Genomic DNA, 144,179 nt, shown 5'->3' with positions numbered 1-144,179 from the left:
ACTGAATTCCAGACAAGGTCTGTGTACCCGACTTACATGCTGCTTCAATGAAGTCAGTTTTTACACAGGTGTCATAGATGAACTTGGCTTGTTGCTGGGACAGTCGGTTGAACAGGGAGTGGTGTAGGATCTTCCTGTATATACCAGCAAGAACATCAGCACCCACATTCCACATATACAATACTACTTGTCAAATTTATTCAAAATGTTTAATGATTTTTTAGTCATGCTGATCAGTAAATAATCATAGAAAAACTGTCTGTCCTTCCGAGGACATTTTTGTGCACAACCTATAACTTGAAAACTACTGCATAGATTCTTTTCAGACTTGGTAAACGTTTTATACCAATAGGAGAGTTGCAATGCAAAGTTTGATTTCAATATTTGGATTTTCTGATAAAATACAGCTCCTTTTTGTAATATTGCTAAAAATTGTGTAAATCCATACCTATGCACAAAACAATGCAAATTAAGTATCTCAAAGGCATATCTTTCAGTGACTCAAGTATTGCACTATGTATCAAAAATGGCCTTATGGGGACGTTTCTAGTAGAAATACGGAATTTTGTCAATACATGTACATGATGACCCCAGTGTGAGAGTAATTTGTCGTTTTGAATCAGATCAGGAATTTATTTAGGATTCAAAAGTAAGTACCAGACAACAAATATTTTGAAAATTTGGATTTTTAACTCTTTTTATTTCATTACAGATTTCTTATCATGCTTATGATTATGGAAAAAGTTTTGTCGCTTTTATTTCAGTTTTTATTTACTTCATTTCAGAGTTTTTTTTGCAATAATCATGATAATACCTCTTCCTCTTTTTCATGTTTATTAGACCTGTTGTCAGTGAAATACAAGTCCCTTGACAACGCCATCATTCTAGTGGTCACTACAATATTAACATGAATTGGGAATTTGTTGCAGACGTTGGGCCAAATATCATCCTCTGAGCAGGTGTAGGTAGATAAACACCTTCAGATGTGTATTTGTGACATTGACCAGATGTGTGTTTGTGTTGACAGGGTCCACCTCGTCCAGGCTACCCACCGGGACCACAGATGGGGGGTGGTCCACGCATGATGGCTGGGCCGGGCATGCCCCCTCACCCCGTGTTCCCAGGTAAGTAACACAGATCATGGTCATCTCTAAACTTGTCACATCATCTCTGTGCAACCATCCAAATGTGTTGTCAATAGTTTAACATACATAACAGTGTTTTGGCCTGAATTACTAAACAGGTGTACCAGATATCCAGTGTTATGATATCTTCGTTCTAGTATCATCAATAGATGATAATGATTAATACCCTGGATCCTTTCACAGCTTCATCTTGTGTCCGGTTCAAATGACCAACAAAATTAGTTGTCAAATAAAATCACACTGTTCTTTCATGGTTGAACCAAGTGGTGATATCACTAGTCTTTGCCCTAAATACAGTTGGGAACACCTTTCAGCATTAGGTCTCACTCAATCTTAGTACTCTGGAATGCAGTGCGGAAGGTTGATGGTGGTTCGATCCCCGGCTATATCATGCCAAGAGACATTAGAAGATGGTACTTGTGGTTATTATTATACACACATGCATATATAAGTCACTATATAAGTGCAATAATCTTGAACGCGATGTTAACCCCATTTCACTTCACCTTCAGCTGAGATTCTTCCCGAGGCAAGGGAGTTAACTGACGCTAAAAGTCCAGTTTCCTTCCTTGCCAAACTGGGGTGGAATTTCTGGGCTCGATTGTAGCGCCACCAGTGGCTATTATGAGTTATGTCTCTTGTATGACCCTCCTATTGACCAATCAGATTCCACCTCTCATATCACTTGCATTTGCATTTGCTTCAAACAAAAAGGGCGGCATCCAGTCAAGAAGATCTGAAGGATGATCAAGATATATATTGTAATAAAACAGGTCTTACCTCGCAAAGTGCATCAAATCACGTGAGCACCTTGATTAAAAACATGAATAAATTTGGAAAATATCAGTTGACTACCAGTTGACGGTAGCCATCTTTTGTAAATCCTGCAGTCAACCAAAATAGCACGTCCATGTTGATTCAGACTGGATGTCGATTTCGTTACGCAATTTTGATTGGACTATGCAGTCTTGTTTGTCCAGTCAAAATATAACTCCATAAAAGCAGCCTAGTTGGGCCAGGGTGGAAACTGGACTTTTACAGTCAGTTAACTCCCTTGCTTCAGGAAGATGCCAGGTAAGATATCATTAGCTCGTATCTTCTGATTTGATTAAATGAATCGAGGGTGTTCCACCTTCTAGGCATTATTTTCTAGATAAGATCTGTGCCAAGCTCTCCTTCAGAAGAACTGGTTGGGTTGGTTGTTGTTGATATGAAGATCATGAGCCACAGACATTTTGTGCCGAGTTAGTTATAAGAGAGATGGAGATAGTGATAACACTTCCGAAACAAATGTTTGATTCCATGTGGGTCCAGGGTATACATCAGTCTCATTAAAATCAGATCTTAGCTCTCGCTTCCAGTAAACAGATCTGAGGACCCCCCATTACAGGTCACGTAAGAATGACCAATTGCGAACTTTGACTGACCAATGAAAGGACTAACAAGGAACCGACATTAGTCAATCAGAAAGCAACCTTCTCGAGCTTTACGGCGGTAACATTAAACCAGCGCTTCCATTCCAGACTCCATTTGAAAAATATGGATTCAGCATTTGAAAACTGAAGAATTCTGGAATGATTATGTCTACTACCGGTAGATGGTCGAGATAGTATGGCAGTACTTCCAAGGGCTGTTGAAAGTCTCTTCCGTTTCAAATGTTTATCCAATGGAAGTGAGAGATAGACAGAGATTTTGACGGAATCAGTGGTACCGGCCAAAACTGTCTTTTGGAATACCCCTTTTTAACCTTTTTGAGGTTCCATGATTAGAAAACACATTCCGACTGACACTTTCCCGATCTGGTAAGCTCTGATTGGTCAGTTGAAATGTCGTTCTGACATGTCTGTAATGGGATGTCTTCAGATCTTTGTTTAGCAGTCGCTAGAACTAAGATCAGATTTTAATGAGATTAGGGTCTACATCAAAATGGAGTGGAATTATCATACACTGGATATTCAAGGAGGACATACGCCTTCAGCATTAATTTTTAACATTAATTTAATTGCTTTGTGATATGTAACTTGTGTATATCTTATGTTATTCTGCACATTTAAAGCCTAGTTTCAAATCTGGGTTCACAGGGGTTTGATTTCAGATGTCTACATTGAACTTGCTGAAGCAGTTATTTTTTTGCTTTTCTTTCAACGACACAACAGTTATTCCACCAGCTTCCACAAAGTGTTGCCATGATACTTGTGTCAACTGTTGTAAGCTGGTTCTTAAGACAGTCATTTTGGGAAATATTCTCTCACTCACACTATATAGGGTTTAAAACATTAAAGTTAGTGTCTTGGAACTGAGAATATCTAACGTAGAATTTCATTCCTTGGTTCCTCGAAGAATAGGCATCACTTGTGCTGAAGCAATGAAACAGTCAGTAATTTGATCTGAACATTATTGATTCATGTCAAATTGATATACCGTATTCGACGTAATAAGCCCCGCTCTAATAAGCGCCCACGTCGAGATTTGCTAATATATCATCAGTTTTCATATATGCCTTAAGCATGCTATTTTACTTAAATTTGAGAAGATGTAATTCTGTAGTCTGCTGTGTGATATAATAATTTCAAGATGCTAACTAAAACTGTTATAACCTGTTTAGGATTGATGTGTGAGTTCTGATTATTAATTTGAATGTTCAGAGTGATAACTAGCTCTTGGTATCACTGATGCCAGATGAACATTTGACTTTATATGTATGTTTTAAATTCTCTCTCCTGTTATTTCCACTTTCTCTGATGGACCTGATCTTACTCTCTCTGTCTCTTCTCTGTCAGCCTCCACATCTTCCTCTACTACAACCACCAAAGGCGCCAGTAAGTTACTGCCCGTGCCTGCCTGCTCAATAGTTACCTCCCTTAGTTCTAGTCTGCAACGCTGTGTGTAAGCGTCCTGCACTGCTGTGACCAAGAGCTCCTTAGTGGAGAGTTTTATGTATCATGATGTATATGCTGTTGCTTTGTACACATCCTGATTGGATGACACACTTCTATGCTTGTTGAGTTTTAGATTTGATATGTTTGGTTCAATTAAAATGGGATTTTTGAGTGAATTGCTGAAACATGAAAACTTGTCAACATTCAGAACTTGTTCCCTTAGGAGATATATACACTGCTGGATAATTTTTGAATATCTTCAGTTCTTGACATTTCTAAGGCTGCCTCGTGTGCTGTTAGCTTGGGATTGGTTGATCAGCATGGATATTTTGTCAGTTAGATAAAACTTACATAAACAGTTATTTCATGTTTCATTGAACAATGACAAACGTTTATGAATTTGGACTTTTTATTTTTGTGTTAAGCTTGGGATAGTACAAGAAGGGTAATACTCTTTGACAATTGGTTTGGTATTAAACTTGATCTCCATGTGCACCTTATTGTGTTCATTCATAAACTTATAGCTTATTATGTTTCCATAATGATATGGTCATTAAAAGTTCCTTTCTCACAAAACAACAATTTCCTATGTCTATTGGATGGTGTGTGGGGACTCCAGACTTTGTCTGTCAGAATGGTTATGAAATGTATCTGTACTTGTTGCTGCAAGGCTTGAAAAGGTTCAGACGTTTTGTGACTAATGCTGATATATTTCATGGCAAAAGCTCCTCTGGAGAGGTCCTCTTTCTGTTCTCACCAAAACAATTTCCTTAATAAATGTCAGTAATGAAAAACCTAAAGAGAACTAACTTTACTGTGCTTATTTTCTTACAGAATTGTAGATACCTTAACTGTTTCATTTGACAAACCGTCAACAAAGCCTCTACGTGGCTGAATTGAATTGTAATGCGAGTCGTGTGTTCATGATCAACTCCCTGTCCAGGTCAACATATTCCAAATGTCCTTATCAGCTCTACATGTTTTAAGACACGAGATTACATTTGTAATTTATTTATCTCCTTTTGAGTTCAAATCTATGAAGGAAAACTTTCTGTTTCATTTGTCACCATAATATGACAAACATAAGATTTGTTTGTTTGTTGTTTCTTGTTTAACATCGCACTCAGCAATATTCCAGCTATACGATGGCGGTCTGTACATAATCAAGTCTGGACCAGACAATCCAGTGATTGACATGAGCATCGATGTACGCAATTGGGATATGATGACATGTATCAACCAAGTCAGCGAGCCTGACCACCTGATCCCGTTAGTTGCCTCTTACGACAAGCATAGTCTCCCCTTATGACAAGCATGGTGAAGACGTATTCTCTACCCTGGACTTCACTGGTCACACAAACAGAAAGAGTGACAACTGGATAACATGGTTAATGGCATCTAATGAGACTACTAACATGACTAAAGATGTTGATGATGATATCGTCATCTCAAGTCAAACTCACTGTTAATGTATCGTTGCTCTCAAACCAGTCATTGGTGTTTCATAAAGGCTTTGTTAGCTTGGTACAAAGACTTTTGTCCCAAAACAGTAGGGTCTGCATCAATAGAAATGAGCACTAGTCCTATAGTCCTTGCCAAATTTCCCTAATAGTTAAGGTTTCCGAAGGACTAGTTGTAAAAGTTTTTCTGTATGTTATGATTATGAGGACTATTGGACTACATGGACTAAAGCTGTTAGTTTCTATTGCTGGGTCTGTGTTTGAAATAAGTAGAAGAATATATTTTAGAAACATTTCCTTCTTAACATGTTTATAGTGATACAATTTCTATTGACAGCTGTGTGAAAAAGAAATAAATAATAACCTTTTCTTCATGTTCTTTGAAATGTTTTCGGCCTAGGGCAGTTAGCAATGGTTAATTAACATGCTTCCAGGATGAAATGGGACATTTCTGAATTTTAAGTTTGGGGGTTGTTCACGTTGTTTTGACATCATTCTTACTGTCTGCAGACTATGTAATTGTTATGGTGCCGGCAGGATTAGTCCACAAACAACGTCTTCTACAGACTTGACATCAACCACAAAAAGGGGCGGTCAGGTAGCCTGGTGGTTAAAGCGTTCGCCCGTCATGCCGAAGACCCGGGTTCGATTCCTGACATGGGTTTAATGTGTGAAGCCCATTTCTGGTGTCCCCTGCCATGATATTGTTGGAAAATTGCTAAAAGTGGCGTAAAACCATACTTACTGTCTCTACCACAAAAACATTATACAGTTCTTCTTAAATTTTACTAGTCTTGAACCATGTTAATTTCGAACCCTAACAATTGATAGCCACAATTTCTATGTAATTGACAGTATACATGTACAAACGATGTACCTATAACATACACACGGGTCAAATGGACCTCCACAACTTGCTGTGCAGAACTGCATCCCTTGAGCTCACCAGAAACTTATGAATGTGCCTCTATAAAGAGGTTTAGTCAGTTAGCAGACAGTCACAAAATCAGGTAGACTGCAGTAGGGGATACAATGGTTGCCATGATACACTTTGTCACTGTATCACAATAGTAAGGGGCGGTCGGGTAGCCTAGTGGTTAAAGCGTTCGCTCGTCACGCCGAAGACCCGGGTTCGATTCCCGACATGGGTACAATGTGTGAAGCCCATTTCTGGTGTCCCCCGCCGTGATATTGCTGGAATATTGCTAAAAGCGGCGTAAAACCATACTCACTCACTCACTCACTCTTCCCATTCCATCCCATTAGTGCTAACTGCTTGATCATGTTGCTATTTTTCGTGAATACCTCTTCTGCACACCTTAAGAAATCTGGGTAAGAATTGGTCCCCAGGAACCTATGCTTGTCGTAAGAGGTAACTAACTAGATCATGTGGTCAGGCTCAGTTAGTTGCTTGATTGCATGTCATTGCATCTCAAATGCATGGATTGATGCTCATGATATCAATCAGACGATTGTTTGGTCCAGTCTCGATGGACCGCTTTAACATGGCTGTAATTGCTGAGTGTGGCTTTAACAACAAACGTTCAAACAACTGTAAGGATATTTTCATCCTTTTTTATTATTTATCTCTCACAATATCTAAATTCTTAACATTTTGTGACAACACTTCAGCCCTCACATTGCCCAGCTATTATTCTATGGACATAGATCCATTCTTCAGTGAGACCAGATGCCTGCCATGAAGTAGAGAAGGAATATTAGGATATATCCCCACCGAGATTCCAGGGCAGAATAGATCTCTGGTTATCCATGCTTGTCCTCCCACAGACTAGGCTTTTGAGGATTCAGTGGGACTCGGTTTATCGTGGGTCATCATTTCCCAATGGCTGGGTTGGTTGCTCGTGCTATCAACCAGTTTTTCGCTTGGCTCAGGTTCAAATGAAGGACTGACGTGATGGAGCTGTAATAATGCTCACTGCAGCCTACAACACCCACCCACTCGCAAACTCCATAATTTGCAGAAATAGTATGATTCTGGTGATTGAAACTATATGAAGTGCCCAACCTGTAACCCTGATACTACATGTACTTGTAGCACTTTATTGCTTACTACCTGCCTCTAGCTCCACCCCTCCACACAGCAGTCAGCTTCAAGGTAGATGTGTCACTTTTTCTCCAGCAAGTTGTTGTGGTTTACATGTTATTTCATGGTTATATATATATGAGAGATGTAACCTATTCATCAGCTGATGTATCTATGTTGGCTTCCAGAAACAAAACACTTTTGCATGCCTACACCGTGTACATATGGTATATAAAGCTTTAGATTCAAATAGAATATGGTGATGTTTTTCTGCTTGCTGTCTGTAGTGATATGCATATCATTATCATACGGCCATCTTGGTTGTGCTTTGCAGCCTATGCTTTGTGGACCTCAGTCGTGTGTGTGTGTGTGTGTGTGATGTTTGCACCATAGACTATTGGTCCATCATAATACACCCACTTACTTGATGACAAACCTTTTAAAATGAACTGTCTCATATTTATGAACTGACAAAGACAACAGCGTATTATATATCATAAGTAAATGTGATGGCTTATCATGATATTTGATAATTTAAGTCAAACTAACAAAAAAACAGTTGGTCTGGCCATTTATCTATCCAAGTCTACAATTAGTAATGCTTTCTAGCTGTGGTCTACTGCTAACGTGCCTCGGTGGGTAAGTAATGTGTTTCAAGGGAGCACTGTGTGTTGCAGTGCAGTGTTTGTGTGTTGCTGCAGTGGTACCCATGTAAAGACGGACCAACTGACCCACGACTAGCCCCTCTGTTAAGCTGTGTTTGACAGGAACAAATGGTGGATGTGTTAAACCTACCTGGACACAATGTTGACATAGCATTTGAAGTAAATAACTTCATTTAAGACCAAGTTTGCATACTCTGGCTAAGACAGTTGACCTCACTGTAATTGTCCACCCTGAACCCAAGCACTGACCAGCGTGTGGCTTAGCTCCTTGCAAGTACGTATGATGTAGCGTCAGAGTAGGAACTAGGGTATATAATAATATCGACAAGGTAATGTATTATACCTTCCTATCTATGCTCACTGTTAAAAATAGAACAATGGATTCTCAGTGCTATTTGTACTTTATCTGAACTGTGAGCATTATCGTTCACTATGTTTTCACAAACACATTAGTGTTGGTATGGCCATTAACAAGGATAAAAAAACAATTGGAGTTGCAGACAAATGTAGAATTGTAACTGTTGTTTATTTCTATTTGTGGCATTTTGTGGCTGGGCGATTCTGAAAACTGAAACAAAAGTTCAGTACTTATGTGATCAGTAGCTGAACACAGTCACTGTGAACATTTCCGAATAAAGGAGTACCGGTGTTAAATTGGATGCAGATATACCTCACAGATTTTCTGAAGTGTTCTTGTTTACTTTAAGGAAGAGAATTTATGGATGTCAGCTTCTTCAATATGAGGAACGCAACGTTTTGGAGCACAGGCTTACTCCTTCGTCAGGTGAATGAATGCCATGAGGCAGAAAACATATATATATGTACATGTAAAGACAACAAAATTAATAAGATAACAAAAGGTGGAAACTAACAAGGGAAGCCAACAGATGATTACTGTAAAGTGTTGGCTTCCATTGTCTATTGCTAATCACCTATCAGTGCCAATCATACGTTGGCTTCCCTTGTTAGTTTCCACCCCTTGTTAGTTTCCACCTTTTGTTATCTTATTAATTTTGTTGTCCTTACATGTACATATATATGCTCTCTGGCTCATAGCATTCTTTCACCTAATGATTGAGTCAGCATATACTCCGAAAAGTTGTGATCCTCAAAATAATGAAGTTGACATCCATAAATTCTCTTCTTATGTGTATCAATTCTAAATGTCTTACAATGATCTTATTTACTTTTAAATTTATATTTAGACCTTTAAGCATGTTAAGAATCTTTCCCGATTTTGGCCATTTAAAAGTCATGATAGTCTTTATATTCGGAAGTTGGTTTATGTGTTGTGTAAGTAGAAGTAAAACGAGTGGTCAATGCATGCACGCTATAACTTGTGTGTGGAGGGGTAGGATAGAAGGTCATTTAAAATTAGTGAGACTTTCATGTGCAGGTGTGGTGTCTTGTATGCTTTTGTCAGGGTCATGGCATTGTTTATAAAAATATGCATGGCCAAGCATTTTACTGATAGCTGTGTCATTGTATGAGAGAAATGTGTGTTATCTTTTCAGGCCTCATTATCGGTTATGTCGCTGTAACATTTTTGTATGGCATATGCCTGTTGCTACACAGTGATTGTTGACCCAGATTCTAATAGAAAACCACACAGCAAGATATCCATAAAGACTAGTGTTGTCCATGTAAGTGGTGTATTGGGATGCTGAGGATACCAAAGGTCAGAGAAACCATGGAAGGTTATTAAGATGTTTCTCATCATCCTGCATGTGCTGATGGGCATTGAAATGTTTAAAACATGGTCTGTGAACAAATTTTTTTCAGGGCAATTGAAATGTTCTTGTTTTGTCCAGTAAAAACTCGATTTTTGATATCAGATCAGGGATGTCAGAATTGTCCCAATGTTATGCTAGAATTGCCAGTTGTTAGCAAGTTCTGCAAATTGTGAAACACAGGGACATCGGGTGACCCTGTCACTTTGACAAAATAGTCTGAAGAGAAACATTTATTATGTGGCATCTGTCAACTGTCTGTGTGTCATAATGTTCATGTTGTTCTCATCTGATCTGATTTTTAGTATGGCTGCCATGTCAACCATATTGAAAATGACATTTTTTCATTTGCTCAATCATTGCGTATTTTGGCCACAGCCATGGTATTTGACTGACACATCCGTCATTTAGCTGGTAGTTTATTGGTCTTGTGGTATCTCCTCAGAAACCTCTTGGATTACGTTAGTTTATCAAGTTGAAATATAGCGCATATGATCCCAGGAAATGCTCACTGAATTTTGATAATTTTAAACATGAAATTTGCCATGCATTCAGTGCAATGGCCAGTAAACTCAATGTTTAATTTAATAAACCGACTGTGAGGATGTCTGTTGTTAAGAAACTTCTGAAACGTCTTTCACAAGCCCTTCACCTTTGTATGGCCCTTTTAATCTAATTCAAAATTCCAGAAAAGTTTAGGTGAGCTACAGTGTCTTGTCACAGCCTGTGGCTCTCTTTGTTCTCATGGTCAAAGCATGAGGACAACATGTGATGTAGATATTGTTATAAATACCGAGTATATATTTTTACATCAGATGATTTATAACCTATGGAATATGACACATTTTCAACATAGTTAACTTACAATATCCAGCTATTTGATAACCATTCATAACATGTTTGATAGATCACAGCTTTGTTAGGTGTGTGGGCTAGGTGTGTTATCATGCTATCACCATTGTGGGACTTGAAGATGCTGTGTGACATATCTCTGTGTATAGGCACACTGTTCAGAAAATCACTGTTGTTGTCTGGTAGATATGGTTGTAACAGACACTGGACATGTGTATTACAGGTAGTAGCAAGGCCAAAGACAACGCCAGTAAGTATGGTGAAATATACCATGCCTGTCATATTTAGTTTGCAGTGCCATGGATGTTGTGGAATGCCCTTCTCACATCAAACCATGCCATTTACAAACACTCACTGTGTGTGTTCATGTCTTTACTGTGCCCGAGTGTCAGAAATACTAAACATGCTAAATGTTCATCAGTCTTTTGTCTATTTCCACAATATATCTTTTAGAAATCAGATAAGTTGATGGGAACTTCATCCTGTTCAGATACTTTTGGGATATGGCCAACATGTTTTTATTACTTGGACTTGGTATGATCCTGCAGTTGGTTGGAGATGAGAAAAAATAGATAAACATAACCATGACAACAGTGCTCAAAGCAGCTCTTAAAAAAGGAGTAAGAGGCGACTAACGGGATCGGGTGGTCAGGCTCGCTGACTTGGTTTAAAGCATGGCATCGTATCCCAATTGAGTGGATCGATTCTCATGATATCAATCACTGGATTGTCTGGTCCAGACTCGATTATTTTTACAGACTGCCTTCATATAGCTGGAATATTGCTGATTGCGGCATTAAACAACCAACCAATCTTCAAGTAACTGGTATGTTTTGTTTCATAGACTTGAAAGAGCTATATCTAAGTCATCAAAATGAAAGGATGACAACTTTTTTCTTTTGTTGTTGTTGATTTATTCAAACGTTCGTGCTGGGTACCTGTGGTCCAAGTAGTAAAAACGGCGCTTGTCCGATGAAATAATTTCTTCATACAACTCATTATAGGACAATGTAAAATATGTGATGTGTGAAATTGTTTTTGGCATGTGTGATTGATGTGTGCCTACTACAAAATGTATGTGTGTTTAATCTCTAAGTTTGTTATTAAACTCCAATAGCAACCTTTGCAGTGTATGCTGAATATATTTGGGTAGAGTGCATATTAGTAACTTTAGTTGTGCTGCATATAGCATATAATTTGCTGGTTGTACTAGTTGCTCAGCCAGTGGTTGTAATTTATTTGCTAATTTAGTGCAGAATCAGCTATGCATAGCTAAAGCGGATTAGTTTTTGGGTAAATAGTTGCAGTTTGCCTTCAGATAGCTTCTTTGTATGCTGCTGTTACTGTTACATCAGCTATTAGCAGCAGATGTGTTGGTCTGTGCCAATCTACTGGTGTTGCAGCATGACTCTAGTTGACATGTAGTGTGTTATAGTATGCTTCTGTGTAAGGCATTGTGGTGTGTAATGCCACATCATCCTGCAGACAGTCCTGGTGCAGGGGGTTGTGTTGGAAATAGGAATATCATGATAATTGTATTCTGAGATTGGAATCATAGGTTCTGATTTACATTTACAGCGTAGTGAAGTACAGCCAGCGGAAGTACATGGCCCATAGAACTGTGTAATATAAACACTTGCTTCATGCACAGAACTGTGTGATATACCATGATATAAACTTGTTTCTAACATGTCTAACACAGTACTGTGTGATATATACCATGATATACACTTGCTTCTAACTCAGTACTGTGTGATATATACCATGATATATACTTGCTTCTAACACAGTACTGTGTAATATATGCTTAAGTCATACACAGAACTGTATGATAATAATGCATTTGCTTCTAGAATGACAGACTACACTGATATGAATTACATACCTTCTCTAATTTGCATGTGTGAGATATGTTTTGTAAAATAAAAATGCCAATAATTTTCATGATTGAGTGCTGCAAAACACATTGTTTGTTCCTGTCCTATGCTGAAAATAAATAGTGTAGGACATGAAGCTATTCTTCCAGAAATTCACTATTATGGAAACCAATTCTCTGAAGATGTGAATATGGCTGAGAAAAGATTCTGGTAGTGGTGAAAGATCAATTTTGGAAGATCCGTCTAAGGAATGTTAAAAAATGTTACATGCCACAAAAGTAGTTGCTCTTTTGGGAGCAAGGACAGGACCAGCAGCACCAGAACCTGTTTTGTTTCCCTGAATCATGTTGACAGGGCTACTCCTGTCTAGCTCCTTGTCTGTTGACCCCATGTAGGGCTGGACATGTCTCCAGTTCCTGGTGTACACAGGTCTGCCTGGCACAAACTTGGTTATTAACAACCATGGTACCACAGTTGGACAATTGTCCACTGATGAGGATTTAGTGATTCAGTGTATGGCCTGGCCTGTTGGTGTCATGCTATCGATCACAGGTCTTCCTGGCACAGACTTGGTTATTAACAACCACTGTAACACAGTTGGACTATTGTCCACTGATGAGGATTTAGTGATTCAGTGTATGGCCTGGCCTGTTGGTGTCATGCTATCGATCACAGGTCTTCCTGGCACAGACTTGGTTATTAACAACCACTGTAACACAGTTGGACTATTGTCCACTGATGAGGATTTAGTGATTCAGTGCATGGCCTGGCCTGTTGGTGTCATGCTATCGATCACAGGTCTTCCTGGCACAGACTTGGTTATTAACAACCACTGTTACAGTTCGAAAATTGCTGATTGTGGCATCCACAACGTTTTCTGACCTTTTGACCATTGTTTTGAAGGAACAGACTTTCCCTGTGTTTGTGTTTCTATTGGGTGTTGTGATCTAGACACGAGAGACAGGTGTCCAGGAATCACTCTTGAACTACTCCTGCTGTGTCAACCTCATCCAGCAGATGGACACCGGCAAAGGATGACACAGTAGCTGGTGTTTAATGTCAGGCCCAGGTTTGCAGAAGCTGAGTAAACAGTTGGCAAATGGCAGAGATCTTGTGTTTGATTGTTTATCCAAATGAATGTAGCCAGCCCACTCCCAAATGTCACACTGTGACACACTGCTGGCCAGCCATGCTGGGAGATGCATGTTTCAGGCCACGGACTCTATAGCTCTATGTCTTAGTGCTGCATTTCAAGTAAGTGGTTTGCTTCTCTTTGATTGGTTGACCATGTTTACAGTTGGTAACATTGTTGGTCAGAGTTTGGAACATGTGGTGTTATTGTGTAGAGACTGTATTCAATCTGAGATACTGGCACTTTCATGCCGAAAGAAGGGTGTGTTAGCATGTAGCAGATAGAGTAGCACTGGGTTACAATAGTATTTATTGGGTCAAGTTGAGTTGATGGCATCAGCTCATAGGGGTGTAATATTAGCATTGCTTGATGCCCATGTAAAATTCATCACTGGTCTAATGACCCTTGCATTTTGTTGATTCATGCCAAAATAGTTTCAAAGAAAATGGATAAAGGATTCCATTAATTTTTTGATGGATGTGCTTCAGTCAGAAATTCCATTGTTTCATGAATGAAGTGTTTTAGGTCATTTCCATGATATAAGCATACAGTGTTGATGCAAATAGGTGATTGTTAGGTCCAAAGGACATCTTGTTTGTAAGGTGATTATTGAGGTTTGTGTGTTTCCAGGTGGTAAACTGGATGATTGTGGAATGGATTGTTGCTCATGTTGTCAACCACTGGTTTATCTAGCCCAGACTATTTTTTAAAGGTTGTTTTCGTACTGCTGTTATAATACAACTTTCACCTTCCTCTCCTGGTCACTGGAAGCTGTTTTCATGGTTCTTCTTCTCTGATTTTTTCCTTTGTACAACTGAGCACCTTTTTGGTACAGTGAAGCAATATGATGAGAGTGTGTGTGTGATTGTGTGTTGATCCAATATGATCTCCCCAACACAAGGCCAGCAGAGAGTGTGTAGATGATCCAATGTGATCTCCCCAACACAAGGCCAGCAGAGAGTGTGTAGATGATCCAATATGATCTCCCCAACACAAGGCCAGCAGAGAGTGTGTAGTTGATCCAATGTGATCCCCCAACACAAGGCCAGCAGAGTGTGTGTAGATGATCCAATGTGATCTCCCCAACACAAGGCCAGCAGAGAGTGTGTAGATGATCCAATGTGATCTCCCCAACACAAGGCCAGCAGAGAGTGTGTAGATGATCCAATGTGATCTCCCCAACACAAGGCCAGCAGAGAGTGTGTAGATGATCCAATGTGATCTCCCCAACACAAAGCCAGCAGAGAGTGTGTAGATGATCCAATGTGATCTCCCCAACACAAGGCCAGCAGAGAGTGTGTAGATGATCCAATGTGATCTTCACAACACAAGGCCAGCAGAGAGTGTGTAGATGATCCAATGTGATCTCCCCAACACAAAGCCAGCAGAGAGTGTGTAGATGATCCAATGTGATCTCCCCAACACAAAGCCAGCAGAGAGTGTGTAGATGATCCAATGTGATCTCCCCAACACAAAGCCAGCAGAGAGTGTGTAGATGATCCAATGTGATCTCCCCAACACAAGGCCAGCAGAGAGTGTGTAGATGATCCAATGTGATCTTCCCAACACAAAGCCAGCAGAGAGTGTGTAGATGATCCCATGTGATCTCCCCAACACAAGGCCAGCAGAGAGTGTGTAGATGATCCAATGTGATCTTCCCAACACAAGGCCAGCAGAGAGTGTGTAGATGATCCAATGTGATCTCCCCAACACAAGGCCAGCAGAGAGTGTGTAGATGACTGAGAGCCCTGTCACATGGCTATCCGCTCATCCCTGCAGGACTCTGCTGTTGTAACCTTTAGAGGCTCTGTGTTTCATTGATTTTCTGGGTGTATATACATAAGTTAACACCTGCATTATTCCCAGAATGACAGTTGGTTGTTGATGGCATCGTACATGTCTGTACCAGGTCACTGTGACCTCCCTTCAACTGCCTGGTAAGCCTGGAGCACAGATTCGGTTGGTGTTTTCTGGCCTCGGTTCACATTTATTTTCTAATACATTGTCTCTTTCAAAATTTAGTATTGCAGATCATTAGAATGTTTGGGACATGGTGAGTGATTGAAATGCCTTGCATTATCAATGCCCTTCAGGGTATCGCTTGTATACTGTTGTAGGTAATCCCTGTGTGCTTGTTGGTTAAAGTACATCATGATGTATGATTAGAATGTCAGGGTGATCTGGAGGTATGTCAGTTATTGACGGATACTGTTTAATGTTTACAATGTTTCTGTTGTAGCAGGGTTCTGCTGATGTAAATATCTTACAGATAGGTTTGTGTTTCTCATGTTTCTCATTGCAGAATTCCTGGGTCAATCTGTGACTTGTCTGATTTTTTTTGTTTTAATAAACTTTGCTGATAAAAGTGCATTTATTAATACTTAAACAACTGGAAATATCAAGTGACTTAATGGTGCAGCTGGAGACAAATTATTGTGACGTGTTGTTTCATCTTTTGATACTGGTGATAAATTCTGTGTTTCTAACATGTTGAGATATGTATGTAGGTATGCCCCGACCAGGAATGTCGCCCATGTCCCACGGCCCTCCCCCAGGGATGTCCACCATGGATAGGAAGAGGCCTGCCCCGCCTGACCCTAGGACAGCGCATCAGTTGAAGGCGTAAGACTGCATTGTGGGATTGGTCAAACTAATACAGTGTTTTTATCTAACATTTTATGAGTGAACGAGTATGGTTTTACGCCGCTTTTAGCAATATTCCAGCAATATCACAGCGGGGGACACCAGAAATGGGCTTCACACATTGTACCCATGTCTGGAATCGAACCCGGGTCTTCGACATGATGAGCGAACGCTTTAACCACAAGGCTACCCGACCGCCCCTAACATTTTATGAGAATGTTTCCAGTACTCCACGCTTGTTGTAAGAGACGATGATGATTGGGTTGTCACAGTATGTCAAGCTGATAGCGTGTCATCATGCCCTGACGATCAGCTATCAATCACTGGTTTGTCCATCCCAGATTTCATTATTTACAGACCAATGGGATATAGCAGAAATTTTATTGACTGCAGCATAAAACATTGACATTCATGGAAACATGAAACAGTGTAGAAATTAGATTGAATGTAAGCATTATATTCTGGAAGATGATTGTGTCACTGTTATTCTGTAGCCACTTTGATAAATGTTATCCGTTTGCATTCACATTCCAGTAAGAAGAAAAAGAAGATAGCTGATAAGATTTTACCCCAGCGGGTGAGTATAGTCAGATAGGTGAAGTCAGCATGGTCATTAAATATAGTGTTCCCCTTAATGTTCCCCTTTTCTTTGTGACCATTGTCTTTGAAAGACTTAATAATCATGCTGATTAAACCATGTAACCATAAGGCAACACTATTCTTTATGATGTATGCAGTTAAAGCCTGATAGTTCGGACCCTGTTGAAAATCCGTTTTACAGACAATTACTGTCAGGAGCATCTCGAGATATAAAGTGACAGTACGCAGTAACAATTCGTTAATCAAGACATTTGTCTTTCCTACCAATTTCCTTGTGAACGATGCCATCAGGGTTTATGGGGTTTCATGTTTGTATATTGATTTGTCTGGAACAAGACTTTCAGTAGGTTGAAATGGCGAATTCAGGGATTAGTGAAACTTGGTTTTAATCTGCATATATGCATGCTTTATATACCCAGGCCATAATTTTCACAATAACATTTGAACCAAGTCAATGAGACACAATACAATCACATTGTCAGATATCATGTTTCAATCTTATATCTGTAGGGAAAAGGAAGCCACCTTTGTAATGTTTTGTTCTGATGTACACCCCACGACTTAGACATCATATAGTGATAGCATGGTGACGTGGTAGATGTCATGGTATGGGATAGAGCAGCACCAACGGTCAAGCTGTGTTACTGTTACTAAGTTTACAATACACTCTCTAAGAATTTGTTTATCAAGTTTTCAGCCTGACATATTGGTTTCCACACCTGTAAATAATGTATGAACTGCAGCACATTATTTAGCAATGTTAGTGAAGTAAAATGAGTTATTGTCTAGTTGAAATTGTCAAACTGACAGAAGAAGTACTCCTGAATAAATAGTTTCTTTTGTTGTAATGCGGTCAACAGAAATATCAACATGATCAAGGTCTAATACGGACTCTATGACTGGCAGACCAATCGCAATTCTAAAATGTCATGGTAGAATGACGTATAGTGGATGAATTGGAATGTAGCACTCCACTGTTATGTCTGCCATGAACTATCTTCCTTGTCTGTTGCGTGTAGGTACGGGACTTGGTGCCGGAGTCACAGGCGTACATGGACCTGCTGGCTTTTGAACGGAAGCTGGACGCCACCATTATGAGGAAGAGGTTGGACATCCAGGAAGCTCTCAAGCGCCCAATGAAAGTAAGCATGTGGATCTTTCTGTTGAATCAACCAACCATTAGCAGCTGAGGCCATTATCAATTATTAGATTTTCATCCCTGCCCACGTCCCCCCCACAACAACCCTGCCTCAGGTAGTATTATTGTCCTCCAAGAAGAAATTTGCTGCATGCTTTGCCCTGTCATGTTGCTGGATGAAATATGCCATATGCAGGTCCTACCACACATGTGAATCTTGTGAAGGCTTCAATCATCAGTTAGCTGACACATGAAATAGGCTGTTGGATTGGCTTGAAGTCATTTACACCACCAGGTCTGTGGCATCCATCTTTGAGGGAAGAACCTTGTGGAAATGCCTTTTTGGTCAATGGTGGCCAACTCGGGAGGCAGATTAGGATTTGGTTGAAGGGGCCATGTGCACTTGCCTCAAGTCACAAAGTGAACAATAGTTGGTGAAGGTTTGTGGTTGTAGACTGGCACGAGTTGACACATATGGTGTCTGAAGAATGAGGTAGGGGTGGGGTGTTGTTTGTGCTACCCTTTTAAAGATCTGGATCCACCAATGAACACTGTGGTGCTGTTTGGTGTGCTGATAATGAGAGAGCCTCACCTTGTTACACTGTCCTGTGTTCATGTTCCAGCAAAAGCGAAAGTTGAGGATCTTCATCTCCAACACATTCTATCCCCCCAAGCCTGAAGGAGAGGTGAGTGAAGGCTGATACATGTGTATCAAAGACAACCCCTGTTCACTTAAATCCGGAGTCTAAAAGTTGATGTATCCTACTCAGTTTTAAAGCTGTGATGCGTTTGGAGGATGCATATAAATTTGAAACACTATGTTTGTGTAATCTTGAAACTCAGGTCATATAGGGTGTTCTATTTTAACAACATGGTTTTCAGATCTGCCAAACACTTGTTACATTTAATATGATACCTGTTCTGTAATAAATAAACCCTTCAAAATTTGGCTAACATTGCCGACAGAGCAAGGGGAAGTAACCCTTTGTCCTGGCATTCCTAGAAACATTTCCTTCATTTCACATTTTACAATATCTGTTATCTCAATTTTTCACTAATTTGAAGATGACTGTTTATTAAAAAAATGTTGTTTAGATAGACAAGTTTAATTATTGCAACCACTGACCCTTTGTTTCTTTTGATGAACATGTGTAAACGAGTAATTAAAACCGAGACCAAGATTTGTTATGAGAGTTTCTGTCATCTTGAGATGCTGTGTGTTGCAGGATGGAGAGGAGTCGGTGCCAAGCTGGGAGCTGAGGGTGGAGGGGAGACTGCTGGAGGATGTGAGTACACCCTAGAGTACACTACTGAGTACATAACAGTACATTACTGAGAACACTGTAGACACTCTACTCAAACCACTACAAGATGAAGACAAGTTGTTTTCTCAGGAACAAGTAACAGGGATCTATTGCTACTGCTTGATGCATGTCATTGTATTTTAATTGGGTAAATCCATGCTCACGATGTCAATCACAAGATTGTCTTGTCCAGACAGATTATTTACAGTTAGCCGTCATATAGCTTGAATATTGTTGATTGCAGTGTAAAACAACTCACAAACAATCATTAACAGGAATTAATATAAAAGGGTTGTTAAGTCTTGTCAGCTTGGGTGTATGAATTGGAATGTCTAGTGCAGACACATTATTTTACAGACCGCTGTCATATAGCTGGAATATTGATGGGTTAAACAACAAACAAGACAAACAAAAGAAAACTAACAATGATGAAGTAATAGAAAATGTTTCATAATTTGGTGCATATCTTTGAATATACACGTGCTCAAAATTGACCAATCACGAAACTTGTAGTAGATTTCGGCAAGAAAGTGTCATTAGAAACAAATTTTAATCCAATGAAATCGCTTGTTATAACTACGGGGAAAAAAACAGGCGATGTTATGAAAGCGCGATTACGAAATGAATGACCGCCATGTTGTGACAGCAACTACATGTGTGTGACAGTGTCACCTCAAATTGGATTGCCCACTAATTAAGAATATAAACTTCGCTTGTGGTTCTCTTTTATTGCATGCATGCGCTTCTAAGATCAAAGGATGTATAGTGTGAAAAGTTAACTAGTTGAACAATAGTATTTCCGGGACTTGCCGCGGATGTTTTCAAACAGATTATTAGAACTCCATTCAGCGATAAACGGTTGATTATGCAATGAGAAGTGTTATGTGCAAATGAACAACGAACAACAATACCATTATGTCTGTGTAAAACTCTCAGTAATAAAAGTGTACATAAATTTTGGGAGCCATGCGTTATCGCGCGTAGTAACCGAGGTAGCGCTTTATCGAAGAGCGCAATAGCAAGGATCACTCTAGATACAGCATGAAAGCGTAAGATAAGTCCAGTTTTGACAGTTTCCACTTAAACTGCATTTTAGTAGATTTCCTGTTGTAGAAATTACAACGGAACACAGGATGAAACAATGTGTACATTTATACGACGTATATAAGTCTGCAGTACAATCAATGGACCCAACTGATAATAACAGAGAGAGAGAGACACACACAATCGGTTCAGCCCTCTGTAATGCCATCTCTCTCTCGACCGTTACCCTAAAAAACTAACTGGCACACTATGTCACACAATTACATCCCAATCTCTCAGCATCTATATACATACACAACATAGAATGTAACCAATTGGAGATACAAACAAACCTCGAGCGTCAAACGAAACCAGAAGTGATATTGTGTGGAATACGAAGTAGATAACTCCGTCATGGGATAACATATTAAGTCATTGTTGGGATTAATTTTTCTGGGTTTGGGAGTTGTTAAATGAGAAGTCATTGAAAACAAATGTTTATCCTTGAATGCTTAAAAAGTGCTTGAATTTAGAGTCCAAAGATGTGTATGAAGCCTGCAATGTATAATGTACTGGGTGGCTCACCCATGATATGTACTGATGCTGTTGCATTGTGCCTTCTAGTCTGCAACAGCCAAGCTGAGTGATGCCAACAAAGTCAAGAGGAAGTTCTCCTCCTTCTTCAAGAGTCTGGTCATCGAGCTGGACAAAGATCTATATGGCCCAGACAACCATCTCGTGGAGGTCAGTAGTTTGATGGCTTGGACAGATGCATCAGAACACAGATGACACTAGGGGTTTATACGTTCCTGTTTTGTGTGTACGTCAATTCTCAAACAAAGCAACAGGTTTTGTAAGTCATGATAATGACTGTGAATGAATATGAAACCAGCCTGATATTTTCTGGAGCTAGCTTTAACATGCGAACAATAACAAGGCGTAACTTAATCTGATAATAGAATACCATTAGAACAAATTTATCCACCTCATGATACCTGTGAAGATCCGGGGTAGAAGAGGTCTTCAGCAACCCATGCTTGCCTTAAAAGGTGACTATGTTTGTTATAAGAGGCAACTAATCAGGTTGGTCAGCGTCAGTGACTTTGATGATGCATGTCATCGTATCCCAATTGTGTAGATTGTTGCGTATGATGTCAGTCACTGAATTGTCTGGTCCAGACTTGATTATTTACAGACCGCTGTCATATTGCTGGAATATTGCTGAGTGCCGCGTTAAACAACACACAAACAAACATTAACGTGAATTAGCATAAAATGGTTGTTAAGTCTTATCAGCTTAAGGAACATGGAGAATTGCATGCAAAAATGAGGCAAATTAAGTACACCAAATAGTAGCTCAATAATTATTGATTATTTCTCGTTTAAATGGAATTGTGACTGAAGTATGGTTGATGGTATGAAATTGATAGGTTGGTGTATCCTGACATCCCTAGTTTGTTCTAGTATGTCGTGTTCCTGCAGGGCGTGGCACACAGATCAGGTTTAGTGAGAGTAGGTTGATCAGGATGTGTTACTTCCCTTGTCAAGCTTGAGGGTGTCTCTTGGGCTTCAGTCCTGCCCAGTGTGTAACACAGGTTATTTATACCATATGGTGTCACCTTATGACACCAGTGACTTTGTTCAAGATATACTTTTGTTCACGCAGCAATAAATGGATACCTGGTAGGATGCACAATTCTTCTAGTGCCTAATGGACGGTTTGAATTGTATTATATAACACAGCTATGCGATAAGTCGCAAAGAACAATGAAGAACAAGGATAGGTTCATTTCACAAAAAAAGATTGTTCTATCTTGACATCCTTTTTGGAAATTTGAATATGCGCTCGCAACTTGATGACATCATATATTGGATGACGTTATTTTTTAGAGGCAGGGGTATTGTAAGTTGTTCCCCATAGATGTAGCTGGGCTACGCAGATAAACGTGGCTGTTATAGTGGCTGAACAAATGCATCCAAAAGTGGGACTGACATGACAATTGGTAATCATGGTAATAGGAGAAAAGGTACAGATAATTGACAAGAGGATTGTGAGAATATGCAGGAAATACCAAACTTAACCCACCTGTTCGTTAAATGGACTTGTCCGACATTTCCGAGGTCGGATTGTATTCAGGGAGTAACCGTTACTAAAATTTGGGTAAATATGTTTAAAGCTTGTCCATTTTAAAGAGGCTGTACATAATGTTGATATCTCATATGAGAATTATTAAGTGGACAATACATTTAAAGTGCTGCATTTAAATAAAAAAGTTAGATGTTACATCCTTTGATGGAACCCATGATCATGGATTCCAATCACCTGAATAAACCCTTGGTTCGTCAGCCCCCATGCTCATTCCTTTCCCCTCACGTTGTGCCAATACAAGAGTGAAATACTGTTCAAAGCAGCATAAGCTGAACACATGCAATCTGGGTAATGTTAGTGTTACTGTTTCTCCCTAGTGGCATCGCACACCCAACACACAGGAGACGGATGGCTTCCAGGTGAAGCGACCTGGCGACCAGAATGTCAAGTGCACTGTGCTGTTGATGCTGGACTACCAGGTAGGCAGGTGTTTAATAGCAAGCTCCTAATCATGTATATGCTTATTGATATGCACCCGTGAAGATCCGGGTTAGAATTGGTCTTCAGAAACCCATGCTTGCCGTAAAAGGCGACTATGCTTGTTGTAAGAGGTGACTAATGGGAGACATGCTCGGAGACATGGTTGGTGCATGTCATTGTATCCCAATTGTGTATTATGTCAATCACTTGATTATCTATCTGGTCCAGACTCGATTCTTATGACTGTCGCCATACTGCTAAAAACTACCACTGGTTTGGCTGGCCAGACTCCATTGTTTGCTACCTTGATATCGCTGGAATATCACTGACTGGAGTAAGACAAGATTATAGAGCAAGGAATCATGTGAATATTCTCGGCATGTTCCAGCCGATGCAGTTCAAGTTGGACCCCCGCCTAGCCCGCCTGCTGGGGATCCACACCCAGACCCGCCCCGTCATCATCAACGCCCTGTGGCAATACATCAAGACCCACAAGCTGCAGGACGAGCATGAGCGCGAGTACATCAACTGTGACAGATACCTCGAACAGGTACAGCGAGCATCTTAACTCTAATGTAAACTTGTTGGTGAACACAATTAAGACTTTATCCAACATATGATGTATGTAAGGCCATGAAAAAATGTATAATGTTTTTCTCAAGAGGTTCATTGTGAAAATGACCAGGCCACAATGCTTATCATTATCAATTTTGTCTTGATCAGTCAGGAAACTTATTAAAATGTGTCAAAAAGCATGGGAGTATAGTTTAGGCAAGGGGAGATAATTCGTCCATGAAACAAACACTCTTGACATTCAAAGCACTGATTTAAAAACCAGACTTTTTTAAGTCACCAAACGGAAATGTATTGATGCCCTGAAATAATATCATTGACGAGTTTGAAGTGAGTGGCAGCCTCACCCATGTTGTGATGTACCTGTCTGTATATTTTCAGATATTTGAGTGCAAGCGAATGAAGTTTGCAGAGATCCCTGCCAAGCTACACCCCCTCCTGATGCCCCCGGACCCCATCGTCATCAACCACATCATCACGTTAGTATGCTTTAACATTTGCTCTCAACCAAAACTTCAAACAATGAGTTACAGTAATGCAAATTCATAAGTGCAGTTGATTACTGTTTCCCCCCAAATGGTGAAAGAATGATACCTTATTTCTTTTGTGGGCAGATGGGTGGTCAGAGAATCAGCAAAGTTGTATCCCTTTGTCACAGCAGGATCGTCTGAATTCCAGATTTGTCTTGATTATGGTCCTTGGTTTGTCAATTGCGTGGATCGAGGCACATGATGTCAATCAGTGGATTGTCTGGTCCAGACTCGATTATTTACAGACTGCCATCATATAGCTGGAATATTGCTGAATGCGACGTAAAACAACAAACCAAAACCTAAAGTGGAAAATGTCCTGACCTGTGGTGCTTATGCTTTCCTAACACATTAAGCTATTACTGATACCAACCTGTTGTTAAGCAGGGTTCAACCCATTATTGCTTATATTTTCAATTTGGCCAATATATTTTTTCTGGTAGGTACTTTACATTTAGAGAATGTTTCTTCACATGGCACAGAGGGTAATTTTGAGGACTGTAATATGTAAATAATGAGCAGATTTAACCCGTTTTCCAGAGTTGAAGGTCCGGACGCCAAGAAGACAGCCTGCTATGACATTGATGTGGAAGTGGTAGGTATAGCACGTGTTCATATCAGCCAGGGGAGGTAACTCACAACTAAAGGTAGAAATGTTTCCTATTTATTTAGTGAATAATTTGATAAGTTTATATTTCCTATTATAATGTGTATTGCTGTAATCAGTGTGAAATGATGTGATCGATATATATCAACGACGTATAAATACTTCTGTTTACATGCAATGGCTGTATTTGGAATCAGCAGAATCTTTCTCCATGTTTGAGATGGGTAAGATGGTTACTGGATGACCTCATCATCTGCTGAGTTCGTGTAGCTAGTGTTTGGATGGATGGTCACCTGGGAAGACACATCTGTGGCCTTACGGAGTTGCATCTCTTGGCCATTCCAGGAACCACTTGTCAGGGGTTCGAATTTGAGGTTGACCCTAGGTCTGATCTGATTGGTCTGTCAGTGCCATGCCTGTGCTTGTGGGTTGGTGGTAAACATCTACTAATGTCATTTTGGACCCTACTCCCACAACAAACTGACATTCCTTCATGTGACTGAAATAGCATCAAAAAAGGCATTAAACCCAACTCATTCACTCATTATGAAAAGACATGATTTGGGTTAAATTGATGTCTGTCACTTTGGCCTTTCCTACCACATTAAGAAGACATACTATGATATGACTGAAATATTTGTTGACCAACGTATCTGATGGACCACTCATGCCTCTACCAGTGTCTGATATACTCTCCATGGACCACTAACTAGTGTTTTTGTCTACCAGTGTCTAGTATATACTGATGGACCACTAACTAGTTCCTCAGACAATCATCTACCACAGTGTCTGATAGATGCTCATGGACCACTAACTACTGTCTTACTCTACCAGTGTCTGATAGACACTCTATGGACCACTAACTAGTGTCTTAGTCTACCACTGTCTGAAAGACACTCCATGGAGTACTAACAAGCCTGGTTCAGGCTGGCTCACACTATGCAGGTGACCTAGCTGTGATATTGCTGACTACCGTGTGCATGGGACTTGTTCACTGCCTGACTGAGTGTATGACTGTATTCACTAGGACGACACCTTGAAGCAGCAGATGAACTCCTTCCTGCTGTCCACGCAGAGTCAGCAGGAGATCGCCTCCCTCGACAACAAGGTGGGTCTGACAATAGAGAGGATACCTAGGGGGCCCCCCCTGTGTCTTGCCATGTCCATATACCTCCTTCAGAAGTTGAGACTCGGTAAACCTAGCATGGTCACCAGTACAAGAAAATATAAATGCCCTTTGACTCAACATGGGTCAGTTAAAAAATGTATATTATTTTCTGTTGTTTTGGCTAACCTGCCTTGGTATCCATCTAGGTTGAACTTATGCGATCTGACATCTCTTTTTTTTTTCCCCTACATATAATTCATACTGAGTCGAAATAGTTGAACTAAATCAGCACAAGTCAATTAAGTCATAAAATTACATTAGTAGCCTTTTATAAACATGTGCTGATATGTTTGATATCAAAAGACTGAAGGGACGGATCCTATTTGCCTTTCTATGTCAGTTTGAATAATAAACCAATAATCAGATAAATGTTTATAACCACATTATAATGTCCAGATGAGGTGCACATGGATATGAACAAGAACCGTACACGTCTCACTTTTGTGCATGTTCAAACTTTCAGCAACCACTTTATTAACATTGTTTTCATATCCATGAAATTTTGAAAACTAAATGGTGTCTTTTCTATTTGTAATGATTTGTTGAGTGTTTGTGTGTACTGTATCCTTGTGTTGACTCATGTTGAGGGTGCCCATGTGGCGATGCAGAGTTGTGTCCCTTGTCATCACCATACTATTGCTTGTGGGTTTCAACAAAGTAATTGTCTCAGACTTGCCTCAGTTTGGGCCCAATTTAAGCTGAAAAGCTGTGATTGTGGTGAATTATCTGAAATACTTTAAAAAGCAATATGAACCTAACTGACTTACTGATTACATATTTACATATTACATTGCAAATATTTGAAGAATTGTTTGGTCATTCGGATTGTTATGTGTGGATGCCTTGCTGTGTGACTAAACTGAGAGCGTGTTGCAGATCCATGAGACAGTGGAGACTATCAACCAACTCAAGACCAACAGAGAGTTCTTCCTCAGCTTTGCCAAGGATCCTCAGGAATTCATCAACAACTGGCTCATCTCTCAAACAAGAGACCTGAAGGTAGGACCTTGTACATTAAGGCAGCTAAAATACCTCACCCCCGTGGGGATTCCAGGATAAAACAGGCCTCAAGCCACCTATGCTGGTCGTAAGAGGCAGCTAAAATACCTCACCCCCGTGGGGATTCTAGGGTAAAATAGTCCTCAAGCCACCTATGCTGGTCGTAAGAGGCAGCTAAAATACTTCACCCCCGTGGGGATTCTAGGATAAAATAGGTCCCAGCCACCTATGCTGGTCGTAAGAGGCAGCTAAAATACCTCACCCCTGTGGGGATTCCAGGATAAAACAGGCCTCCAGCCATCTATGCTGGTCGTAAGAGGCAGCTAAAATACCTCACCCCCGTGGGGATTCTAGGGTAAAATAGTCCTCAAGCCACCTATGCTGGTCGTAAGAGGCAGCTAAAATACTTCACCCCCGTGGGGATTCTAGGATAAAATAGGCCTCCAGCCACCTATGCTGGTCGTAAGAGGCAGCTAAAATACTTCACCCCCGTGGGGATTCTAGGATAAAATAGGCCTCCAGCCACCTATGCTGGTCGTAAGAGGCAGCTTAAATACTTCACCCCCGTGGTGATTCTAGGATAAAATAGGCCTCCAGCCACCTATGCTGGTCGTAAGAGGCAGCTTAAATACTTCACCCCCGTGGGGATTCTAGGATAAAATAGGCCTCCAGCCACCTATGCTGGTCGTAAGAGGCAGCTAAAATACTTCACCCCCGTGGGGATTCTAGGATAAAATAGGCCTCCAGCCACCTATGCTGGTCGTAAGAGGCAGCTAAAATACCTCACCCCCGTGGGGATTCTAGGATAAAATAGGCCTCCAGCCACCTATGCTGGTCGTAAGAGGCAGCTTAAATACTTCACCCCCGTGGTGATTCTAGGATAAAATAGGCCTCCAGCCACCTATGCTGGTCGTAAGAGGCAGCTAAAATACCTCACCCCCGTGGGGATTCTAGGATAAAATAGGCCTCCAGCCACCTATGCTGGTCGTAAGAGGCAACTAAATGATCGGATGGTCATATTTATTAATTACAGATATATTACAAAATATTCAGCTTCACAAAATGTATCTTTACTCTTTATTTCAACTTACTCAAGTATTCTATTACCACATAAAATTAAGAAAAGAGTTTTTTAGCATATGAACAGGCTTATTTTGGAGACTGTACCATGAAGCATGGCTTATTTCAGTTGAACTTATTTCATAGGTACAAAATAGGTTTTGCGATGCGAATCACTGGGTAAGAGTGTTTTAAGCTGACTGAATATATCAATCACTTCAGAGCATGACGGACGTGGTGGGTAACCCAGAGGAGGAGAGGCGGTCGGACTTCTTCTACCAGCCCTGGTCACAAGAGGCAGTGTGCAGATACTTCTACAGCAAGGTAGGCACTGTGTGGACTTCACACACAACACTGGCAGAGGTGGCCTAATGACAAGTATATCTACAGCAGGCACTGTGTGGACCTCACACTCAACCCTGGCAGAGATAGCCTAGTGACAAGTATATCTACAGCAAGGTAGGCACTGTGTGGACCTCACACTCAACCCTGGCAGAGATAGCCTAGTGACAAGTATATCTACAGCAAGGTAGGCACTGTGTGGACCTCACACTCAACCCTGGCAGAGATAGCCTAGTGACAAGTATATCTACAGCAAGGTAGGCACTGTGTGGACCTCACACTCAACCCTGGCAGAGGTAGCCTAGTGACAAGTATAGCTACAGCAAGGTAGGCACTGTGTGGACCTCACACTCAACCCTGGCAGAGATAGCCTAGTGACAAGTATATCTACAGCAAGGTAGGCACTGTGTGGACCTCACACTCAACACTGGCAGAGGTAGCCTAGTGACAAGTATATCTACAGCAGGCACTGTGTGGACCTCACACTCAACCCTGGCAGAGGTAGCCTAGTGACAAGTATATCTACAGCAGGCACTGTGTGGACCTCACACACAACACTGGCAGAGGTAGCCTAGTGACAAGTATATCTACAGCAAGGTAGGCACTGTGTGGACCTCACACACAACACTGGCAGAGGTAGCCTAGTGACAAGTATATCTACAGCAGGCACTGTGTGGACCTCACACTCAACACTGGCAGAGGTAGCCTAGTGACAAGTATATCTACAGCAGGCACTGTGTGGACCTCACACTCAACCCTGGCAGAGGTAGCCTAGTGACAAGTATATCTACAGCAGGCACTGTGTGGACCTCACACTCAACACTGGCAGAGGTAGCCTAGTGACAAGTATATCTACAGCAAGGTAGGCACTGTGTGGACGTCACACTCAACCCTGGCAGAGGTAGCCTAGTGACAAGTATAGCTACAGCAAGGCAGGCACTGTGTGGACCTCACACACAACACTGGCAGAGGTAGCCTAGTGACAAGTATAGCTACAGCAGGCACTGTGTGGACCTCACACTCAACACTGGTAGAGGTAGCCTAGTGACAAGTATATCTACAGCAAAGTAGGCACTGTGTGGACCTCACACTCAACCCTGGCAGAGATAGCCTTGTGACAAGTATATCTACAGCAGGCACTGTGTGGACCTCACACTCAACACTGGCAGAGGTAGCCTAGTGACAAGTATATCTACAGCAAGGTAGGCACTGTGTGGACCTCACACACAACACTGGCAGAGGTAGCCTAGTGACAAGTATATCTACAGCAAGGTAGGCACTGTGTGGACCTCACACTCAACACTGGCAGAGGTAGCCTAATGACAAGTATATCTACAGCAAGGTAGGCACTCACTCAGTGGAGTGGCCCTGACTGCATGTATGACAGGTGTATCTATTGCTAGGGGTCTCTCAGGTAGCCTCGTGGTTAAAGCGTTAGCTCGTCACGCCGAAGACCCGGGTTCGATTCCTGACATGGGTACAATGTGTGAAGCCCATTTCTGGTGTCCCCCGCCGTGATTTTGCTGTAATATTGCTAAAAGAGGCGTAAAACCATACTCACTCACTCTATTGCTTGAATTAAAATATCAGGATTTAGGTTCAGTTGGTGTCTAAACCTTGTTGAGAACTTGTCCTTTGGAATAGGTTTTAATCAAAGGAAAAATGCTAAGCTTGCTAAAACCTAAATAAATGCTCTGTGTTTGGGACTTGTGGTGGGGTTGCAGACTAGATACATGGTAAAAATGGGATTGTTTCAGGTTCAACAACGTCGCACCGAACTGGAGCAGGCCCTGGGTATCCGCAACACCTAGAGCTGCAGCATCGACTGACACAGCTGCAGCATCGACTGACACAGCTGCAGCATCCTTCCCGCCTCACACTGCCTTGGATGGAACTGTCATCATGGTGGAAGCTAGGTTGAACACAAGAATGGGATAACTGGAGCTCATGAGTTTACTGGTTTTTAAACCAGTAATTCTTTTATGAACATGAATTGTATTGTCACCAGGCACAAGTGTTTTTTGAATCTCTGACAGTTTTAATCCTAAAGTATAATAGAGCTTGTCATATAGACCCAGTTGTTTTATGAACAAAAATGAATGAATGAAAAGCCAGGAACATATCCATTGCCATTCTTCATGCATCAGTAACTGTTGACAGTTGCATCCTGCATCCTGCTTCAGTAATCATATACCTTCAAAATAAAGTCCACTTCATATCTCAGATGGCCATGTTTTGTTTTGTGTGGCAGTGAATCAATGGTAAGATCTGTATTTGTATACTGCGGAGGCATTCAAAAATATATCAACACTCATCGATAAAAGTTGACAAACTTTTATCGCCTCCTGTTTATTTGATTCAAAAGACATAGGGTGAGATTCTCCATGTGACCAATCAAAGGAGATAGGAAATGCAAGATTTAAACTTTCTCTTCAGTGTTTTTGAAGCAGAAATTTTGTTTACCCTTAGCACTGATGTTTCGAATGGTGTATACAAAATTCAGAATAGTGTAAGTGTAGATTGTGAAATTTGATACACCATGTTATTTCTTTTAATGATTGGGCCATATACCTTTGACTATGCACCTTCACCATCATGGGTTTGTTATATTTTACCATTAAATGTGAAAACAAACAACCCAGAGTGTGTTTGGATTTTTAAAAACGAATCATACCAGTCTGCTTGCTGTGAGGATGCTCTGACCGATGAGAGCTCAGATTACACTACACTATAAAATCGGCATTAGTCCGGACTAGTACAAGCAGACACGACGCACATGCACACATAAGTCAATGCCATTTCAGATGGTAGATATGCATAAATTTTAGTTGTCACAATGACAATGGGAGTTGTCACTGTGCCCTGACAAAATTTGTTGCTCGTGGGTTTTCACTTTAGTCAATAACTCAATAAAATTTGAACTTCTGTCCATTCTGATTTCTAACACATTTTCAAAACTTTCTTTTATGTATTACGAAGCCATCTATTAGGGGTGGACATTGGTAGCCCCATGGGTTAAGTATCCATCTCATAGGTTTGAATCCCATATTCACCCTATTGATGTTCCGAGGTTTGGTAGCACCAGAGCCTTGCTCATGGATTTCACCAAAGTGAAAAAAGTTTAAGTCCTGTTATCAGGTTAATCTAACAATTTGAGGTTATCTTCCCAAATTCTGCTCGAATTGGAAATATTTGTGAAAGATCAAAACAAATGTTATGATTTGGTAATACAGGAGTGGCTAGGTTTTTATTCATTGGCAGCCTCAGCAACTTTGATTCAAGCCTCCCAAACCCATAGATCAGTCGATCAAAGGTGAAATGGGGTTCATCCTTATCCGTATGTTCAAGATTATTGGACGTGCATGCGTGCGCTTGTGCTAGTCCAGACTAATGCAGATTTTATAGTTCTAGTGACCCGTGAAGATCCGGGGTAGTTTAGGTTTTCAAATACCCATGCTTGCCATAAAAGGCGACTATGGTTGTCCTAAGAGGCGACTAACGGGATCAGGTGGTCGGACTTGCTGACTTGGTTGATGCAATCACTGGATTGTCTGGTCTATTATTTACAGACCGCTGTCATATAGCTGGAATATTGCTAAGTGCAACTTTAAACAACAAACAGACAAACAATTATAGTTCTAGCCCACTCAGATGCCATGCTGCAGTTAACACAATTACCCCACTCAGACACAGTATACTGACTCCGAGCTGACCAGTCCTTGTTTAAGCCCCTTAATGCCGAGCATCAGGCAGGGTTACAACAAGTACAATCTTTCAACATCTTTTGGTGTGACGTGGCCTGGGATCGAACCCTCAAACCTTCCGATCCCTGGGCAGATGCTCTACCACTAGACCACTGAGATGGTCACCTCCTGGTTTAAACACAGAAACAAATGTATATTGATTATAAAAAAATGAAACTGATAACTGTTTTCTGGTTTCCATGATGACTCATGTTTCTCCTAGCAATAGGGAAACACATTGCTTGCCTTTCTTGCTGTCTCCAGTATCTTTAAAACAAATATCCAAATTTGAATCTCAAAACCAGCAACATAACTGTCAACATGAAACCGATGGACACAAGGCCAATGTGAAAGAGGTTATATATCCTGTTCGCAATAGCAAACTAGAACCCGAGTCGCCTCCAGACAGATGTATATATATCTTAAGTCTTTGAATGGCATTTGACCCCTGAAGATCTGGGGTAGAATAGGTCTTCAGCAACCCATGTTTGCTGTAAAAGGCGACTATGCTTGTCGTAAGAGGTGACTAACGGGATCGGGTGGTCAGGCTCGCTTGGTTGATGCATGTCATCATATCCCAATTGCGTGGATCGATGCTCATGGTGTTAATCACTGGATTGTCTGGTCCAGACTTGATTATTTACAGACCGCTGTCATATAGCTGTAATACTGCTGGGTGCATCCTTAAATAACAAACAAACAAACAAATTGAATGGCATTTAGAAGTGATACACATAAGGAAGATAATTTATGGATGTCAACTTCTTTACAATGAGGATCAAAACGTTTCGGAGTTTATACTTTCTCCTTCATCATTCTTACCTGTTATGTTCCTCCTAATAAAGAAGTTGGCATCTATATAATCTCTTCCTTTTAGATCTCTGGTTGACTGATGAGAAAAAGGCACACAATTGTACAATCTCCTATTTATCTGCCTTGGTCAAAACCAGTGAAGGTGACCTCAACATAACTGTGGGCAGACATTGTTTGTGACTCTTCACTTGTCTCGAAAGGTTAGAAAGGCACAAACAGTGGCTTTGAAGGGCATTTATATCTATGCAGGATAAAGCACTTTGTGCTTGAGTTAATGAACGTTGGAATTGAGTGATGTAAGTTTTTCTAAACTTTAAACACGCATCTGTTTATCTTACTATCTAACCCTTGTTAAGCACAGAAGATAAAAGTTTACCTGCTAAGATGTTTTCTGGACAAGCAAAATGATTCTCCAAGTGATTACAGCATGCACTCGAAAGTAGAAGGCACGAGCACGGGTACGTCGCTGACAAACCTAGAAACATAATCGGGGCGAACCGGGATTCGAACCAAGAATCATAGGTTTCTGTGTCCAAGGGACGCAACTCTACACAACGAATTGCAGCGCCTTAGAAAACTTGCCCCCGTCTTATACGTGCCAACTAGAACTATCTCACCCTGTTTCACGAAGGTATTGATGACAGAGACGAGCATTGCTATCTCATGCTTCCCCTGATTAATTCAAATCTGTCATCGACCTAATTTACAACCCATATTGCGTTGAAGTATTCCGATATCAAAGGACGTCAAAAGACACATCGCTCTCGATCCGTCATTCGTGTTTTAAAAAGAAACACAAGTCAGTACCCGCCACAGACACTATTTGCACAAAGAAGTAAATGTTTGTCGCCTGGCGCCTCAAAATAGTACTCCAGCCATACGACGACGGCCTGTAAACAAACCAGACAATCCAAGTCATCGATGGACAATAAAATCCAATGAGACGACAGCCCACATATACTGTTTTTGTTCAAACTGTAAACGATATTAATTACGTCTAATTTTGAATTACATCTATTGTGTACAAGTTCAGAGATTCTGCTGTTTATTAGTAAAGAAAAACGTTTCAGAAATATGTTCGCATTGCAACACAGTCGGGGGTCAGTTTATTATTAATCTTTTATGAGTTACTGTGCGGGTTGGGGTAACTCTACGAGGGCTCCTCTACCAGAGCTGCTTTCCAACCGTTCAGATCTCAGTTACCTTAGTGAAGGTATAAACAATAAACAGGTAATGCAATAACTCTGAATATAAATAAACACCTCGAAACAGACCTCTGCTTACAGTGTTCGATGGCTCGGACGCATTGAAGCAACGTAAGTGATATGTGTGTATTCCCAAAAGTAAAATGAGAACATTTTTGGCCTTACAAAATCTACTCAAATATTGTTTCCTTATTTTGAAATTCTTTCTTGTAATACTTTTATCAAGTCACTTAATCAAGAACAAATAATTGTGTTTCTTAAATGAAGGATCTAAATAAATCAGCTCAAATATTGTCACCTATTGATACCATTAACTGCTTGTAATAAACCTATTACCACGTTACTACTACTACTACTACTACTACTACTACTACTACTACTACTACTACTACTTTACATTTGTTTAAAGACACACCTGATCATTGGAGAAAAGCTCCGTGGCACTTATTTTGAAACACTGTCTTTCAATACATGTTAAATGTCATCTAATCAAGCAACGATGATTATGTTTCTTAAATGAATTGGGGCGGTCGGGAAGCCTAGTGGTTAAAGCGTTCGCTCGTCACGCCGAAGAGCCGGGTTCGATTCCCGTCATGGATACAATGTGTGAAGCCCATTTCTGGTGTCCCCCGCCGTGGCATTGCTGTAATATTGCTAGCAGCGGCGTAAAACCATACTCACTTACTCCCAAAATTTATGATCAGAGCGTCGCTTACCAGATCAGGAAAGTGACATTCGGAATGTGTTTCCAATATCATTAAAATCAGTTCTTAGTTTTCGCTACCGCTAAACAAATTTCTTTTAGCGATAGCGAGAACTAAGATCTGATTTTAATTAGATTGAATGTGTTCTTCATCATACAACCTTGAAAAGGTCGACACAAGGTATTCATGGAGTTATACCCAACCCGCATAGTAACTAATAATAGCTTACGTGGCACAGTCATAGTTCCTGGAACTAGCGCTTCTCTGTGAGAGGTGTTTTCAAGTAGTGCAATCTTGGATATAGATACACACCGCGAAACAGACCACGGCTTATACAGTTGGCTGGAAGGACCCACAGGAACAAGGTATGTAATAAAACTGCCGGGCATAAGAAAGTATACCACTGAAACTTGGAGTTGACCAAAATATCGAAAACGTTACCAAAATGTTACTAGGCTGATAACAGTCGCCGAAACACCGGGATCCTTATCTCTAAAACACAACTGTGTCATCCGTATCATATACATAATCATCGAATACCCATTTCCTTTTGGTTTAAACTTTTAGCAAATCAAACAAGAATGTATACTTTCTTTGGCCCGGCAATCTGTGTGTGAGGTTAAATACAGTCATTGGTCATGGGTTTCATTCAAACTTGGCCCCACGTTGTTGGTTTGATAGGTGAGGTGAAATAGAGAATCTCACCCGAGTGTCTTTTAATATCAAATCATCTTCCCGAGGCAAGTGAGTTAACTGACTTTAAAAGTCCAGTTTCCACCCTTGCCGAACTAGGCTGGTATTATGGAGTTACATTTTGGCTGGACTAACGAGTCTATGCATAGTCCAATCAAAAGCGCGCACCGAAATCGAAATCCGGTTCGTAAAGTGTCATGCAGATTTCGGTCGACTGCAGGATTTGCAAAGCATGTGCACCGCTAACTCGTTGTCTGCAGATATTTTCTAAATCTTTTCATGTTTTTAATCAAGGTGCTCAGGTGATTTGATGCACTTCGCGATGTAAGACTCGTTTTATCACAATATAGATCTTGATTAGCGATCAGATGGTCTTGATTGGGCGCCACCGTTTTGTTTGAAACAAATACAAGTGATACGAGAGGTTGAATCTGATTGGTCAATAGGAGAGGCATAGAAAGGACATAACTCGTAATAGCCACTAGTGGCGCTACGATCGAGCCCAGGAATTCCAGCCTAGTTCGGCAAGGGTGGAAACTGGACTTTTAAAGTCAGTTAACTCTCTTGCCTAGGGAAGATGATATCAAATATATCAACACGAGTTGAAAAAAGTGGAAAAATTCCGAGGCTTGCCGAGGATATTTGCCACTTGTATCAACAAGTGTTGATATATTTGATATCAAAAGACACGAGGGTGGGATGATAAATATAGTCTCACCCTCGTGTCTTTGATTGCACTTATATAGCGACGTTTCAATTGTAGACAAAAAATAGCAGTGTCTTCAATGTAAAAAGTACTGCTAACAGCTTCAGTAGCAGAGCCATTAGTGATGTCATTTGATTGTGACGTCATGGTAACCAGTGATGTCACAATCGTCTGCAAAGTACAGTGTAGATATCGCTTGACCTCATCAAAGCGGCATCCCTTGTGGGAGCCAGTTTTGGATGATAAATGGGGTTTAAGGTCCCGTCCAAGATTATCGCGCGTATCTGTGTGTATGGCTGCTTGTAATAGTCCGGACTGATGCCGATTTATAGTGCTAGCTCACTTAGATACCATGCTGCAGTTTAACATGAATACCCCACTCAGACACAGTATACTGACTCCGAGCCGACCAGTCCTTGTTTTAGCCCCTTAATGCCGAGCGTCAGTCAGGGTAACAACAAGTACCATCTTTTAACGTCTTTTGGTATGACGCGGCCGGGGATCGAACCCCGGACCTTCCGTTCTCCGGCCGGACGATCTACCACTAGACCACGGAGGCGGTCTGTTGGTTTAATAAAAGCTACCTGTTCATTTTTTTCATTCTTCTCCAAACTGACACTCTAGGGCATGGTAATATTGAAAACTTCAAGACATTAAGTGCTTTTACCGCTTTAAATAAAAATATAGAAGGAAATCGCAAACGTATGCACAAATAGTGTATCAACGTAAAGACAAGTTGGATTCAATATGGCGGCCATCGAAGACATATTTCAACATGTTTTCCGATATCTTTGCGGTGTGGTGCATGGACACAATGTATGTAAAGTTTCTACTTCTTGTAAGTAAAGAAAAGCATGTGAAGACATGTGTTCGTTTTGAAACACGACAGGGGCAGTTTTATTACCTATTATTAAGCTTTTATTAGTTACTGTGCGAGTTGGGTGTAACTCCGCGAACCAGCGATTCTCAAGGAGAGTTGTTTTTTAACAAGAACGCTGTTACCTCAGTGCTGGTATATAGAGAATCTCACCCGAGTGTCTTTTGATATCAAATATATCAACACGAGTTGATGAAAGTGGAAAAATTCCGAGGCTTGCCGAGGACTTTTGTCACTTTTATCAACGAGTGTTGATATATTTGATATCAAAAGACACTCGGGTGAGATTTTATTTATCATACATCATTCTTTCAACTTTTTCAATTTGTCGACAGTAATTAGCAGTGTCTTCAGTGTAATAAGTACTGCAAACAGCTTCAGTAGCAGAGCCATTAGTGATGTCATTTGATTGTGACGTCATGGTAACCAGTGACGTCAAAATCGTCTGCATAGCATTGTGATGTAATTCCATTGCAGCGATATCTACAGTGTAGATATCGCTTGATCTCATCCAAGCGATATCTCCTGTGGGAGCCAGTATTGGATGATAAAAACAGTAAACAACCAATGTGTAGGAGCAGAAGTTGTTCAACAGACAATGTCAATATAGGAAGCAAAGTCAGCAACTACTTTCATGGAACTAATTATAAAAAAGTCATGCAAAAACGTTTATGACATCTTTGGTCCGGCAACTCTGGCACTATTGAACTATTGGTTTCAGAGACAATTGCTGCTAAAGGCCGATTTTAATTAATTAATCTTAAATTATCTGCGCTTAGTCCCGAGACCTATGAGGTTTTTACATGCCCTAGTTTACTTTGCTCCACATGATGTTTGGACAGATCCTGGCCACTGGTTGATACAAAAAACGTCGGATAATAAATAATAGTGAGTGAGTATGTTTTACGCCGCTTTTAGCAATATTCCAGCAATATCAGATATTGTCTATCTCTCGCTCCAATGGGATAAACATTTTTAAACGGAAGAAACTTTACACGGCCCGTGAGGAGTACTGCCATACAATCTACGAGGGGCGTTCAATAAGTTTTGCAACTTCAATAAAAGACCAAGTCGCAGAATATCTTTTGCACTTTTATTTTTCTATATAATCTCCATTCACCTCAATACTCTTATTCCATATGTCCTTCAAGCTTTTAATACCACTTTTATAGAAATCCGCAGATTGGCCCTCTAACCACACCTCTGTGGCAGCCTTTATGTCCTCGTCATCCTGGAAGCGTCTTCAACGTAGGGCAGATTTCATTTGCCGGAACAGGAAATAGTCACTGGGGGGCTAAGTACAGCCCAGACTTAGCCCCCAGACTATAAAATCACTGAATTCACCCATGTTACATTAGTGTCCTGCCTTTGGATCTTTGGCTGGACTTTCAAACAAAAAGATCGTCAAAACTTTTCCTTCCCATGCGAACATTTTTTGATAAGACTTTTTCATCCTCAATTTCAAATTCTTTTATTTGGATTGTTGTATGCTCCCTGCATGTCGCGACGGAGAATCCAGTCTTTCGCCCAACAACTTCTCTTTTCTTCGCTGTGGCTTTGCGGTCTTCGTAACATGATATCGTACAGCATGTGACTGCTGCCAAGTCTGCTTCAGACATGTTGATACCATGGAAACCAAATACCGCGAGGGGCAATAGACAAATAGCAGGTTATGAGTCATACTCCATGCAAGTGTACTAAAGGAAGAGCTCAAGTCTATTCAGCACTACCAGTTGATGTTAGCTCAAACTATGACGAAGTGAAAAAGGCCATTTTGAAGGCTTCTGAGTTGGTCGTCATTCAGGCTGTATGATTACTTGGTTACGCACAAGGGTGGTGTCAGGCTGTGTGATTACTTGGTTACGCACAAGGGTGGTGTCAGGCTGTGTGATTACTTGGTTACGCACAAGGGTGGTGTCAGGCTGTGTGATTACTTGGTTACGCACAAGGGTGGTGTCAGGCTGTGTGATTACTTGGTTACGCACAAGGGTGGTGTCAGGCTGTATGATTACTTGGTTACGCACAAGGGTGGTGTCAGGCTGTGTGATTACTTGGTTACGCACAAGGGTGGTGTCAGGCTGTGTGATTACTTGGTTACGCACAAGGGTGGTGTCAGGCTGTATGATAACTTGGTTACGCAAAAGGGTGGTGTCAGGCTGTGTGATTACTTGGTTACGCAAAAGGGTGGTGTTGGTCTGTGTGATTACTTGGTTACGCACAAGGGTGGTGTCAGGCTGTGTGATTACTTGGTTACGCACAAGGGTGGTGTCAGGCTGTATGATAACTTGGTTACGCAAAAGGGTGGTGTCAGGCTGTGTGATTACTTGGTTACGCAAAAGGGTGGTGTTGGTCTGTGTGATTACTTGGTTACGCACAAGGGTGGTGTCGGGCTGTGTAATTACTTGGTTACGCAAACGGGTGGTTACAGGCTGTGTGATTACTTGGTTACACACAAGGATGGCGTCGGGCTGTGTGATTACTTGGTTACACACAAGGGTGGTGTCAGGCTGTGTGATTACTTGGTTACACACAAGGATGGCGTCAGGCTATGTGATTACTTGGTTACGCACAAGGGTGGTGTCAGGCTGTGTGATTACTTGGTTACGCACAAGGGTGGTGTCAGGCTGTATGATTACTTGGTTACGCACAAGGGTGGTGTCAGGCTGTGTGATTACTTAGTTACGCACAAGGGTGGTGTCGGGCTGTGTGATTTCTTAGTTACGCACAAGGGTGGTGTCAGCCTGTGTGATTACTTGGTTACGCACAAGGGTGATGTCGGGCTGTGTGATTACTTGGTTACGCACAAGGGTGGTGTCAGGCTGTGTGATTACTTCGTTACGCACAAGGATGGTGTCAGGCTGTGTGATTACTTGGTTACACACAAGGGTGGTGTCAGGCTGTATGATTACTTGGTTACGCACAAGGGTGGTGTCAGGCTGTATCATTACTTCGTTACGCACAAGGGTGGTGTCGGGCTGTGTGATTACTTGGTTACACACAAGGGTGGTGTCAGGCTGTGTGATTACTTGGTTACGCACAAGGGTGGTGTCAGGCTGTATCATTACTTCGTTACGCACAAGGGTGGTGTCAGGCTGTGTGATTACTTGGTTACGCACAAGGGTGGTGTCAGGCTGTATGATTACTTGGTAACGCACAAGGGTGGTGTCAGCCTGTGTGATTACTTGGTTACGCAAAAGGGTGGTGTCGGGCTGTGTGATTACTTGGTTACACACAAGGATGGCGTCAGGCTGTGTGATTACTTGGTTACGCACAAGGGTGGTGTCAGGCTGTGTGATTACTTGGTTACGCACAAGGGTGATGTCAGGCTGTGTGATTACTTGGTTACGCACAAGGGTGGTGTCAGGATGTGTGATAACTTGGTTATGCACAAGGGTAGTGTCGGGCTGTATGATAACTTGGTTACGCACAAGGGTGGTGTCGGGCTGTGTGATTTCTTAGTTACGCACAAGGGTGGTGTCTGGCTGTATGATTACTTGGTTACGCACAAGGATGGTTTCGGGCTGTATCATTACTTGGTTACGCACAAGGGTGGTGTCAGGCTGTGTGATTACTTGGTTACACACAAGGATGGCGTCAGGCTGTGTGATTACTTGGTTACGCACAAGGGTGGTGTCAGGCTGTGTGATTACTTGTTTACGCACAAGGGTGATGTCAGGCTGTGTGATTACTTAGTTACGCACAAGGGTGGTGTCGGGCTGTGTGATTTCTTAGTTACGCACAAGGGTGGTGTCTGGCTGTATGATTACTTGGTTACGCACAAGGATGGTTTCGGGCTGTATCATTACTTGGTTACGCACAAGGGTGGTGTCAGGCTGTGTGATTACTTGGTTACACACAAGGATGGCGTCAGGCTGTGTGATTACTTGGTTACGCACAAGGGTGGTGTCAGGCTGTGTGATTACTTGGTTACGCACAAGGGTGATGTCAGGCTGTGTGATTACTTGGTTACGCACAAGGGTGGTGTCAGGCTGTGTGATAACTTGGTTATGCACAAGGGTAGTGTCGGGCTGTATGATAACTTGGTTACGCACAAGGGTGGTGTCGGGCTGTGTGATTACTTAGTTACGCACAAGGATGGTGTCGGGCTGTGTGATTTCTTAGTTACGCACAAGGGTGGTGTCTGGCTGTATGATTACTTGGTTACGCACAAGGGTGGTTTCGGGCTGTATCATTACTTGGTTACGCACAAGGGTGGTGTCAGGCTGTGTGATTACTTCGTTACGCACAAGGATGGTGTCGGGCTGTGTGATTACTTGGTTACGGACAAGGGTGGTGTCGGGCTGTGTGATTACTTGGTTAAGCACTAGGGTGGTGTCGGGCGGCTGTGTGATATTTGGTTAAGCACTAGGGTGGTGTCAGGCTGTGTGATTACTTCGTTACGCACTAGGGTGGTGTCGGGCTGTGTGATTACTTGGTTACGCACAAGGGTGGTGTCGGGCGGCTGTGTGATTACTCGGTTAAGCACTAGGGTGGTGTCGGGCTGTGTGATTACTTGTTTACGCACAAGGGTGGTGTCGGGCTGTGTGATTACTTGGTTAGGCACAATGGTGGTGTCGGGCTATGTGATTACTTGGCTACGCACAAGGGTGGTGTCTGGCTGTGTGATAACTTGATTACGCACAAGGGTGGTGTCAGGCTGTGTGATTACATGGTAACGCACAAGGGTGGTGTCGGGCTGTGTGATTACTTGGTTTATCACAAGGGTGGTGTCGGGCTGTATGATTACTTGATTACGCACAACTGTGGTATCGGGCTGTATCATTACTTGGTTACGCACAAGGGGGATGTCAGGCTGTGTGATTACTTGGTTCGGCACAGGGGTGGTGTCGGGCTGTATGATTACTTGGTTACGCACAAGGGTGGTGTCAGGCTGTGTGATTACTTGGTTACGCACAAGGGTGGTGTCAGGCTGTGTGATTACTTGGTAACGCACAAGGGTGGTGTCGGGCTGTATGATTACTTGGTTACGCACAAGGGTGGTGTCAGGCTGTGTGATTACTTGGCTACGCACAGGGGTGGTGTCGGGCTGTATGATTACTTGGTTACACACAAGGGTGGTGTCAGGCTGTGTGATTACTTGGCTACGCACAGGGGTGGTGTCGGGCTGTATGATTACTTGATTACGCACAACTGTGGTATCAGGCTGTATCATTACTTGGTTACGCGTAAGGGTGATGTGTGATTACTTGGCTACGCACAAGGGTGGTGTCGGGCTGTATGATTACTTGGTAACGCACAAGGGTGGTGTCAGGTTGTGTGATTACACTCCCAGGAATGGTCACGGTACTTTAGGTCAGGCCAGTCAGGTATTTCGGATGTGGAAACGTCAGATACTTTGGTTCACTTGGTGTCAAGAACTCTCCCAGTTCCAGTGTCGGTAATGGCGAGGCGGGTTTCAAGGTTTGGCTCATCCGTGTGCTGGTATTGAGAAAGGCACTTTAGACGTTCTTGGAATAGTTCCATCATGTGCTGTGACTCGGACTGTGGTTAACAAGATCTCCGAGGAGATTTCAGACGTGAATTACGTCATTTATAATAATAATAATAATAATAATAATAATAATAATAATAATAATAATAATGATCCATTTATATGGCGCTGTACTCCATGCATCAGCATGCTCTAAGACATTATTATCCCGGCCAATGGATCACTGTACACTGTACCACATTCTCAGCTTCCTGGGGAGTATACAATCACATTGCTATCTCACCCTACCGGGTACCCATTCACTGCTGGGTGGACAGAGGCACATTTCGAACAAAGTCACTTGCCCAAGGAGACACCACCTGTGTTACATATGCTTCAGTGTGGGGCAGGACCGAAGCCCTAGAAACTCTCAGGAGCCAAGCTGCCGAAGCGCGGTCACCCATCCAAGGACTCTCTGCGACCGACGTTGGTTAACTTCACCTGATTTGTGACCTGTGCGCTGTGCATAGGCCCACGTGCCACCACGTCTTCTAGGTGCTTTCTTTAAAGTAGAGTTTCGAGTGATACTGCTCATTTTCAGGGCACCGAGGGCGGTCGGGTAGCCTAGTGGTTAAAGCGTTCGCTCGTCACGCCGAAGACCCGGGTACGATTCCCGTCATGGTTACAATGTGTGAAGCCCATTTCTGGTGTCCCCCGCCTTGACATTGCTGTAATATTGCTAGAGGCGGCGTTAAACCATACTCACTTACTCCTAAATGAATGATCAGAGGGTAGCTGGAAAGTGTTATTCGGATAATTCAGGGCACCGACCCTGTTTCACTTTCGTGCGCAGCTGACTTCTTCGTCGCATGGTGACGATCCTGAAATATATGTACTTAGGAGTGAGACATGTTTTAGACAGAATATTTTTGTCAGTTTTCGCTTTTGACACACTGCAGATGTAAATTGTTTATGTGGCTGATAACTTGTAATGTAAGTATGAAAACTATAGTTAATGTCCAAATCGTTGCTTTTTTCTTACACTTGCAAGTGTTTTACCTCTGCCATGTTCAACTACACAAGAATGGCTGAGGGACAGAGAAGGAATCAACAGAAAATCTATGAGCAAGTCTGTGACTCGACATAATTGTTTTGTCATATGTTTATGCTAATTGTGTCCACATCTCAGCTTGGGCCAAAGACTTGGACTTGAAAATAGTAAAATATAATAATTTGCATATATTTAAGACATATTACAATTTTATTTAATTTCATTATTATATTGTATTTTGTTCTTCCTAGGTTTCGAACAGGAAGTATGAGTGCTCCCGTGTATGAACGTGAACAGTAAGTACAGATAAGCAATGAATGTCTTGTTGTGATTGGAATTTTAAACCTATTGTTTCTAAAAAGAAATCCAAGCCCCATCGACTTGCCTGCATAGCATCGGAGATGCCTACATGTAATCAAGATGTTATTTAATTTGATCAGTCACTTTCATTTGGACATTTTCATGCACATCATGAAGTGTATATAGAGGAACATATCTAACTAATAGAAGTTTTATCTGATCAATAGTACATATAAGTTTTAACAGTTTACATTGTATGAGTGGCGCGTGAGTAATAACCAACAGACGCTTCAAAGCAATGATTTAAAGAAGTGACAGTACTAAATGTACTTTTTAGATAAGTTAAATAAATCCCACCTGAACACAAGCGTGATACATGATTAGTCGTTATCTTTCAGGGGTGCTAAGGGCTCTTGTATCACCGTTACTATGGAGGTGGAGAACAGCCTCGTGCCGCCGACTTTCAAGTCCTCTGTCAAGCTGAAGATGCCTCAGAGAGAACTTATCTACTTCCTCCAGGAGGCCGTCGCCAGAGACCAGCATTTCCAGTAAGATGACTGCTTCGCTAAAGCATGTCTTTCCCAATCCTCTGTTTCTAGTTCAGTTCAGTCTCCACCTTGTGTGTTAGGCATATTCGTCTGTGAGACATCACCTTCTTCTGGCAGACAAGAACTTATCTGTAAGACTTTGCCGTTTGTTAGACTGTACGTTCTCTTTCCGCACATTGTTCTCAACAACACCTTCTTCTGTTACGAAACACCTTCCTCTGTTATACAACGCCTCCTCCTTAATACTTACCCACTCACTTCATCTAGCCTACAACACCTTCCCCTGTCAGACATCACCCTCCCCTGTCAGACACCACCCTCTCCTGTCAGACATCACCTTCCCCTGTCAGACATCACCCTCCCCTGTCAGACATCACCTTCCCCTGTCAGACATCACCTTCCCCTGTCAGACACCACCCTCCCCTGTCAGACATCACCTGCCTCTGTCAGACATCACCTTCCCCTGTCAGACAACACCCTCCCCTGTCAGACATCACCTTCCCCTGTCAGACACCACCCTCCCCTGTCAGACATCACCTTCCCCTGTCAGACACCACCCTCCCCTGTCAGACATCACCTTCCCCTGTCAGACACCACCCTCCCCTGTCAGACATCACCCTCCCCTGTCAGACACCACCCTCCCCTGTCAGACATCACCTTCCCCTGTCAGACACCACCCTCCCCTGTCAGACACCACCCTCCCCTGTCAGACACCACCCTCCCCTGTCAGACACCACCCTCCCCTGTCAGACATCACCCTCCCCTGTCAGACACCACCCTCCCCTGTCAGACACCACCCTCCCCTGTCAGACACCACCCTCCCCTGTCAGACATCACCTTCCCCTGTCAGACATCACCCTCCCCTGTCAGACACCACCCTCGCCTGTCAGACACCACCCTCCCCTGTCAGACATCACCTTCCCCTGTCAGACACCACCCTCCCCTGTCAGACACCACCCTCCCCTGTCAGACATCACCCTCCCCTGTCAGACATCACCTTCCCCTGTCAGACACCACCTTCCCCTGTCAGACATCACCTTCCCCTGTCAGACATCACCTTCCCCTGTCAGACATCACCTTCCCCTGCCAGACATCACCTTCCCCTGTCAGACATCACCTTCCCCTGTCAGGCATCACCTTCCCCTGTCAGACACCACCTTCCCCTGTCAGACATCACCTTCCCCTGTCAGACATCACCTTCCCCTGTCAGACACCACCTTCCCCTGTCAGGCATCACCTTCCCCTGTCAGGCATCACCCTCCCCTGTCAGACACCACCCTCCCCTGTCAGACATCACCTTCCCCTGTCAGACATCACCTTCCCCTGTCAGACACCACCTTCCCCTGTCAGACATCACCTTCCCCTGTCAGACATCACCTTCCCCTGTCAGACATCACCCTCCCTTGTCAGACATCACCTTCTGTCAGACGTCACCTTCCCCGTCACCTTCCCCTGTCAGACATCACCTTCCTCGGTCAGACACCACCTTCCCCAAATGCTATAAAATGCTCTTCTTGCTCTATTTCAAACATACTTCTTCCAAGTTCATTTGTGTGACAACACGCATTGGATAGATAATGATTGTCCAAATAATCAAGACAAAACATATACCGACTTAAGTGGCATGCAAACGTTCCATAAAGTAATCGTTCTTCTTGTTAAGTTTCACAGCTGAGTATTTTGCGACACCCGCCGTGACGGGATATATGGTGCTGAGCATGAACAAGTTAGCTGGAAGCACCAAGGACAAGACCTACTGGCAGATCCTGGACAATGGGAAACCTACACCTTCAGGCACGTATCTTTATGTGTGCGTGTGCGTGTGCGTGTGCGTGTGCGCGTGCAATATGTGAGTGAGTGAGTGCGCGCGCATTTTAGTAGGCTTTTATACGACTCCTTTATACGCTACAAATATTGCATATAGAAGGATTGATTCACACGTAAACTGACCATGGTGTTTCTACGTTGCAGGTGTCAGTGAGTACGTACCAAAAGATGGGTCTTTCATTGCCTTCAAGTTCACCACGTACAAGACAGACGATTGTACCACGGGCACCACGCCGTAGACAAGGGTTGAGATCATCAAGCTACAAGACATGGACATCTGTCCGGATATTGTCGTATCTCTGTTTAACCATGTACTTGGAATCACAGTAGGATCTGTCGGACATTGCCGTATCTCTGTTTTACCACGTTACTAGAAATAAAGGCCTAAAATGGTTTCGTAACATATCGCAATTCGAATACTCATTTCAAGGATTTGTTATTCCCCCATTGAGAGGCAAGGAACTTGACAGTACAGGTCGATATTGTTCGCAATAACCCGTATCTATACTGTCACACTAAGTGTCCATATTGTGAACAACACCCTCGGTGTACAATGTCAAAGAAATGAGCGATATTGTGAACACTACACTGAGTAAACAATGTCAAAGAAATGAGCAAAAATGTGATCAAAACACTGGCTATACAATGTCAAAGAAATGAGCGATATTATGAGATAAACACTGGGTATACAATGTCAAACAAATGAGCGATATTGTGAGCAAAACACTGGGTATACAATGTCCATAAAATGAGCGATATTGTGAGCAAAACACTGGGTATACAATGTCAAACAAATGAGCGATATTATGAGATAAACACTGGGTATACAATGTCAAACAAATGAGCGATATTGTGAGCAAAACACTGGGTATACAATGTCCATAAAATGAGCGATATTGTGAGCAAAACACTGGGTATACAATGTCAAACAAATGAGCGATATTATGAGATAAACACTGGGTATACAATGTCAAACAAATGAGCGATATTGTGAGCAAAACACTGGGTATACAATGTCAAACAAATGAGCGATATTATGAGATAAACACTGGGTATACAATGTCAAACAAATGAGCGATATTGTGAGCAAAACACTGGGTATACAATGTCCATAAAATGAGCGATATTGTGAGCAAAACACTGGGTATACAATGTCAAACAAATGAGCGATATTATGAGCAAAACAATGGGTATACAATGTCAAACAAATGAGAGATATTGTGAGCAAAACACTGGGTATACAATGTCAAACAAATGAGCGATATTATGAGCAAAACAAGGGGTATACAATGTCAAACAAATGAGCGATGTTGCAAACGCTACACTGGGTATACAATGTCAAACAAATAATGAGCGATATTGTGAGCAAACCACTGGGTATACAATGTAAAACAAATTAGTGATATTGTAGGCAAAACACTTGGTATACAATGTGAAACAAATGAGCGATATTATGAACGCTACACTGGGTACACAATAACAAACAAATGAGCGATATTGTGAGCAAACACTGGGTATACAATGTCAAACAAATGAGCGATATTGTGAACACTACACAAGGTATACAATGTCAAACAAATGAGCGATATTATGAACCCTACACTGGGTATACAGTGTTAAACAAATGAGCGATATTGTGAGCAAAACACTGGGTATCCAATGTCAAACAAATGAGCGATATTATGAACACTACAATGGGTATACAATGTCAAACAAGTGAGCGATATTATGAACCCTACACTGGGTATACAGCGTTAAACAAATGAGCGATATTGTGAGCAAAACACTGGGTATCCAATGTCAAACAAATGAGCGATATTATGAACACTACAATGGGCATTCAATGTCAAACAAATGAGCGATATTGTGAACACTACATTGGGTATACAATGTCAAACAAATGAGTGATATTGCAAACGCTACACTGGGTATACAATGTTAAACATATGAGCGATATTGCAAACACTGCACTGGGTATACAATGTCAAACAAATGAGCGATATTGTGAATATACCACTGGGTTTAGAGTGTCAAACAAATGAGCGATATTGCAAACACTACACTGGGTATACAATGTCAAACAAATGAGTGATATTGCAAACGCTACACTGGGTATACAATGTTAAACAAATAAGCGATATTATGAACCCTACACTGGGTAAACAATTTGAAACAAATGAGAGATATTTCGAATAAACCACTGGGTATAGAGTGTCAAACAAATGAGCGATATTGTGAGCAAAACACTGGGTATACAATGGCAAACAATTTAGTTATATTTGGAACACTACACTGGTTTACAATGTCAAACAAATAAGCGATATTATGAACCCTACACTTGGTATACATTGTCAAACAAATGAGCGATATTGTGACGTCACGTTTGTTTACACTCTCCTACCCAGAGTTCCATTCGGCCAGCATAGCACTTCGCCACATCTTACACATTGCATATGTTTTTCATCTGTTTCGTTTTTGACAAGTCTACACGTCCAGATAAACAAATGTCGTAGAATGTTAACTCTCATTGGGAAAATATCCTAAAACGGGAATGTTTTTATCCATTTGCGCAGTTATCCTTTGTTTACACTGTCTGTACGGCTCCACGTGCTGTCATCAAAGCCCTACAGAGAGCTTGCGATATGGTAACTTTGATGTATTAATATAAACTGACCTCCAAAAGAAACTTTACCACAGTTTGAAATCACTCTTGCTCAAAAACAACAAAACATACATGCATGAAGTAAAGTGTATTGAGAAGATCAATATATCAACGTAATCAACACTGAAAATGACAATCATACCGCGACCGAGAATGACGTCAGAGCCCCCCAAACATGGGTTCGGTACAAAACTCGAGCTTTCAGAATCATGGACAATAGGCAGAGTACATAAACAATCGTTCACGTTCAATAACAAGTCATTAGTTGCGTGTGTGACCACAGAATACCTCAATACACGAAAAAACTCTTCGACGCACAGAAAAAGTCAGTCGTCTGATGAGGTCACGTGGGATTTGACGCCATTCTTCTTGGAGGGCCAAGATCAGTTCTTGCCGGTTGTCTGGAGAGTTTGGTCGTTGTCGAACACGACGATCCATCAAGTCCCAGAGGTGTTCTATGGGGGACATGTCTAGTGAGCGTGCAGGCCACGGCAGGACGTTGACGTTGTTGGCTGCGAGGAAGTTAGTGACAATTGTGGCTGTTTGGGCTCTAGCGTTGTCATGCTGATAAATGACACCACGTGGCTGCTGTTGGAGAAATGGTAGGACAACTGGACGAAGAATGTTATCCATGTTACGCTGAGCTGTCAAGTTTCCTCAACGATGACCAGCGGTGTCCTCGCCTGCCCATCAGCCCTAAACATACAGAATCCAGTTTCGTCAGTGAAGACAACCCTCTGCCAGTCACGTCGTTGCCAACGTCGTACAGTCCGGGCCCATCTCAATCGCAGACGACAATGATGCACTGTCAATAGCTGCCCTCTGTATGGTCTAAAGCCTTGATTCCATGAGCCCTGAGTCTCCTGTCCACTGTCTGTTGACTAACCTTGTGACCTAAGGCATTTGTCGCCGATGACGTCACTGTCAGGAAGCGATTTCGGAGGTGCAAGGTACACAAGTACCGGTCATCATGGGGCGTGGTCCACGAAGCGTTGTATATGTCACGCAGGTGTTCGCCTGCAGTCATGTGATGTCATGGTTACGAGTTCAGCCAATTGGAGCTCACTTCTGTCGCACGGGTATATAATTGATTCCAGACTCAAAGAAAGAAAGCAGACGTGACGTATATTTGACAGTTGCACGATGCATATAAAATTAATTCTATCGAGCTTTGTGTTTCTACTATTTGCGCGCTAAAATGAACGATTTTTTCGAATTTTTCAATACGTGCATTATTAAAGTTGTCAATGTGATGTATGGCTTTCTAACGTTAAGGTAAGTCCAGGAACACAATTATTTAGGATTCCGGGGTAGAATAGGTCTTCAGCAACCCATGCTTGCCGTAAAAGGTGACTATGCTTGTCGTAAAAGGCGAATAACGGGATCGGGTGGTCAGGCTCGCTGACTTGGTTGATGCATGTCATTGATCCCAATCGGGCGGATCGATGCTCATGATATCAATCACTGGATTGTCTGGTCCAGACCGCCGTCATATAGATGGAATATTGCTGAGTGCGGCGTTAAACAACCAACCAACATATTCACCAATAGTGAGTGAATGAGGATCTAGTGTCTAAAGCCGCTTTCAACAGTAGATTTGCCCCGATCATGTTTCTAGGTTTGTCAGCACCACATCTGTGCTGAGACGTGCATCACTTCGGGCGTTCCTCCCACAGTTACCTGACACGCCGTAATATAACTGGAATACTCTCCAAAGCGGTGTCAACCCAACTCACTCACTCTGCCTGATACCTTTATGTTGGTATCAATCTCCTGACCCAATATTTCAGCTAACTGCTACCTCAGTACTCGACTAGACCTTACTAATTACAATTTATAAAAACCATCCGCAAGAACAAGTCGTTTTATCATGTATCAGATTCAAAGACTTCAAAATCCCGTTGATAGGTTACTGAAGCTTATTGGAAGTGGCTATGGTTACACACCACACCACACCTGGCACATTTCGATCCAACACCCTGTAGTTGGAAATGTCGGCCTCTTAACACTCTGGTGCGTCCGTACAAAATTCCAACCCACAATCACAGGTTTCTAGCGTGCCCAAGGGAAAAGGACAGCCACCTGTTGGCGTCTATATTCTCTGGTTTGACAGTTAAATTCCTTTAACACTTTAAAACCTTTAAGTCAATAACCTGTGTATCAATATTTTCTTTTAGCACTACTTCTGCCACAATTAAAGTAACCTAACATGAATTCATATGTTGGGCTGTATGCTATGAAGTTGTTAGTCTTCAGCTGTATATACATGTATGTACTGTGTGATCCAGGTTAGAGTTGGTCTTCAGCAATCCATATTGGTCATAAGAAGTGTGAGTATGTTGTTAGAGGCAATCAACGAGATGGGTGGTCAATCTCATTAAAATCAGATCTAAGTTCTCGCTGCCGCTAAACAAAGATCTGAGGACATCCAATTAAGGCTAACGTCAGAAGGACCTTTCGAGAAATTTGGCTGACCACTATAACGACTAACAAGAAGTCGACATTAGCCAATTAGAAAGCAGCTTTCTCGAGCTTTACGGCACTCGTTTCCATTTCAGAATACGATTGAAACATGTTGACAGAGTTCTCGAATAAAATTTTGAAAACCGAACAAACGAACATTCATAATATATGGTTGCGATTGTATGGCAGTGCTTCCCACGTACTGTGCAACGCCTCCTCCGTTCAAATGTTTATCCCACGAAAGTGAGAGAAAGACGATAATTTTGACGGAGAAACTGTCGTTCGGAATACCCTGTGTTAACATTTTCGAGGTTGCATGATTAGAAAACACTTTCTGACTGTCACTTCCATGATCTGAGATGAAAGGTCGTTCTGACCTGACACATAATGGTCTTCAGATCTTTGTTTAGCAGCGAGAACTAAGGTCTGATTTTGATGAGAATGGGTGTGGGTGGTCAAACTAGCTGAACAAATTGCGTAGATTGATGCTCATGATGTCAATCACTGGATTGCCTGGTCCAGACTCGATTATTTACAGACTGTACTCATATAGCTGGAATATTCCTGAGTGCCGGGTTAAACAAAAGCTGTATGCACATCAAATTCTTTGATCGTAAAATCAGAAGAGGATGTTTTTCTGGGAGTTGTGATTTCGGGCCTGCACATAATTAGCCATTGAATGAAAACAAAAGATAGGTTGCCCCTGACAGGCTTTGACACAATTCTTGCTTAATTATATTTATTGATTAATACTTTAACTTGAATGAAGATCTCACCATAAAAGTAATAGTTAAACTTAATGGTAAGGGTTATGTCAGTGAAATATGTTTACACCTATGTCTATTTCCAAATTAATATTGAACAAGAAGACAATGCCATCATATCCCCCGCAATGGTAAATACTTGTCGTGAATATGTCAACTATTTATATATTTTGTTGCCAATGAAACTCAAAAATATGTATATTTTAAAAACCTTAACCTATCACAAGGCACCAGTTCAACATTTAACCAATCTCTGCTTGGTATGCTCAAGAAACAAGCACTAACCCAATTTTCAGTCAAAGTAGTTGCCATGGAAACTTGAAAAAGATCCTTTTCAAAGATCTCAAACTATCCAAAGGCACCAGTTCACCATTAGACCTATCTATGTGCCAAGTTTGGTGAAGAAATATGATCCTTCCTAATCAGCTCCTACCACAATAATGGTGTACTGAAGACCTATTCTGCCCAGATCCTACAAAGTCATGTGGATTACTTCAGGATGTCTAGGCATTGCCTGCATCTGTTTTGTTTTGTCAGCAAATACCGAGGCTCCTCACCAGCATGTGTCGTCCACTAGACACAGCACAGCAGTCTTATTACATCCTCAGTCATTTCTATTTCAGTCTGGAATATTTTTCATGCAACAAATGAACAAAACCTTTTGAATTAATGGATTGCAACTCAAAATTGCAGATAACAAAAGCATAATTAGAACTGACAATAAAACTGAATCGATTTCAAATCTGTATTGCATATCCATAGTAACTTTATCAAACATGCATGCATGTATATGTCTGGCTTGTGACGTCACTGAACTTATTGGTAAAAACAAAGGGAGTCTTAACTACTGCCTCTTTCACAGAGTAATACATAGTATGTCAATCATATCATGATGTCAGCTTAATGTGGGAGAAACTATTGTGATGCTGGTCTTCGATGCTTACAACTGTTGTGATACCAACACAATTTGGTGAACATAGGTACAGCCAAGCATCAGAATAATGTTGGATCTGGGATTTGAACCCACGTTAATTGGTGTAGTTAAGGGAAGCAAACTGCATAGCGAATTGCCTTACATAACGACCTACCGATGAAGATTCGGGGTAGAACGGGTCTTCAGTAACCCATGCTTGCTGCAAAAGGACACTTTGCTTGGGATAAGAGGTTTTTAACGGGATCGGGTGGTTGATGCATGACATTGTATCCCAATTGCGTGGATTGATCCTCATGATGTCAATCACTGTATTGTCTGGTCCAGACTCGATTATTTACGGACCGCCGTCATATAGCTGGAATATTGCTGAGTGCGGCGTTAAACTACAAACGAACAAAACAAAAACATGACGACCACTGTCCCAGTTACCAACACATTTCATGCCTGAATATCTCAGCAGTACTTCCCTTAGAACCCCTGAAGTCAGCAAGAAATTGGGATCAGTCTGTGCCAGGCCCAGCACAAATGTTGGGGGCTGTGTGCCATGGAGCACCTCAGAATCAACTGTCCACCAGGACAAGGTGTTAGGTGCTGGCTTTTGTCATGCGTCCCTTGAATCAGCTGTTCACCAGGGACATATATTGAGATCTGTCTGTCATCAAGAGCCTCACAATGGATTTTTCACCACCACAAATGTTGGGAGCAATGTGTCATTTAGCACCCAATCAATTGTTCACCAGGGAACAAGAATTAGGATGAGTCTGTCTGTTCTGTCCACGGATCTATAAGACAGCAGGAGCTAGCTTGCTGCACTTGAAGCACGTGTGTCCAGTTTTTTTTCAGCATTCTTAACATTTTGGTTGTCTGGTTTGTCTTTCCTGAGTTTCCTCTTCCTCTTCTGACCTGTGTTGCCGGCTGGCGGTCCTCCTGGCTTGTGTTTGGTTCCTTTCTTATCTTGGGGCCGATCTAGCCATGCTGCATCTTGAGACCCGGGAGCCTGGTATCTGCAACATGAACATGTCAGTGAGGGAATGGTGATTTCCACAGTTTGCAATATTCAAGCTTTAGTAGTGTAGGCACTGAAGAATTAAGTCTTGGCCTGTCAATCCAGTGGCTTATAGCAGGACAAGCATTGGGGCTTGCACGGGGAGACAAGCATTGGGTGATAGGGAGACAAGCATTGGGGCTTGCACGGGGAGACAAGCATTGGGTGACAGGGAGACAAGCATTGGGTGACAGGGAGACAAGCATTGGGTGATAGGGAGACAAGCATTGGGTGATAGGGAGACAAGCATTGGGGCTTGCACGGGGAGACAAGCATTGGGTGACAGGGAGACAAGCATTGGGTGACAGGGAGACAAGCATTGGGTGACAGGGAGACAAGCATTGGGTGATAGGGAGACAAGCATTGGGTGATAGGGAGACAAGCATTGGGTGACAGGGAGACAGGCATTGGGTGATAGGGAGACAAGCATTGGGTGACAGGGAGACAAGCATTGGGTGACAGGGAGACAAGCATTGGGTGATAGGGAGACAAGCATTGGGTGACAAGGAGACAAGCATTGGGTGACAGGGAGACAAGCATTGGGTGACAGGGAGACAAGCATTGGGTGACAGGGAGACAAGCATTGGGTGATAGGGAGACAAGCATTGGGTGACAGGGAAACAAGCATTGGGTGACAGGGAGACAAGCATTGGGTGACAGGGAGACAAGCATTGGGTGACAGGGAGACAAGCATTGGGTGACAGGGAGACAAGCATTGGGTGATAGGGAGACAAGCATTGGGTGACAAGGAGACAAGCATTGGGTGACAGGGAGACAAGCATTGGGTGACAGGGAGACAAGCATTGGGTGACAGGGAGACAAGCATTGGGTGATAGGGAGACAAGCATTGGGTGACAGGGAAACAAGCATTGGGTGACAGGGAGACAAGCATTGGGTGACAGGGAGACAAGCATTGGGTGACAGGGAGACAAGCATTGGGTGCAGGGAAAACTGAATTCAGAGCAAGCATTGGGTGCTGGGAAAACTGAATTCGGAGCAAGCATTGGCTGCTGGGAAAACTGAATACGGAGCAAGCATTGGGTGCTGGGAAAACTGAATTCGGAGCAAGCATTGGCTGCTGGGAAAACTGAATACGGAGCAAGCATTGGGTGCTGGGAAAACTGAATTTGGAGCAAGCATTGGGTGCTGGGAAAACTGAATTTGGAGCAAGCATTGGGTGCTCGGAAAACTGAATTCGGAGCAAGCATTGGGTGCTGGGAAAACTGAATTTGGAGCAAGCATTGGGTGCTGGGAAAACTAAATTTGGAGCAAGCATTGGCTAATGGGAAAACTGAATTTGGAGCAAGCATTGGCTAATGGGAAAACTGAATTCGGAGACAAGCATTGGGTGCTGGGAAAACTGAATTTGGAGCAAGCATTGGGTGCTGGGAAAACTGAATTCGGAGCAAGCATTGGGTGCTGGGAAAACTGAACACGGAGCAAGCATTGGGTGCGGGGAAAACTGAATACGGAGCAAGCATTGGGTGCTGGGAACCTATCCTGCCTCAGAATATGCTCACAACAAGAATACAGTGCAGTGACATGCTAGTTTCGTAGAATATGGGACTTAACTCCCTTTTTGTTTCCTATAAAACACCATGTCCTCACCCGGGCTGGCTGGTGTTGACTGGCTCCCTGGACAGAAGGATTGAGATAGCAGGGATGTCTCGATTCACCTTCAACCTGGAAATAACAGCAGGCTATTCATATCACACCATGGAGGCCACATAAATATGCCTTTGTTTAGTTGCAGCACTGACTGGGAAAGTAACATCGGGAACATAGGCCGAAACTGAGTTCAGATAATTCTGCCCAAAAGCAACTTGTAATCATTACAACTCCCCAAAGTTTCAGCTTGATCACAGATAGTTATGGAAATATATTTTCTTCTCAAGGTAGACTGACAGTCATGCTTGACAACGGTATAAGGATCTATACTGAAACGTGGCTTTTTACAGTATTAAAGAAGTTGTTATCCATAAACTGTGTCTACATTGTCATCCATCAACATCTAAGTAATGCCTTTCACACAATTAAAAAAGCCAAGTACTCAATTTTATATTCAAGTAAATTCTGTCAATTCCAGACTTCCTTCACTCTGTATTCCAGACACAAATTGTTGGAGTAAGGATCAAATTATTATGTAATTAATGGTCCGTTATCTGGATTGACTATTCACACATCTCACTCGCATGTCCGATAAGCTCATCAACATGATCAAGATATAACATGATATAATGTGGGTTTTTTGGCCTTGGCTAAATAGGTCGTGCGTGGGTTTGTACAATCAAGTGGTGAGAATCTCTCCCTGTTTCTTCCAATTATGAGAGAGAAAAGCACATACAAATACTTCAGAATTTTGCTATTGGTAATTTTAATTGCATCCGATGGATGATTGACATCTTCAAACTAATGTCGTCATATTGTGTGAGACATAACCCCCACTAGAAATGAGACTTCTGTCTAATCTGGACTACTGTCTAAACAGATGTGGGTCCCACACAAGTCCTGTTTAGATAAGGTCCCCTGGATAAACCAGAGGTAGTTCATTCTGAGAGCCAAATGTCATGATCAGTAATACTGCCCCGTTTGAGAACCAGGGTAGAATTGGTCTTCTACAACCCACACTTGTAATGAGAGACGACTAACGGATTGGGTGGTCAGGCTCACTGACTTGGTTGATGACTGTCATTGTATCCCAATTGCTTAGATTGATGCTCATGATGTCAATCACTGAATTGTCTGGTCCAGACTTGAGTATGTACATACAGGCCGCTGTCATATAGCTGGACTATTGCTGAGTGTGGCGTTAAACAACAAACAAACAAACTGGTTCTTGGCAACAAGGCTATACTTCCAACTCACCTTTCCAAGCCTTCCATCTTAGGTTCCCAAAATTCTTCTATCCTGGAAAAAACCCAAAGATGTGTAAAGTCAGATGATCACATCACCTCACAATGGGCATCTTCCCAAGGCAAGGGAGTTAACTGGCTGTAAAAATCCAGTTTCCAGCATTGCCAAACTATGCTGCAATTATGGAGTTACATTTTGGCTGGACTAACAAGTCTATGCATAGTCCACTCAGAAACGTGTTACGATATCGACATCCGAATATTAAACATGGCTTTCAACGTTCACATTTCAGTCAACTGTAGGATTTTCAAAGCATGTGTACCATCAACTGGGCGTTGACAAATATTTTCCAAATGTTTTCATGTTTTTCATCAAGGTGCTCAAGTGATTTGATGCACTTCACTGGGTAAGACCTGTCTTGTAACAATATAGATCTTGATCATCCATCACATCGTCCTGAATTGGCACTACCATTTTGTTTGAAGCAAATGCAAGTGATATCAGTGGTGGAATCTGATTGGTCAATAGGAGGGGCATAGAAGGGACATAACTGGTAAAAGCCACTAGAGGCGCTATGATCGAGCCCAGAAAATCCAGCCTAGTTTGGCAAGGGTAGAAACTGGACTTTTGTAGTCAGTAGTTGTCATCTGAAATGATTCACAGTACACTGTAATATTAATTTCATCAATATGGTAAACATATCAATAGGATTCCTAAAAAATTGTTTTAAATGTCTAAGTAGTTTCCATTTTGGTACATTTTCTCAAATCAATTTCAAATCTCAGCGGAAGAAACTATCACCAATGTCGGTCTTTACTTCCAACCGAAGCATTTCTAATCCTCAGTTATTCGGGGTGAAATGATACAGCAAGGTGATGATACGATAAGCATCACGATACATACATAATGATACCATACATATCACAATACACATATTCAAATCAAATTGCATTGAAACGTCTTGACTATTTATTGACTATAAATTCCAGCTGGTTATAAAGTTGCCAGCACAAATGTTTTACACCGGGCTGAACGATAAAGACAAATAACTACAGACAAGGATATTTTATACTCATTCTATTTTAACCTGCTATGACAGAACAATTTATACAAATTTTATTTTAATATTAACTATAATAAGGTTCATATACCACAAAAATCAGCAAGACAATCAAATGTGCATGTTTTAAAAGTTGACCGTTCAAGACAAAAGCATCCCGTCCCGGGCAGTCAGGCATATTAAACACTGGAATGATATACAGGTATTGTTCTATTGGCATATATACACTGAACCCATTCCCTACACCAACTTTGTTTTAAGCCTCATTTAAATTACACGACACTAGAAATAAGCATCAATCAAATTAGTCGTGAGTAATAAGACAGAGCATAACAACATGAACAAAGTAATGTTGGCGAATACGTCCGGGACATGTATTTATCATAAAGGAAGAATAATACCCTGGATAAATACATAATGAAAAAATCAATACATGTATGACATCTAAGCAAAGTACATGGTATTCAAAATACTAGGGCTGGGACGGGTAACTCGGGTACTCGGGTCGGGTGGGTCCTGAGTAGGACCCGGGTACCCCCAGGACTACCCCGACCCGTGGTTAGTCACGTGATATATTGTTAAATGAGAAAAACTCACTCAAGCTCATCGGCTACACTACAAGTCGCTAATGTTCGCATTTCCTTCTGACAATGCACACATTCCTTTTGACTTGTATATGTTTGAGTAAAGTTCGAGCTTCAGTAAACCTCAGTGAACGCACGATGTGACTGTTTGATACATGTATCTAAATAGTTTCTGTATCTTTTAGCCAGGGCTGCGGTAAAACAATTACCAATCAGACATTTTGTTCCCAACCTTTGAAACTTGCAGTGGGTACCCGGGTAGGGTCGGGTAATAGGGAGTCGGGTACCCGGGTAGTAAATTTGGACTCGTCCCAGCCCTACAAAATACCATGTGGGTCTGACATAAAATTGCTATGATTAGATTTGAATGCTCATTCATATCGACCAATCAGTAGTGAGGAATACTTGACCTCACACAGTCACAATCTACTGTGGAAGACAGATGAGTGAGTGAGTATGGTTTTACGCCGCTTTTAGCAATATTCCAGCAATATCACAGCGGAGGACACTAGAAATGGGCTCCACACATTGTACCCATGTTGGGAATCAAACCCTGGTGTTTGGCGTGACGAGTGAACGCTTTAACCACCAGGCTACAGATGGAAGACAGATGATGACAAGGAATCACTGACCTTCGGAATCTTATCTTGGTTATCTGATGCAAACCCTGGAAGAAAAACAAATTTCAGGAAAATCTATAATCACAATAAATAAGGAATGAGAGTGCTGTGTTTGATTGTTATTTAATGCCACACTCCAATATTCCAGCTACAAGATGAGGGCCTGTAAATAATTCAGTCTAGACAAGACAATCCAGTGATTGATATTACGAGCATCGATCCACACCATCTACATACGAGTGAGTGAGTGAGTGAGTGAGTGAGTGAGTGAGTGAGTGAGTATGGTTTTACGCCGCTGTTAGCAATATTCCAGCAATATCACAGCGGGGGACACCAGATATGGGCTCCACACATTGTACCCATGTCGGGAATCAAACCCAGGTCTTCGGCATGACGAGTGAACGCTTTAACCACTAGGCTACCCAACCGCCCCCATCTACGTATGAAGATACACAATCAACCAAGTCACCGAGTCTGACCAACAGATCTATTTAGTTGCCCATGAGACCGACCAACACAGCCTGCTAGGGACCTATTCTAACCCAGATGCCATAGAGGGGGAAGGGAAGTGGATCATAAACTTCTCATTTTAAGAAACGTCTTTGTATTTAGTGAACATGATGTATGAAGACCTTTTCTTCAAAATCTTATTGACATTTGGTTGGTATATACCGTATTCGATGTAATAAGCGTCCAGGGCGCTCTCAAAATTAGAAATAGGGGTCTCCTATTCGAATGGTATTTTGGTGAAAGATACATTTCGTGGTTTATGCTGACAGCCTGAAATGTTTATATACGACAGATATATTTTTCCAGAATTTAATTGCCGATAATTAAGGGTGCATTTAACACACGAGTGCCTTTTATACACAAATAAATAAGTCTTGTGTACATTGATCAATCGAAAGGGGTGCTAACTGGGATTGTTCGCAAGCCAATATATTAATAAATATCGCCATAGGCGCTTATTAGAGCGGGGCGCTTATTACGTCGAATACGGTATTATTAAAACATTAAGCATTGTTTAGTAAGCAAATTTATTTTCCCAAATAGTCGATGGTTGAAAATAAACATAAAAATATAATCTTACAAACATGTTAAGTTTGAAAATTAAGATCTTAAGAGTATTGTCACTCAGGTGAAAAACACAAACAAGTGAATGTAAAAGTGTTTTGGGAATGATACTCAAAGGAGTTATCTCCCTTGGCCCATTGAGTATTGGGCGACGGATTCCTCCTGAAGTGATGTGATGTATAAAAATTGTACTGCAATCATATCTGGGCATATCATAACTGTAAGAGGGCATCTGGATGATTCCACAGGTACTAAAGCTCACCTTGACTAACATTTAGTCACAGAAATAAAGTTATCTTTAATATTTCAAAATATGTTCAAAAAAGATTCAAAATAAAAAAATAAAGATTCAAATGGAGCCCAGGGCTGAGCAAATGTAGACTTGCTGAATCATTTTGCATTTGAGTTGGACTATTTTTTAAATTTATTCTCTAGGGTCTGGGAGACAGACTAGAGCTCAATTTACCAGTGATATAACATTTATGGGGTGATGAGATCCAAACTAGTTGTTTTGCTTAAAAGACATGTTACACTACAAGTCACTAATGTTCGCATTTCTTTCTGACTATGCACCCATTCCTTCTGATTTTACATATGGTTGAATAAAGATAAAACTTAATTCAACTTCAGTGTACGAATGACCAGATTGTTTAATACACGTATCTAAATACGTTTTACAAGGGCTATGCCAAAATGTTCCCAATCAGACATTTAGAGACATCTCCTGAGACCTACAGTGGGTAACCGGGTAGGGTCGGGTGATAGGGGGTGGGGTACCCGTGTAGGGTTGGGTTATAGGGGGTGGGGTATCCGGGTAGTAAATTTGGACCTGTCCCAGCCCTAATACCTTGATCTTCCTCTTCATGATCTCAGCACAGGAGATGGTCTTGTTGACGGCATGGCCTGACCCATTCCATGTGATCTGCTTCACATCAGGCTCCTGTCAACACATACACCTCCTTTACGTTGTACACAGCACACATAGTACATATACATAGTCTTCTGACCTTCACAGCTGTGACCAGTCCCCCTCCAAATAAACATACATTGGTAACGTTGTATTTCAATGAAATCATTGACCTACTAGGAAAACTCATAGTTTAATTTGGAAATATTTTTCAGCAAACTGACAGAAAACAAAGAAATTGATTTCTGGTGGTCAGGTCAGAAAGCATGCAGCATTGCAATAATTTTGTCTAAGTTTGAATCCTCATTCACATTCTAATACCTGGACCACTCACTTTTATTTATCAAGGGTCAAAATCCACTATATCCCTCAACCCTACCTCCATGTTCTTGATAGCATATCCTTCAACCCTACCTCCATGTTCTTGATAGCATATCCCTCAACCCTACCTCCATGTTCTTGTTAGCATATCCCTCAACCCTACCTCGATGTTCTTGATAGCATATCCCCCAACCCTACCTCCATGTTCTTGATAGCATATCCCTCAACCCCACCTCCATGTTCTTGATAGCATATCCCTCAACCCTACCTTCATGTTCTTGATAGCATATCCCTCAACCCTACCTCCATGTTCTTGATAGCATATCCCTCAACCCTACCTCCATGTTCTTGATAGCATATCCCTCAACCCTACCTCCATGTTCTTGATCGCATATCCCTTATCCCTACCTTCATATTCTTCATACATATGCCTCAACCCAACCACCAGTTTCTTGATAGCACATCCATCAATCATGTCTCCATATTCTTGACTGCATATCCCCATGAACTTACCTTCATCCTCTTGATAGCATATCCCATGATATTTCTGATCTTGCTGCCTGCACTGACTCTCATCTCCACCACGTTGTCATGGAGGGCCGAGAATGGTGCGGGCTCCTCCACTTCCCGCGTCTCCCCCTTCACATAGTTCTCCATCACTGTTGGTCAGTGTGTCACACTCTCACCTGGACAACAGACATTAGAACTGCGTTATTTCAGGGACCTTACTGCTTTCATTGAAGAATTTGGACAATTAGAGAGTTCAGCATATATCTCCTTAAAGTAGCAGTCTCCTTCAAGTGAGTCCTCGACATAATTCAAATAGAGGACTTCACTTTCAATCTGAATGAACTTCCAGCTGGAAAAGCTGTTTTCTTGGGTATTAGTGAGTGAGTGAGTGAGTTAGGTTTATCGCCGCTTTTAACATTATTCTAGTCATATCACGGCGTGTCAGCTTAATGTAGGAGGAAAGCCCGAAGTGATGCAGGTCTCAGACGTTTACCACTTCGGTGAAACCCACGAGCACGGGTATGGTGCTGACAAACCTAGAAACATAATCGGGGCGAACCGTGATTCGAACCCACAATCATAGGTTTCTGGCGTGCCCAAGGGACGCAACTCTGCACAGCGAATCGTGGCGCCTTAGACAACCGGGTCACCCGTGCCCCCATCTTGGGTATTAAAGGGACAGGACATTGACTGTTCTGAAGCTTTGTTTGTAAATAATAGCTGATAACATCCTAGCTTACTTGGCTCTGCTCAGCTTATATTGCGAGAATTTTTCTGCTCCAGTGACCACACTGCGGCTGTAGGCTTATCACATGACCTGACTTTTCTCTTGATTGTAAACAAATACACTTATTCTGAAATAAGAACAAACGAGCCTTATGCAAACCTTTCGGCATATTGTTTGGCATAATTATATAGACATACTACTACAACTGCGGCAGTGAGGTACAGGACCATATAGCTTGACACATCAAAGTGACTGTATCGCTAGCTCTCCGGTGGGCTTCGATGCCAGCATGTGGAGGGTGAATATGCAAATGGAATTGCTTTTTCATATTTTAGAATATTTTCTCAATGAAGGTTATGCTTATCTACATGTGCAGACTCTATCAAAATGAAACAGATGAAAAACATGAAAGAACTGCGAAGGCCATGACGATGTGATGAGGGTACTAGACTGGCCACAAGGAATTTTGGGTAGGAGTGTGATTTGCTTCTTACAACCGAGGTATATTGTAATTTAGGCTTTGATAAGCACTGCATGGCTTCTAATCAAATCACTCTGGCAATTAGTATTTTGTAACTCATCCTTAGAAAAACACACAAGATTTCTCTTCAATTTTCCTCTCATAAAAAACATAACTGAAGCCAGTTCACTCAGAGCAGTGTTTGCGTTCTTGGCTCCACTGTGGTTTGAGAATTGAATCTGGCATGTGATGTCTCACTCGGAAATTATAAAAACACACAAAACCATCAATGTACTGAGAGGGCAGACAATAACAAGAGTCGAGTACTTCTCGGTGTAATATGATTGAAGGGCTATTATTAGTGTCATGTCAATTCATGGACACTACTATGCAGAGTTCCAGATAAGCTGCGTATCTGCGTAAAATACGCATCAGAAATGCAAAAATATGCAGTAAAATAAAATCCAAGCGTATCAAATATCATTATGGATACGCTACAAAAAAACCCCATCAAAATATTGTGAAGTAACCCTGCGTTTTCGATTAGCAAATGAGCAGCTTATTTTGAAATTATAAATGGGCATTCCGTCAACCTTGCCAAACTCCATGATGACAGTTACATCATGATCATTTGCCATCACACTTTCTTGTGGAAGTATCGTGGTATTTTTGAATCCTATAAAGCTCTCGAACCCACACGACACCAGTTTGCAGGGACTAGATGAATAGTGTTTTTAAATTTTTAACTTAAAGGGGCACTGATCTAAAGCAATTCCCCGGGACTGGTTGTTGCCTTTGTTATTGTTTTTTCCCAGTGAGTACCCGGATGTATAGCAGAAATCTAGAGTAGTTCGCGACCTCTGCTGCGCCATTTGTAAGCGCATTAGTCACTTTTATGGGTAGTACTAAGGGCGTATGGTCACATTGATTAACAAAATGAAATACAGTTTTCGAGATAATAAGGAAATGTATGTATCTTTGTGGGTAGCATCGGTAATGGTGACGAAGTCACTTGCTTGGTAATTTTGCGATTTTCGTTTATACTATTTTGACTTGCAACACAAAGTAAATATTTCACCTGAGCGTTGCTGTTTTTATAGTGTGTATATTTTCTTACTGTAAAAATGTGTAACATTTTCAAATTTATTAAACGCCTAAATATTCAGTTATTTTACAAAGTGACTTCCAAACATTTCCATCTGTATTATTATGATAACGACTTCCAAACATTTTGATGTTTAATGTCATCACCAAGATACTGAAAATGTTACGTTGAAAAGTACATTTCTATGTAGTTTGGCTTCTAATCCTACATAATAATCTGCTTATGATGTGTTTAGGCCCTTTTGATCGTCTTAATCAATTTTAGTCAATCTGGACAGATTTTTCAGTCAAAATGACTGGAATATTTACACATTTTATAAATTGCCTGAGAGAATCACATTTTACAAATTGACGGTAATATATACACGCTTACAAAGGAAAAGACATGTGAAAACAACGTCTATCGCGCATTGAAGAATTTCCCAAACAAGACGTAGCGGAACAAGAACGAATCGGTTCAATGCTACAGCAAATGAAGGAAAACAAAATGCAAATACCATAATTACAACCTGCCAAATTTATGTGTATAAATTTTAGGCAGCTTCCTTGTTCGAGGAATGTATCCGTGAATATCCACACAAAGGAACAATATCCCACTCATCTGCAGCTGTACAAAGAAACTTATTCGATGTCTCTTGTCTCTGTAACAATCAAATATTTTAAAAGATATATATCGTTTCGGGATATTATAACCCGTGTTCGTTTCTCAACTGATCACTTGGATTGTTTCAGGTGTTTCACATAGGTGTCAAGTCTCAAGGGTCGGCTGAGAAAGCCCACGTGACAACTATTTTCATAACGTCCACGGTTCCTAAAAAATCCATTGAGTGATAGATAACAATGAGCAATCAATCAACGTATTATCAGTGAACCCTTTGAACAAAGTATGTTGTTTTTACATCGGCACTTCACGCCATGATATGAGTGTATTCCCTTTGTTTTAGTAAACCTAGACATGTAAACACTAACTGTTGACATATCCACTGTGCAAGATAACAGTGATTAATCAATCAACGTATTTTCTGTTAATCCTTTGATGACTAGGAACGATCCGTTGATTTACCAAAAAAAGTAAATCAACTGATCATTCACCTCTTGCTGGGCTGCCACGTGTATATTACATAACACACATTTCACCCCACTTCAAACCTGGATTTAGATTGAATAATTACCCCAGACACAATAAATGCCAAACGGGAACCTTTGTCAGGTAATCTAAGTGGTGCTACCTCTAATTGTACCTGTAATAAATTCATTAACTGAGCATCAAGTGAATGACGACAAATACACAAGTGTAGGGTTATACCAGAAAACGTGGATGACAACAAGGGAGTAGTAATCGTATTATCGACGCAATCCGAAATCCGAAAATGCTTTCACTGCATGGATACTTTTTTATTATTATTAAACTATAACCATCTGGGGTATTTCCAAATGACGACATCCGATGAGCTCCGCTGTAGTTTTGTCTGTTTGTTTAGGCTGAAGAAATTAATTAACATGCGCCCTTTGTCGAAATCTTTATAGATCACAGTTAACCAATCAGTGTTCAAAAATGCGTAAAACAAATATTGCCTCAACCCTCCAAGTTTAATTAGCTGTCCTTGCAGACGGTAGCCCAGTCTCTGGTCACGCTCAGCTGTGTTGCGTATCATCCGGGTACTCACAGGGAAAAAACAATAACAAAGGCAACAACCAGTCCGGGGAATTGCGTTAGATCAATGCCCCTTTAAATACCCACATGTGTAAAAACTAGTGGGTAACAGAAATTTGAATACCCAGATAGAATTACTGATACCCAATGATTTTAAAATGCATGGGTAAAATACCCACAACACCAAAAGCTTATCTGGAGCTCTGACTATGGTATATCTAAAACGAAGCTTTGGTGTTGAATGGGATAAGGGTATTTATCATAATGGTATAGATGATTATACTGCATGACCCCTTTCTAATAAAAGCAGCAGGATCTCCGGACATTTCTTCTTTCAATTTCAAGATTCAGGATTTCAGCATATGATGGTACTTATTGCATGCTATTTTCCTCAGGTATTGCATTAGTTTCCAAAGTATACGACTTCGCCACTCCAGGAACATGGGAACGTATACCAGACCCCCACAGACAACCCAGCTGGTAGCTATATAGCACTCGACATTGATATTATGTAGGCTATCTATATCGAAAATAGGAGACACTGTTGAATGATAGGCCCGTAATAATATCCGCGAAAGAGACATTCGTCATAACAGGTAATATACAAAGAATAAAACGTTATACAAACCAAATCTAAATAGATACTCAAGAAATAACTCTGTTAGCGGTGTTTTAGTGCCTGGATATTGTGAAACAACATCGAGCCACCTGTGTGGCGACTGGGACCCGTCTCGTGCGCAATCTGTGATCCATCGCAGAACCAGTTGATTCCCTTCCACAAAATGTACGCATTCGTCACCACTCGCCCCTTTCCGTAACCTGCAAGTTTGTCCCGGAACGACACTAGTTGGTCACGAATGAAGATGTACGTTGTACGAAAAGCCGAAAGTTTATATCGTTCACATTCCATCGACATTTGACAAATACTAGTATTACATCTATGTCCTATGTGACTACAAAGCCCTCTTGGCAAAGGGAAGAAAAAAGACATAATATTATATGATTTATTTCATCATTTCAAGAGACATTTTGCGAAAACGTCTATCCAACCACTGTTAATGGTGAACGAGGCATTCATAAAATTACTGTGCCTTGAAGTGGTGTGGGCGAGTTTATGTGCCCAATAGGCAAACGTTACTGTGATGTTATTTTATTAGATGCACTTAACTGAACAAGTTCTTTTTCATTGTGGGAATTAGCGTACTGGTGTTAACCTGAGTTGCAGAAAAAGAAATAAAATATTATATTCGTTTGGTACTTTCAAAAACTTTTAATACCAGAACATATTTTTAACATCCTCGCCTATCACTCAGAGTCTTAGGCGATGGTAATATTGGACAATGGGGTTTATGCATTGTCTATTTGTTCAAAGTGTGTATTTATCGTTTTAACGTGAAATATGTTGAAAACATGGAGTCTATTTCTGAAAAATGCCGCATTGAGTTCCAGCATGTGTATAACACATTTCGTTACAATAAAGGAGAGATTTTTTCCTGACAGTCACTTCCTGCAACAATATTCCTGAAAGTATTGTGTAATTATGCTCCAGTGACTATTGAAGGGTGAGTGAGTATAGTTTTACGCTGTTTTTAGCAATATTCGGAAATGGGCTTCATGCCTTCAACCCATGTGGGTATCGCACCTGCACCTGTAGAACTGGAAGGTCTCTAGCTCTCACTTATCGGTCAAGGTAATCACAAAAGTGTTCATTTGCCCTGGGTTCAGATCAGGGTTAGACATTATTTTTCCAAACTGGATTTTGAATCAGGTGGTGGTTAATGCTCATGTGTATATAGATAAATGTTAAAGAACATTTCAGGAAAGTTAAATCTACCCATTCGGTTGTGAGGAGCGGAGCTCGTCACGCCGAAGGTCCGGGTTCGATTCCCCACTTGGGTTGTACGCATGAGCCCATTTCTGATGCTTTTGGTGCTATTAATAGACGGAAAGTTTCCATAGCAGAAAGGAAAATGGCCGACAAGAGTGATTTGGACTGCGAGATTGGTAAGTACATTTTGACAGATTTCACTAAATCTACTGATGTTTCAATGACCATAACTTGCATACTGATAGATAAGGCACTAGAGAATGTGTAGTTCTCTAAACAAGAGTTTACAATAACCAAATGCTATTTCATGCCATGATTGTTTTTTAATTGTGCAGCATGACACCCAAAAGCGAATTGAAGTTGGACGGCATGCTGTACCCAGTGTCGTTTGGACGGCATGTCGTCTTCATTTAGAAAAGGGAGCATTCATTGCAGCATGTTGGTTAGAATTATTAACTTGGTCTCATATCAAAGTTGAATTATTCTAACTGAAGGAAAGTAAAGATAACAGGACATGAACTGAAATATTTGAAGGGATATAGAAACACACACGATATGACAGAAGAAAACAACCTGCAGAAAACAGACACTTTTCCTAGACTAGCCAGAACAAATGATTTGTTACTATCGGGAAAAGAGGGTATGATTAGGAAGGACATGATCCTAGTTTTGTCACGTTTCATTTTGAAGCGTTTTCCGAATGTAAATGTCCTTACCGTGCTTACTACCTGCTATAGTTCCTCAAGTTTGTGAAAGCAAGCGTCCCGTGATAAGTTGTAACAAATTGTTTTGGCAGTGGTCCCGTGAGAATCTCACATGAGCAGTGAGGAAGTACAGGATATCTGTCCTGGTTGGCTTTATGTTGTAACAACTATATTTCTCAAGGGACGGCTAAACCCCAATTCTTAGTAATTGGTATGTTATTCTATATATTACCGTTTTCTAAGTAATGTGGGTTCACAAATGAAAACACTGGCTTAGTCAATATATTGTTGGAACGACAAAAACGATACAAAAAGTAATGATACAGTTATACTTTTTTCAAATATATAAATTGTATATTAATTAGGGACTTCTAATTAATATATACATAGGGATATATATATATATATATATATATATATATATATATATATATATATATATATATATATATATATAAAGCATCTGTGAAGATGCCGGTTAGAATAGGTCTTCAGCAACCCATGCTTGCCGAAAGAGGCGACTATTTCGTAAGTGGCGAATAACGGGATCAGGGGCGCTGACTTGGTAGATGCATGTCGTCTTATCCTAATTGTGTGGATCGATGCTCATGATGTCAATCACTGGATTGTCTGGTCCAGACTCGATTATTTACAGACCGCCGTCATATAGCTGGGGTATTGCTGAGTGCGGCGTTAAATAACAAAAGCCAGGAGGGCGAGTTAACAAAAACATGTTGCAAGTCCTCATCATACCATTCCAGGCCTACGTCATCGCCACAACCTACGTGTTTTGTGTTAACATACATGTTTTTTGCTTGTTTTGTGACCATTGCGCTAAACAACGGCGAAGATGCTTGGCGGCTTTGTACAAATCGTTTGTCTGACGTTATTTTGTTGACTTTCACAGACATCGCTAATATCGCATGTACATGTGTATCAGTCATAATCAGTTTTCAACAAAAACCCAATCTCATTTAAATCAGATCTTAGTTCTGGCTACCGCTAAACAAAGAAATGAGGACATCCCATTACCGGTCACATCAGACCGACCTTGCGCGAACTTTGACCGACCAATGGAATGACCAATCAGAAGGCAGCTTTCTCGTGCTTCACGGCACTAATTTCAAATTGGCGACTTCGCTTCGAAACATATTTTTACAAATTCTCGATTACAAATTTGAAACCTGAACAAAAAACATTCTGGAATGGCTAATAGATGGTCTAGATTGTAAGGATTCAGTCGTTAAACCCGTTACTATCATTCTGAATACCCCATGTTAAAGTTTTCGAGATTGCATGATTAGAAATCACATTCCGACTGTCACTTTCATGATCTGGTAAGCGACGCTCTGATTGGTCGAATGAAAGGTCGTTCTGACGTGACCCCTAATGGGATGTCTTCAGATCTTTGTTTAGCGGTAGCGAGAACTAAGGTCTGATTTTAATGAGATTGACAAAACCCAGTTTACTACTTCGTGTGGGTTTCTGATAAACGCCGAAAACAAAATGGCAACAGACATCAAATGACTAGATGATGATGATGATGAGGATGGATTATCATCATCATCCATTCATACACCATTCACAAACTGAATACTTAAAAATCTAAAACTGATCTAATTTTCTTTCTTTCAGAAAAACATATTAATTCTTTAAGGACGAAGTGCCGACTTTGTGGAGAAGACATTTCCCCCGAGGGAGCCACATTAGCCACGAAACACAAGAAAGAAATCAAGCAAGTGTTTGGAATTGATATTGACAAAGATGAGCCTTCTCTACACCCACCAAGCTTGTGTTACAAACACACGCAAATCATGTACAGATGTCACAGAGCTGCTGCACATGGCCGAATGGTTTCTACCTCCTTCGAGCCAATCATGTTCCAGCCACATCGTGACAACTGTGACGTATGCTGTGTTTCTCGAACGTATCAAGCACCTGTAAAGAAACGAAGATTACCCGGCCCCGGAAGGGGAAATTTAGGGAGAATACAAATTGTTAATACCCCGCACATGCCAGAAGACAAGGAAGGAGATGGTGAGGTGTAACTTGTTGATGGAAGTACATGCAATTAACAGATTCAAAATTTGATTGTTATTACATATTATTAATTCCTTCGGTTGAATTTGTAGCTTCTTCTTGTGAAACATTTAAAACAGATTCAAATTTGATTGTATGTACATATTAATTCCTTCGGTTGAATTTTTAGCTTCTTCTTGTGAAACATTTAAAACAGGCATTTTCACCACTTGCAACATATCTAATACTTCACAGAAATTCCAAGTAAAAGACAGAGTGAACACTCTCAGAAAGGAAAGAAGTAAACAACCATGTGTTTACGTTCTATGGGAAATGTCATTTGGCCAAACATTTCAAGTCCAGTATATCATTTGGTAGTGAATGAAAACTTGAAAATGTTTGCAATAGTTGGCTATAAATACACATATTTTATTTTTATATGAATGAGAATGAATTTATCAACCATGTGTTTTTTTAAAATCACTACTCACTACTGACATTATTATGTTTCCAAGTGTATATAACAAAAGCCCTCATTTTCACCTTGCAGCAACAGATTCACGGAATAGAGCATGGTTTGGACGCAAGGACGATATGTCGCCAAGAAAGAGGCGTTTAATGGACGAAATAGCTGAGAAAAAACGCCTGGACAACCGGTCAAAAAACATGTTTAAATGTCTAGCTGGCCTGAAGCCTTCCACGGGGTGGGAGGGTTTTGTTTACTTGTATAATCCATCTGAACCGTCACAATGTATTTATGGAGGTTCAGAGGATTGTACAAGAAAATTTGAATCAAACATGCCCCTGTGCACACTTTCTGAGGAATGCAAACCAAAAAAGATTAATATGGAAACTATGTTTCAAAAAGTCATGATGGGGAATAACACCTCAGGTGTAAATTGCCCCATCACCGACAAAGGGATGTCGTAAGTTTCGTCTCTAGCTTCTGCCCAGAATCAGATGTTGTCGGACATTGGCATTGTCGCAGATGACAATTCCCAACAAAAGAATGTGAATCTAAACCAGATAACAAAAGTGATTGTAACCATAGTTTGTCAGTGTAAAAGGTAGAGTTGAAGCGTGGTAGAGTTGTCTGGTTTCTGCATGGGCATTAACAGTTCTTTGTGTTAATTACTATTTAATCTACCACAAAACGGGGTCACCCATTTCTTTATTACTATATATCGTATTAAATGTAAAAAAAAAATAAAACAATCTTTGTTTTTTGTTGTTGTTGTTTAACGCCGCACTCAGCAATATTCTAGCTATATGACGGCGGCCTGTAAATAATCGAGTCTGGACCAGACAATCCAGTGATACAATGACGTGCATCAACCATGTCCTCAATTCTGACCACCCGATCCCGTTCGTCGCCTCTGACGACAAGCATAGTGGCCTCCTACGGCAAGCTTGGGTTGATTTGACCAAATAATAACAAATGTTATCAAAACGTTACAAGGCTGAAAATAGTCGCCAAAACGCTGTAAACTTATGATGGCGGTGGGTTGGTGGTTTGGGGAAGCATTCGTGTCAACCAACGGACAGGCCTTGTCCAATCTCATTAAAATCAGTTCTTAGTTCTCGCTACCGCTAAACAAAGATCTGAAGACATCCCATTACCGGTCACATCAGACCGACCTTGCGCGAACTTTGACCGACCAATTGAATGACCAATCAGGAGGCAGCTTTCTCGTGCTTTACGGCACTAATTGACACATTCTCGATTACAAATTTGAAACCTGAACAAAAAAACATTCTGGAATGGCTAATAGATGGTCTAGATTGTAAGGATTCAGTCGTTAAACCCGTGATTATCGTTCGGAATACCCCATGTTAAAGTTTTCGAGGTTGCATGATTAGAAATCACATTCCGACTGTCACGTTCATAATCTGGTAAGCGACGCTCTGATTGGTCGGATGAAAGGTGGTTCTGACGTGACCCCAAATGGGATGTATTCAGATCTTTGTTTAGCGGTAGCGAGAACTAAGGTCTGATTTTAATGAGATTGGGCCTTGTCGTCATCAGTATCAACCACATCGGCAACATCTACGGGGATGACGCTCTTCAGTCCGTGGTGTTACCATTCCTTCGCTACCAGCAACAGGAAACACTCTTGCATCACGACAGCCCCCGGCCGCACACTCCAGGGGTCGTCCAGGATCCTTGGCTGTGCAAAACGTCGTCGTTCTCAAATGGCCAGCTCCCTCCCAAGACTAAACCCCATTGGACGCCAGAGGGATCATCTGGATCGTCAGATCAGTAGGCGTCCTCATCCACCACGAAACGTCAACAGCTGGAAGCCTCTGTGAGGGACGAGAGGCAGCGGATTTCCAATGACATCCTCGATGAGACGGCGTGCACTGCGGCTCGTGGCGATTTCATTCGTAACTGAGAATGTCTGGTATCTGTGAACCTATTCAAACATGACAAGACCTACTTCACTCATTACTGTGTGCTGTGAAATTACGACCCCATATGCACGTCACCTATATTGTGTAAGAGGTCTTCAGCAACCCATGCTTGCCGTAAAAGGTGACTATGCTTGTCGTAGGAGGCGACTAACGGGATCGGGTGGTCAGGCTCGCTGACTTGGTTGATGTATGACATCGTATCCCAATGGCGTAGATCGATGCTCATGATATCAATCACTGGATTGTCTGGTCCAGACTCGATTATTTACAGACCGCCGTCATATAGCTGTAATATTGCTGAGTGTGGCGTTAAACAACAAACAGCATGTAATATCTCCAATGATACCCGTATTAAATGCTTCACCATAATTTCTTGTTTGTTTGTTTTGTAGCCATCATCAAACACGGGTGTATACTTTGTTTTGCCCGGCATTACTACAAACACGTTCACTTTTGATGTTTTGTCGAACGCAAAACGGAGGTTTTATTATTACACTGTTAAAACGCCAAACTGTTTTATTCCGGTAAGTCATTTGTTCTTTAACATCAGTTAAAAGGGTACCTTCAAAACCATAACTACCCTTCTATGTTACAAGCATAAAAAAGAGATGGATATTGGTGCGTTCTTTCTTCTGATATTCAAAAACAACTCACCAAGCATACACGTCCAGATGATCATAAGAAACGCATACTTGCCATAAAAGGCGACTATGCTTGTCGTCAGAGGCGACTAACGGGATCGGGTGGTCAGGCTTGCTGACTTGGTTGATGCATGATATCGTAGATCGATGCTCGCGATGTCAATCGCTGGATTATCTAGCCCTGACTCGATCTGACCGCCGTCATATAGCTGGAATATTGCTGATTATGGCGTTAAACAACAAACAAACAAGGAAAGATCATCATAAGAGTGAACATATGGCGCGCCGTAATTCTATGACCATGGGTTCGAATCCCAAATCTGCCCTGAGTATGGTACTTAGTTTGTCAGCACCATACCCGTGCTCGTGGGTTTCAACAAAGTGGTAAACGTCTAAGACCTGCATCACTTCGGAATTTCCTCCTGCTGACGCGCCGTGATATAACTGAATACTGTCAAAAGCGGCGCTGAAACTCAATTCACACACTCATACAAGTGGACACACATCAAATCATTTTGAGCTAGAGAAACACACCAGTTTAGCTTTCACAGTAAGTTTTATTACACGTCACTGATACATTTATACAACAGGCGCGATACATCCATCGACTTGTTCTTTGACATGGAACTCCGTGATACATCTGGATAGCCACTGCATGAGTATAACCCGTCTTCCACCTGTGGACACACGGAAATTAAACTCTTATTATTAGTTATGATTCACTCTAACTGTGATACAATATTGAGTAGATAGCATGTGAACAGACACTGGCCAATGACAACTTTCTCAGCTGTCTGAATATTACACAAACATATGTTGAACAACTTGACTAATATCATATACTTCAGAAAAAATACTTGCGCTTTACTCAGCTATACTTCCGTGGGGATTCTGGGATAGAATTGGTCCCCTGCAACCAATGCTTGTCGTATGAGGCGACAAAAAGATCGGGTGACAAGGCTTGGTAACTTGGTTGATTACATGCCATTGTACCCTAGCGGCAACGTAATTTTAATCCGAGAGTGAGTGAGTGAATATTGCTTTACGCCGCATCTGCTAAATTCCCGGCGAGAATGGTAATCATATTTAACTTCAATGCTGTTTACGGAAATTTTCAATTTTCATGTTAATTGTTTCGTATCAGTCATGAAATATAAATTGATATATTGATCTCACATTTCCCGATCATGTTACTAATATACAATGCATACCAACTGATGTTTGATGTATGATTCTAGTTTCTATTTTGAATGACAAGTAATGTCAGCAAATAGACAAGTGTTTGTATTCATATCATTAATCAATGCCGTTGATAAGATTTGAAATCTCAGTACCTCCGTTAATGTGGCGTGTGGATCGGGATTGTCGGGTTTCAGCATCATCGTCGTCACTGACCAGGAACCAGGACCCAGATGAATAGTACACTAACTGTACCTAACCTCCCTCGGTAAACTTGTTGTGTGTACATATATAAGTATGTATATGCAGTAATGTCATTGTTATTTACTTTGTACATATAGGGATGAAATACTATGTGTATCTGAAATCGGAACTTCGCCACAAGTAAACCCTCAAGGTCTTACTCTTCTCCGCCTCTTTCTTAATGAAAATAATGAACCGGACATATTGCAGACGCAGACGGATCCGCGTTATTATCAGTTTATTTATTCAATGTAATATGATGTGAGATAAGTGAGGTGAAACCATCGCGCCCAAGATTATTGCACTTTTACAGCGACGTGCATGCACACGCGCGCGTGCGTGTGTGCAGTGTACTGACTCCGAGCCGACCAGCCCCTTAATGCCGAGCGCCAGGCAGGGTAACATCAAGTACCATCTGTTAACGTCTTTTGCAATGACGCGGCCTGGGATCGGACCCCCGACCTACCGCTCTACCACTTGACCACGGAGACGGTCATTCAATGTAAGGCAGCTTCTGACACAGTAGCGACTAGCGAGTACTCGTAATCAATGCTGCTACCTACACTACCAAGGTAATGGCATGGTACATGAATATACATGTCGCAAATTGAAAGTATATTGAGGTTTCTGATCCGATGTTCTGTTTTCATTTGGAGGTTTCGATCAAATGTCTCAAGTCTGAGACTCAAATAACAAACTTGAAAACCTGAGTGACAAATATGTTACTCATAGTCAACCCTATCCCTATAGTTTCCCTGGTCCAGACTCGATTATTAACACACTGATTTGGTATAGCTGGAATATTACTGAACAACACTCAGTCACAGACTTCTGCATATTGAAGAAGAGGCGACCGTCATAATATGGCGTGAATATATCTAAAATGATAGACCGCACTCACTCATCCTGAGAAAATCTTAACGCCTCCAGCGTGTGTAGACATGTAAATATCAACGGTTTGTGTTCTATTAATATAATGATACCTTAGACATCAAGCACCATCTGGCATTACCTGTCGGTTATGCAAGGGTGAACAGTTGAAGGGATGTGTGCTAGCTGTGCAGTTGCGCCGTTTACTCATGCCGGGACCTGATAAGCATGGGTTCGAATCTTAGATTCATCTTGGCTTTGACCCTAGGTCTGTCAGCACTATACACGAACTCGTGGGTTTCACCAAACTGGTAAATGACCACGGCCCGCGTCACTCCTCTTACATTATGTTCAATCTCGTTAAAATAAAATCTTTGACTTCAATACGATATCTCGGAAATTTCTATCTCAGACAATTAACCGCAACAGAACAAATATATCCTCGATGGGGCATCCTTATGGGTATTTTGGTTATGTCTGTCCTAGAAGTTGAAAAATATGTAACTGAATTATTCAAATTGTATAGATTTATTGCAATTATTTTGTAAGTTTCGTTCCTCATCCCATACGTTGGAAATACACCATAAACGATTTAAGATACAAGTTGATCCGCACACATTGTAATGGAAACTGTATTGAAGATGAGTTCCATTTCCTCCTTGTATGTCATTATAGTAAGTGAGTGAGTTGGGTTTAACGCCGCTTTTAACAGTATTCCAGTCATATCACCGCGTGTCAGCTTCATGTGGGAGGAAAGCCCGAAGTGATGCAGATCTCAGGCGTTTACCACTTCGGTGAAACCCATGAGCACAGGTATGGTGCTGACAAACCTAGAAACATAACCGGGGCGGACCGGGATTCGAACCCACAATCAAAGGTTTCTGGCGAGCCCAAGGGACGCAACTCTGCACAGCGAATCGCGACGCCTTAGACGACTGGGCCACCCCTAACTATAAACCCCTGTCTCCATTATAAGCAGGGAAAACTTCACACAACGTTATTATTATACCTTCCCTAGAAGAAAGAATTTTTTGCAGCTTATGTCATCAACAAAATCTTGTCAATAACTTACCAATAAAATTTCTGGGAAGTGTAATTACACGAAACGTGCCCATAAACTTGTACTTTTAGTGTACAATGTACAATTGCGTATATCAGCGCACTGTAATGTTTTGTAAATGCAGTATTTTGAGGCATGAGGCCTGCAATACAAATAAACTTGTCACTTTTTGGGTGTAGATATCATGGCGCTCGGAAACGACAGGACGTATGAAATATCTAGAATGTAATCGTGCATGATGCATGAATAATTTTGCATTCGGTCAGATTTGCTTGTCTGAGTGCTTTGGTCGCGCAACCAAACATTTAGAAGCCTCGACCCTGATTAGAATACATGCTCCATGGATTCTCTTCACAAATTGTAGCAGCGCAGAGGATTTTAAGTTATTGGTAGAGCATACAAGAATACCTGGTGCATCTGAACCCTGCTCTTTATCTAATATGTTGCGAGATCGCAAAGAATGAGGTAGAACCCATATCTGTTGTGATGAGTCTGAACCATTGGTGATGATATTATACGCGAGTTCTGCATATCAGAACGGGTTGCTGCACTTTTTCAAGATGTCTGATATGAAACAAGAGTCGCCTGATATATTAATTGAAGAAAAAACTAGAGCTAGGAAAACAAGAAAATATTTTATAGTTAATACTGATTAGATATCGATTAAATCAAGTAATAACAAAGGTAAAAAAAAACTTGTCCGAAAGGGCCAAAATGTATAACTCAAATTATAGCTTTTTGAACGTATCATATTTATAGCATACATCCTAAAGGTCCAAAAATGCCCCACAACAGTATATCTTTTGTATTTATGATACTGGGTAATCAACTAGCACATGGCACACCGTCCAAGAAGTAGCAAGATGTCACACTAAGCGTCCATCTTGACACGGAACACTCTCCTCAAGAATCCAGACACACGTGACAGGAAGACTCGAACTGGGGACTGGGTCGGGGTGTCGTCATCATCGAGGTTGATATCGACGAAGTGAGGGGCATCACGAAGATCTGAGGCAGAGGGGGAGGCAGGGGCAGGGGCAGAGATAGAGGTGGGACGGAGGGCCAGCTCTGACAGGGGTTCAAGGATGGTCATGTATCTCCCAGTAGGACGCTGACAGGGATGGACAGAAGGACATGCAGAGAGTGACAGATGGAAGAAGAGGATAGCTTTTTCTATATTACAGAGATGAATGTGTTTGGAAACAGGTAAAAAAGGCAATAATGACACTAGAAGAAAGTAAGAGATTACGATATGTGTATATTACTGCACATGTGCATCAGTGTCCAAATCAATAGTATATGTGTTGGTATGGCCTTGTGTTATTACCAAATTAAATAATTAAGCCGATACATTCATGCACTACAAGACAGTGAAGACACAATTTCAATTCTACAGTAACTCTGGTTTATTACTGATTCCCTAAAACACCCACTTGGCGAGGAGGGGCCCAGATGTCAAAGTTCAAGGGGAACCTGATCACGAGGTCAATAACTGTCGGGACAAAAGGATTGACAGTCTTAAATAAGGATAAACCAGACAGCTATCCTGTATATCTAATATTAATATACTGTGTTCATTTACATAATATATTACCCATTAAAATGCGTAGAGTGTTATTTTCTTATTGGCTGAAGTCTTAACACTCAGAATAAATAGGATTCATCATCATGAATATGAAATAATGAAATTAACGATTTGAATATCAGGATATATACTAGGACATACAGGATCTACAACTAGCTTGTGGTAGATATAAGATGAAACTATTAACGAAGATGGAAAATTAATTAACACAAACCTTTGGTTGATTAATAAGATAAAATACTCTTATTGAATTATAAGGTGAACTTTGGATCATTTATATTGGCTATAGAATTATTTACATATGCAGTGTTTGAAATAAAGCCCATGAGACAGTCGGGCAGGTGATCGAAGTAACCTACCTGCAGTGATGACACGACATTACAGTTTCACACCTTTCATGATAACATTGAAAGTACTGAGATAAAAGTGTAAAAGAACCACACTATGCATCACCAATTGTGTTTGTTTAAAATGTTTTTTTCTGAAAACAACTCCAGATACAACATTTACAGAATTGGTGTGGGGGTGTGGGAACCTACATTAGTAATTTTGGTTCATTATTATGGAAATATTAACAATCTGAGCCTAACTAAAGGAGGCTAGTGACTGTTAATAAAGGGTCCATAGTATCTATCATCGGATCATAGGTTTTCGGACATGAGACGTTTTCGGAGGCCCATGTGTAGCGTCACACATTGTAAATACTAAGATGATGGCCTGTTTTAAATATCTAAAGTCGTCTTTTATAAGTGAGTAAGATGTTTTACAGTTCTAGTGATTAGCGAGAAAACTACGAACTTCCCTTATACGCCCGAAAGCCCACAACACTGGGATACATCGTGAATAGACAAACGAATCACTTTGAATAAAAGGATTGACAAGTTGGGGCACAAGTTGCACAGGTTAGCTGCCACACATCCCATGCCAATCTGGAGCTGGCCAGTTACTTGTGAATCCAAAATTAAATCTGAGGCAGAGGCCGGAGAAGGTAACCTGGGACCATTCACGTCAGAAACAAACTGTCAGCGTTTTAGGTTGGAATTGTAAACTTGATTTAATCAAACGCTATAACACTATAAGACAGGGCGAATGGACATAACTGGAACTTTCCTCTTTTCCATAGGTCTAGAAATCTACTCCACTTTGAATAAGTAATATGTAATGAAAGAATGAGAAATACCTTGGGCGTAGGAGCTCATGGTGTTTATAATCGGAGATGAGGAAAATACAAAGAACACAGCAGCAGAAAAATAGCAATGATAGTTGCGATATCAGTGGTGAAACTGTCGTCATGGCGACGTCATAAATCTCGCGAGACTGTCATAGCCAATCGGCCAACCTCGCCAATTTCCGTAACTGCAAAGAAGTGAAAATGCATTCGTGACCAACTCGTGTTATTCCGGACGAGCAGTGATCAGTGCACGTTCCTCAATACAAGGAATTAAGCTTGTCCATTTTAAGAAGACCGTAGCACCAAATTCTTTTTACCGACTTGTTACAGCAAAACAATTTGCTTAATTGACTCAATGTTTTGTGAACTTACCCCTGTGACATCATGCCATGCCCACTACAGAAAATAAGGGCATTTCACCATCACCCAATTCCTTCAATGTGAGGCTCAGTACCAAGCCAAAGTCTGTCGAGGGGTACAACTGTTCTGAAGGTTTAAACATCACTAATCTTGCTTTAAAATCACGTTCCCAAATGACATGAACCAAATATAATACCTTATCATTGAAACACAGACGAAATCATCAGCAACCTACAATCGTCATCTGACTTCCCAAACATCATGGATCAGCTCCTAGACTCAGGGGCGGTGGGATAGCCTAGTGGTTAATGCGTTCACTCTTCACATGGAAGGCCTGGTTTCAATTCCCCACATGGATATTGTGTTCTGGTGTCTCCCACGGTGATATTGCTGGAATATTGCTAAAAGGGGCGTCAAATCCAACTCACTCCTCGGAACTAGGCAGATGGTTTGTGTCTCCTTCGCTACCACCAATCAACATCCCACGGAGAGAGGGTCCTGATGGCCAAGTCATCGACAGCACTGCAATTTGCTGTGCCGAGTTGTGACAGAAACCAATGGTCATGGGTTCGATTCATTGTTGTTTCTAGATTTATCAACATCATAGCACCATGCTTGTGGGTCTTACCGAAGTATATGTCTTTCTGTCATCAAGTTTTGCCAGCAACGTGGTAGAGGGTCTGCAGTTCGTTCATGATTAACCCTTAGCCCACAACAAATTGATTTAAAAAATAGACACTTCTTTATTTTATTGTTATCCATAGAAGTTGTTATCTTTAAAATCCTGTCTATTTTGTCATCCATCAACTTCTAAGAAATGCCTATCAAACAAGTTGTTAAAAGTTTCATTGGAATCCCTGCCTCTTTTATCACCATTCCAAGCATTTCTACCTTTATTAGCCCTGGCATGTTTTCATAAGTTGGATTTTATTGAAAATCAGAGTGCTTGTTTCTGGAGCAGTCTAAATTACTAGCAGGAGACTGGCTGCTTTTCAGTAGGCTGTGGCTGGCCTGTGAAACGAAAAAATGAGAAATGTGTGGTCTTAACAGTTTCTTAAACAAACATGGAGTACTGGGCACCTTTTATTCTCGATTCCACACAAGGGAATGGGTGGGGATGATAATGTACACTATGGTCAGGGAAGCTAAAAAAAAGACAAGCTTGTGTTTCAGGAAAATATTTATTCCTCTGGACTCAAAATATTCTTACAGCACATCATTTGCTGACACAATGCAGACATAACTGCCATCTGTCGGCAACATGACATGGGTCACAAATACATTCTTGTATTACATTGCTGTACAAATTCATCTGACAACCTCTGGACCCTTGAAGGCTCTGTGTGTTGTCCTGCAGATAGTGCACGACTTCCTGAACACTGGCGGATCCAGAAGCTGGGTGCACACACCTTCATTTTTTTCACACCCCTAATGTGTCAGCCAATATGTTATTGTTCACTTCCTGACCTGGGTACAGTGTGCACCCCTATGTCCAAATCCTGGATCTGCCTCTGCTGAAGCTCGACAAGCTGTGACAAGCTCTCTCCTCCTCAACATACTGACTATTCCGTGTGTGATGGGCCAGGTCATCTCCTGAACCGCTTGAAGAGTGGATGTAGGGCTGCAGACTTGAGGCCGCCTCTCTTGTACTCCATGTACACCGAGTCATCTGCTCCTGACATAGAGCTCATGCTACCAGCCTTGCGGAACACCTGAAGACAGGAAGTGAGTGGGTGAGCTACATTACATGCTGCTGTTCACAATAGTCCAGTCACCTAGAATGGGCTTCACACATTGTGCACATACAACAAGTCTCCCTCACCACAAGGTTTACCCCATGTCTGCCACAACCTGGTCTACCCCATTAACAGTCTCCCAGTCTACCACAACCCTGTCTACCAGACCAACAGTCTCCCAGTCTACCACAAGCCAGACTATCCCACCAACAGTCTTCCGGCCTGCCACAACTCTGTCCACCCCACCAACAGTCTTACCCCTGGTCTGCCGCCATCTGGCCCTCCTTCCTCCTCTGCATCCTGGTCTGTGGCGGCCAGCACCTTCTGCAACAGACTCATCTGCTCCTCCTTGGTGCTGTAGGCCAGCTCCTCCTGATTGACACAACATACAGCAGCTTTCGCGTCATTTGTCAATCAATCATAAAAAGATGCAAATCTTTTCTAGGGTATCAATAATTTTGAGTCTTTTAGTCTAATATTAGTCTCTTCAATTTCAAGATAGTCGGAATATAAATGGAAGCATTGTGTATCTTTGTCTGAATGCTGTGATGGCTGGCGATGTTTATTAGCTTCTGTCTACAGAGGGAAACAAAGCACAATATATCCTGACATACCCTATTTTCGAACAGTTAAGATGGCATTACTGATATTTTGAGGGATGAGCAAATCAAAACTCAAATTCTGCTTCACACCAGAGGGTGATGTCTTTAACAATTCAGCTCCATTCCACAAGAAATACAATCCTCAATAAAAGGCTTGACCTCATTTGCATGGTTTGTAAACTTCTACTGCACTCGAGTTATGTCACTTATTTTTGACAACACCTGATTGGTTTAGTACTTTAGCGGGGTTTCCATGAATGAACAGACAAATTTTGGCACAGTTTTCATTTGGCATTTAAACTCAAACAGTAATTATAATTTTGAAACCCAGTCACAAAATATGAATATTTGTCAAAGGATAATGTTAACACTATTCCAGTCTTCGTTTTCATCAAGGCACGGGCACCAAAATTCGACAGACTGTTCTGACAGGTGTACAGTACTTCATATGAACCCAATGCTGACAGGCTGAACGTGTGCACTCTCAAGGCCTTGTCGACGTCCAACCTCTCGTTATAACGCGACAAAATCACTTTCAATATGGCTGTTTGAAAATAGGTGTTATTCGAAAATAGGGTACTTGGCGATACTTTGGATCTGATGGGAAATATCTATATTTCCGTATCAAAGTGCTTTCAGAGATAAATAACCATTTTGTATTTGATGAAAAATCATGCACAATACTTGAGTGAGTTGCTTCTCAAAACAGCAAATTGCAGCACCTTTGATAATTGGGCTGCCATGACTACCAGCTGCATGCAGGGATGTTAATTAACCAGAAACATATAATAGTCGGACCAGTGAGAACACACAAATTTTAACATTTGACAAACTGACCCAGGCCATCAGTGCACTGTGAAAATGCAAACCTCGCAAGAAAGTGAGTGAGTATGACTTTGTGAGTGTCGCATCCAAGATTATGGCACTTGTATAGCGACGTGCATGCATGTGTGCGTCTAATCGTACTAGTCCGGACATATGCCACTTTTACAGTGCTAGCTCACTGAGATACCATGCCGCAATTTAACATGAATACCCCACGCAGACAAAGCTGACCAGTCCTTGTTTTAGCCCCTTAATGCCATATTTTAATGACTTTGGGTATGAATCCCAGACCTTCTGCTCCTTGGGGTGACGCTCAACCACTAGACCATGGCAAGAGAGAGAGTAGAGTGAGTGAGACTGACCTGGTCCATGCCAGCCAGCTTGGTGATGACCTTGTAGCTGTAGCCCTGGTTGACGAGGAAGCGCTGACGCTTGAGGGAGTACTGCATCTCCATGGTGTCCTGAGACACCAGCGTGTAGAAAAAGGCATTATACGTCTCTGCTGCTGAACCTGTGACACAATACATGGTGTGTGTTAGGCTTGTGACGAGTCCAAATTTACTACCTGGGTAACCGATCAACTATCTGTCAGTACTCAGGTACCTGCTGTACGTCTCAAGAGGTTAGATTGGGAATTGTTTTAGGCTAAAAACTATTTAGAAACATATAAAAAGAACACCAGCGACTTGTTGTGTATCTATGGATTGTTATTGTCATTAACCATATATCATGAGATAAACCATGGTTTCCAGCTAGTCCTGTGGGTACCAGGGTCCTGCTCAGGACTGACCCGACCCGAGTACCAGTCACTCGTCCCAGCCCAATTGGGTCAGCATTCAGTTACATATCTGCATGTCAACTTATGTGGGAGGAAAATCTGTAATGACACAGGTTCCAAATGGGACCACTTTCATGAAACCTACTTCTCTACCTAACGTTAAAACAACAGAGGAAACTGTTTCAAATCTCTAGGAGTGAGTGAACTTTCAACAGCATAAAATAAGGAAAATTATCAAAAGCATAATAAACTTGGAGTGTAACCTTTCTTTGCCCTCAGAATCCTGCCCATTCTCTGAGCCTCCTGTCTTCGGGATCCTCCGTGAGCGGATATCTGAATGAGGACGTTTGCCTCTGGCAGGTCAAATGAAGTATCTGCAACCTGAACACAGACCCCAGATATTTAAAGTTGCATCTTTGTGTAAAACACACGAAATAATTCCCCATTACTAATTTCATTTTGATATGTTTGCATACAAACACTCATGAAACATTAAAGAAATCAAATAGTTAAAAACAGTGTGTGTCAAAAACCCATTGTAGCCTTTCCACCTTGCATCCCTTTATTTCTTTACAGATGTTTATTTATTTATCAAATACAGGCAGCACATATATACTAATCAAAAGAAGTTAAAGAACATGCAATGATTTCATATTACTACAGTTAATCATGTCATGTTCTTTAACTTCTTTTGAGTAGTATATATGTGCTGCCTGCACAAAAGTTTTGTCTCTCTTATTTTAACTTGGACATGAACAGATGCAAGTTGGAGGTCAGCTGAAACAGCATTTTAAGCTGAATCATTTCAGAAAAAAGTTTCTTCCCATTGGCTTAAAAAACCCAACAAACTTGACCCATGGGATGAAAGATATATTGAATACCCAAAGAGGTGACGTCAACGTCGAGTCCAAGATTATTGCACTTGTATAGCGATGGTGTGTGTGTGTGTGTGTGTGTGTGTGTGTGTGTGTGTGTGTGTGTGTGTGTGTGTGTGTGTGTGTGTGTGTGTGTGTGTGTGTGTGTGTGTGTGCACGCATGCAACTTCCTTAGTCAATTTGAACATCCTCAGAAAATGTTTCATTCCTCCAACATGTCCAATGTTCACACATGGAAACATAACCGGAAACAGCACTAAACCGTCTACCTTTGACACAAAGATTGTGTTGACTTTAGGGTTGTGCACAAAGTTCTGGAGAATCTGCAGTCTCTCCCCCTGGCTGGTCGGGCCGTACAGGTAGGGTCTGCAACAGTGATACAGTCAGTAGTCTACACAAGTTTTAAGGAATATATTATGATCTTGGGCCATTCAAAATGGGAACAAGTAAAAGTGATTTTCATCACTGAGCTGGTCACTTGAAACATGCTGTGTGAACAATTCTTTTTTCAGGTTCTCAAGTCAAGTTTTGGATTAGTCTGGCAAATACATCTGATTTGGTGCTGTAGTATGACAGTCAAGACTGTCAGAATTTTAATTCCCAAATGTTAAAAGAAAGGTGTCTGAACAAACATATACACATATACACTTCAGAAACAGCACTTACTTATTGAGTTTGATAGCATAATGCTTGAGAGAAAACACATTGTCAGCAAACACGATAATCTTGTCGTTCCTCCTCTCGTGGTAGCGGATGAGGAATTGACAGGCCCGGAACTTGTTGGGATTCATGCAGTACAGCAGCTGGGGAGAGGAGAATTCAATTCCGTGTTATATGTTATACTTACAACAATCCCAGTGAGTCCCCTCAACTAGCTCTATCTATGAATCAATGGCAAATCCCTATCATGGACACTTCACCTCGCACCGCAGGGAGGTAAAACATTTAGCAAGGACATGTGTTTGCCCTCTTGCGAATTTGACCACCTGCTGGATGGTTGAGAAATAACAGGGCCAGTAAGTAGCTCACACTATTATTTTGTTTAGCAATCTTCCAACAATATCACAACTGGGACACCAGAAATGGACATGATAAAATGTTCTCATGTGGGGAGGCGAACCTGGGCCTTAAGCGTGATGGGTGAAACTGGGACTGAAGGCGTGTTGAGTGAACTCTTTAACCCAATATTGAATGTCTGGGCCAGGCAGAGATTTAAGTAAAACGATATGTGGATATAGACTACCAAGAACTTTGGACAAACATTCATAAAAGCAAATACCAGTTTCTTCATAGATTTCATCTGTAGATATTCTCTGTAGAATTCAGGCGCCATTGGACACCAGACCTGAAAAATAAATGGCACAGAATAACTTACTTGACATAATGACGAACGTTACTTATCATCATCTAGCCAGTGATAGGTCATGTTCCTGAGGCAAGGGTGTCAACAACTATAAAAGTCAAGTTTCCTCCCTTACCAAACTAGGCAAACTGTACACAGACAATATAGCCTTACTGCAGCACACTGTACACAGGCAATGAAGCCTTACTTCAGCACACTGTACACAGGCAATGTAGCCTTACTTCAGCACACTGTACACAGGCAATGTAGCCTGACTTCAGCACACTGTACACAGGCAATGTAGCCTGACTTCAGCACACTGTACAGGGCAATGTAGCCTTACTTCAGCACACTGTACAGGGCAATGTAGCCTTACTTTAGCACACTGTACAGGGCAACGTAGCCTTACTTCAGCACACTGTACAGGGCAATGTAGCCTGACTTCAGCACACTGTACAGGGCAATGTAGCCTGACTTCAGCACACTGTACACAGGCAATGTAGCCTTACTTCAGCACACTGTACAGGGCAATGTAGCCTGACTTCAGCACACTGTACACAGGCAATGTAGCCTTACTTCAGCACACTGTACAGGGCAATGTAGCCTTACTTCAGCACACTGTACATGGGCAATGTAGCCTTACTTCAGCACACTGTACAGGGCAATGTAGCCTTACTTCAGCACACTGTACAGGGCAATGTAGCCTTACTTCAGCACACTGTACACGGGCAATGTAGCCTTACTTCAGCACACTGTACACGGGCAATATAGCCTTACTTCAGCACACTGTACACGGGCAATATAGCCTTACTTCAGCACACTGTACACGGGCAATGTAGCCTTACTTCAGCACACTGTACATGGGCAATGTAGCCTTACTTCAGCACACTGTACAGGGCAATGTAGCCCTACTTCAGCACACTGTACACGGGCAATGTAGCCTTACTTCAGCACACTGTACACGGGCAATGTAGCCTTACTTCAGCACACTGTACATGGGCAATGTAGCCTTACTTCAGCACACTGTACAGGGCAATGTAGCCTTACTTCAGCACACTGTACACAGGCAATGTAGCCTTACTTCAGCACACTGTACACTGTACACGGGCAATGTAGCCTTACTTCAGCACACTGTACACAGGCAATGTAGCCTTACTTCAGCACACTGTACACGGGCAATGTAGCCGGCATTCTGCAGTTCCATCCAGTTAGCCTCGTACAGCTTGGGGCCGATCAGAAAGTTGAGGTCAGCAATCTTGTCATCCTCACGGACCAGTGTTGCGGTCAGTCCCAGTTTGCAGTGGGCATTGACAATGGTCAGTACCCGTCGGAACATCTTGGCTGGAATTGTCTGTACCTCTGTTTCCAAACAATCATAAAAAATTATCATCAATGAGTACAACAGAGCAACAAAGAGGGAAAAACGTAAGGGTAGTTTTACGTCAATGCTGCATTTTAACACATAATCATACATAACACTGCTTTAAAATGTCTGACAATGATTGAGAAGAATACAAAAATTAGCTTTGCAGGCATCTAATCAGCTGTTTCAATCAGTGGTGGTCCTTGTGATTTGAAACCTAGAAATTGAGTTTTCTGCACGAAACAAATCGGCACACATACTGAATATTGTAGTAGCCACAGCTCCTTTTATAACCAGTAATTGTACATTGTTTTCCAAATGCCTGACAATAACTGGGAATAAATAAATCTTAGCTTCTGCACTGATGCAGTGGTTTTTGCGATGTGAAACCTTTGATTGACCAATCAGAATCAAGTATTTGCTCATGGTCAAATTTTGCTTAATGCCACAATCAGAATTATCCCAGCTATATCAAGGCGGTTTCAAATAAAACTTAGTGTGGCCATGCTATCGGTCAAACATTCTGACCAACAGATCTTTGTTTTCGTTGCTAACACAGAAGAAGTACATCTAGATAGTGAGAGTTTACTGACCATCAAGGAGCATGATGCCCCACTCCTGGCTCTGCATCCACTCCATCATTTTCTCCGCCTCCCACGACCGCTTCATGGAGTGCGCCAACATGGAGTAAGTGCTGATGCAGATGGCACAGCCTGCAATACAGGACACATGTATGCACAGAAACATAGACGCACATGCACACAGACATGAATAACAGACTCTCATGTAATACTTAGATTATATGGCAGTTTTCATATCATATACCATACCATATCAACCCGAGACCCCCATATCACCCCCAGTATGAAAGCAAGAGGGCTGATTTGGGAGTTGAGGGTTGATATTGGGTATGATATGAAAACTGCCATATACTAACCTCTTTATCATAAAAAATAACATTAAATTGTAAGTGTATCTGTGGAAGTGGAAGTCATATTCAAATTTTCACCTTGTTTGGAAGACATTGTCACGGAACAGCTAGCTGTGCAGATGACACACTAAGAGATGTAAATCCCATTTTTTACTACCCAGGCTGATATCGATGATTCATCACAATGCATTGACAAGCCATATCAGCCCGGTTGGGGTGTAGTACGGGTCTGGTTATTACACCCCCCCGTGATATGACCGTCTCTATGTAGGCTCTATCACACATGCAACATGCCTGATATTATTGAGAGGTATATGATAAACTGAATTATGATAACTAGGCATGCATCAGTCTGGTGACAAACTTACCCATTGGTTTATCTTTGGCATCTGAGGTGAACCTACAGATCAGACTGTCATCTACTGTAGACCACATCTTGAACTAAAAAACACAACACTGGAGTTATCTACCTTTGTTGAAACAGGGTCATGTTGCAAACAGATCATAGGCACCAAGTGTTTATATCACTGAAGAGACTATGTCCCTACATAGCACATACACTTCCAGAAGAAACTATTTCATATGATATATATAAAGTAATTATTATGAGATTCTGCTTCAGTTGCAAGAACTCTTCCACTGACAATCTACATTTACCTGCAACCTCCATTCACCTTCCCCCTCCATTCGCTTGATATCTCCTTTCTTCTGCTAACTCCATTTCCCTATAACCTCCATTCACCTGCACCCTCCATTCACCTATGACCTCCATTCACCTGCAACCTCAATTCACCTGCACCCTCCATTCACCTACGACCTCCATTCACCTGCAACCTCCATTCACCTATGACCTCCATTCACCTATGACCTCCATTCACCTGCAACCTCCATTCACCTACGACCTCCATTCACCTGCACCCTCCATTCACCTTTGACCTCCATTCACCTGCAACCTCCATTCACCTACGACCTCCATTCACCTGCAACCTCCATATCCCTATAACCTCCATTCACCTGCAACCTCCATTCACCTGCAACCTCCATTCAGCTATAACCTCCATTCACCTGCGACCTCCATTCACCTATGACCTCCATTCACCTGCAACCTCCATTCACCTATGACCTCCATTCACCTGCAACCTCCATTCACCTACGACCTCCATTCACCTGCAACCTCCATTTCCCTATAACCTCCATTCACCTGCAACCTCCATTCACCTGCGACCTCCATTCACTTATGATCGCCATTCACCTATGACCTCCATTCACCTGCAACCTCCATTCACCTGCAACCTCGATTCACATACAACCTCCATTCACCTGCAACCTCCATTCACATACAACCTCCATTCACCTGCAACCTCCATTCACCTGCAACCTCCATTCACATACAACCTCCATTCACCTGCAACCTCTATTGATCTGTGATCTCCATTCACCTATGACCTCCATTCACCTGCAACCTCCATTCACATACAACCTCCATTCACCTGCAACCCCCATTCACCTATGATTGCCATTCACCTATGACCTCCATTCACCTGCAACCTCCATTCACCTTCAACCTCCATTCACATACAACCTCCATTCACCTGCAACCTCCATTCACCTACAGCCTCCATTCAGCTACAACATCCATTCAACTGCAAACCTCCATTCACAGGCGACCTCCATTCACATACAACCTCCATTCACCTGCGACCTCCATTCACCTGCAACCTCCATTCACATACAACCTCCTTTCACCTACAACCTCCATTCAGCTACAACATCCATTCAACTGCAACCTCCATTCACCGGCGACCTCCATTCACCTGCAACCTCCATTCACCTACGACCTCCATTCACCTGCAACCTCCATTTCCCTATAACCTCCATTCACCTGCAACCTCCATTCACCTGCGACCTCCATTCACCTGCAACCTCCATTCACTTATGATCGCCATTCACCTATGACCTCCATTCACCTGCAACCTCCATTCACCTGCAACCTCCATTCACATACAACCTCCATTCACCTGCAACCCCCATTCACCTATGCTTGCCATTCACCTATGACCTCCATTCACCTGCAACCTCCATTCACCTTCAACCTCCATTCACATACAACCTCCATTCACCTGCAACCTCCATTCACATACAACCTCCATTCACCTGCAACCTCCATTCAGCTACAACCTCCATTCACCTGCAACCTCCATTCAGCTACAACCTCCATTCACCTGCAACCTCCATTCACATACAACCTCCATTCACCTGCACCCCCCATTCACCTATGATCGCCATTCACCTATGACCTCCATTCACCTGCAACCTCCATTCACATACAACTTCCATTCACCTGCAACCTCCATTCAGCTACAACATCCATTCAACTGCAACCTCCATTCACCGGCGACCTCCATTCATCTACAACCTCCATTCACCTGCAACCTCCATTCACCTATGACCTCCATTCACCTACGACCTCCATTCACCTGCAACCTCCATTCACCTATGACCTCCATTCACCTGCAACCTCCATTCACCTGCAACCTCCATTCACCTACGACCTCCATTCACCTGCACCCTCCATTCACCTCCGACCTCCATTCACCTGCACCCTCCATTCACCTTTGACCTCCATTCACCTGCACCCTCCATTCACCTATGACCTCCATTCACCTGCAACCTCCATTCACATACAACCTCCATTCAGCTGCAACCCCCATTCACCTATGATCGCCATTCACCTGCAACCTCCATTCACATACAACCTCCATTCAGCTGCAACCTCCATTCACCTGCAACCTCCATTGATCTGTGATCTCCATTCACCTACAACTTCCATTCACTTCAACCTCTATTGATCTGTGATCTCCACCCCTGTTAGCACGTGACCTTCACTCACCTGTGACCTCCACTGCTCAACCGACACTCCTGATGTACACAGACATATGCAGCGTTTCCTCACGGTACAGGCAGCTGTCACCCCAACCAGAGTCTTACCGGCACCTGGTTTCAAAACAAGCCAGACATCATCAACACAAGTTCCTCACAATCCACACTTTCAAATATACAATACTGAATACCTTGAATTAAATGAAAATTTAAATTTTCCAATATCTAAATGAATATCACAGTGCCATGAACAGCTTTGACTACCCACCGCAGGGTAGCACAATGACTCCCGACCGAGCCCTGCCATTCCCAAACATCTTCCGAAGACTCTTCTCCTGGTAGGGTCGCAGAACTGTGGACGGCTTCAGATCCATGCTGAAAACACCACACTCAGATCAGTCACTTCAGACTCCTGGCCTCAGCAGTCAGTGATCAGTACCAAGATAACACCATACTTCTTTTCAACATGTTAAAAAAATGTTATTTTAAGTAATTGTTCAATAGTCAGCAAGATCTCCTTTGATTCTACCGGTTGCCAATCATTTGACATAGTCACACTATTATTACAAAATGGCCTCCATTCTGCAGCAACCCGTCTGATTCCCATTCTCTCATTCTCTGTCAGTACATAACCACCTGACAATCAGGGGATGTCGACTTCGTCCGTCTACCGAGATGTCACCATGATATACTCAACGATGAGTGTGACGTAGCCATTTTGTCTTCTAGCATGTCCCTTGTCACATGATCACCTAATTGAGCAGAACATCCAGTATGGACATCAACATGTTGCATTTGTTACACATTTTCTGGTGTCCTCAATGCACACATACATCTTAAAAGCTGTCATGACAGTGATAGATTATTTGTGGTGTTTACATAACAAGCTCTCAACAGTCACTGTGTGTTATTTTATGCCGCAGTCAGTAATTTCCCAGCTATCATGGCGATCTGAGACTGATCGGGTCCGTTGACAGCATGATGTTGCCACCCATTGTAAGAGGATGACACACAAATAGCTCTGTCACATATTGTACCGGTAACCACCAGGTCCTTATCAGTTGGCTATCAACCCCTGAAAAACTATTCCCAGGAACACAGGATATGACAATCTGTATATTTATTCAACTTCTATTTACAATAAACAAATCAATAAGATGCAGACAGGCACAATGGGATATGCTCTCTGGAACACACCATCCATCTTGCATCCTTACCCAAAAACTAACTGCCCCACTACCTCACACAGTTAAATCCCAGTCATATGGCATATATACAAATACACAACACAGGATGTAATAAATCCAAGGATACAAACAAAAACCCTGCGCTATAAAAGAAACCTGAAGTAATATTAAATGGAATGCAAAGGGAGATAACTCTGGAATCATATAACATGTAGACCATTAGAAAATATGGTCAAAAACACCATTATTTCTGCATTGACTATGACAGGCTGATCATCTTTATACACCATAGTGATTCTGAAACAGAGTGAGTGAGTTAGGTTTAACTGTATTTTAACAGTATTCCAGTTATATCGTGGCGTGTCAGCTTAATGTGGGAGGAAAGCCCTAAGTGATGTAGGTCTCAGATGTTTACCACTCTGGTGAAACACATGAGCACGGGAATGGATCAGACAAACCTAGAAATATAATCGGGGCGAACTGGGATTTGAACCCACAATCACAGGTTTCTGGCATGTCCAAGGGACGCAACTCTGCACAGCGAATTGCCACCCGTGCCCCCCAGAAACTATGTGTGAAATGACTTAATGGATTCAGTGGTCAGGCTAGGTGTTTGTGTGTCATCGCATCCCCAATGGTGAGGATCAGTGCAGACTAGTGTTTGGTTTGGCTAGTGCAGACTCAATCATTTACAGGTGGCCATCTTTAAAACTGTGCAGATTTAAACTAAAATGAATAGTTGGCTTTTATGACCAGCAATGGGAATAGAGGACTGACTGAGAATCCTCATGCTTGTAAGATTGCTGGCATCAAGAATGGAATCAGGGTTTCACCAGATGCAAAATATTCTGGACCCATGAAGATCTGGGGTAGAATACGTCTAAGGAACCCATGCTTGTCGTAAAATGTGCCTACGCTATTCATAAGATTTCTTTTTTATTTGTTGTTGAATGCTGCACTCAGCAATATGCCAGCTATATGACGGCGGTCTGTAAATAATCATGTCTGGACCAGACAATCCAGTGATTGACATCATGAGCATCGGTCCATGCAATTGGAATACAATGACATGAATTAACAAAGTCAGTGAGCCTGACCATCCAATCCCATTAGACGCCTCTTACGAAAAGCACAGTCGCCTTTTATAGCAAGAATGGGCTGCTGAAGACCAATGCTAATGATGTCAATCACTGGATTGTCTGGTCCAGACTGCCGTCATTTAGCTGGAATATTGCTGAGTGCAGCATTAAACAACAAACAAATAAATGTTGTGAATTTACTTACTTCACATCCGGGTTGACTGTATCATTCCTGAAGTCATATTCTGCCAGCAGAGGATGCTCCAGCTCTATACACCTGAAACCCAAGCCAAGAACATCGGTAACTATATGTACAGTCAACTAAACCCATTAATGTCTTGTGTCTATACGTGGGTGTATCTGAGTGTGTCTGTACGGCTGTTAACTTGTACATGTGTGTGTAGGAGTGTGTCTGTGCCTGTGTTTTCATTTTTGTCTTCAATTTCTGTTTTCTTTTGTGTGTGTATGTGAGATTGTTGTGTGTGGATGTCTGTGTCTGTTTTTAAGTGTGTGTGTCTATCCATTTGTGTCTGAATGTCTGTGTGCTCGATCTGTGTCATTAAGTATGTGTGTTTGTGTGTATGATTTGTGTGTTTTTCTCTGTGTAAATATGTCTGTATGTCTCAGGATCAGTGAGCATGTGTGTCTGTTCTGTGTGGATGTTTGTGTCAATAAATGTGTGTCTTTGAGACTGTGGGTGTGTCTGTGAGTGGGTGTGTATGTGAGACTGTGGGTGGGTGTGTCTATGAGTGGGTGTGTCTGTGAGACTGTGGGTGGGTGTGTCTGTGAGTGGGTGTGTCTGTGAGACTGTGGGTGGGTGTGTGAGACTGTGGGTGTGTGTATCTGCGAGACTGTGGGTGGGTTTGTGAGACTGTGTGTGTGTCTGTGAGACTGTGGGTGGGTGGGTGTGTCTGTGACACTTTGGGTGTGTGTGTCTGTGAGACTGAGGGTGTGTGTGTCTGTGAGACTGTGGGTGGGTGTGTCTGTGAGTGGGTGTGTATGTGAGACTGTGGGTGGGTGTGTCTGTGAGTGGGTGTGTATGTGAGACTGTGGGTGTGTGTGTCTGTGAGACTGTGGGTGGGTGTGTCTGTGAGTGGGTGTGTCTGTGAGACTGTGGGTAGGTGTGTGAGACTGTGGGTGTGTGTATCTGCGAGACTGTGGGTGGGTGTGTGAGACTGTGGTTGGGTGTGTCTGTGAGACTGTGCATGTGTGTGTCTGTGAGACTGTGCGTGTGTGTCTGTGCGAGACTGTGGGTGGGTGTGTCTGTGAGACTGTGGGTGGATGTGTCTGTGAGACTGTGGGTGAGTTGGTGTGTCTGTGAGACTGTGGGTGGGTGGGTGTCTCTGTGAGACTGTTGGTGGGTGTGTCTGTGAGACTGTGGGTGGGTGGGTGTGTCTGTGAGACTGTGGGTGGGTTGGTGTGTCTGTGAGACTGTGGGTGAGTGGGTGTGTCTGTGAGACTGTGGGTGAGTGGGTGTGTCTGTGAGACTGTGGGTGGGTGGGTGGGTGTGTCTGTGAGACTGTGGGTGTGTGTGTCTGTGAGACTGTTGGTGAGTAGATGTGTCTGTGAGACTGTGGGTGTGTGTGTCTGTGACACTGTGGGTGGCCGTGTCTGTAATACTGTTGATGGAGTGTCTGTGAGACTGTTGATGGTGTGTCTGTGAGACTGTGGGTGGGTGGGTGTGTCTGTGAGACTGTGGGTGGGTGGGTGTGTCTGTGAGACTGTGGGTGGGTGGGTGTGTCTGTGAGACTGTGGGTGGGTGGGTGTGTCTGTGACACTGTGGGTGGGTGTGTCTGTGAGACTGTGGGTGGGTGGGTGTGTCTGTGAGACTGTGGGTGTGTGTGTCTGTGAGACTGTTGATGGTGTGTCTGTGAGACTGTGGGTGTGTGTGTCTGTGAGACTTTGGTGGATGTGTCTGTGAGACTGTGGGTGTGTGTGTCTGTGAGACTGTGGGTTGGTGTGTCTGTGAGACTGTTGATGGTGTGTCTGTGAGACTGTGGGTGTGTGTGTCTGTGAGACTGTGGGTGGGTGTGTCTGTGACACTGTGGGTGGCCGTGTCTGTGAGAGTGTGGGTGGGTGTGTCTGTGAGACTATGGGTGTGTGTGTCTGTGAGACTGTTGATGGAGTGTCTGTGAGACTGTGGTTGGGTGTGTCTAAGTCTCACCGCTTCTGCACATCCTCCACACGCTCCTGCATAACCTCAAAGGACACAGTCTTGAGTTGATTATCATCCTCATCATCCTCGTCCTTGTCCAGCTTGTCGTAGTAGTCAAATATATCGTCCGGCACCTTGTCCTCCTCCGTAGCCGTCTCCCCCTCCGCCCCTGTTGCTGTCTGATCTGTCTGCGAAGATGACGCTGCGGCTGTCGTCGCTGGCCTGTTCAACTGGACATTCAATCACAGTGATTCAACATTTCCATTATTAGCCAAATTCCAATAATTTATGAAATAACATCCGTTCCATCAAACTTGGTTTTGGTTTACATGGGTGAGTATTGCCATAAGAACATGATGCAGGAGCCAGTACAATTCTGTGAGTGAGTGAGTTTTTCAGAGCTTTGAAATATGTTTAAGTCATGTCACAGTGTGTCAGTTTAATGTTGGAGGACAACCTTTAGTGATGATGGTCCTAAATGTTTTACTACTTCAGTGCAAACCAGAAACATCAGTACATAGGTGACAAACCAAGAATCAGAATCAGGGTGAATCTGGGATTCATTATCCATTATCACTGGATTCTGGCACGACTGAGGGAGACAACTCTGTACAGTAAATTCTGACAGTATATGTGACTGGGCATATCATTGAGAGAGCTAAGATACCAGTAGTGCTGACTTCCCCGACACTATCCCATGACAAAGCTAACATACATGTAGTGCTGACTTTCCCGACACTATCCCATGACAAAGCTAACATACATGTAGTGCTGACTTTCCCGACACCTATCCCATGATAAAGCTAACATACATCCAGCGCTGACTTCCCCGACACCTCTCCCTGACACCTCTCCCTTGATAAAGCTAACATACATGTAGTGTTGACTTCCCCCGATACCTCTCCCTTGATAAAACTAACATACATGTAGTCCTGACTTCCCCGACACCTCTCCCATGATAAAGCTAACATACATGCAGCGCCGACTTCCCCGACACCTCTCCCTTGATAAAGCTAACATACATGTAGTGTTGACTTCCCCGACACTACCTTATGATAATGCTTACATACATGTAGTGCTGACTTCCCCAACACCTCTCCCTTGATAAAGCTAACATACATGTAGTGCTGACTTCCCCGACACCTCTCCCATGATAAAGCTAACATACATGCAGCGCCGACTTCCCCAACACCTCTCCCTTGATAAAGCTAACATACATGTAGTGTTGACTTCCCCGACACTACCCTATGATAATGCTTACATACATGTAGTGCTGACTTCCCCAACACCTCTCCCTTGATAAAGCTAACATACATGTAGTGCTGACTTCCCCGACACCTCTCCCTTGATAAAGCTTACATACATGTAGTGTTGACTTCCCCGACACCTCTCCCTTGATAAAGCTAACAAACATGCAGCGCTGACTTCCCCAACACCTCTCCCTTGATAAAGCTAACATACATGTAGTGCTGACTTCCCCGACACCTCTCCCTTGGTAAAGCTTACATACATGTAGTGCTGACTTCCCCCGACACCTCTCCCTTGATAAAGCTTACATACATGTAGTGTTGACTTCCCCGACACCTCTCCCTTGATAAAGCTAACATACATGTAGTGCTGACTTCCCCGACACTATCCCTTGATAAAGCTAAGATACCAGTAGTGCTGACTTCCCCGACACCTCTCCCTTGATAAAGCTAACATACATGTAGTGCTGACTTCCCCGACACTATCCCTTGATAAAGCTAACATACATGTAGTGTTGACTTCCCCGACACCTCTCCCTTGATAAAGCTAACATACATGTAGTGTTGACTTCCCCTGACACCTCTCCCTTGATAAAGCTAACATACATGTAGTGTTGACTTCCCCGATACCTCTCCCTTGATAAAGCTAACATACATGTAGTGCTGACTTCCCCGACACCTCTCCCTTGATAAAGCTTACATACATGTAGTGTTGACTTCCCCTGACACCTCTCCCTTGATAAAGCTAACAAACATGTAGTGTTGACTTCCCCGACACCTCTCCCTTGATAAAGCTAACATACATGTAGTGCTGACTTCACCGACACCTCTCCCTTGATAAAGCCCTCGGCAGTGGCGTCCTCCTCTGCATCGTCCCGCTTGCGACATTCCTGGATGACAGGATCCTTCAACAGCTTCTGCAGGACATCCTGTGTACAACGTAAAGCAGTTGTTTTGACAAGTGATGTTTTATTTGTTGTTGACCACCACATTCAGCAATAAATTCTGCTAAATGACGGCAGCTGGGAAATATTCAAGTCACAGACTAACCACTAACTAAAAGGCTGATCTGTGTCCCACGTTGTCCGGGTACCATAACTCTGACTGAAACGCCCAAGAGTTACCCTCCTGTGACATTTCCAACAATGCATAGCTTTGTATGTTAGCCTGTCCTAAATTTAGAGGCATCACATTGATTGAACTGAGTCATAAACAATCACTTTAATTGGACGATAAATAGCATGGATTAGCCTATCATAGTCAATAATGGAATAAGTGAGTGAGTGAGAGAGTAAGGTTTTACGCCTCTTTTAACCATATTCAGAAATATCACAGCAGGGGGACACCAGAAACGGGCTTCCTACATTGTACCCATGTGTGGAATCAAACGTAGGCCTTTGACATGACGATCAAACACTTTAACCACTAGGCTACCCGACTGCCCCTCAATACTGAAGTTAGAAATCAATGGCTAGTATCATCTCCCTAAGTGTAATACTAAATCCTGAAGGGCCATTATGTTAAGTTAGAGTAAACAGTAAAACTGTTTGTGTTCCGGCGAAAAGGAAATATTGGGTACCAGTATATACTGACTGATACACCACATAGGTTGAAGAAAACAATTTATTACCAGACCCATTTAAGGGGACATTTATGTGTCATAGCTAGCAGACCAGACATCAAATATTCACATAAAACTTGGATTAAACATAAACACTTTCCACTACATCTCCTCTTGCCACTGGTTTGAGAGGCAACCTGAAGGTTCACAGTTTTAGCCAAGGTAGGACAATAGGACTATTTACATATTTTCTCTCCACTTGATATTTATTCACAATCGAAACTGCAAGAAATGATTTAGGAACATAATGTTTACGGGAGTTAACTGACTATATAAGTCAGGCTTCCACCCTTGCCGAACAAGGCTGGAATTTCTGGGCTCAATCATAGCGCCACCAGTAGGTATTACGAGTTATCTCCCTTCTATGTCCCTCCTATTTAACCAATTCAGATTCCATCTCTCATATCATTTGCATTTGCTTCAAACAAAATGGCGTTGCCCAGTGAAGACGGGTTGATTGATCATCAAAATCTATTTGTGATAAAACAGGTCTTGTATATTGCGAAGTGCATCAAATCATGTGAGCACCTAGATAAAAAAAGATTTGTAAAATATCTGTTGACACTGAGTAGGCAATACACATGCTTTGCAAATACTGCAATCGAACGAAATCTGCACTTCAGTTTATGAACCGGATGTAGATTTTGTTACACGATTTTGCTTGGACTATGCACAGGCTCCATTTGTCTAGCCAAAGACATATATACGTCCGTGGTCTAGCCAATATAATTCCAGCCTAGTTCAGCTTTAACAGTCAGTTATCTCCCTTGCCTTGGGAAGATGGTGGAGGTCAAACAAGGGTACATCTGTTGGTCGCTTTAAATGACAGATATAACTAAACAAAAACTGCTTGGGCTCTTGACTATTTTTCGGAGATATTTTGTAGGAAATTGTGTGCTCAGTCTTCATTACAAAAACTATCCCTATATATATTCATGATCCCAAAGTTTTTTTGTTAAGCATAATCATTGTTTCCCCACTAAAAACAGCAACAGTTGTCTGAATTTCGGTCGACATGCGCTCTTGAATCATACCATGCAAGTCAGTTGGGCAATGTTGGCACATCACGCTGTTAGTGCCGAACAACAAAGACCTGCTGAAACTATACCAATGCAAGCAAATCGACCCATGTTGATACTTCATCAGTCTCAGGGGTGTTTTGTGTAAGAACGGAAATCCCTACATGCTCTTTCCCTTCCATGTCAGTGGACATTTCTGCGATCCAATAGTGTCATCTTCCCGAGGCAAGGAAGTTAACTGACTATAAAAGTCCAGCTTAAACTCTTGCCAAATTAGGCTGGAATTTCATGGTTCAGTTGTGGCCACCAGTGGCTATTATGATTGATGTCCCTTCTATGTCCCTCTAATTGACCCATCAGATTCCACCTCTCATATCGTTGTATTTTACTTCAAATGTAAATGGTATCACCCAATCAAGGCCATCTGATCTGGTTAATGAAAGTTTCACAGTCCCTGTCTCAGAGACCCAGTGCATGTGCATTGTAGCATGTTGATCAAAAACATGAAAAGATTTGGAATATATCTGTTGATGCCCATTTGTTTATGAACCAGATGTCAATTTCATTACGCAGTTTTGATTAGACTATGCATAGACTTGTTTGTCCAGCCAAAATATAACTAAGAAAATCCAACCTTGTTTGGCCAGGGTGGAAACAGAAGAGGACTTTAATAGTCAGTTATCTCCCTTGCATTGGGAAGATGCAAGCTCCTTCCCAGCGCGTGACACCTTCGTTACACTCTCGGTAACATCGCTGCCACCAGTGTGGGCCGGCCATTACAAGAATCTTGAAATTTGCCCTCCAACCCTATATGTAGTAACGTTTATACTTTTGTTTATGTCTTTGGGAATGCCATCATATTTCAATTTGAAAAGGTTTACGACTGACCATGTTTTCGAGATGAATTTACTTTGTTGTTTTGATAATCAGATTGGTTCGAGATTGCAGACTAACGGAAAATCAACCAACTTCTCCCTTACATTCTTACTATGTAAATAACACGATAGTTTTAATGAAACAGAGATTCAAAGTGACAAACGAAGAAAGTAATTTAGCAGCGACAAGTGTATTCGGCGTCACGACAGTCGTCACTTGTTTGTAAACATAACGGTTATTCGGTTGCGAGTTCAACTCCAAGCATGGTTGTGGCCACCTATTCACAGTGGGGAGTTTTGACTGGTGGCAGCGATAGTATAGAGAGCTCCGGGAACGTACGATCGCTGTGAGGAGCTTGGGGAAGATGCATTACGGCTGACTGAAAGATGTATACTTGGTCAAATAATAATAATAAGAAGGTCTAGTGGACACAGTGACTGTCAGCCTTGGAACAAGCCAGTCCAAGCCATATCTAAATGGTCAATATCAGTAAATACACTGGAGACTGAACTGTTGGACATGACACGAGGGTACTCACTGGGTGCTGGCTCTCCACAAAGTATCTGTTGTGCTTCAGGACCAGCTTCACCTTCCCGTAACTCAGAGTGCACAGCTGCAGCAGACACAACAGGTGAACAACAGGTGAACACCAGCTCACACACACCTACATTACATCATCACTACATTTCTTTATAAATGCCTCCCTCACCTGTGATTACAAGCAACTGAGAGGCGGTGTAGTAGTGACTTCAGTCTAAGTCAAGCTATGAAATGAAACCATGTATAACTCACAGAAGTCAAATAACCCAATCTCATTCAAATCAGACCTTAGTTCTCGCTCCCAATCAGTGCCTTCACTTCCCAGATTATGAAAGTGACAGTCGTAATGTGATTTCTAATCATGCAATCTCAAAAACTTTAACATTGGGTATTCTGAACGATAGTTACGGGTTTAACGACTGAATCCTTACAATCTAGACCATCTATTAGCCATTCCAGAATGTTTTTTTGTTCAGGTTTCAAATTTGTAATCGAGAATTTGTCAAAATATGTTTCGAAGCGTAGTCGCCAATTTGAAATCAGTGCCATAAAGCACGAAAAAGCTGCCTTCTGATTGGTCATTCCATTGGTCGGTCAAAGTTCGTGCAAGGTCGGTCTGACGTGACCCGTAATGGGATGTCCTCAGATCTTTGCTTAGCGGTAGCGAGAACGGAGATCTGATTTTAATGAGATTGTGAAATAACCACAGCTCCTTGCATTAATTGCGTGTTCACCCTACAGTAGCCTGACATGGAAACAAGTAGAGTAGATGGCTGTAAGGCTGTGGTATGTGCATACTGTACTTTGTACAACAAGATTTGAGCGTTCATTTGTCATTTCCCTCATGCAAGAACCAGGCTGTGGCTGTGACTACATTGCAAAGTGACTGTATGTATTCATGTGTGATGGAGGAAGATAGTGTATACAAACCTGCACAGTACTTCATTGATCTAAGGTTTTTTTCAAAACTGTAGGGTTGGCAGTCAAAACAAAAATAAAATATAAATGTTGAACATGTGTTTCTCTAAATGACCTGATCAAAACATATTGACTTGTGTACCCCTTCAAAACCCAAAGAAAAACAGTTGTTTTGAATGAAAACAATAGTGTTATTTCCCCTTCTATTGTGGCCTATATATTCATTTTCATTTTGTCAGTGATAAGGTCTGGTAACTGTCTCTTACAAACATCCATGACCTGAGATGTAAATACACACGATGGAAGTGTTACTGTCCCCTATTTTTCCACAAACCTTTATAAACTCAATGATTCCGTTAGGGAGGGATGTTTTGCTGAGTCGGCGAAGATACTCAATGATGTCATTTGTCTCCAGGCCCACAGAGACGGCGGCATACAGGGAGTAGGCCGTCAGCTTGTACTCGTGTATGTGGAGCGGTCGACACACTGGCTGCAACAATACACTCACATCTACACTTAGCCCCCAATCACTACAATAGGTTCAGGGTTTTATTACTTGGCTGTGAAGAGATCACCCGTTTAATAAACATACAGCTGTATTACACATTGTGCAATACCAAAGTGCACGTTTATCTGATCCAGTCGCCACTAGTCTGATCTATATACAAGTTTCATTAAGAAATATTCAACAGTTTTGGTGTTCTGCTCTGGATATGAACACTACCCTCATTTTCAGTTTAATCCAACTTGTCTTCATGAAAAATATAAAAGCAATAATAATAAAAAATCTGAAATCATCAAAAGGCACCAGTTCACCACTAGACGATAAATGAAGACAGGTGATAGATGAGAAGCACACGCACACACAAGATGAAAGTAAAAAGAACAAATTCTACTGTAGAACTGGTCAAACTGGTTTGGTATACAGAGGTCTAGTTGTAATATCTATCGCTTATTCAAAATTAATAATTACAATATGTGCAAGTACACATCAATATTATTTACTAGCTAACTGGTACAAAACTGACTTTCGCATGTTTGAGAGTGTCAGGTCTCACCTCGGATATGGCGATAAGGAAGTCATGGGCATGTTTGTACACAGGGGAGAAGGATTCCAGGAACACATGCCCATTGGGTGCCTGCAACAGTTGTAATTGTGTGTGAGATGGTTTCAGGATTGACTTCCAACAGCAATTGATCATTGATGAAAAAGTATTGTTTTACATCAACACTACATTACATGTATTAGAATAGGTCTTCAACAACCCATGCTTGCCATAAAGTGAGTGAGTGAGTATGGTTTTACACCGCTTTTAGTAACATTTCAGCAATATCACGGTGGGGTAATCAGAAATGGGATTCACACATTGTACCCATGTCGGGAATCGGCGTGACGAGAGAACGCTTTAACCACTAGGCTACCTGACCACCCTGCTTGTCGTAAAGGTGACCATGATTGTCGTAAGAGGCGACCAACGGGGGCGGGTGGTCAAACTTGCTGACTTGGTTGATGCATTTCATCGTATCCCAATTGCGTGGATTGATGCTCATGATGTCAATCACTGGAATGTCTGGGCAATTATTTACTGATTGCCATCATATAGCTGTAATATTGCTGAGTGTGGCGCTAAACAACAAACAAACAAACAACATAAACAGTATTCCAGCTACATCAAGGTGACTACTAAACATGGTACATAACCAACTGGGACATCCTTGACATCTTACAGGCTATCATCAGAACATCATTAGTCGGTTTGTTTGTTTGTTTGTTTGCTGTTTAATGCTGTATTCAGAAATATTCCAGGTGTATGATGGCAATCATTAAATAATCAAGACAAGACAACCCAGTGATTGACATCATGAGCATCCATCTATGCAACAGGTAAGTTTGAGAATGGGATTACCTACCACCCACAAGGGTCGCGAGTTGTGGTCAAGTTTCAGCTCAAGGAGCTTGCGATAATCTTTGGCACCAAATTCATCTTCTGCACTTCGTTCTTCCACCTGCTTAGATGCAACTGTTGCGATGTCTACAAGAACATAAATCCTAATCAAGACTAAAACAATAATACAGTGAAAGCATGGTGTTTTTCACATAGAGTGACACCACAGGACCTGCACAGGGGCCTCAAGTTTGGGTCAGACCAATCTCATTAAAATTTAGATCTTAGTTCTCGCTGCCCCTGAACAAAGATCTGAGGACAGCCCATTGTGGGTCAAGACAGACCGACCTTTCGCGAACTTTGACCAACCTATGAAATGACTGACAAGAAGTCGACATTAGCCAGTCAGAAGGCAGCTTTCTCGTGCTTTATGGCACTAATTTTAAATTGGCGACTACCCTTCGAAACATATTTTGACAAATTCTCGATTAAAACTTTGAAACCTGAACAATAGAACATTCTGGAATGTCGTTATGCCCATAACTATCGTTCGGAATACCCCGTGTTAAATTTTTCAAGGTTGCATCACATTCCGACTATCACTTACATGATCTGGTAAGCGACGCTCTGACTGTTTGGATGAAAGGTCGTTCTGATGTGACCTGTAATGGGATGTCCTCAGATCTTTGTTAAGTGGTAGCGAGAACTAAGATCTGATTTTAGTGAGTGAGTTGGGTTTAACGCCGCTTTTAACAGTGTTCCAGTTATATCACGGCGTGTCAGCTTTATGTGGGAGGAAAGCCCGAAGTGGTGCAGGTCTCAGACGTTTACCACTTCGATGAAACCCACGAACACAGGTACGGTGCTGACAAACCTAGAAACATAATTGGGGTGAACCGGGATTCAAACCCACAATCATAGGTTTCTGGCTTGCCCAAGGGACGCAACTCTGCACAGCGAATCGCGGCGCCTTAGACGACTGGGCCACCCGTGCCCCCAGATCTGATTTTAATGAGATTGGGGTCAGACTATTTATGAGTATGGACAATTCTCGATTCCCATTGATGAATTGAGGTGAGGTGAGGGGAGGTGATGTGAAATTGGGTTTTATGTTGCATTCAAGATTGTTGACCTTATATAGTCACGTGCATGCATGTGTGTGTATAAGTGTGGCTGCTTGTACTAGTCTGGACCATACCGATTTCATAGGGCTAGCCCAGTGAGATACCATGCTGTAGTTTAACATGAACACCCCAATCAGACACAGAATACTGATTTCGAGCTGACCAGTCCTTGTTTTAGCCACTTAATGTCGAGCGCTAGGCATGGTAACAACAAATACCATCTTTTAATGTCTTTTGATATGATGAGGCCGGGGATCGACCCCCGACCTTCTGCTCTCCGGGCAGATGCTCTTCCACAAGACCATGGAGGTGGTCAGATTCTGACTGGTCAATCTGATGTTTTAAATGACAACAAGAAAACAGCGTTATGATTACCTCCCACCATGGAGCACATTAGACATTTGTTTGTAGTGAATATACATGGAGAAAGGGAGGATAACTACAGAAAAAGACATTATGGCATCAATTTTTTTAATCAGGCTTGACAAGTTCACTGAACTTTTTGTGAACGGCCTAAAAAAATAATTAAACCCACTGCATGGAAGTAGGCTGGCCTGGGTGCTACTTGTAAATTGTGGTTTGTGGGTTTATAAGCTATGCTGTGGTTATGAAAGTAACCTGTATTTGGGTTACGTCCACCTTGTTGCAAAGGAAACAGCAAAGGCTCCAGTTCAGCATGTGTTTGATACATATGCAAAGTTTCAAAATATAATATTAAACGGTTTCCAAGTTTTGCTCCGGAAACAAATACTACATGTATTTGAGTCTAAGTCTGTTTTTTTGCCAAGGAAACACCAAAAATATTTTTTCTTAGAAATACCAAAACATCAAAAGGTAAAGTTCAGCATGTGTTTGATACATATGCAAAATTTCATAATAACATATTTAACAGTTTCCAAGTTATGCTCCAGGAACAAAAACTTGACAGACGATTATTCTTGGGGATAATAACCACCTCTGACTGAAACAGCTCATTGTTGATTTCCACCAACTTGTTTGCCATAAGTTTTACTTTACATGTCACTGGGACATTTAAAAGTGTAGAACAATCGTTTATTATCAACTTAGTCTAAAGATATATATGCTCTGCTTTGTAAAATAGTGCAGTCCTCTGTAACCATGGTAACAACCTTTGACATTATCTGTTTCCTGGGATTCATCATCATAGTCATCATATTCTACTTCAACGACTTTGGCCCTCTTCGAGGATCTCTCTCCTGAAACACAGACACCGTCATCCAAATATAGATACATTTGTACCAAAATTTGCAAGAAACATAATTACTAATTTTATCAAAAGTTTATTTAAGAAATAAACGATGAGTGGCAGTTGTTTATCATACAATAAAACACTGAAGGGAGGGGCACAGCTGAGGGTAACTGCAGATCGACCAGGGGTATAATATGCCAGGTGCAGTATCATACCTTAGGGTATATCCTAATCACCAGTTAGAGTATTATAACTCAGAGTATATCCTAAACCCCAACTGGAGTAGTAAAAAATGATTTGTGAAATGTACGTTGTGAAATACATCCAAGTTTTAGCATCACGCCATCTACTCATTACTGCTGTTGTTTAGTGTTCCTGTTACCCTATAGAGGAAACATTTAGGTATTGTACTTTGATTGACAAAATATATACCACTTCACATTTTTTTAGCCTCACCTCTTTTCGAGTCTCTAAACAATATGTGACCACAAACTTAATGACGTAATCAAGGAGGACGCAATCAAGGAGGTTCTGTTGAAGTTTTGTTATGAATTAAGCAACACGAGATAAGATATTCAAAAATTTAAGGAAACTTACGTCTAAACGTACTTTTTGAATAATGCATATGTTACTCAAACTAAATCTGATGATAATTTTGCATTAGAAAAATCAGCTGCTGTTTGTAAACTTCCTGTCTGTAATATCACGTGACTGATCATGTTGTGCATCTATTTTTAACTTGTCTGTAATGGAGGGGCTCGAAATCATGTGACAGTAACAAGATGGTCCATGATTGACTCATCTCGCTCAGCGAGGCATTATCACTATAAAATTAACAAGACAGCTTCATTTGACCATCTATATATAAGTGTTAACAGAAATAAATGTCCTCAAAGCCAAGACCTAATTTTAGCATATTGGGATTGTTATAAGACACATAATCAGAAATACTTCTTAGCATGCTTAGGGGCTAGAAAACACACGATGCGACGATACTTTGATTGACAAAATATATACAGATCTGTATTTATCAAAACCTGATGATGAAAGTTAATTTCATTCCTCACTAGAGAAAACAGATGAAATTTGGAAGAGAAGAAAATATAAGGTGTGACTTTCTATTTGACGACAGCAGTCTGTCTTACCCACAACAGTGTTGTTTACACACTGACACACATTAGTGGTAATTTGAAGATTGATCAATGTGTGTGAAGTAATTGTAGTAAAATAACCTTAATTAATCAATTATTTTTTTAATTTCAATTATCAATAAACTCATATGACAGATATTTGTGGTTTCGTGGTTGTGTTTGGTCTCTGTCTCTCAGCACTATTTCAAAACATTGTGATAAAGTGCAATACTCCCGAAAACACAAAACACTTTAAACAGTACAATACTAAGTAGACACTGTTGCTGTTTTAGACAATACTAAAATTTCCGACGTGTGTAACTGGACATGTCTATTTCCCTCTTAAGTTAAATTACCTTTATCACGCTTGTCCTTTTTACTTCCCCCCATCCTAGAATTTCTCAGTCATATCTTGTCAACATGTTTATCTTACGCTAATGTCAGCACTTATGAGGTAACTCTTACATGAACAGAGTTAAAAAAGGAGAACTTTTATTCATTCAAAAGTGGGAATATTTGTCGAACAACGATAACTACAAGCCATTCATCGCATTTCATGATGCTTATGTGCAATACTGAAACACATAAAAAATTAGATAAAATATCAACATGCTCATACATTATTCTGAAAATACCAAGGTGCTCATACATTATTCAATGCTAATTAACGAAAGTCTCTGTCCATTTGTATTTTCGGTTCAGAATTTTAATACAGCACGTAAATCGGACCGTATATTTACGACATATAAAAAACCCAATAAAGTTTCAGGTTTAATATAATAGTGACTTAAATTCTATATTGAAAAGGCGTATTTTAAAATAATAAGGAGAAATCTTCAACATAATATATAACAATCTGCTTAACGATAACCGACATGTAAAGTTATATTTCCGGTTTGCGGTGTGATCGAAGGAAGAACTTTGGTGAAATTTAATGTAAAATTATGTTTATTGATGCATTTAATAGCATATAGTCTACTAAATCGTACGCATTATATTCTTAAGAATTCTCATTTTCAAAATGAGGGTATTTAGTCTTCATCCAATAAGTATAATCTTTCACTGAATTGAAATGACCTACTCTGCATGCCTTGAGTCGTGATTCTTTTTGTGGTATCACTGCCGACACTGGTTAGAACATTGTACCTGTTTGTGTAGAATTCGTTATGTGACCATTTCTGAGGCATTTTTTTAATAAATGTTGTAAATATTGTATACCCTTTGTGTAAAGAGTATGACTCCTGCAGTACATTCATTAATTATAGGTTGCAGTAAGATATTAGCAAGACAATGAAACTGAGATGGCCTTTTGAGACTCAGAGTAATGTGTGTTCACCTCTGTGATGGAAGTCTATAGTGGATATGCCCACTATTGAAGATATATATGTAAATAATTGCTGGCAAGTACCAAGTGTGTTCAAGAGTACAGTTAGTTATTCCTCTGCTTATTCTTAAATCTTTTACAGATAGTTGAGCTGATAGGATCTCTCATGGTTTGTTTACCATGTTTACCATCGAAATGTTCCCTCAATATGGAACAATATATCAAGTTGTACCCAGATTTACTGTATTGTTTTGTACCCACATTGAACTGTACTCACATTTGTGAAAATATATACACAATCGGTGTATCATGTATATGGCACCGAATAACATGACCACTGCCGCCAGAATTCCCAAGCAGAACTTTCTGTCTATTTAAATAGTAAATAAACATTTTCCTGAGCTGATTTAATTGGAAAGGGACTTGAGATTTTCTGAATATGTCGCTGTTGATAAAGACCTTTAGCTTTCTAAACCAATTGAGAAGTACCCTTTTTGTGCTATAAAATGCATTTGTAAACACAACCTCTGTAAACATATTATATCATGTACTTTCAATTGCAAGGGATGAAAGTCTGCCTCTACTTAGCTTCCAGGTTTAGATACAAAATGTTACAATGGTTACGGCAATGAAAATCTGGGTACAACTTCATGAATCATTTTGTACCCAGGGTAATTTTGATGTAAACTGATCGAGACACTATTGGTGACAGTTGCATCTGTTGAGAGTCATGTGGATTCAGAGAGCGTCCAGTAAATAATCTGAAAATCAGGAAATCTCTAAGAAAGGCCTGAGAGGTTGTACTTATTTCCCTCCCTGAATTAACATTTCAATGCAAATCTGCTTGGCTAAAAGTAATACTGGTTAAATCAATAGTGGGCAAGTAAACATTCTGTTTTGAAGTACCATTTTCACATGATCTTTAGGTTTTATGACAAGTATAACACTTGACAAGACTATCAAAGAAGTTTTGCATATGGATAAGAAATGAGCAAAATGTTGACATTGAATGCAGTTTGATCCAGCAAACAGAAATATGCAAGTATATATGTCTTAGACCAGATTCCATTTGTAGTCGCCTACCTGTGCAGCTGCACAATGACAGCAACAATGTTAGTTCATCATGGCAGAGTTTTCTACATTTGTTTTACATGCATAACAGCAGACCTAGAACTTAATACTAGCCCATTAGCCCGGGGCTAGTGCAAATTCCTGCAGGCTAGTTCAGATTTCCCCATTTTTTTAACATTACAAGGACATTTTATCTTTTCACGGGCTAGTAAAGCTTTTGAGTTTAGTTGTAACTCTGTTGCAGTGGCTCAAAACAATATATGGAACCATCATAAATGTGTGTGACAAAGACTTATGAACTGAAAATGGTGGATAATGCCTTCTAACATGTTTGATATCTAAATTCTATAAATGATATATCTATGAATTAAGCATGGTGTTAACGCTGGTTGATACTGATGATGATTTTCAGATGACTGTGCCTCCAGGAAAGACCCCGATTAGCTTCCTCCAAGAATTATGTACCAAAAGGGGGATAACTCCACAGTACGACCTAATAGCCAATGAGGGCGCTGTTCATGAACCAACCTTCTTGATGAGGGTGACAGTGGGTGATGTCGTTGCCACAGGAAAAGGTTTCTATCACTTCTTCGTCTTTAACACTAAGAGCTCCAGATAAGTTTTTGAGCAATTGAGTGTTTACCATGTTTATTTGAAGGGTTCTGTCTTAATTGGGTTATTACATTTTTCATTGGGTAACCAATATTTTTTCCCTCATCTATTCATCACTCGATTGTTTTTTTTCCAAAATGAGCTAACATATAGAGATTTAAAAAAAAAATAAAACAATGTTTTAGATTTATATAATGGTTCTAACTAAAGGCTTGACCTGGAAAGTAAATTAGCTCGTAATTGTGTTTTGGAAATTAGCTCTGTTGTATGGGTTGAAAAAGCATCATTGGGTTTTTACGCATGCTGATTTTATACATTTAAGTTTTTCATTTAATTCATGCATTTCTGTACCCAAGTTAATTGAAAGTAATTGGGTTTTGAATATTTTTAGGGGGGTATTTATACGAAGACGCAGCTTATCTGTAGCTCTGCACTACTCCTAATGTCTCAGCTACATGTATGTTGATTACTAAATGTAAAACAACATATTGAAAAGTAAGGAAACATTCCACAGGTTTGTTATGACAGTGTTGTAAGAATCAACCATTTGCTCCGATTCAAGATCATTCTCTGTTAAGATGTGACAAACTCACGATCTGTCCATAGACAGTCATGTCATGTGGGTGTGGATGTGTGGATTTTTCAGCCAATCAGCTGTTTTCTAGAATGATCAACTTTATTCGTTGTCAGTTGCTGTTTCTACTCTGAAAATGTATTTGCCATCCCTGATTTGGAAATTGGGTCTGAAGAAAAGAATGCCACAAAAACTTAAACTTTCCTTTGAAAGTACACCCTTCTGGGTGTGGATGCCATTGTGTTCAGAAACAACAGGGGCAAAGATGTCCACGGCGTAGTGCAGCAATTTCTATTCTCTATTTGGATATACTGCTCTGTCCACGTTCACCTGGCATGACCTGTGAATGTTTGTCAGATCTTAATAATGAGAAGTATGGAAACAAAGTAAAAGATTTGATTTTAATGTGAATGATTGTAAGAACAATAGTAAACATTTCAGTTGATGACCAAAATATTTTGTATATGCTGTATGTTGTATGTTCATATGATGTATATGCTGTATGTTGTATGTTCATATGATGTATATGCTGTTTGTTGTATGTTCATATGATGTATATGCTGTATGTTGTATGTTGTATGTTTTATGTTCACATGATGTATATTCTGTATGTAATATGTTCATATGATGTATATGCTGTATGTTGTATGTTCATATGATGTATATGCTGTATATGTTGTATGTTCATATGATGTATATGCTGTATGCTGTATGTTCATATGCTGTATATGCTGTATATATTGTATGTTGTATGTTCATATGCTGTATATGCTGTATGTTGTATGTTCATATGATGTATATGCTGTATGCTGTATGTTCATATGATGTATATGCTGTATGTTGTATGTTCATATGATGTATATGAAGTATATGCTGTATGGTGTATGTTCATATGATGTATGTTGTATGTTTTATGTTCACATGATGTATATTCTGTATGTTGTATGTTCATATGATGTATATGCTGTATGTTGTATGTTCATATGATGTATATGCTGTATATTGTATGTTCATATGATGTATATGCTGCATGTTGTATGTTCATATGATGTATATGCTGTATGTTGTATGTTTTATGTTCACATGATGTATATTCTGTATGTTGTATGTTCATATGATGTATATGCTGTATGTTGTATGTTCATATGATGTATATGCTGTATGTTGTATGTTCATATGATGTATACGCTGCATGTTGTATGTTGTATGTTTTATGTTCACATGATGTATATTCTGTATGTTTTATGTTCACATGATGTATATTCTGTATGTTGTATGTTCATATGCTGTATATGCTGTATGTTGTATGTTTTATGTTCACATGATGTATATTCTGTATGTTGTATGTTCATATGATGTATATGCTGTATGTTGTATGTTCATATGATGTATATGCTGTATGTTGTATGTTCATATGATGTATATGCTGCATGTTGTATGTTGTATGTTGTATGTTTTATGTTCACATGATGTATATTCTGTATGTTGTATGTTCATATGATGTATATGATGTATGTTGTATGTTTTATGTTCACATGATGTATATTCTGTATGTTGTATGTTCATATGATGTATATGCTGTATGTTGTATGTTCATATGATGTATATGCTGTATGTTGTATGTTCATATGATGTATATGCTGCATGTTGTATGTTGTATGTTGTATGTTTTATGTTCACATGATGTATATTCTGTATGTTGTATGTTCATATGATGTATATGCTGTATGCTGTATGTTCATATGCTGTATATGCTGTATGTTGTATGTTCATATGATGTATATGCTGTATGCTGTATGTTCATATGATGTATTTGCTGTATGCTGTATGTTCATATGATGTATATGCTGTATATGTTGTATGTTCATATGATGTATATTCTGTATGTTGTATGTTCATATGATGTATATGCTGTATGCTGTATGTTCATATGCTGTATGTTGTATGTTCATATGCTGTATATGCTGTATGCTGTATGTTGTATGTTCATATGATGTATATGCTGTATATGTTGTATGTTCATATGATGTATATGCTGTATGTTGTATGTTGTATGTTCATATGATGTATATGCTGTATGTTGTATGTTCATATGATGTATATGCTGCATGTTGTATGTTGTATGTTTTATGTTCACATGATGTATATTCTGTATGTTGTATGTTCATATGAAGTATATGCTGTATGTTGTATGTTCATATGCTGTATGCTGTATGTTGTATGTTCATATGCTGTATATGCTGTATGCTGTATGTTGTATGTTCATATGATGTATATGCTGTATGTTGTATGTTCATATGATGTATATGATGTATGTTGTATGTTCATATGCTGTATATGCTGTATGCTGTATGTTCATATGATGTTTATGCTGTATGTTGTATGTTCATATGATGTATTTGCTGTATGCTGTATGTTCATATGATGTATATGCTGTATGTTGTATGTTCATATGATGTATATGCTGTATGCTGTATGTTCATATGATGTTTATGCTGTATGTTGTATGTTCATATGATGTATTTGCTGTATGCTGTATGTTCATATGATGTATATGCTGTATATGTTGTATGTTCATATGATGTATATGCTGTATATGCTGTATGTTCATATGATGTATATGCTGTATGGTGTATGTTCATATGATGTATTTGCTGTATGCTGTATGTTCATATGATGTATATGCTGTATATGCTGTATGTTCATATGATGTATATGCTGTATGGTGTATGTTCATATGATGTATATGCTGTATGTTGTATGTTCATATGATGTATATGCTGTATGCTGTATGTTCATATGATGTTTATGCTGTATGTTGTATGTTCATATGATGTATTTGCTGTATGCTGTATGTTCATATGATGTATATGCTGTATGTTGTATGTTCATATGATGTATATGCTGTATGCTGTATGTTCATATGATGTTTATGCTGTATGTTGTATGTTCATATGATGTATTTGCTGTATGCTGTATGTTCATATGATGTATATGCTGTATATGTTGTATGTTCATATGCTGTATATGATGTATGTTGTATGTTCATATGATGTATATGCTGTATGCTGTATGTTCATATGATGTTTATGCTGTATGTTGTATGTTCATATGATGTATTTGCTGTATGCTGTATGTTCATATGATGTATATGCTGTATGTTGTATGTTCATATGATGTATATGCTGTATGTTGTATGTTCATATGATGTATATGATGTATATGCTGTATGGTGTATGTTCATATGAAGTATATGCTGTATGTTGTATGTTCATATGATGTATTTGCTGTATGCTGTATGTTCATATGATGTATATGCTGTATGTTGTATGTTGTATGTTCATATGCTGTATATGCTGTATGCTGTATGTTCATATGATGTATATGCTGTATGTTCATATGATGTATATGCTGTATATGCTGTATGTACATATGATGTATATGCTGTATGTTGTATGTTGAAGGTTCCAGCAAGAAGAAAGCCAAACATGCAGCTGCCCAGACTGCCCTCAACCAGATTCTTGGTGTGTCCAATGGCCAGGCACCAGAAGAAAATGAGTTAGTTTATACTCTTTGTGATTTCATGTTCCAATATTTAGTACTTGTCCACAGCATCCTGTTGCTGGTCGTAAGAGGGGACTACATTGGGAACCTTTGGTGATCCCAGGTTAGAACATGTCTGTAGCACTTTGTTCCTAGTTGTAAGAGATGACTACATTGGGAACCTGTGGTGATCCCAGGTTAGAACATGTCTGTAGCACTTTGTTCCTAGTTGTAAGAGGTGACTACATTGGGAACCTGTGGTGATCCCAGGTAAGAACGTGTCTGTAGCACTTTGTTCCTAGTTGTAAGAGGTGACTACATTGGGAACCTGTGGTGATCCCAGGTTAGAACGTGTCTGTAGCACTTTGTTCCTAGTTGTAAGAGGTGACTACATTGGGAACCTGTGGTGATCCCAGGTTAGAACGTGTCTGTAGCACTTTGTTCCTAGTCGTAAGAGATGACTACATTGGGAACCTGTGGGGATCCCAGGTTAGAACATGTCTGTAGCACTTTGTTCCTAGTCATAAGAGGGGACTACATTGGGAACCTGTGGTGATCCCAGGTTAGAACATGTCTGTAGCACTTTGTTCCTAGTTGTAAGAGATGACTACATTGGGAACCTGTGGTGATCCCAGGTTAGAACATGTCTGTAGCACTTTGTTCCTAGTTGTAAGAGGTGACTACATTGGGAACCTGTGGTGATCCCAGGTAAGAACGTGTCTGTAGCACTTTGTTCCTAGTTGTAAGAGGTGACTACATTGGGAACCTGTGGTGATCCCAGGTTAGAACATGTCTGTAGCACTTTGTTCCTAGTTGTAAGAGGTGACTACATTGGGAACCTGTGGTGATCCCAGGTTAGAACGTGTCTGTAGCACTTTGTTCCTAGTCGTAAGAGATGACTACATTGGGAACCTGTGGGGATCCCAGGTTAGAACATGTCTGTAGCACTTTGTTCCTAGTCATAAGAGGGGACTACATTGGGAACCTGTGGTGATCCCAGGTTAGAACATGTCTGTAGCACTTTGTTCCTAGTTGTAAGAGGTGACTACATTGGGAACCTGTGGTGATCCCAGGTAAGAACGTGTCTGTAGCACTTTGTTCCTAGTTGTAAGAGATGACTACATTGGAAACCTGTGGTGATCCCAGGTTAGAACGTGTCTGTAGCACTTTGTTCCTAGTTGTAAGAGATGACTATTGGGAACCTGTGGTGATCCCAGGTTAGAACATGTCTGTAGCACTTTGTTCCTAGTTGTAAGAGGGGACTACATTGGGAATCTGTGGTGATCCCAGGTTAGAACGTGTCTGTAGCACTTTGTTCCTAGTTGTAAGAGGTGACTATTGGGAACCTGTGGTGATCCTAATTGTGTTCACTTGTATTTCATTCTCAAATCCCTGAGGAGTATGCAACCCAAGCTGCCTGTGAGAGTCTAGAAGGTTGTTGGTTCGATCACACCAAAAGACATTAAATGATGATACTGGTTGCCCTGCCTGGCCCTTGTGATTAGGGGAGTAAAACAAGGACTAGCCATGAGTAGGGCATCCATATTACATTGTTGATATTAAACTGTACATAGTATCCATGTAGGTTACATATCCAGCTTGAGTCTGGACTGCTACAAGCAGCCACACACACACATGAGTGAGTGAGTGTGTGAGTTTGGTTTAACGCCACTTTTAACATTATTCCAGTTATATCACGGCGTCACACACACATGAATGCACGTCACTACATTGCAATAATCTGCAACGCCATGTTGATCCCCCTTTCCCACTGACATCATACTCCATTATTAACATCCCTACTTGACTGCATGTTGATCTGTGTTTCTCAGTGTCTCTGACTCTGGAGAGGACCTTGGTCCGGGGAATCCAATCGGGGAACTTCAGGAGTTCACACAGAAGAAACTGATCAAACCACCAGTTTATGAGTTCACTAGTGAGCAGGGACCACCACATGCTCGCGAGTTTGTTTGTCTTGTCAAGCTTGGGAAATTCCAGGAAAGAGGTAATTAGTTGCTGTTGTCTTGTGACCATGGGAGCCATAATGCTAACTTGGCTTTAGTACCAATTTTACTTTGACAGATGTTTCTATTTTATTGCGAAAGAAATTGAATACAACACATATAGCATGTACAGGAATTGATCTTGATCTGGTCTCGCTTGTGTGTTCTTTTGTTTCTCCATGGTAGTGTTGCTGTTTATGTGGCAGCTGGAGCTTCTATTTAATTACTTTTTTGGGATGGAAATGTGGATCTGTAATGCCTTTCAAGCCCAAATTTAAGGATGTAATGAATTTATTTGCCTGTGTGCAGGTACGGGGAGATCAAAGAAAACAGCCAAGCGTAATGCAGCTCAGGCAATGATGCAGCATATCAAGACCCTAACAACAGATGGGGAGCAGCCCGCCACCATCGAGGACTCCGAGGAGGAGGATGAAATACCACTGGTGGGTACACAATGATGCAGAAACACACATGTACCCAGCAACACACTTGATGCAGTAACACACATGTACACTGGAACACACTTGATGCAGTAACACACATGTACCCAGGAACACACTTGATGCAGTTACACACATGTTCACAGTTACACACATGTTCATAGGTACACCATGTTCACAGTTACACACATGTTAACAGTTACCATGTTCACAGTTACAATGTTCACAGTTACACACATGTTCACAGTTACACCATGTTCACAGTTACACACATGTTGACAGTTACACACATGTTGACAGTTACACACATGTTCACAGTTACACACATGTTCATAGGTACACCATGTTGACAGTTACATATTCATAGGTACACCATGTGTACAGTTACACACATGTTCATAGGTACACCATGTTCACAGTTACACACATGTTCATAGGTACACCATGTTCACAGTTACACACATGTTCATAGGTACACCATGTTCACAGTTACACACATGTTCACAGTTACACACATGTTCAGTTACACATGTTCACAGTTACACACATGTTCATAGGTAGACCATGTTGACAGTTACACACATGTTGACAGTTACACACATGTTCATAGGTACACCATGTTGACAGTTACATGTTCATAGGTACACCTTTTTCACAGTTACACACATGTTCACAGTTACACACATGTTCATAGGTACACCATGTTCACAGTTACACACATGTTCATAGGTACACCATGTTCACAGTTACACACATGTTCACAGTTACACACATGTTCAGTTACACATGTTCACAGTTACACACTTGTTCATAATTACATCATGTTGACAGTTACACACATGTTGACAGTTACACACATGTTGACAGTTACACACATGTTCATAGGTACACCATGTTGACAGTTACATGTTCATAGGTACACCATGTTCACAGTTACACACCTGTTCATAGGTACACCATGTTCACAGTTACACACATGTTCATAGGTACACCATGTTCACAGTTTCACAAATGTTCACAGCTACACACATGTTCACAGTTACACACATGTTCATAGTTACCATGTTCACAGTTACACACATGTTCATAGGTACACCATGTTCACAGTACTAGAAAGACTCATATAGAGTTAACCCTGTGGGTATTCAGGGTTAGGATTGGTCCCCAGCAACCTATGCTTGCCATATGAGGCAACTTATTTGATCTGGTGGTCAGGCTCAGTGACTTGGTTGATAGCGTGTCATCGTACCCTGACCGCATGGATCATTACTCATAATATCAAACACTGGATTGTCTGTCAAGACTTGATTATTTACAGACCGCTGATTTCTTTTCTAGTGAAGAACAAAAACACAAACCGTTTGTATATATATGATATCCACGTTCATACAACTTGAAGGTGTCGACTGTTGGTGATGAATAACAAACAGTCAGTGAGATAAGATGTCATTCTACAAGATTAGTCAGACATTCTGTCCGTATTTCAATGTGTTGATGTGAGACTATTGTGTATTTTTCACATCAGACCTTCGAGCCGAAGTCGTCGTACACAGCCCTGAAGGAGGGCAAGAAGAAGCTGCCTGTCACCACGCCGCAGCAGGCGATGGAGATACAGAAGTTCTATGAGAAAATAATGAAATCAGGGGGCAAACAAATCAAAGATCTGCAGGTATGTTTCTGTTATGTGTAGTATTCAAGTCTGTGGCGGATTGTCTCAGTCTTTGCAAATTTATGATTTAAGAATGGTGCTACGTTTTGAAGTACACTGGGCCTTGGATCAGCATGCACTCACATTTCATTCTCAGCCCCCGAGTATACCCAGTGCACACATGGTACAATGTTGTATTATGTATCAAAGACATTGATGTCATTAGGCCAAATCCCACTCTGAACACAGTTGTCACATTGGCTGTAGCAAAGCTAGAAGAGTGTGAGACTTGAACAGAAGCAGAGAGAAAGATAATTATGAAACTTTGTAGATGAGAACTTGATCACTGAAGAGAATATTAAAACATTATCATTTGAGCGTGGGGCCCTTGACGATCCAGTCGTTAGAGGTGCTGCTGGTGTGACTCCCCTACTCAGTATCACTCTGTTTCAGGGTAAATCTCTCAACGCACCCTCCACCAACTTCTGTCAGATGCTACAGGAGATTGCTGAGGTCCAGCGCTTTGAAGTCCAGTATTTTGATATAAAAGAGATTAGTGTATCAGGTAAGTGCCCTGCATGTTTACATCTGAGGAAGATGTGAGTGTGGAAGTTTGACAGGCTGTTATTCCTGGCTCTGTACAGGCAGGCTGACCTTGTTTGTGAAGCTTTGTCACATGTTCCAGAGGAAGCTGAGTGTTGGAATTCAAATACAGATCATTCCTGTTGTAACACTCTTTGTCCCTTCTTTATCTTCAAATAAGTGTAAACTCTCTACAAGAATTTGACTTAGAAAGGGGAAACATAATTGAATATAGGTTATTTCATTTCACCTATAAACTAACAGGTCTCATATCATGCATATCTTGAACTTTATGAAAATTATATTAGGATGTCAAATTGTTTTGACTTGTACAAAAGGCAGTATAGTGCTAGGGTCAAATGCCTGTTGTCTGCTTTGCCATTTACATTGTTAATAAGACCAACCCAAGAAATATTTTTGCATTAGTGCATCAAAAATGAGCACTATAACGCAATGTTTGACAACTACAATTTTTATAATGTGATTCAGCATGTTTAGGAACACTCTCTCTGGTGTGTGAAGATCTTCATGTGTTGATGTATGGTGTGGTATTGTCTACTTGCAGGGCTACACCAGTGTCTTGTCCAGCTGTCCACAATGCCAGTAGCGGTCTGCCACGGCTCCGGACCGACACTAGATGAAGCTCATGCTAATGCGGCCCACAATGCACTGCAGTACCTAAAGATAATGACAAAGTCGTAACCATGGACCCCAGGAAATAACATAGCCTCACTTTATTAAGTAGAATTTGGAGGACTGTTGTAGTAACTTATAAACAAGTTTTTGTGATCAGGCCAAATACAAATATTTGAATTTGATGAAGCACTGATTCTACAATTTGAACTCTGTGTATAGTAGGGGTGAGACGATACACCGATGCATCGGGAGTTTCATGTGGGGATATCATACATGATATTTTTTTTCATATTGATACAAGATGATACAATTGTTAGAATATCTTTTTTGCTACTCGTTTTATGACCCCCAGCGATTTTGTCAGTGAAATATTGCAAAAATGTGTTGTAATTAGCGTTTCAAGTTCAATACTAAACATGGCCGCTACGAACATGTATCTACAGCTAGCTTTTCCTTTTGAACCTGCTCTGGTATATTTATTGTCGCTAAGTTTCCATTCGATTTGACGTAAATATGCGTATCACGACCTTTGTATTGTATCGTTACCTTGCTGTATCGTTTCACCCTTAGTGTATAGGGCTTTGTGTGTAGGGCTCCATGTATAGGGCACCTTGGGGATGCCAGGTTAGACAAGGCAACCGATACTGCTTAGAAGAGGTGATTAAAGGTGTAAGGCTCAGTGACTGTTGATAGTGTGTCAGTGTACACAGACAGTGTTGCTTGTTGCACATATCAATCACCAGATTGTCTGGTCCAGTCTGGATGATTTACAGGAGGCACGGGTGGCCCAGTCGTCTAAGGCGCTGCGATTCGCTGTGCAGAGTTGCGTCCCTTGGGCACGCCAGAAACCTATGATTGTTGGTTCACCCCAATTATGTTTCTAGGTTTGTCAGCACCATTCCCGTGCTCGTGGGTTTCACCGAAGTGGTAAACGTCTGAGACCTGCATCACTTCGGGTTTTCCTCCCACATTAAGCTGAGATGTTGCGATATAACTGTAATACTGTTAAAAGCGGCATTAAACCAAACTCATTCACTAACTCACTGGATGATTTACAGGCCGTTGTGATGTAGCTGGAATATTGTGAGTACAACATTGTTTCAAATCAAAATTGCATCAATATAAATTAACTTTCTTCTCAGATTAAGCTGTCAATCCATGATATAACTGAAATACTGTTCAAAGTAGCGTAAAATCCGGGTTAGAATAGGTCTTCAGCCTTAAGTCGACTATGTTTGTCGTAAGAGGCGACTAATGGCATCGGGTGGTCAGGCTTGCTGACTTAGTTGATACATGTCATTGCTCATGACATCAATCACTGGATTGTCTGGTCCAGAGTGCAGCATTGAACAGCAAACAAACCACATCGCATCCCTCTCTCACTCTAAACAAACTCTGCTGACTATTCTCAGTGCTAGACAGAATTGACTTATTTCTATTTGGTCCTGTATCTCATATATCCCATTGAAAGAAGCTGTGTTGTACTTGGCATTTATCTCTATTCACCTTAGTCACCAGATCAATGGTTTTTAGGGTTTTGATTCACCAAAGGTTTCAAAGCATTTTTCTGTGGCTATGTTTTATTGTGTGACATTGTTTAAAACCAGATGGCTGCATTTACCGCCTGCCCCAGGTGTACAACAGACCCATGCACAACAGGTGCTTGTCAGTATGGCCAACAGATATAGGGGATTATTGATCTTTGTCTTTGGACACAGATTAGGCATTACTAATTTCTTTTTTATGTTATTTTTTTAACCAAGTGCAATTCGAAGTAATTGTCTCTATCTGAAAGGATGTTTTTTTGTAATAAAACTGTCAGCAGGTAAGCAGACAGTTCCTCAGCCAATGCCGAGCTTGAAACACGGCATTATCATGTAAACTGTAAACAAAGACGATGCCTGGCCAGTATACTCAGGAACGTTTGCATCACAAACAGATTGTATTCCATTCTATTATCTGTTCTAAATTGACAGGCATTGGCAATGTTGGTGGATGAGCTAAGGGGTAGATCACTTGATTTTCAATACTTTCTGCCATTTTCATAAGAGTATGTTAACGCTTTGTGATATACTGCAATGTTTTCAAAGTAAACAACCAAACCTACCTACCCTATTGTGAAATAAGCCCTATTGTGAAATAAGAGAAACACTTTTAGTGTCCTAAATGAAATACTGCTAACAGTGGGACTTACTCCAGCTGTCTGTCCTGAAGATGGAAACGGAAAATGTGATAGTTTCTTACTGAATATTACATGAATCTGTTGAACAGCAACATGGGGCTGGTCTATCTCACTGCCAGATATGTATCTCTTCCTGTGTACCCTGTTAGCAGTAGCAACGATAGATTCCACAATGCATTGTGTCAAAACTTTTTGTGTGTATGGGCATTATCTCAGTTCTGCTTCATGGGAGTTGTGTGCTGCTGGAGTTGTTGGTCAACATCTATCAGCTTGCCCTGTCAACATCTTTTAGCTTGCCCTGTCGACATCTATCAGCTTGCCATGTCGACATCTACCAGCTTGCCCTGTCAATATCTACCAGCTTTCCTGGTCAACATCTATCAGCTTGCCCTGTCGACATCTATCAGCTTGCCATGTCAACATCTACCAGCTTTCCTGGTCAACATCTATCAGCTTGCCCTGTCAACATCTATCAGCTTGCCCTGTCAACATCTATCAGCTTGCCCTGTCGACATCTATCAGCTTGCCCTGTCATCATCTACCAGCTTTCCTGGTCAACATCTATCAGCTTGCCCTGTCAACATCTATTAGCTTGCCTTGTTGACATCTATCAGCTTATCCTGTCGGCATCTCCAGTTTGCTCTTTCAGCATTTACCGTACAGCCAGTCATTGAAGCATGCAGCTGAAGAAACCATGAAGAATTCTTTTATTTAGCGGTAGGATTGCACATCAAACATCGAATAGATGGAACTTTTCACTTTCTCTTCCTACGTGTTATATGACAATACAGTACGTGTTGTGTGTTGTGTGAATGTCCTGCTGTGGATGTGTTGTGTCCTGTCACCCCATGAGCTGCCAGCACACAACTAGGTCAGTACAAGGCGGACCGTCGTCTCTCCACTCACTTGAGGGTTAGCTTTGTAATTGCATTGATGGAGCTGAGTTTACAAATTTATGTTCTATCGCCTAGGACAATCAATCATATTGCAATGGCCATATTGTAACACAAATGGATTAATGTAAGACCATGAGAAAACTAACTTCTCACCAGATGCTTATTTCCTAGCGGGCTGATGAGATGAGATACCAAATTGAGTAAGCGTTGGTTTGTCACACCAAACACCCAGGATTGAATCCACAGATGTATACCAGGTGTGACACCAACTCCTTGTCTCAGACTGGTGTCATAAGCCCTACGCAGTCGCATATTATGAAAATGTTCAGGTCACCTCAAATCTTGTCAGCAGCCTCAGATTAGGCAAGGGAAAGATAACTCTTCCTGTTAAAATCAGGATAATCTTGACATTCTCAAAACTAATCATAAAGTGAGAAATATTTTACCAGACAACAATTTTAGTGTTAACTCAAAAAAATATTTTCAATGTTTTAAATGACCTTTACAATGATGGAAAACATGTTTTCATGGCCCTCAGGTTCTCCTAGCCTAAATAACATAACATAACATCCTTGCATGACAGCATTCAGTTTGTTTCACGACACTAAAAGAATACCGGAATACCTGAGGAGCCAAACCGTTTCTTGTTCCCTGCAACATTTTTTCTTTGAAATTAATATTTTTCCAGTATTTTCTGCAACAAATTAATTAAAATTGGGTGGGTAAGTGAGTGAGTTCAAATTTGAAGTTTCAAAGCCAGTGTTTCAGCCATAAGTTATGCATTAATAATTTATACATTTTGACTAAATATTTCAACAAAATTAATTTTATAACAATAACAGCACACCTAAGAAGTGTTGACCAAATGTTGATTACCGGTACAAGCATTGCACAATTGGATGAAGACTGTACCATGATTGGGCGCACCATTTCCAGTGCAGACATTGTAATTTGTGCAGGGTGAATTGGAGACAGTGTCTCTGTCAGTAGGACAATCATTTACTGTTAGAATGATGTACATGTTATTTTTTTCTGTAAGCTGACTGAAAAAATGGGTTTTAAGAGACTTGATTCCAACTTACAGGGTCAGTTTGCAGAGGTCTAGTCCCCCTGTAATTCACATACTTATGGTACTTGGACTAATCTTCGCTTCATGTCGCCAGCATTAAGCGTCATTCTAATTTCCACTTTCCTCTGCATGTATCATGTCACTCCATAAAATTAACATGTTTATCAAATCTTTCAAATATTTGTATATACATATACACATGTGAAGACTGAAATGAACTTGTGAAATATCCAATGAAATTGATTACTTCTGACAGCTCTGCAGCAGGGTAGGTATGTAATTGTTTATTGTCCGCTGCTGGGGGATATACCGATACCAACCGATCTACTTCACCAGATTGAAATGTACTAGTGACATTTACAATGAAATTGATTACTTCTTACAGCTGTGCAGCAGGGTATGTGATTGTTTAGTGTCCGCATTCAGGGCTGGGAGATATATACACATATCTACCAGTCTACTTCTCCAGACTGAAATGAACTTGTGAAATATGCAATGAAAGAGAGTAGTTCTTTCATTGTATATATACATATATCTACCTATCTATGTACTGTCACATGCAGGTCATGCCATGGGGTTGAAGATGTGTGTTATGTGTTATAACCAATTCTTACTATTTAATACCAGTGAGGTTATGAGGTATCCTGGGACTAGCTAGGAGATTTTAGTCTTTTTTTGTTTTGATTTTTTAATCTTTTAATGTATGGAACTGCCAATTGTGGATCAAATTTTGTACATGTACACTCTTTTGAAGCACACGTCTTGTATGTGGGCAATCTTAATTATGTGTCAATAAAATAAATGAATCCAAAGCTCTTGTTTGTGTGATTCTTAAAATTACATTCTGTCATTCACTGCCTAACTCACCCAGTGGGGATTCTGGGTTAGAATAGGTCCACCGCAACCCATACTGGTTGTAAGATGCAACTTGATAGAACAGTTTATCAGAATGGGTGGCTAACTGACTGGGTTGATTGTTGGTTTCTTACTGGATGGCGTAGATCATTGCTCATAATATCAATCCCTGAATTGTCGGTCCAGACATGGACAAGGCCAAGCATCATAAAGCTTTGATATTGCTGAGCTGACATAAACGGTTAAACAACAAGCAGATATTTCTTTAATAAAAATGATGAGCCTGAATATTTTTTAAAGACAAATACTTTGCAAAAATGTAATTTTTATGGCAGACAAATTATTTGTTTTTCAACACTCTGAAGCATTATTTTTTCAAGAATGTTCTTGGACAACTTTTTTTTCTTCCATAAAATCCCACTGTCTGTCCAGTACAAGTATCTCAGAAACAGACACAAGGTCTTCTTTGGCAAAAGTAAATACTGTAAACAGATCGGTGATCGGCAGCCATTTTTTTTATCGACATGTAGGTTATTGATGTATTCGTACGCACGGTTTTTATGTGAAAAGGCTCGTATATATATATATGTTCTACTTATCATACCGTAGACCTGTTGGTATGAAAGCCCCTGAGTTAGGGCAGTTTGGTAATACACCTTATTTAAACTAATAGCTGGTTTCCCTCCATATCTCTCAAGTGTAAAGAACTTGAAGACATTTCCTTTTATGCACTCCATGTCGTGCACCATGGCTTTGGCTATGCAAGTGCAAAGCAACATGCATCATTCGAGCAGTCTTGACAAAACAAATGCAGCGTCATTTTGTTATTTTTTTTATGTACATCTAGAATTTTGTTCAATTGACTTTTTTTTGTAAATTAGATGTTTTATGAATTATAGTACTGATTTTTTATTAATGAATAAACAACCTCCGTGGCGCAGTGGGTGGAGAGCAGAATGTCGATAGTTTGATAACCTGCGCGCGTCATTCCAAAAGAAGTTAAAATATGGTACTTGCTGTTATTCTGCCTGGCGCTTGTCATTAAAGGGGCTAAAACAAGGACTGGTCCGTTCGGAATCCGGATACTGTGTCTGAATGGGGTATCCATGTTTAACTGCAGCATTGTATCTCAGTGGGCTAGCACTATAAAACCGGCATTAGTCAGGACTAGTACACACAGACACACACATACAGACACACATTGGGAAAAAATGCAACTGTTATACATTTTGTCAAATGATCTTCTTGACCTTGCTCTCACAACCACAGAGTCCGTGAAGCAGATTGAAAGTAGTTATTTTAAACGAGATAGATATGATTTTACAACTTCAGATAAATACAGTATTTCATCAGTGAATATCTTACAAAGAGGGTTGCACAAAGACTGCCTAGCAACTCCCCTAAACCACACCCCGGCGCAGTGATGGCTTAGTACTAGGGATTCGTGACCAACTCGTGTTATTCCGGTACAAGCCGAATAGCAGGTTCAGGAAAGGGGCGAGTGGTGATGAGTTACAAGGCTGGTCGCATGGAACTCTGGGTAAGGGAGTGCTCCTGCAAGGTTGTCAACCGATTAAAATGTATATACTTCGAAGGCGATACTCCTCATATCTGTTATATACATGGAGTTCATACGACAATGCACATATGCAACGTCATTAAAATATTTGGCTTTCCAAAATGACGTTATTATAGCGTTCACGGAAGATACCGATTACTAGAGTCGTCGTTGCTTGGTATGACGTCACAATTTCATAACAATAGTGTGACGTCATAAGTCGAGACAAACTGACATGTGTTTTTGTCGATGAAGAGGGAAGCTCTGCCCAAAACAGCAGAGCGCCATAATCTAACCAGGGCGACTTCGATTATGGATAGAGTCACAGATTCTGGGAGGATTATGCGATATTTTGATTTGCTATATGAAGAAGTGCGCCAATATCTGAGAATGTTGTCACAGTTTTTTCGAAGACTCTTTGGATTACGGGTAAGGGAAGTTGATTATGAATGTGATGCTGATGTCAACGCATGTGAATCTCAGTCGTCATGTGCGGGCAACAAAACAACGTATGATGTTATAACATCAGCTTCGTCACAGGACGTCGATGTGAACTTTGAAAATGAACATGACAAGTGCACGTTTCAGTGTTTGCTACCGCATCCCACTTGGGATGACTGCCATGACGGGGCAGGTAAACCTGAGTCTGAAGACGTAAACGTTTCGCTGTATGTCAACTTTGATGCTAGTGAATTCCCGCTTAATGATCAAGAGGCCCACCAACACCACGACGACACTGATATTTCTACCTCTGTCAGCAATATTGCCAGCGAATCTGAACTGAGCGAGTCGGACCTCAGTTTTACTACATCGGACTCAACAGGAGCTTCCGGTCAAGTGACAGTCAACTCCGGCAGCTCATATGTCCCACAACCAATGCTGTTCTTTGATCGACCTTTAAAGGGTTTAGTTCCTGATTGGGGGCCGCCTGTTGGTCCTGGTAAGAAACTTTTGGAACTATTACGACATACCGCCGATGGTAACAAAGGGCATCTTCCAAATGTGAAGAAGGAAGCAGATATTCCGCTTCCAGATGACGATGTCGATGAATGGAGTGGGCGCGATGTGAACGACAGCCTCCATCCAGAAGATGTCTTTGGAAAGAATGCCAGAAAATCGACAAGTCAAGAAAGTACTTCTATTGCAAAGAAGGGTAATCTGCCTCTGAGGTCCCCTACCAAGATATCTTGTATTGGTAAGCCTGATCAGTGCCATCAGATGCTGGGAGTTCCCCCGTCTGAGGCAACAGATGTGGTTCATACAAATGCACCGCCGCCACAATCAGGCAGGGAAGGCTCCCCAGAGGAGAACCGCTTATTTAAATTTCAGGCTAAACCTAAGAAGAATGTATGGGCCAAAGTAGAGCCGAAGTTCACAATGGCGAATAGCTTCAACAAAGAACCAACTGAAACTAATTATTCAATGAATGACCCCATGCATGACTCATTGAATAACTCAATGAATTACTCGATGAATGACTCGATGAATGAATCCAATACAAGTGAAACTAATGCCGACATTTCTATCCTATCACAGGACGGACAGATTAAACAAAAGTATATGCCGAAAAGAGCCAAGTTTAATTTCAGACCACGCTCTGACTTCAAAACCAAGGACAAGTATACCTACACCTTCGAGTCCTATTCCACCCTCTCCAAATGTAAGATCCTGAAGTGTCAACTTGGTCGGTTTGAGCAGGAGTATTGCAATAGCCAACCTTCTGACCCGTCTCCTACACAATTCTGTTTCTTTACGCCTTTAGTGAGACACAAAGCTGTACTAGCTAAACCTGAACATGACGTTACGATCGAACCTCATTTCGACCTCTCCTGTCTCGATAACGAGGTAGGCGGTTTTCTCTACGAGGCCCCTTGTGCTTTCGAACGAGCGGCGTATAGAATGGATGATCAAATTGCCCCCGAACACTGTAAAAAGGGAACAAGGGTCAGTCAGAACGAGAAGGTCAAGGTGAAACGAAGGGGTGTCCCGAACAAGCATCTCCTCAACAAGAAGAAGGACTATGAATACGTGCTTGAGGTTCCGGAAAAAGAAGCTGATGCTGTGGACGGCGAGGCTTGTGACGTTACTAAGCAAATTGATGCCATCATCCACGAGAACGAGATCAAGGTCAAGGACAACGAGGAGGACAAGGTAGAGGTCAGGAAGATTTCCCCACGGATGGACTTCCGCCACTACGAAGGCGTCCCTGTAGCTGTGGTTCAGAAGAAAAAGAGGGGGGATGACATTGAGGACCAGTATGCCGTTACAACACAGAACAAGAAAAAGAACAAGAACAAGAACAAGAAAAAACCACCCAAGAACCAAGAGAAAGAGAATTCCACCTGTGAAAACATACGCACAGCTTTATTGGGCGGAGACACCAGCAGAAACAGGGGCAGGAACAGGCTTAGATACAACTAACAGTGTCTTGTTTTTCGCAATGGCCGGGGAATCGTTATATGCCTTTTTAGAAAGGAATTAATATCTGGTGCCCAGAAGTAAATTATCTGTACCATGAAGGGTTATTTAGAATAGTCCATAGTATTCCTCTCACAATAAGCCGTGATATGGAAGACATGTACTGTTCAATGCGGCGTTAAACCCATCGTCATTTGCTATACTTCGCGGGTATGTATACACAACGTCCTGTATGTACAATCTCTTGAAGGATTGACGATGCCTGAAACCAAACACGATTCCGGGCATTAAATCCGTTTCTTTGAAATCAGATCTCCGATACGATATTTCTCTGCATGAATATAAAAGACTTCTAAATGCTGGCGGGGAGTTCAGAATGCTGAAAAAATACATCCTCGCTATTATATTGTGTTGGTATGTTATTATTGCTTCTGAGGGCTGTGGCATCACACCAAAATGTACACCCTTGTGGCGGCCTCTAGATTGAAATTTCCGAATCGAAGTGGTAAAGAAATAAGGTCAAATCGTCTTAGACAGCTGTCATCTGATTGGCTCAAGAACCCACGCATCCTTCATTTAGGTTAGGCAGTCATAGTTTGCTCAGATTTTACCTCTATGAAAGTGTTCCCAGATCTTCACGTAGAGAGGTATCGTATCGGGGTAAAAGATCGGATTTTGATGAGATTGGCTTACATGTACATAGAAGTTGAATACAATTGTCCAATGGTTATCTTCCGTAAGGCGCACTACCACATTGCCTTCTGTGCAAAGTGTACATTCAGTGTCTATCGACTACATTATATGTCCATATACAGTCTACGTACAGAGTACAGTGTACATGCGCTGTTTGTTTTATACCTGATGAGTACAGTGTACAGTGCTCGCCGATTGTCTTTTGTGTGCAAAGAAAGTCATTATCTCTTGTGTACATCATTGTCTGTGGGGGCACGGGTGGCAATTTGCTGTGCAGAGTAGCGCCCCTTGGGCACGCCAGAAACCTATAATCGTGAGTTCGAATCACGGTTAGCCCTGATTATGTTTCTAGGTTTGTCAGTACCATACCCGTACCCTTTGGTTTCACCAAAGTGGTAAACGACTGAAACCTGCGTCATTTCGGACTTTCCTCCCACATTAAGCTGACACTCCGTGACTTATCTTGAAAACTGTTCAAAGCGGCCTGAAACGTATCTCACTCACTCCATTGTCTGTTAGTGTACTCCGATTGTCTGCTGCATACCGTTGTGTACACATCGATTGTCTGTTGTGTACAGTATAAACACGTGAGTGTACACATTGTTGTGTATAGTGTACGTCGATTGTTTGTTCTGTACGGGTATTATCTGCTATGTACATCCATTGTCTGTTGTGTACAGTGTACAATATCTATCATGTTACAGAATATGGTAAACATTTGTTATGTATTAAATGCAATAAAGTCATGTCATGTCTGTAATTCCTCTTTTTAATTTCTTTAAAAAGGTCTGCCAATTCATGACTCGGTATTGGTCAATAGTATTTCGCCACATGAGGGTCTATTTTTTCGAAACGATCTCAGCTAATATTAATCTTAACAACTTATGTTCACAGATACATTTTCGAAACTGTCTTAAATATGCCATCATTGAATTTGCATAGGGCCACAGAACATATATGTCAATCACTGGATTGTCTGGTCCAGACTCGATTATTTACAGACCGCCGTCATATTGCTGAGTGCGGCGTTAAACAACAAACAAATAAATAGACATACATGGTAAACTGGTGATCTATTTTCCCCTGGAATCAGGACAAGGGTGGCATCTGTGCACAGTGGTGCAGATCGTGCAATGATACACTGTCGGCGCCTGGTGTGTCCACACTAGATCAGATGTTTGTTGGGGCGGTCGGGTAGCCTAGTGGTTAAAGCGTTCGCTCGTCACGCCGAAGACCCGGGTTCGATTCCCGACATGGGTACAATGTGTGAAGCCCATTTCTGGTGTCCCCCGCCGTGATATTGCTGGAATATTGCTAAAAGCGGCGTAAAACCATACGAACTCACTCACTCACTCAGATGTTTGTTTGGCATCCACTCTGAGAGTGTTCAGTGACGCCTTAGCATCATTTCTAGCATGGATGCCACATCGTACTAAAACTGCCATCGGGTGTTTCCTTTGTACCTTTCGCCACCCCACTATAAACAGTACAGAAACGTTTGGGAACTATACTTTTGAAACAACATCTACTCACGTTGAATCTTCCGCCCGGAGCCAGCTCTTACAATGCGACGGTATGACATAATTGAGCATACGTTTCTCTAAAGAAATACTGAAAGATTTATAAGTTTGGCTCTGGACTAAACTCTAACCTCAGGTTAGATAGGGAAGTTAAAAAAGCCGAAGCATTTGAATTCCTTAATAGCAAAAGGCACCCGTTCACCAGCTGCCTAGTGGATATACATTGATTTATGAAAAAAACATATTTTGAACGAACCCTTCCGACATTTGAAAGAAGTCATTGCCTTGGAAACACAAAATCTAAAAATTACAAATATATTACGATTAGCAAAAGGCACAAGTTCAGTTCTTTGGAACACTTTCCCCCTTTTTATTTTGTTTGCCTTAGGAAGGAACGACATATTGGACCCACCACATACCCAAGCATCATGTTTACACTTTCTTCCGAAGGTGCCCGTCGCTGCAAAACGTTTCGGTAATTTTACCCAGTTCACTTCACCATCACTTTTCACCAGCGGGCTCTTATTTGAAGGCCCAGTGTTCTTATGATGAAAAGGTTCGATGTTTTGTTGTTGCCGTGTTCCAATTCGGAGATAAGCATATTGTGGTTTGAAATTTGATGTAGTTCCACTGTAGAGTAGATAGATATCTCCTATTTTAATTTGGAACCGAGCTCTTCAGCGCTCCAAATTCATGGTGAATGTGATCTCGCTAGCGCGCTGTATACCGATCTGTTTATGAACGAGTCTTAGTACAGTCTGCGAGTTTGTTGGTATAGAAGTTTAGTTACATGGTCTTGTGATTCATACGATACGATCTTTAATGTCAAAAGTAGCAAGTTGTTTTCCATAAACCAATCTTTTAACCCCTGTCAGATTTGCCCTTCCTTCCCACCTCTTCCACCGACCCTGCCCTCTTCTCTGACCCCGTCCTCTGTCATACCCCTCACTTCGTCGATATCAACCTCGACGATGACGACACCCCGACCCAGTCCGAGTCTTCCTGTCACGTGTGTGTGGATTCTTGAGGAGTGTGTTCCGTGTCTAGATGGACGCTTAGAGTCTTAGACATCTTGTACGTGATTATTGTACGTGATTGTGTTTTTTGGCAATTTTGGACGCTTTAAAAACTTTTCGGACCTTTCGCATATGTTGTACCTTTACGTACCTCAGAGAAGTACGCTGTTAATATTATACATTCCAAATGATATATTTTGAGGTACACATTTTGGTCCTTTCGAACAAGGATTCCACTTTTGTGATTACTTAATTTAAGCAATCACGAATCAGTGATAAGTTACCTATTTAAGGTTGTCTTGATTTTCTACCTTAATTCGGAAATATTTTAACACTGCATTCAGTGTGATAATGTAAATCTAAGCATTAATGTCTGTACCACTTTATTAGCCATGTTGTCAGTGATGTACAAGTTACCTCTACAAAACCATAACACTAGTAATAACTATATTAATATGAATTTGGAAATTTTACTGACGTTTTCTGCAGCCTTGGAGCCGGATATCGGCCTTTGAGCAGGTCTAGATAAATCCATGACCCAAATTCAATCCATGATTGGTAGTACTGCTGAATGCTGGATTTGATTAAGATCGTACAGAAATGACAAGCATGATTTCCCCCCCTTTACTGAGCTTATATTCGAGGATGCGTAACGGAGTGACTGAGTTGGGATTGACTCCGCCTTGAACAGTATTCCAGTTATGCCAATGAGTGAATTAGTGGTTTTACGCTGCTTTGAACAGCATTTAAGTCATATCAGCAAGCACAATGTGGGAGAAATTCCAAGTGATGTAGGTCGTAGACATTTACCATTTTGGTGGAACCCACGAGCACGGGAATATCGCTGACAGAACAAGAGTCAAATCAAAGGCGAGTTTAAGATTCGAACCCACGATGGTCGGGCCCCAAACAGTCACCAAACATCCCTTGGTCACTCGTACCGCCATGCAAAATCGCAATGCAGTGCTCGAGTAGTGGTCCTGTGTCCCATCTAGAACACAAACTTGGACACTGCGTTTATCAGCAATTAAGCTGGAGGCGCCATCATATAGTCTGAGGCGAGTAAGTAAGTAAATGAAATCTTCCGGCTATATCCTGACGGTGGATTCTGGCCGATACTGTAGCCTCGTCGTGAATATGGAAAAGTGTGAATTAACTGAATACATAAATAACAGTTCAACATAAAATGACTAAAAATACATGTATTGAGGATTACAAGATTATAAAGGGAGGTTATGCAGAAAATAAAAGTTTACTATTTAGCTGGGTCCTTCTATTCTCAGTTAGTAAGAAGTGTTAGGTCCTTGTTCAGTTCGACTTGGCCCGAGCGGTTAAAAAAAACTAAAACACATCACATATGTATCATGGAAAGTGTCTGGATATGTGTAATAGTATTACATCTTTATTGGACTCCATAATGTCACAGATCGTGGTGTTTAAAGCAAACATGTTGTCAAGCCCTGCTCCCTCCATACTCTCAACATAGCTTCTACAAGAAATATCATCACAGATGCATCATTGAACGCATTACGATATAGGATATTATTATATCTATCTAAATGCGGGACAATATAAAAGTGGTATCTGACCTAGATGTTTTAATCTTCTTAATATCGGTACACTTTCCATGATATATCTGTGAATTTTAAGATGATTTTAACCGCCCGGTCCAAGTCGGACCGATCACACACTTCCGACATGATATAGAGAATATGTTGAGGGTGTAGAGGGCTTACGTTAACCAACATGCTTGCTTAAAATACAAGAAAGTATGACCTCATAAAGGTGTATTTAAGTAGATATGATACTATTGTGTATATCCAAACACACTTGATGGTATATTGGGGACATATAAGTTGATTTTGATCGCCCAGGCCAAGTAAATAAAGACCAAAGACTTCTGATAGAGACTATATTGAGAGCGAAGAAGAAAAAAAGGCTTGAAACCAATGTTTGACCAATTCACTTTGACCAAGGTCTGGGATGTCATACAGTCGCTTTAAACCAATCTTTGACCATTTCACTTTGACCAAGGTCTGTGATGTCATACAGTGGCTTTAAACCAATGTTTGACCAATTCACTTTGACCAAGGTCTGGGATGTCATCCTGTGGTATTTAGGTAAATATAAATGTCTTCTATACAGTCGAACCTCGTTGTGTCGAACTCATGGGAACAAAGGCAAAAGTTCGAGTTATCCGAGGTTCGAGACATCAGAGGATTGTTATGCTTAATTTGGATACTTGGGACTACCAAATGATTTCGAGCCAACCGGGAATTTGACACATCCAAGTTCGAGACAACGAGGTTCGACTTTATATCTTGACACTTTCCATGAACAATCTGTGATGTTTTAGATGCTTGTGGCCAGTGGTCCAAGTCGGACCGAACACAGGCAATGCATCGTCTAATAGTGATTTTGTTGAGAGTGTGTAAGGAAAATGGCTTTACTTTAACGAACGTGTTCGTTTTGAAAACGATTAACAGCGGTCTTTTTAAGCAGCAGATGGGTATTTTAAATACTGTTTCATATATCGTATTTCACCATACATCTGTTTTGTTTAAATTGATTGCATGCACTTAAAGCCGTATGTTATGCAATTTTATCTTTGAATTATTTGTCTGAATATAGTTAGATAAAGTTATGTCGGACAAATGGAAATTTGTATCACGATAGTTGCACGTATTTGATACGTTTCAAATCCGTAACTACTCCTCTCGTAATAACTTAATTCCCACATGTTTCACATTTGTGGTATGTGGTTGCTTGTTAATGTCACATGTGTACATTACATCAATAACATACACGTTTGGTCATCGATGATGGAGTTAGAACGATGGCCTGGTCCGGCCTGACTTGACTTGTAGGCAATCCCATAAAGTATCGATGAATTATTCTGAGAATGTGAATTAGGAAGTGGCAGAAGCAGCAGTAAAATTCTTATCATGGGAGGGTAACTCCAACTAGTTGTTGCGTGTATGAGTAGCAACCCTTAGAACTGACCTTGACATAAACCATATGCATCTGTAATTAAGGCGTCCTTTCGAGCCAAGTCTTCGAAACAACGCCAACACAAAACAACTTTCTCCCAAGGCCTAAGACAGACGGAAGTCAAGTGATGTCGGAATTCCACACATGCGCAGTGTTAACGGTACCTGTGGCGTCATGACAACGCTTTCCTCCTTCCTGTGTGTCAGCCATTTTGACAGATTGCACTGGAGTATATTGCAAGTTTTGCGTATCGTTTACGACTTGGAGAGTTTTTGCTGTTTGAAGAGGTGTATAAAATCATGAATCCCAGTACAGGAGGTATGTGATAAGTATGTTTTTAATCAGTCATGATGTGCTATATGAGTAGGTATTTGTATTGCAAGAGTGACCATTGTCTCATATCTTTCCTACCTTTGAGAGACACAAAAGTGATTTATTTTATCATTGTAATAGGCAAGCTATAACCGAATTTGCTATAACTGAATTTGATCTAGATCGGGAATTGGCTATCTAACTTTACGCAAGTGTTTACTTGTACCCATCCAGCTACTATAAAACTTCATTATGGCCGTGCATTAGGCCTAAATTTGATGCAAAAACATTCCCCAAACATTCTAGCCTACTTATTGCATTTCAGTCTCGTTAATTTTCTGTTGCTGGAACACAGATTATCAAACAGTAGTATAACATAATGCCATTATTTATTTTATTAAATATTTCAACAAATATTCATCAATACAGTGCATGTGCCTCGTTTGCCGCTCGGGCTGCCGACAGTGGTGATGGGAGATGGGACCAGATGTCTGGTAGACAACAACACTATCTGGATACCAGCTGGTAATCCTGTTAACCTCTCCCTGGGTCCTGGTTACCTACAGCCAAGACTCCTGCAGCCTGGAGTTCAGCCATCTGTGACTGGTATCCCCCTGCCCTCTGCAGTCCAGGCACCACCTTACAGTAGACATAGGGAGATGATGCCTGTCTGCCAGCTGCCTGTCAGCCTGCCCACTTCAGAGATGGACCTGGAGCTGATGAGACCAGAGGTATATTACATTGATGCTCATACATGTACCATTTTATTCACGCTTATACATTTATAAGAATGTAATACAAACAGAATGATATTCTTACTTGATCATAAAAAATCAAAATGATGCCTTGATTGTATTCCCCATCAGGCCTTCTCCTGTGTTCTGCCCCAACTTGACCAACCCAGTCCAGTTCCTGATTCCCAGTCTGCCCATGTTGAAACTCCAGCCATACCTTCAACAAGCAGCCCCAAACCCAATTCCGTAATCCCTATCCAACTAAAGCAAAAACCTGAGCTCAAGCCCTGCAAACGCAAGCCCCGCACTTTCAGGCCAAAACCTCAGCCAAAGCCTCACATTCCCAAGGAGAAAGTGGGCAAGCATCAGCCTGAGAGCAAGCCCTTCTTTGTGCCTCAGCCTCTTGGAGCCCAGCACATAAAAACCCAGAGCAAACCCCTTGGGAACCGTATCACTAAGCCCTCTGGTAGTCATGGTATCATTAAGACCTCATCTAAGCTTAGTTTTGGAGAACAGTTGTTGTCTGCTAATCGTGCTTACATAAAGCCAAAGTCAGTCTTGCCCAGTACAGGTTGCAAGACCTTCCCTGTCCCTGTTAAGAATGTAAAGGATAAGATTGTTTCAGCATCGGAGAGTCCTAAGTCAGGTGGTGTCACTGCTGCAACAGTAAGTGTAAATCCTGACAAGGCAGTGGACAGAGCTGAGCCTAACTCTGATGATGAATATGATGTGGAATATCTGTATCTTACTAAACTGATTTTAAGGAAAAAGAAGAAACCCACTGCTGAGCCCAGTAAGGAGTCCCTGCCCTCATGCAAGAGGAAGTGCCCAGATGACAACAGCGAGGTGTCCCAAGCTGAGAAGCAGGCAAGGCTGGAGGAGCCCCAGGACACTCTGGAGGACCTGGAAGCTCTCCTGGCTGAGTACAGCTCCAGTCTCTTATCTGGCACCAGGGACTTCTTCTAAACACTGTAAGGTGCAGGGGACAGGTAGGTATAGAATAGTGTGTCGTATTTAGGTTAATGTTCGTACATGGTGTTCATTCTCTTATTCTTCCTTGTCTGCATTTCAACTTCAAGACAGTCAACTCATATTCTGACCATCTGCTACTGACTGTTTTATCTAAACCCCTTATGGGTTTTCTGCCCAATCTACAATCTACCAAAACTCCTATTTCCATGCCTATGGTACTCTACCACCACCACCACCCCACCCCCCCCCACCCCCCCCCCCCCCACCCCCCTGTACTTATATTTCTAGTATATGTATATGTCCTAAAGTACCCTTCTCTTATGTAATCTAAATTTTCTGTGCTCTGTTCTCCTCTCTGTAACACTGTACTATACTCTGCATTGTCCTACTTTACTCTCTTCTGTACTGTCCTACATTACTTTCTTCTACATTGTACCCTCATCACCCTTGCCAGCTGAACTCTGTACTATCATAATAAGCCTTGTCTGTACTGTCCTACTCTCCTCTGTACTGTCCTACTCCACCCCATTCTCTACTGTCCTACTCTACCCTCCCATACATTGTTCTACTATACCCTACTCTGTACTGTTCCACACTGTACTGTCCTATTCTACCATACTCTATACTGTCCTCTACCCTACTCTGTGCTGTCCTACTCTACCCTAATCTTTACTGTCCTACTCTCTTCCCTACTGTCCTAATCTACCCTACTCTGTACTGCCTTACTCTACCCTACTCTGCGCTGACCTACTCTACCCTTCTCTGTACTGTCCTTCTCTACCCTACTCTGTACTGTCCTACTCTACCCTCCTCTGCACTGTCCTACTCTCCCCTACTCTGTACTGTCCTACTCTACCCCATGTACTGTCCTACTCTTCCCTACTCTGTACTGTCCTACTCTACCCTACTCTGTACTGTCCTACTCTACCCTACTCTGTACTGTCCTACTCTGTACTGTCCTACTCTACCCTCCTCTGTACTGTCCTACTCTACCCTCCCCTATATTGTTCTACTATACCCTACTCTGTACTGTCCTCCTCTACTGTCCTACTCTATCCAACTCTGTACTGTTCCACACTGTACTGTCCTCCTCTACCCTACTCTGTGCTTTCGTAATCTATCCTAATCTGTACTGTCATACTCTCTTCCCTACTGTCCTACTCTACCCTAATCTGTACTGTCCTACTCTACCCTACAATGTATTGCCCTAGTTCATACTCGTCTGTACTGTCCTACTCTACCCTACTCTGTACTGTCCTACTCTACCCTCCTCTGTACTGTCCTACTCTACCCTCCCCTATATTATTCTACTATACCCTACTCTGAACTGTCCTCCTCTATTATCCTACTCTATCCAACTCTGTACTGTTCCACACTGTACTATCCAACCCTACCCTAATCTGTACTGTTCTACTCTTTTCCCTACTGCCCTACTCTACCATAATCTGTACTGTCCTACTCTACCCTAGTATGTATTGCCATAGTTCACCCTCCTCTGTACTGTCCTACTCTACCTGCCTCTGTACTGTCCTACTCTACCCTCCTCTGTATTGTCCTACTCTACTCTTCTCTGTACTGTCCTACTTTACCCTACTCTACTGTCCTACTCTACCCTCCTCTGTACTGTCCTACTCTACCCTCTCTGTACTGTCCTACTCTACCCTCCTCTGTACTGTCCTGCTCTACCCTTCTCTGTACTGTCCTACTCTACCCTCCTCTGTACTGTCCTACTTCACCCTCCTCTGTACTGTCCTACTTCACCCTCCTCTGTGCTGTCCTACTCAATCTTATTCTGTACTGTCCTACTCTACCCTACTCTACTGTCCTACTCTACCCTCCTCTGTACTGTCCTACTCTACCCTCCTCTGAACTGTCCTACTCTACCCTCCTCTGTACTGTCCTACTCTACTCTTCTCTGTACTGTCCTACTCTACCTGCCTTTGTACTGTCCTACTCTACCCTACTCTACTGTCCTACTCTACCCTCCTCTGTACTGTCCTACTCTACCCTCCTCTGAACTGTCCTACTCTACCCTCCTCTGTACTGTCCTACTCTACTCTTCTCTGTACTGCCCTATTCTAGTCTTCTCTGTACTGTCCTACTCTACCCTCCTCTGTACTGTCCTACTCTACCCTCCTCTGCATTGTCCCACTTTACCCTCCTCTGTACTGTCCTACTCTACCCTCCTCTGTACTGTCCTACTCTACCCTACCCTGTTCTGCCCTACTCTACCCTTCTCTGTACTGTCCTTCTCTACCCTCCTGTGTACTGTCCTCCTGCACCCTCCTCTGTACTGTCCTACTCAATCTTATTCTGTACTGCCCTACTCTACCCTCCTCTGTACTGTCCTACTCTACCCTTCTCTGTACTGTCCTACTTTACCCTCCTCTGTACTGTCCTACTCTACCCTACTCTACTGTCCTACTCTACCCTCCTCTGTACTGTCCTACTCAACCCTCCTCTGTACTGTCCTACTCTACCCTCCTCTGTGCTGTCCTACTCTACCCTTCTCTGTACTGTCCTACTCTACTCTTCTCTGTACTGCCCTACTCTACCCTCCTCTGTACTGTCCTACTCTACCCACCTCTGCATTGTCCCACTTTACCCTCCTCTGTACTGTCCTACTCTACCCTCCTCTGTACTGTCCTACTCTACCCTACCCTGTTCTGCCCTACTCTACCCTTCTCAACACTGTCCTACTCTACCCTACCCTGTACTGCCCTACTCTACCCTCCTCTGTACTGTCCTCCTCTACTCTTCTCTGTACTGCCCTACTCTACCCTTCTCTGTACTGTCCTACTCTACCATACTCTGTACTGTCCTACTCTACCCTACTCTGTACTGTCCTACTCTACCCTCCCCTATATTGTTCTACTATACCCTACTTGGTACTGTCCTCCTCTACTGTCCTACTCTATCCAACTCTGTACTGTTCCACACTGTACTGTCCTCCTCTACCCTACTCTGTGCTGTCCTACTCTATCCTAATCTGTACTGTCATACTCTCTTCCCTTCTGTCCTACTCTACCCTAATCTGTACTGTCCTACTCTACCCTACAATGTATTGCCCTAGTTCATACTCATCTGTACTGTCCTACTCTACCCTACTCTGTACTGTCCTACTCTACCCTACTCTGTACTGTCCTACTCTACCCTACTCTGTACTGTCCTACTCTACCCTACTCTACTGTCCTACTCTACCCTCCTCTGCACTGTCCTACTCTACCCTTCTCTGCAATGTCCTACTCTACCCTACTCTGTACTGTCCTACTCTACCCTTCTCTGTACTGTCCTACTCTGTACTTTCCTACTCTACTTTTCCCTATTCTGTCGTATGGTGTGTTCTCCCATGTACCCTTCTCTTTACTCTTGTACTGTCCTACTCTACCTTCCTCTACCCTACTCTGTATTGTCCTACTCTACCTTCCTCTACCCTACTCTGTACTGTCCTACTCTATCCTGTCCTACACTGTCCTACTCTACCCTACTCTGTACTGTCCTACCCTACCCTACCCTTCTCTGCACTGTTTTACTCTAGCCTTCTCTGTACTGTCCTACTCTACCCTCCTCTACCCTACTCTGTACTGTCCTACTCTACCCTACTCTGTACTGTCCTACTCTATCCCACTCAACACTGTCCCACTCTGTACTTTCCTACTCTACTTTTCCCTATACTGTCGTATGCAGTGTTCTCCCCTTCTCTCTACTCTTGTACTGTCTGCTATAAAGCTGTTCATCTCATTGGCACCGTACTAACTCCCTATCTGCTACTGCTTCTAACTGACACTATCCTGTTCCTTTCTCCACAGTCGGACTGGCAGTCTTATTCTTTTCTGTCTTGTACTATCAACCATATTTCTGTTCATCTCGCTGCTCTCCTACTCGCTTGTGATAACAGTTTAGACGGTAGTCAAGTGGTAGCTATTTTCGGGAATTTAACATAGAGATTATGTTGAATCGTTCACACTTTATTAAAGTAATGTAAGATATGCTAAGGAAATGTGTCACTGTACGTTTTTGTAAGTTCATGTGAAGAGTGGAAAGGGACGGCTGTGAGGGGAGGTTGGAGGCCGTTTATTTAGTATGTTCTGATATACGTGTATTTATTTCAAAGTTATTAATGCGTTATTCTTAATAAAAAATATTTTTTCCAGTGTAAGAAGTCGTTCTGTTGTATTTAAGAACTGAAGTTGAATTGTGTGGTTAGATGATGTGAAGGAAGAATGTGGGTAGGCCATGGCATGGTGCTCATTGAACATCAGCTGACAGGCCCCATTCATGATATACGTATTTGTTGTGTATTTTACTGTTGAATTACTCAACAAGGTTTTTAATGGTCATTTCCTAAGTTCATGTGAAGAGTGGAAAGGGACGGCTGTGAGGGGAGGTTGGAGGCCGTTTATTTAGTATGAAACTGATATACGTGTATTTATTTCAAAGTTATTAATGTGCTCTTTCTTAATAAAATATCTTTTTCCAGTGTAAGAAGTAGTTCTGTTGTATTTAAGAACTGAAGTTGAATTGTGTAGTTAGATGATGTAAAGGAAGAATATGAGTTAGCCCATTGCATGCAAGGGACCCATTCGTCTTTGTAGTGTATTTTACCCAATTACTCAACAAGGTTTTTAATGGTCATTACCTATCAACATCATAGCTCAGAAGATAGGACACCCATTATTTCTTTGATTTCAATCATGAATTCCACACAAACAGTGCATGATGAGAACAGTTTAGCATGAAGTTGTCAGTCAGGTCACACATTCATCTCACACACATATTACTCATATATCATCGTTACTGACAATGTTAATACTTGAGAAGTATCAAACTTTAATTACAATCTTATATATCAGATTATTTGAATCAGCTATTACGAAAATTCACAAAATATGTGAACATGTATTGTATCCAACATGGAGTGTTCAATATTTACGTCACACATGGAATATTACGGCAAGATATTATGTACTCATACAAAGGGAGAGATATTCTTTAGTTTGAGTGTCAGCGTGAGAATGGATACCCCTGAGGGGAAACAAATGTGAAAGCAAATTCACGAGTTAGTGAGGAAATTGGCAAATCAATACGCATATGCAGTGGAATATTATATCTGTATTATGGAGGCATCTGAACCAGTAAAACCACGAAAACACAACTTATCAGGATTACTGATGACCCTCACGCACTGTTTATTGTGAAACATTCCAAAGACAAGAATGGGTAAATTATGTCAACTCATAAAGGATTTAAAGAAAGCCGCCATTCTTGATATACGTCTTTCAGCATGTTCAGTGTATGTTATCTTAATGGCCTATCGATGTCATGGCTCAGAAGAAAGGACACCTATAATTTCTTTGATTTCAATCATGAATGCCACACAAACAATGCATGACGAGAGACGAGGTTATACATTAATCTCACACAAATATAGCTTTGACATTTTTTTCTATCACCATGCCAGACAATCTGTATTCTTGTGTTGTTGATCGAGTGCATTAAATGTCAACGCAACACTGGCAAATGTATTATCGGAAGATAGTGACAAGAGATGATATATGATATGTCCACTGGGACGAGACATGTTTGAATGTGAACGTGAGAATGGATACCTCTGAGGGGAGCAAACCAAATGTAGAAAGCCAATTCACGAGTGTTTTAGGAAATAGGCAAATCAATAGACATATGGAGCGGCTATTCTATCCATGTAGGCAATATAACATGTATTGCCTCGTGTTTGTCTAAGTGTACCAACAGAAACGTTGGTCATCTACTGGTAAAGAAACAAATATTACAGCTGGATCAGTGGCGGGATGAAAGAAAATCTAGTCTGAACCAGACAAACCACGATGCCACAAGTAACCAATCACAATTGGTCCTCCATAAATCACTGAATATTGTCACGAAGCATTTCTGAGACTATCTGAGACTAAACTATCCTGAACTGTACTCAAAAGATGGGTCACTCTGATAAGCTGATGTAACGTACCTCATAGCTGGACCTCCTTAAAGAACTATTCATGCTTAACAGCCATTGTCACCAAGACCATCTCAAGACAAACATGGGTGACTTGTAAACTATTCTCAGATAAACACTGAACGTAAGTTGATGTAACACACGTAACAGCTTGCCCTCCATGAAACACTTTCAATACTCAGCAGCCATTGTCACCAACATGTTCTCAAGTCAAATGTGGGTGACTGGTAAGGTAGCTTACTCAGACGAGATCTGATCATACATGAATATGGTATAGCATGCATTGATGCAATGGTTGATATACACTTATTCCAATCAGTACACGGTTAGGAAACAGCTTTGCTTTTTGCATTGCAAAAGTTTAAGTTCGGTTCTTGTATTTGCCAAAGACTTCATATTTAGAAAATGTTCCACACGAGCATCTGAAACCTATGAAACGCTGTTACTTTATGATATATAATATCAGAAACGTATTAGATAATGACAAATTGATAGTACAAATATATTTTTCTTACGGACGGATAAAAAGTGAAAATTTCTAAACGCAATGGCCATATCTTCTTTTATTATTCAACTGTCTGTAATACGCTCAAATAGGCCTGCTTCATATAGAAGCACCGGAGTGTCAATATGGGTTTAGCAGGCCAACACTGGATGTAGTTGACAGTTGTGTCAGGCCAATATGGATTTTGCGTGTGATTGCATTCCTAACATTGCAATCCCAACAAGGCGATAGACTGCTGTCATGTAAGATCGTGGATCCTGTTTTTGTTATAACTGACATTTTTTGATATTTTTTTTTCTTGATCTCTTTTACTGATACTATTTTGACACATATAAACTACCGGGCAAAAGAAAGTTTTCACTTTAAAAATAGTTGCATAAAAAGCAAAAAAGCTGTTACAGGTTTGAACCCCCGCAGAAAACATTCGCCCAAATGCAACATGACCACAACAACAACGCAGATTTTCGAACGCAGCTTTCCAAATCATGCATTGTTGAAAATGTGCAAAACGTGATTTTGAGACATTGGTCCAAATGCACGTGCGTGATTGTGGCATAAATACCGACGTTGGACAGAGCAGGCATTCAGTAAGCAAAAAACCACCAAGAATATGCCCAGACTTACACAAGCGCAACGAGACAGAGCGATCGGTATGGCCAATATGGGGGCTACTCAA

General features: G+C 41.4%; 6 protein-coding genes and 1 long non-coding RNA gene across 19 annotated transcripts in view; 4 read left to right on the top strand and 3 right to left on the bottom strand.

The window, feature by feature from the left end:
• Nucleotides 1-30,562, top strand: part of LOC124143096 (SWI/SNF-related matrix-associated actin-dependent regulator of chromatin subfamily D member 1-like) — a 46,436-nt gene extending 15,874 nt beyond the window's left edge. The window contains exons 2-18 of one of the 11 annotated variants that reach the window (XM_046511890.2): nt 1,028-1,124; nt 3,926-3,964; nt 10,999-11,025; nt 16,292-16,406; nt 16,962-17,004; nt 18,047-18,169; nt 18,789-18,851; nt 19,392-19,451; nt 21,117-21,236; nt 22,959-23,060; nt 23,450-23,611; nt 24,016-24,113; nt 24,705-24,759; nt 25,799-25,879; nt 26,816-26,938; nt 28,220-28,321; nt 30,097-30,562. In XM_046511890.2, the coding sequence (XP_046367846.1) occupies nt 1,028-1,124; nt 3,926-3,964; nt 10,999-11,025; nt 16,292-16,406; nt 16,962-17,004; nt 18,047-18,169; nt 18,789-18,851; nt 19,392-19,451; nt 21,117-21,236; nt 22,959-23,060; nt 23,450-23,611; nt 24,016-24,113; nt 24,705-24,759; nt 25,799-25,879; nt 26,816-26,938; nt 28,220-28,321; nt 30,097-30,150 (1,464 nt within the window). In that variant the 3' untranslated portion in view covers nt 30,151-30,562. Of the gene's footprint in view, nt 1-1,027; nt 1,125-3,925; nt 3,965-9,868; nt 9,891-10,998; nt 11,026-11,609; nt 13,907-13,931; nt 15,838-16,291; nt 16,407-16,961; nt 17,005-18,046; nt 18,170-18,788; nt 18,852-19,391; nt 19,452-21,116; nt 21,237-22,958; nt 23,061-23,449; nt 23,612-24,015; nt 24,114-24,686; nt 24,760-25,798; nt 25,880-26,815; nt 26,939-28,219; nt 28,322-30,096 lie in introns of those variants that run through there. The other 10 variants (XM_046511889.2, XM_046511892.2, XM_046511891.2 and 7 more) reach the window with 10 other exon arrangements.
• Nucleotides 30,563-35,022: 4,460 nt separating this feature from the next.
• LOC124143093 (cobalamin binding intrinsic factor-like) lies at nt 35,023-46,640 on the top strand. Its single transcript, XM_046511886.2, has 5 exons — nt 35,023-35,169; nt 43,814-43,858; nt 44,261-44,410; nt 46,074-46,204; nt 46,382-46,640. The coding sequence occupies exons 2-5, from the start codon at nt 43,830-43,832 to the stop codon at nt 46,474-46,476; spliced, it is 405 nt and encodes a 134-aa protein (XP_046367842.1). The 5' UTR covers nt 35,023-35,169; nt 43,814-43,829; the 3' UTR covers nt 46,477-46,640.
• Nucleotides 46,641-52,857: 6,217 nt separating this feature from the next.
• LOC124143092 (ribonuclease P protein subunit p25-like protein) lies at nt 52,858-66,761 on the bottom strand. Of its 2 annotated transcripts, none has more exons than XM_046511885.2 (7): nt 66,608-66,761; nt 62,038-62,210; nt 61,144-61,236; nt 59,235-59,269; nt 56,971-57,012; nt 55,714-55,788; nt 52,858-54,064 (listed from the first exon to the last, which is right to left on the bottom strand). In XM_046511885.2, the coding sequence occupies exons 2-7, from the start codon at nt 62,179-62,181 to the stop codon at nt 53,860-53,862; spliced, it is 594 nt and encodes a 197-aa protein (XP_046367841.2). In that variant the 5' UTR covers nt 62,182-62,210; nt 66,608-66,761; the 3' UTR covers nt 52,858-53,859. The 2 variants fall into 2 exon arrangements, with proteins under 2 accessions (XP_046367841.2, XP_048243757.1); XM_048387800.1 differs by lacking the exon at nt 66,608-66,761 and adding an exon at nt 62,775-62,902.
• Nucleotides 66,762-74,120: 7,359 nt separating this feature from the next.
• Nucleotides 74,121-79,805, bottom strand: LOC124143131. Its single transcript, XR_006862250.1, has 2 exons — nt 79,701-79,805; nt 74,121-74,260 (listed from the first exon to the last, which is right to left on the bottom strand). It is a non-coding gene; the product is annotated as an uncharacterized LOC124143131 (long non-coding RNA).
• A 1,413-nt stretch (nt 79,806-81,218) lies between these two features.
• On the bottom strand, nt 81,219-107,859 carry LOC124143088 (general transcription and DNA repair factor IIH helicase subunit XPB-like). Its single transcript, XM_046511880.2, has 21 exons — nt 107,732-107,859; nt 106,166-106,252; nt 103,937-104,058; nt 103,084-103,164; nt 102,360-102,515; nt 101,106-101,180; nt 97,855-97,980; nt 95,814-96,034; nt 93,855-93,926; nt 91,652-91,758; nt 91,394-91,497; nt 88,872-88,944; nt 88,166-88,285; nt 87,366-87,568; nt 86,147-86,212; nt 85,534-85,670; nt 85,137-85,233; nt 84,256-84,373; nt 83,577-83,725; nt 82,046-82,159; nt 81,219-81,763 (listed from the first exon to the last, which is right to left on the bottom strand). Exons 1-21 carry the CDS (start codon nt 107,763-107,765, stop codon nt 81,638-81,640), a joined length of 2,388 nt encoding a protein of 795 aa, XP_046367836.1. The 5' UTR covers nt 107,766-107,859; the 3' UTR covers nt 81,219-81,637.
• Nucleotides 107,860-108,245: 386 nt separating this feature from the next.
• Nucleotides 108,246-120,667, top strand: LOC124143087 (RISC-loading complex subunit tarbp2-like). Of its 2 annotated transcripts, none has more exons than XM_048387779.1 (8): nt 108,246-108,311; nt 110,183-110,345; nt 114,421-114,514; nt 116,332-116,504; nt 116,812-116,945; nt 118,468-118,611; nt 119,044-119,155; nt 119,738-120,667. In XM_048387779.1, exons 2-8 carry the CDS (start codon nt 110,183-110,185, stop codon nt 119,872-119,874), a joined length of 957 nt encoding a protein of 318 aa, XP_048243736.1. In that variant the 5' UTR covers nt 108,246-108,311; the 3' UTR covers nt 119,875-120,667. The 2 variants fall into 2 exon arrangements, with proteins under 2 accessions (XP_048243736.1, XP_048243730.1); XM_048387773.1 differs by having other exon boundaries at nt 114,418-114,514.
• A 14,356-nt stretch (nt 120,668-135,023) lies between these two features.
• Nucleotides 135,024-137,262, top strand: LOC125376115 (titin-like). The gene is made up of 3 exons (XM_048387754.1): nt 135,024-135,324; nt 135,748-136,049; nt 136,185-137,262. Exons 1-3 carry the CDS (start codon nt 135,306-135,308, stop codon nt 137,016-137,018), a joined length of 1,155 nt encoding a protein of 384 aa, XP_048243711.1. The 5' UTR covers nt 135,024-135,305; the 3' UTR covers nt 137,019-137,262.
• Nucleotides 137,263-144,179: the final 6,917 nt, after the last annotated feature.

This window comes from Haliotis rufescens, unplaced genomic scaffold (genome assembly GCF_023055435.1).
Source record: "Haliotis rufescens isolate VD_foot unplaced genomic scaffold, xgHalRufe1.0.p SCAF_10, whole genome shotgun sequence".
Taxonomy (NCBI): Eukaryota; Metazoa; Mollusca; class Gastropoda; order Lepetellida; family Haliotidae; genus Haliotis; species Haliotis rufescens.
The sequence above is the reverse complement of the archived record's forward strand: the minus strand, read 5'-3'. Positions and strand labels throughout refer to the sequence as shown.

Coding starts and splice junctions, on each gene's coding strand:
- LOC124143093 (XM_046511886.2), top strand. CDS start 43,830: ATGAGTGCTCCCGTGTATGAACGTGAACA. Junction 43,859..44,260: donor CCCGTGTATGAACGTGAACA/GTAAGTACAGAT, acceptor GTTATCTTTCAG/GGGTGCTAAGGGCTCTTGTA. Junction 46,205..46,381: donor TGGGAAACCTACACCTTCAG/GCACGTATCTTT, acceptor TCTACGTTGCAG/GTGTCAGTGAGTACGTACCA.
- LOC124143092 (XM_046511885.2), bottom strand. CDS start 62,181: ATGGAGAACTATGTGAAGGGGGAGACGCGGGAAGTGGAGGAGCCCGCA. Junction 55,789..56,970: donor AAGATGGAAGGCTTGGAAAG/GTGAGTTGGAAG, acceptor TGTTATTTCCAG/GTTGAAGGTGAATCGAGACA. Junction 54,065..55,713: donor GTCAACACCAGCCAGCCCGG/GTGAGGACATGG, acceptor TTCATGTTGCAG/ATACCAGGCTCCCGGGTCTC.
- LOC124143088 (XM_046511880.2), bottom strand. CDS start 107,765: ATGGGGGGAAGTAAAAAGGACAAGCGTGATAAAG. Junction 97,981..101,105: donor TTGTGGAGAGCCAGCACCCA/GTGAGTACCCTC, acceptor CGTTGTACACAG/GATGTCCTGCAGAAGCTGTT. Junction 84,374..85,136: donor ACACAATCTTTGTGTCAAAG/GTAGACGGTTTA, acceptor GTCTGTGTTCAG/GTTGCAGATACTTCATTTGA.
- LOC124143087 (XM_048387773.1), top strand. CDS start 110,183: ATGACTGTGCCTCCAGGAAAGACCCCGATTAGCTTCCTCCAAGAATTA. Junction 110,346..114,417: donor TGTCGTTGCCACAGGAAAAG/GTTTCTATCACT, acceptor TGTTGTATGTTG/AAGGTTCCAGCAAGAAGAAA. Junction 118,612..119,043: donor AACAAATCAAAGATCTGCAG/GTATGTTTCTGT, acceptor ACTCTGTTTCAG/GGTAAATCTCTCAACGCACC.
- LOC125376115 (XM_048387754.1), top strand. Junction 136,050..136,184: donor TGGAGCTGATGAGACCAGAG/GTATATTACATT, acceptor ATTCCCCATCAG/GCCTTCTCCTGTGTTCTGCC.